The following is a 139,019-nucleotide window of genomic DNA, read 5'->3' on the forward strand; positions in this document are numbered from 1 at the left end:
ATATGGTGATGAATATGCTAGAGAAAAACAGGAAAGAGGACAGGAATATGCTTGGGACTGGAAACCCAGGGAGGGCTGCATTGAGAAGACAGCATTTGAGTAAAGACCTTAAGGTGGTCTGAGCCAGGTTTTTACCACTGACAAAAACCTGAGAAAATAGAAGAGGAAAGATTATTTTGTCTCTCAAAGGTTTTAGTCCATGGCTTGTTGGCTCCATTGCTGTTGGGGCAGAGCATCCTGGTGGGGAGGGGGTGTGATGGAGCAGAGATGCTCAACTCATGGCAGCTGGGAAGAGAAAAGAGCTGGGAACAAGACAGTCCCAGGGACCCACCCCCTTCATCTAGACCTCACCTCCTATAGTTTCCACCCTTTCCAAGAGTCCATTCTATGAATCCATGATGGACCAGATCAGGGCCTTCATGATCAAATCACTTTCCCAAAAGCCCCACCTTCTGAACATTGCTGTATCGGTGACTAACACATGAACTTTTGGGGGGACATTGTAGTTGTGAGCCATAGGAGAACCTGAGGTGCAAGGTCTCTGAGGTGGGAGCTTGACTAGGTATTTTCAGATGAGCAAGGGTAGAGTTGTGGGAGGAAAAGGGGAGAGCATTAACCATGGGGGAGGAGGCCCTGTCCTGGTGACAGGGACACTAGGCCATTGTAGCTTTCGCTCTTGAGGAGGGAAGCCATTGCATTGAATGCAGGTTTCCCAAGGCAGTGATCTGGGCTATGAGTTCAAAGGTGCCCATGGGTAGTAGTCTGTAGGTGTCCACTTTGATTACACAGATTGGAACACTGTAGTGGGAGAGGAGGTGGGAAATGGGGGGCCTTGTCGACAAATGAGAGGAGGGGTCCGTAGACTTCAGGGCAGTGGGTAGCCCAGGGAAGGTGACTGGCTGGCAAGGTGAGCTGAAGGAGGCTGGAGCAGCTGGGAGGCACAACTGGCTGAGGAATAAAAGCTGCAGGAGGTTAGGAGTGAGCTAAGCATCTGTAGACCTGGGTTTGATTCCCAGCCCCCGGCCCCCGCCCCCAAGAAAGAACAGGAGAAACCTCAGGGTGAAGGCTGGCGGGGAGTTACAAGGGTAAGAAGTCAGGTATAGCTGCCAGGTACTGGGCTGTGTCTGAACCAGGGGTTAGGAACAAAACTGAAGACCCAAGAGCTGGTTCTTCTCCTGGCCCTTCCCTTCTGCCTTGCATTTCATTTTCTTGCTGACTTCCTTACCATCACCTCAAGGGCAGGAGTCTCACCTTGGTGTCACCCACAGTGTTCACTGCTAGAGGGTACACAGCAGGTGCTCAGGCCATGTATGCATTCAGTTATTTTGGATCACCTAGGTTTGAGAAACTGATGTTGCCTTCGATCCTATTTCTAGAATCATCCTTTCTCTCCATGTGCTAGTTTGGCTCTTGAAGTTCTTTCTGACTTAGTCACCAGCAAGAGAACATATACTTATCAAGCTGTGACGGTTGTCAATCATGAAAGGGTGAGTCTTAATCTAAGGCTGGGTCAAGTTCACGGATAGCTAGGACCTTCTGTGGGGCACAGAGACAGAAGTTTCATTAGAGGGTCAGGTGTGGTGGTGCAGGCCTGTAATCCTAGTGACTCCAGAGGCTGGGGAAGGAAGATTGCCAAGTTCAAGGCCAAACTGGGCAATTTAGTGAGACTCTGTCTCAAAAAGAGTTAGGGATGCTCAATGGTGGAGTGCCTGGGTTCAATTCCCAGTATGGGGAAGGGAGCAGAGGAGGTTTCTCTAGAGGTGAGAAAACCAATCACTACAACCTGCTTCCTGTGTCTCCTGAAACTGCTGCTACAGGACTCTGCCCACACTATAGGCATAGTAAATACTTGCCTGCCCATAAGTGGACCAAGGGCAAAAAGCCAAGACTTGCACTGAAGATTCAACATTCGCCACATATTTGTGCACCTGCAGTGTATGTGGACACAGGCTTTACAGAAACAGCATTTACTCTTTTCGTGGTAGCTTCAAGGTCATATTCTCTAGATTAGGTTATCATAGCACCTTGTATTTCCCTTAGGCAAGCATGTATCAAAAGAAATTTTAAATACCCGTTTTCTGGTCTACACAGTCTATTTAATCAGCTCTTTGAAAACAAAAACACTGTTATCAGGGTTTGGTACAGAGCCTTCCATAAAACAGGTAGCATTTAATCAACAACTGGTGAATTTCGCAACAGCGAAGTACAATCTAAGTATGAACAAGGTAGAGCCCTAGGCTATCTGGGAAAAGCTGGAGTTTGAACTGGATGTTGGGAAAGTTGTACATTTATCAGATGAAGTGATAAGAGAATTGCAGGCGGGGAACGGGTGTGTGCCAAGGCTGGAAGTCATGCTGTATGTAGACAGGTGTGAAATTCCCTGTGGTTGGGGCACAATCATGTACCTGGGGAACAAGGGCGAGGTGCAGAAGAGGCAGGGCAGATGGTGCAGAAACTTTGTTCCATCAGGGTCAAGGGCATAAAGTAATAGTTGAAGGATCAAAGGCAGGAGGTCGGTGCCCTCGAAATCCCCTGGCGTGACTCAGGACCCCACCGGCAGCGCCTCGCACCTCGCCCTGTGCATAGCACGTGCACCCAGCTCGAAGTGCACACCCGCCGGCAAAGGGGCCCAGGGGACTACCGGGGCGCTCTAGAGGGACGCCTGGGGCGGGGCGCGCAGGCGCGCTGAGGCCTCGAGCCCCAAGGGGCGGGCGGGTGCGCGCGCTCCCTCACGCACGCGCGCACGGAGGGGGCGACGGCCGCGGTGACGCTGCTGCGGCGGCGGGCCGGCGGCGGCGCGTGAGGCGCGCGATTCCCCGTGTCTTGGGAGCAGTGTCCTGGCCCCCGCCGTTCCCGCCGCCGCCATGTCGGGCCGGTCGGTCCGGGCCGAGACCCGCAGCCGGGCCAAGGATGACATCAAGAAGGTGATGGCGGCCATCGAGAAAGTGCGGAAATGGTGAGGGGCAGGAGCCAGGGGTTCTGGCGGGATCACGGGCCCGGACCCAGAGGAACGCGGCACTGGCGGGCAGGGTGGGAGCTGAGCGGCCGGAGCTGGGGGAGGGGGCGTAGGAGAAGGCGGGAGGAGGGTGCGCTGGCGTCGGCGTGAGGTCAGAGGGCGCGCCGGACGGGGCCAATCAGCGGCTTCCTGGTTCGTGGGCCCGCCCACCTGCCGCGGCCGCGCGCGTCGTGAGGCGCTGGCGGCTTCCGGCTGCGGAGCCTGGCGCTACGCTGCGGGCTCGCATACCTGCCTGCCTGCCACCTTCCCGTCCGGCCGCCGGACGGAGTCTGCGGAGTCTCCGGGTAGACGACGCGCCGCAGGGGCTGGCGCGGGCCTCTGGTGCGGGCCCCTCTCTCCAGAGCCCCGGCCCTGACGTCGGCCGAGCGCCCGTTTTGTATGAGGAGCTTCGCCCCATTAAACTTGCAGTTCGAGGCCAGGCTGGGCAGCTTAGAGAGACCCTGTCTCGAGAGTACAAAGGGCTGCGACGTCGCTCAGGGGTCGAGCGCCCTGGGCTTACCCCGCTTACGTACCATTAAGTGAAGTCGGGCAGGCGTTCACTTTCTGCAGGAAGCCCTCCCAGCTCTGGGGATCTAGTGTGAATACCAAGTAGGTCATGGTTTTCTCGCCCGGGGGTTGGGCACACCTGTAATCCCAGCTGCTTGGGAGGCTGGAGGGTCCCAAGTTCTAGGTCAGTGTGAGCAGTTTATCAAGACCTTGCCTCAAAATGTCAAAAAAGGGCTGGGGATGAAGCTCCACGTGCAAGGTTCTGGGTTCAGTCTTTGTACCACGGAAATAACTAAATAATAACTATAGGCCATGACTTCCCTCTCCGCGTGGGGCCTCCTCGGATTTGGTGAGACCTAAGGGTGGGCACGTTGCTTTTCCTTGCCATCTTTGTGCCAACACTCCATACCATAGGACTTTCCTCTCCCGCCTGGAACTCCCAGTCTTCCTGTGGTGGATCACCCTGCTGCTTCTTTTGAGTATTACCCGTTCAGTCGCGTTTGCTGAACTTCATGTTATTCACTTCAAGTACTAGTGAGATTAAAAAAAAAACAAAAAAAAAACCAAACTTTTTAATTGTAGATGGATACAATACTGTATTTGTTTTTATGCAGTGCTCAGGATTGATCCCAGGGCTTCACATGTGCTAGGCAAGCAATCTATCATTGAGCTATGACCTTAGCCCAGAGTGATCTTTAAAAAAAAAAAAAAAAAAAAAAAATTTTTTTGTTGTAGACGGACAAAATGCCTTTATTTATTTTTTTGTGGTACTGAGGATCAAACTCAGTGCCTCACACATGCTAGGCAAGCACTCTACCACAGAGCTACAACGCAACCCCCCAGAGTGATTTTTAAAGTGTATCATAGCACCCTTCTTCCAAAGTAATGCTTCAGTGGCCTCTTATTTTATGATAAAGACCAGAGAAGGTCCTGCCTCTTTCCCAGGATGCTGGTGCCTGGCATCCTCCTCTGTCTTCTTTCCTAATTAACTTCTCGCTGAGATCCAGAGTTGTCCCCCAGAGTCAGCAACTCTTTTTTTCAACATTTTTTTCCACTTTTTTTTTTTTTAATCGGTGCATTGTAGTAATGATGGGATTTGTTGTTACATTATTCTTACACGCACACTATATAATTTGGCCAGTATCACTTCCTAGCATTACCCCATCCTTTCCCACCTCCCACCCCTTGGTCCCTTTACTGATCTCCCTTCAATGAGATTCCTCCCCACCTTTTTTTTTTTTTTTTCCCCCTTCTCTACCTGCCATATAGGAGAGAACACATATGATCCTTGACCTAGGTTTGTCAGGGTCACCTTTTGAGATTCCCAGTCTACATGAGGTCTCCTTTATAAAACTTTACACAGCTGTGTTATTTTGAACTGCAAAGCATTTATTTCCTGTGTTTGACTTTTAAACATATAAAAATGGTTACTTAGCCAGGCAGCATAGTCCTGTAGTCCCAGCTACTAGGGAGGCTGAGGCAAGAGGATCTCTTAAGCTCAGGTGTTTGAGGCTGGTGTGAGCAACATAGAAAGACTGCTTCAGAAGAGGAGGAGCTGCAGGCCCGTGATGCATCCCTGGGGCCTGCCACAGGCTCCTGGAATGGTTTGTTCAGGAATTAAGGCCAGTTTCCTAAGCCTTTGTTTTTCTTTCTGTTATGTCATAGTCTTAAGTTTTTGTGATGCCATCATTTACTGAACAGGAACAGCAGTTACTTTCGTGCCTTTTTTGTAACTTCAAATTCAGACTTGAAACTTTCAGCTGGATGCAGTGGAATAAACCTGTTTATTCAAAAGGCTGAGGCAGGAGGATCACAAGTTCCAGAACAGCCTGGGCAACTTAGGGAGACCCTGACTCAAAACAACTTTCAGAAGTTAGTTCAGGTTGTGACAAAGCAGATTCCTGAAATTGGTCCTTTTTCCCACTGATGGTAGGCACATCTTCAGGACGTTCTGAAGGTACCCTCAGTGTCTTCAGTGGTCCTTAGAAAAAACAGATTTTCTGCATTCTTATAGGAGTAATTTCTGGAACAAGGGAGTCCCCTTTATTAGGTCTCCTTTACACACATTGGCTCACAGTCCTTAAAGTATATTGAAGTATATTGAAGGTGCAAGTTCAGGAATTCAGTTTACTCTGGTTTAGTTGTGAGACTTTAATAGTGACCTAGGGAGTGACTGGGCAAGACATTCATTCCTCCTTATGTCTTTGCTTACTTTGGAGTATATAGCATCTGCCTCATCAGGGAGGATTTCTATAGAGCTTTGATCTTCAAGGTGTATTCCCTCTTTATGTCTTGACAACCCAGAATGGGAAGGGATCCTCCCATTTCCACTCCCATCACTCCCCCTCACCTCCCACCCTTGAAGCAGGAATATTTTTCTTGTGATTGTTTACCCCTTAGAGGGACTTCTGAATGGAAGACAGAGAAGAGGCACAGGCTGAGGCTAGCCTAGAGAGATTTAAGAGATTATTTCTAGGATTATCAGCCATCTTTTTAAAAATTTTAATTTAAAAATCTGTCCTTCCCATGCATGGTGGCACATGCCTATATCCAGTACACTCAGGAGGCTGAGGCTGGAAGATCACAAGTTCAAGGCCAACCTCAGCAACTTAGTAAAACCCTGTCTAAAAATAAATAAAAAGACTGAGGATGAGGCTCAGTGGTAGAGTGCCCCTGGGTTTACTCCTCTGTACTGCAAAAAAAAAAAAGTGTGTGGGAGTAGATTTCTTAAACTGATGTTTAACCTCTGAAACAGTGTCAAGCTACCGTCCATCCCTGTCATCCATACTTGATGATTTCTTGTTCCCCAAACACCACCTCGGTTTTAATTTGATAGACAAGAAATTTAGAAGGCATTTCAGAGTGAAAGAATGATCTACTGAGAAATAAAAAAGCAGAAGAGAAAATCTGTTTATTGTTTTATTAGTTCTAAGAAATGTCTTTCTTGTAGGGAGAAAAAATGGGTGACTGTGGGTGACACATCCCTTAGGATATTTAAGTGGGTTCCTGTGACAGACAGCAAGGAGGTAAGTGTGGAAGAAAATCAAAACAACAAAAAGGTACCCTTTCTCTTTCTTTGATTGCATCTTAATTACAAATGAACTGATTTGCACAAAATTGAGTAGAAGATGATACTTCAAGGTACCCTCTGTCACTGATCTATTCAAGGCCACTAACTTTTTCTCCCTTCATTCACTTACCCTGATCCATTTGACTTTTCCAGGACCTGAACAGACTACAGCCCAGGCCTGCTTCTGTGTTTGTCAGTGTAGTTTTATTGACACACAACTGTGCCAGTGACTTGTTCCTTGTTGGTATCTGCTTTTGAGTTGCAGTGGCATAGTTGTTGTAAGACCTCATGGCTCACAAAACCTAAAATGTTTATTCTCTGACTCTTTGAGGACAGTCGTGGGCTAAGTGGTAGAGTGCATACCTGCCATGCGTAGGGCCACGGGCTCCTTTCCTAGCACCACAAGAAGAAAAAAGTGTACCTACTGCTGCTCTTAGCTGATTAGCTACTCACTGTAGTGTGTGTATTATATGTATAAACGTACACCTTTCTTATTATAAAAGCCTTTCCAATTTATCTTTCCTCAGTTGATTTGGATACCTGTAAATTCTTCAAAAATACATAGCATTGTTTCATGTGTATTGTTTTCAAAATCTAAAGCAGTTTACATCTGCAAACCTTTTTTTCTTCTCTCTTCATTCAGCTTTGATCTTAAGAACTTGCCACATATCTGTAAATGTACAGAAGACTCTTGCGTTGTGTCCTCTTAATATGCACTGATCATAGCTGCACATTCCCTAGATAACAGACACCCACCTTTTTTTCCCTAAATGTTTTTTAAAAATTTCAAATGTAAAACACATATAGAAGGGGCTGGGAATGTTGCTCAGTGGGTAGAATATTTGTCTGGCATGCATGAGGTCCTGGGTTTGATCCCTAGCACTGAAAACATAAACACACACAGAAAAATATATAAAACAACTGTATAGTCCAAATAAAGAAATACAAAGCTAATGTTCTCGTAAAAACTACTTAGGTCAAAGACAGTATTACCTAGGCTGGGTGCACACACCTGTAATCCTGGCGGCTTGGGAGGGTGAGGCAGAAGAATTGCAAATTTGAGGACAGCCTCAGCAATTTAGCAAAACCCTAAGTACTTAGTGAGATCCTGTCTCTTAAAAAAATACAAAAAACGGCTGAGGATGTGGCTCAGTGGTTAAGTGTTCCTAGGTTCAATCCCTGGTACCAAAATAAATAAGTATATAATAAATAAAAAGAACTGAGGCTGTAGCTCAGTAGTAAAGTGCCTCTTAGTTTAGTCCGCCCCCCCCCCCAAAAAAAAAAAAAAGAACTGGAGGTTGGGGGTGTAGCTCAGTGCTAGGGTACTTGCCTACCATGTGTGAGGCACTGGGTTTAATCTTCCACACCACATAAAAATAAAGGAGCCAGGTGTGGTGGCACATACCTGTAATCCTAGCGACTTGGGAGGCTGAGGCAGGAGGATCTCGAGTTCAAAGCCAGCCTCAGCAATAGTGAGGTGCTAAGCAACTCAGTGAGACTCTATCTCTAAATAAAATACAAAATAGGGCTGGGGATGTGGCTGAGTGGTTGAGTACCCCTGAGTTCAATCCTGGGTACCAAACAAGAAAAGGTATTTTGTTCATATACAACTAAAAAAAAAAAAAAAAAAAAAAAAAATTTAAAAAAGGACTGGGGATATAGGTCAATGGTAGAGTTTCTCTTGGTTCAGTCCCCAGTATTGCCAAACCAAAACACTGCCAAGATCTCTGTGCCACTCTTCCCAGCAACACCCTCCCTACCCTCCAGAGGAAATCAGTCTCCTCCTGTGACTTTTCTTTGCTCTTCTCTAGTCACTTACAAACTTTTTCTTTCTGGGGGGACAAGTCAGTAATGGGGATTGAACCCAGAGGTGTTCTACCCCTGAGCTATGTCTGCCCAGTTATTTTTATTTTAAGATTGGCTGATCTCGGGGCTGGGGATATAGCTCAGTTGGTAGAGTGCCTGCCTCGCAAGCACAAGGCCCTGGGTTCAATCCCCAGCATGGCAAAAAAAAAAAGAAAAAGATTGACTGATGTCTAACTTCCTTTGCCTCGGCCTCCTGAGCAGCTGGGGTTATAGGCACATGCTGCAGCACCAGCAGAAGTGTTCAGTGCAAATGCAGATAAAATAATCACTGTTTGTAATTGATATTTTTAAATTAAGTATGGCGAGATCTCTGCCACCTTTGAGACCACAGAGATATTCTTCTGTATAATCTTCTACAAGCTAATTGTTTTGTTCCCGTTTATAACACACCTGGAATTGGTGTTTGCGTATGTGTGGAGTAGGGGCACGGTATCATTTTTCCTGTGGATACCGTTTTCCCCATTTAATAGGAGGCCATGCTGCTGCCCTCTCCCCATCCCCAGGAGTGTTCAGAGTGGGACCAGGCCCTGCTGCTCAACTTTTGTGACTCTGTCATGCCAGCAGTGCCCCTGCTGAGGACCATTGATCAGTTTTTCAAACTCACTAGTGTCTTGGTGTTCATGTATTTTAAAATCTGTTAGTTATTTTGCCTTTTTCACTCTGTTTTTGAATTATTCGCATTTTTTCCACAATATGCTCTCTTTTGCTCCTAAAACCTTTTACAGTCATCTTGTAGTTAGTTTTTGTTAGTCATTTCTTTCGTTTGCTTTGTTCTGTTGTATTAGTTCTTGTCGTTGTTATTATTTCCTTTTTTGTTTTATTGGGCTTACTCTTTTGTTCTTTCTCTAGCCTATTGGATTGAGTACTTAGCTCCTTTTAAATAGTTTTTTTTTTTTTTTTTTTTTTTTTTTTGGTACAGTTCACCCCCAGCCCTTTTTTATTTTTTATTTTGAAGACAGGGTCTCACTAAGTTGCTGAGGCTGGCCTCAAAGTTGTGGTCATCTTGCTTTAGTAGCTAGGATTATGGGCATGTGCCACTGTGCCCAGCTTTGTTGCTTAAAAAAAAATAAACATTCAGATTGAGATGCAAAAATTTATTGTATATTTCTGTGTAATAGCTATGTGCAATGAAATTGAAATAAAAAATACAAGTTCCAGTAATGTCAAATATTATCAAAAACTTAGGAATGAATTTGAAAAAAGGATCCAAAAGCCCTGTGCAGTGAGTGCAGAGTACAAAACCTCGCTGAGGGAAGTTAATGACGACATGGGGTCTCTACTGTGTTCATAGTCGTGTTCACACAAAATAACTGAGCTGGGTGCAGACTTCATTCAGCGATGAAATCATGCATCTGGTGGACCCACTTTGCTGGTAGAAAATGAGCCACTGGCCAAGGGGGAATCTGTTCTTATGTAGATTACAGTGAGAGGTGACTTGATTATTGACAGAGCGTGTGGGTGTGGGCACTCAGGAAGCAGGCTGTAAGAGTTTGGAATTTGTTCTTACTGGGCAGTGTTTTTACTTGGGGAAGAATGGAGGGTTTGGGGTCAGCATTCAGGGCTTATCTCTTTCCCCTCAGGTCCCATTGTACTGTCCCTGGGAGAGGATTTATCTGGGGAAGGATCAATGCTCTGGCTTCCTCCCAGAGACTACCATTCTAGACTTGATGGATGTCTTCTTCCCAGGGCTTGTCTTGTCCCTGGGTGATGTTGGCTTCCTTCCCACGACTGTCCTGTCACTGGGGAAGGATGCGTTGGGAAAGGATCAGTGTTTTAGAGTGTTTGACCTTCTTCCTCACTCCGTCTTCCCAGGCCAAACTATTTGGGGGTCTGTCATTTTCCGTATCTTATAGGTTAGATCCTCCATGTTCTTAAAATGTCAGTCTTTCCCTCAAGTGATTTAACTCTACCAAGTCTAATTTCTTCCTCTTTGGTGGGGGGGATGGAAAGGTAGACTCTTGTAAAAAAAATCTGGTTGTAAAATTTGTATTTAATTGCAAAGGATTTTCAATAGCCAAACTAACTGAAAAATGACAAATTTGGAGAGGTCACACAACATGACTTTAAGACTTAATACAAGGCTACAGTAATTGGATAGACGGTATTGACATAAGGGTAGATGCAGTCTATAGAATTTTAAGAGTCTAGAAATAGACTCTAGAAATTATGCCATATCTGATCACTTTGCTTTTGATAAAGGTAAGAAGGAAGTTCAGTGTGGGAGGCATACAGTTTCAACATATTGTCTGGTGCATTTGGATATGTTTTGAAAATTATTACCTTTCCTCATACTATTATTCAGAATTAATTCATAATGGATTCTAGGCCTAAATGTAAAAGTTAAAAATATCTTCCTCCTAGAAGAAAAGAGGAAACTGTCTTAACTGTCTTTGTGTTTGATAGAGATTTCTTGTGTGACACGAAAGGTATGAACTATAAAAGGTCAATCGGTTGTACTTAATCAAAATTAAACCCCTTTGCTTTTTAAAAAAATTTTGCTAGTTGTCGATGGACACAATTCCTTTATTTCATTCATTTTATGTGGTGCTGAGGAATCAAAACCAGTGCCTCACATGTGCAAGGCAAGAACTCTACCACTGAGCCACAATCCGAGCCCTCCTCCCTTTGCTTTTTAAAAGTTAAGAAAAATATTCCACTTATTTTGTTGCCTCCCACAAAATTTGACATATGAATACCAAAATGGCATTGACAGTGTCATTCAGTGGTTTTTTCCTAAGTCCCTTCTTATTGTTAGAGACAGGTCTTGGTGGATTGTCCAGCCTCACTTCTCTTCTTGATACAGCACATCTTTTGAGAGTTTTGTTAAGCTGGGCAAAGTGGTGCACACCTGTAATCCCAGGGACCCAGGTGGGAGGCTGAGGCTGGAGGATTGCAATTTCAAGGCCAGCCTCAGCAATTTAGTCAGACTATATCTCAAATGATAAAAAAAAAGCGCGAGGGATATAGCTCAATGATGAAGTGCCTCTGGGCTTAATCCCCAGTACCAGAAAAGAAAAAAAAATGTAGCTGAGGGTCTCCCTAAATTGTTGAGACTGACCTGGAACTTCAGTCCTCCTGCGTTTGCCTCCTGGGTCCCTGGGATTACAGGTGTGCACCACTGTGCCTGGCTATTTCTTAACCTCTCTCTCCTCGGTTTCATCTTGTCTTTTCCTAATGCATTCTGAGTTTATGAACCCAGTTTTCACTCATTAGGCTTTTCTCCAGTTGTGTTTACACTCATTTTATTTTTGACAATTTCCTCTGTTGGCCATATCCCCCTTACCTTCCCGAGGCTATTTACTGTTTGGCGTGGTCCTTCTGTGCCATTAGTCTGCCTGCACTGTAGGCCCTTGTGTTTGTTCTTTCGTGGTGTCGTGATCCTCCAGTGCCTGGAGTTTTTGCTCTGCACTTACCTTTTTTTGCCCTGGGACTCTGCTGCTCTAAAGAGTAACATGTGACTGTGGAAGGATGGCAGCCTCGGTCTGGCCCCCTCCTCTAAGCGAATATAGGGGAGGAGGGGAAGTGCCAACTTCCCCTTCACCCTCTGCTGTCTTCTGTTGGGAACTCCAGAACCAGTTCTAGGTTCTCTCCCAAGGAGTGCTGAGGCCACACCAACCGTGACTCCAGTTACACTCTTACCCCTAAGGGCCGGAATAAGGGCTTTCATTGGGGGGAAACAGCTTGCTCCTGCAGGAAATTCTTGTCCTTGTGGGGGCGGAGCTCGTTCTCGAGCACGTTCGTTGGGACGTCATGCTTCTTCATACATCATGTATTCAAAAAATGGTAGCTGGGCATTCGTTTGGTAGAGAATTTAGGCTTATAATAAGCAAAGTTTACTCTAGGTCACCCAAAGGGAGATGACTGCAGTTCTGGCTGGTTCCTTTGTAAGTTTCTCTAGAGGGCCTTATATGAAACAAAAACAACTTTAGCGGTCCCAGTACAGTCATTTAAAGGGACCTCACCTCCTTCCTGCAGGCTTAGGTGATTGTCCCTGACAGTGCTTATGCTGGTTGCTATGCTGGCCCCTGTGGTTCTGCAGCTGATCTTCCCTCCCGTGGTCCATGGTAGCGTGCCATCTTCTGGCACTGACCTCTTAGACTAGGAAAAATGGGAAGGATGATGATGAAATGGGTCAAGGAAAAAAATGTGAAGGAGACTAAGAAATGGGACGCTGCCGATTTGGTATAAACTTGTATAGGTCAAGTTAGTTGTGTGTTTATAGTTATAAGCTTTCAAACTCGCAAGATATTCATCCCTTTGATCAGTAAATTTTTATCTTTAGGAACTTATCTTTGGGAGATAATCATGATATGCTTGTGGTTGTTTTCTCTCTTTGTGGTACTGGGAATTGAACTGGGCTGCCTACCATTGCTGAGCTGTATCCCCAGGGGGGCCAGCCTGCCTTTTTTTTTTTTTTTTTTTTTTTTTGGGCGATAGGATCTCAAGTTGCTGAGACTGGCCTTGAACCTGTAGTCCCACCTCAGCCTCCCAGGTAGCTGGGATCTTAGGCGTCCGGCGCTTGCTTCACAGTCACTTCTGTAGCACTGCACATCGTATTGTTGTTTGTAGTGTGTAAAGACCTCCAGCAAAACTAAAGATCATCCTGTAGAGAGCTTAGTAAGTCATCTGGCACTCAGTCTTGAAAAGCCTAATGATTGGTAAAATGATGTTGTAAAAGGTTACTTCATGGTGTAGGAAATTGTATAGTGAGTCAGGGAAGAGAAGCAAGTTCTTATTCTATACTGTGCTGTTTTGTCATGCACATGTATGGGTTGTCTCTGGTTATAGAGATTTTCTGAATTCATGATTTCATGTAGTGAATACATGCTTTAGGTAAACACAGAATAAAGGTAAATGAGAGAACAAAAAAGCTCTGATAGAGCCAAATGTCGGTGTGGTTGCTAGTGTACCAAGATAGTCCCACATGCTCTTACTTTATTATTTATTTATTTTATGGTGCTGGGGATTGAACCCAGGGCCTTTGTGAGTTAGACAAGGGTTCTACACCCCAGCCTGTCTCATCCTTTTAGAAAATGGAGAAATACAATGTGGGATGGGTGTGGAGTACATACCTGTAATCCCATTCATCTGAGAGGCTTGAGGCAGGAGGGTTGCAAGTTCAAAGCCAGTTTGGGCAATTTAGTGAGACCCTGTCTCAGAATCAGATACAAAGGGCTGGGTCTGTAACTCATTGCTAGTATACTCGCCAAGCATGCTTGAGGCCCTGGATTCAATCCCCAACACCACAGATAAAAATATAAATGAAAATTTTGATTTAAAAAAAGTAAAACCAGCTGGGTGCACACCTGTAAACCCAGCAACCCTGGAGGCCGAGGCAGGAGAATTGCAAGTATGAGCCCAACCTCAGCAACTTAGTGATATCCTATTTCAAAATAAAAAAATATAAAGCAGCCACATCAATGTTTATAGCAGCTCAATTCACAATAGCTGAACTATGGAACCAACCTAGATGCCCTTCAACAGATGAATGGATAAAGAAACTGTGGTACACAATGGAATATTACTCAGTCTTAAAGAAGAATGAAATTATGGCATTTGCAAGTAAATGGATGGAACTAGAGAATATTTTGCTAAGTGAAATAAGCCAGTCCTAAAAAACCAAAGGCCAGATGTTTCCTCTGATAAGTGCATGTTGATCCATAGTGGGGAGTGGCTAGAGAAGAATGAAGGAACTTTGGATTATGCAGGGGGAGTGAGGAGAGAGGTGGGATGGTGGGGATGGAAAGGACCGTAGAATGAGATAGTCATTATTACTCTATATACATGTATGAAAAAAAATTTAAAAATTTAAAAAATACATATAAAGGACTGGGGAACATATAAAATACGTATAAAGGACGGTGGTATAGTGCCCCTGGATTCAATCTTCAGTACTCCCCCACCCTCCAAAATGGTAGGAACTGTTAAATTTGAGACTACCCAGATTTAAGCTCTGGGCTGTTGGAATGCTCTCACTTGCAAACAGTCGGATTGAGTAGGTTCTTCATCCTGGGCTTTTTCTTGCATGCTAGCACTTAGCTTCCTGCTGCGTCCCCTACTCAAGCACCCTGCATCCTGCTTGAAGGAAACGGTGCTCCCGAGTGAAGGCAGGCTCGAGGTGAACATTTTGAATCCATGAGCGTGATCAGTGAGCACCAGAGCCAGCAGGGGCCCGGTCCTGTGCTGCCTGCGTTCCATATATAGTGACCCCTATAGGTGAGAGCCATTCTTCTCTCACTTTTTTTCCTGCTGTGCTATTAAAGCAGGAATCTACTCAAATGCCATTTGTGTTTCTCACTCATCCACACCAGGAAGGGTTGGGTGGAGCAGCTTTTTTGGGGGGGATGCTTTACCACTGAGCCACTCCTCACCCCTTTTTTATATTTTGAGACAGGGCCTCGCTGAGTTGCTTAGGGCCTCACTAAGATGCTGAGGCTGGCTTTGAACTCACGATCTTCCTGCCTCAGCCTCCGGAGTTGCTGGGATTACAGGTGTGTGTCATCAGTCTAGGCTGGTTGGAGCATCTTGGTCAGGACAGAAGAAGAGAACCATAGGGGGTACCTGCCTCTCACTTTTGATTTAGGTTTATTTACGCTGTAAGGTTTGTCTCACGGGTACACATGCCGAGGCTCGAGAAGTGCCTTGCCCAGGCTTCTGTTTTCCCTGGCTCCTTGGGTGCTCACCTCTCTGGTTATTCCTATTCAGTCCTAATCCCGACCTCTCTAGGCTCCCAGGTCATACCTTCTTCCTTTCCACAGGGCTCTGGCATGGTCCTGTCATATTCTTCTTTTTCTCCTTTTGTAGAAAGAAAAATCAAAGTCGAACAGTTCAGCAGCCCGGGAACCTAATGGCTTTCCTTCTGATGCCTCAGCCAATTCCTCTCTCCTCCTCGAGTTCCAGGGTGAGTTGCATCTGCATGTCTTCCTTGCACGAAATAGAAAACATAGGTGAACAAGAACAAGAAGAGCGCTACATACCATTTCTGCACCCGTGGCTTTGCTTGGGTTTCGTTGGCATGTCACCCAAGTCTTCATTTAAATCGCAAGGAACCCTGTGACATAGGAAGCTGGGAATTGGAGAGCCGAGGTCTGGTGCTAAAGTTGCTTACAGGCTCCTGTTGGGCCTGGTTTCTGGGCGTGTGTATCTTACGATGGCGCCTTAGTGGGTTACCCAAGCCAGCCCTGCCTGTGCCGGTGGTCCTCGCCTTCTTATGCCCTTGATGCCTGTGGGCCAGCCCTTGTTGACAGAGTCCTCTCACTTCATTTCTCACTTCCATCCTTTCATCAGTCTGTGATCCAGACCAGACAGTGTTGTAGTCCCTAAACTGATGCTCAGAGAGAGCGCCTGTGGAGTCTCTCAGGGGACAGAGCTTCAGTCTTCATAATAACAAGCCCCTTCCAGTTTAGTATGGAGGATAACCGTCTCTGCAGGAGACTTTCTCTGAAACTAGACCTGGCGCCAACTCCCCCTATGGTTATCCCGCCCACCCTTCTTCACCTGACCAGTCAGCATAAATGAGGAGGATGATCTAGGCAAGGGTCCTCACAGCAACTGCAAAGCTCTGGGAGGTGGAGGATTCCGTTTCCTCAGCCTGGCCACCTCTGTGGGCTGCAGGGTGCACAGGGACCAACAGTAGCATCAGGGGAAGGTGGGCATTTCCTCTGGGGAGCCAGGGAGGTGAGGGGAGGAAGGCGCAGCACTTGAGGCTCGTAGCATAGGCACCTTGAGTGGAGCCATTCTTGGTCAGCATCAGCTGGCTGGAGCCAAGGGTGGGAGTGGAGGCAGAGCAGGCAGTGAGGCCAGAGAGCGGAAAGGACTTTGGGTGTTGTGGCAGAACTGTCTCTCATCTGCCCTAAGAAGCAGTGGGGTGTGAAATTATTCTTCAGGTAGCAGTGATCCATCCACGGTCTGGGAAGATCACATAGGCAGGGGTGCGAGTACATGAGACCAAAGGCAGAAAGGTAGGAAGGTGGCTGTCACAGAAGGCCATGCCACAGGTAGAGAGGCCTGGAGAAAGCAGCAGGAAAGGAAGGAGCAAGCACACGTGACCTCAGAGAGGAGATGACATCTGATTTGGTGGTGATTCTGTCTTCAGACAAACCTCCCAGTGGTGGATCCTCATCTGTGGGGTAGTCAGGTGTCTGAAGGGCCTGAATGACCATCTCTAGACGCCACTCAAGAGTGTCAGACAGGTCGTACCATTTTCTGTGAAGTGTGAAAGATTGGGAAGCACTGACCATGGGCGTGCCTGTAGTATCTGTTCTGTTGGACAGTGAGAAAATAGCAGGTCCAAGTTGTAAGTGGTGGCAGTAAAGAAGCCAGCCATTAAATGAGCATAACCTGACCTTCCCAAAGTGTAAATGCTGCATGAACTTAAAGAGTTTTGCTATGTCTGGTGCTTATGGTAAATGTCATGAAATAGAAAACACTTAAGATAATCAACTAGGCCGCAAAGAATCTGCTGCATAGAAACCCATGTAGGTCCACCTTTTCAGGAGTGTCCTCATCAGTGATCACTGTCCCATGGTGTCCATGGCTGCTTACAGAGGTGCCAGGTCCTAAGCTCTGAACTGAGCTCTGCTTGAGGAAAATGTCCAGCCCAGTTGTTGCCTTTGCTGTTTGGTTTTCAGACGAAAACAGCAACCAGAGTTCTGTGTCCGATGTCTATCAACTCAAGGTGGATAGCAGCACCAACTCGAGCCCAAGTCCGCAGCAGAGCGAGTCCCTGAGTCCAGCACACACCTCTGACTTCCGCACTGACGACTCCCAGCCCCCTACTCTGGGCCAGGAGATCCTCGAGGGTGAGTTGTGGTGACCCAGGATGAGCATCAGGGATGGGCCTTGCCTCTAGACTTGAGGCTTCTCTTCTTTGGATTAGAGGTTCGAGAAACCCAGGGCAGGGGTGCACACCTGTTATCTAGCCACTTGAGAGACTGAGGCAGGAGGATTGAAAGTTTCAACGCCTAGTACTGTTTAAAAAAAAAAATTTAGAGCATGAAGCTCAGAGTCTGGCAGCATCCAGCTGTTTGGTAACCATTCAGGAGGTTTTTTTTGTTTGTTTGGGTGTTTTTGTTTTTATTTTGGGTTTTTTGGTTTTTTTTTTTTGTACTTGGGATTGAACTCAGGTGCATTCGACCACTGAGCCACATCCTCAGGCTTATTTTGTATATTATTTAGAGACCACCTCACTGAGTTGCTTAGGGCCTTGCTTTTCCTGAGGCTGGCTTTGAACTTACGATCCTGCCTCAGCCTCCTGAGCCTCTGGGATTACAGGTGTGTGCCACTGTGCCTGACTCTGCTCAGGATATTTTGAGGAAAGACTGCATTTCATCCAATGAAGAAAAGAGGGAGTACAGTTGCACGCTGGACTCTGTGGAGGGCCTTTGTGCATTTGATTTCTGGCATGATCCTCTCAAAAACCTAGCTAGAGGGGCTGTGACTGTCGCTCAGTGGTAGAACACTTGTCGTGAATGTGTGAGGCACTGGGTTTGATCCTCAGCACTGCATAAAAATACAATATTGTGTCCATCTGCTACTAAAAACATTAAAAACAACAACAAAACCACCTTGCAAGATAGCAGCTGCTGTCTCCACTTTACAGGTGAGGAAATGGAGGCTAGAAAGGTTGAGTTGGTGTGCAGGAGCACAGAGCTGGAAATGGAGTCCTGGGTGTCAGCTTAGATCTCCCAGTGTCAGAGCGCCTGCTCTTCACCCTGTCCTGCTAACAGCATGTAGGCAGCTGTGTGTCTCCGGCCCTCGTCAGCTCCCGTTCTATGGCCCCGTAGCAGCAGGCCTTTCCTCAGTGGAAAGGGCCAAGTGCAGCTGTACTCACCTGTGCTTCCTGCTTGCCTGTGTGCTCTAGCTCCTCCCATGTGTTCTTTTACCTGGCCCCAGGACAGCCCTCGTAAGACCAGCCTGGGAGGCTGAGTTAGGGCTGATGTTGGGTTGATGTTGCATCTGGAGGGTGGCGGGATGGGCCGCTCTGTTGGTTGCAGCTGTCTTAGGGGCTAGGCTCCCCGGCCAGCAGTGGTGGTGGCCCTCTAGATGCAGCCACGCTTTACTACCCCCATGAGACCTGGCCCAGTGAGGCTCTAACCTTCCATTCCCAGGCCAGGGTCCATCCCTCACCTCCACCTGCATCATGGGAAAGCTTCCCCAGCTTGAGGCCAAGGTGCCCTCTGAGCTCTGCCAACCTTGGGCTGACCTTGCTGCTCTTTCAGAGCCCTCCCTGCCTGCCTCCGAAGTTGCCGATGAACCTCCCACCCTCACGAAGGAAGAGCCAGTCCCACTAGAGACGCAGGTAAGGCTGCCCTTTGCCTTTCCATATTTCTCAGGAAAAAAGTAAAGATGGTGACCCGCAGCTGGGAGGCTAGCCTGGCATAAGCTGTGGAGGGAAGGGTGCAGAGGCAGCCGGGGAGCTGGGCAAGAGGCTGGTCACCTGCCAGGAGGTCGAGGTGGGTGCTGGGGTTGTGCAGGTTGGTGGGCAGGTCTGCACTGTGTTCTTGCTGCTCCTAGATCGCGGAGGCAGAGGAAGGCTCGAGCGCCCCGCCCCTGAAGCGCTTCTGTGTGGACCGGCCCCCGGTGCCGCAGACAGCCTCCGAAAGCTAGCACGACTCGGCGCCCTGCCTCCTGGCCCCTGCCTCTATTTATTATTGCATTCTGGTTCTGGCCATGCTGTGTTGCTGGGGTAAGGGCAAGCCCGGGGTCCGGAGTCTGCACTTGGGAGCCTCAGGGCTGGAAGGCCAGCATAGGACTGGGGGTCGCAGCACCATCTTCCCGTCCCTGGCACCTGTGTCTGTTTGCTCTGAGAAGAGGAGCATTCTTGTCGTTTTGCACCCCAAGTAGGCTGGAGCATCAGCCATCCAAGGTTCATCTGTCACCTCGAGGTAGCGTTTTCTGCTCCAGAACCTCTGGACTGAGCTGCTGGCGCTTCTGTGAGGAGAAAGAGATGTGGAAGGCACCCTCTGGAGAGGAGAATGCCTAAGGTTACTTGAACTTGAACGGAGACTGTAGATTCATGGACTTTCCCCCAGGCCTGGGGTCCTGTAGGCTGCTGTTGGAGAAGGACTGGGTAGAGACATGGAGGGCAGGAAAGAGGAAGGGCTTTTCTCCACGTTGGGCAGAAGGTCTGTATACATTTCCTGCCTCTCCTGGGCTCTCTAGCTGCTGACAGTCCTGTGCCCCTCCAGAACCGTCCTCTGCCCCAACACGCACACGTGCGCACAACGCACACAGGCTCACAGCTTTGTGCCGTCTGTCCCATCCCAGCATCCCCTGCCTCCAGCCCACGCTCCGCCCGGCGAGGATCTGCGGTCTGACAGCAGCACCCAGCCCTCAGTGCTTCAGCTCACACTTTCTAGGAAGCTCCCTTTTCTTTGAAATCTGCATGTTTAATTGAACTTTGTGATTTTATTTTTTGTTTCCAAAAAGTTTAAGAAAATGGAAATGGGCAACAGCAAGTGAAGACATATTTTAGCACTGAATAGAATATTTTTAAAATTAAACTATTTGAAATACGTCTCGTTGAAATCTGCTCATTCTTGTAGGTTGTGGGGGCAGGGCTGGTGGCATGGTGACCAGGTGCTGTGCTGGCTTTGTCCAGGGTTCTGCTTCCAGGGCGTACCTTCTGAGAGAAAGACCTCAAGGCTCTCTTCAGAATTAGTGTATGGTGTGAATTATACTTTTGTCCCTGTGCACACTGAATACAACCAGTGGATGTATTGGCTACACGCACGTAGGAGGGTTCATGAGTTCATTATTTTACCATTTTAATTGTAAAGAAGCCATGCACAGTGGTGCACACCTGTAATTGCAGTGACTTGGGAGGCTGAGGCTGGAAGATCACATGTTCAAAGCCAGCCTCAGCAACTTAGTGAGGCCCCAAGTAACTTAGTAAGATCCTGTCTAAAAAAAAAAAAATAACAAAAAACTGGCGATGTGGCTCTCATCAGGCACCCCTGGGTTCAATCCCCAGTACAAAAGAAAAAAGAAAGGACAAGAGGGACAAGGTGGTATAGATGCCTAGTCAGTCTCACATAGTCCCCTACCATACATAAGCGAGGAGGAGGAGGAGAAGAGAAACCAGCAAAGCAAAAGCAGACCCTGTCTCTAAATAAAATACAAAATAGGGCTGGGGACATGGTTCAGAGGTCAAGTGCCCCCTGAGTTGATTCTCCAGTACCCCCTGCAAAAAAGCGCAAGGGAGAGGCTGGGGCTAGGACTTAGTGGTAGGGTGAGAACAAGAGTGAGTGAGTTCTTTTAAATTGTTTACACTAACAAAGGGGCATCACAGATCCTGAAACGTGTGTGGTACCTGAAGTAAGGTTTTGTGTGTGTGTTGGTGGGGCTGAACCTAGGGCTTTGCACATGCTTGACAGGCACACGACCGCTGAGCTGTAACTCAGCCCAAGATTGTCTTAATGTGTCTAAACAAATGAAAGTATTGAAAATTGAAAGTATAATGAATGAGACCATAAAAAAATGATCAGGCAGATGTGAGAAGGAACCTATAGAGTTTCTATGACTGAAAGAGTGTTAGGGAAATCAAATGTCGGAAATGGATAAGTAGGAGAGAAAAATAGCAAGGGGAGTCAGCAGTTGGCATTCGTGGAGACTTTGTGACCGGATGCTGGAGCTGGGAACAGGAAGACAGGAATCCCGCCCGGCAGGCCAGTCACCTGGGTAAGGCAATGGACCCTGTGTGGGAGCAGATCAGACGTAGTGTCCAGCAGATGGAGCCCACTAGGAACACGCAGGAGGATGAAGGAGCCTGGAAACCCTTCTCTTCACTGACTTCCACGCTCACCACCACGTTGTTGAAATTCAGGCTGGTGGCCTCCGCCATCGTCTTGGAGTTGGTAAGGAGGATGAGAAGAAAGAAGGCAAAGTCAAGGGCTGAGCATAGATCTTCATGGACACCGAGCCAGTTCCCTGGGGCAGCAGCAGGCCTCATCCTCGGTGCACACGGCGACCACACGAGCCTGCCTCACACTGTAGATGGACAGCGGGTGGGCTTTGCACAAGACAGCCGGAGCCTGGAGAGGGCGAACACACGTGTTCCGGCTGGACAGAGCCTTTTGGAGGTGATCAGGCCACTGAGGCCCCTTCTAAGGAGGCTTCCAACCATTCTGCCTGTGCCATCTGAGGCCACAGCCTTCCCTCCTGGTCAGTGCAGCACAAAGGCGCCACCTTAGAAGCAGAGAGCAGCCCTTAGCCAAGGAAAATAATCAAAGCTGCCAGCACCTCCACCTTGGCCTTCCCAGCCTCCTTCCCTCCACAACTGTTCTTTATAAATGTCTGTTCTTTATAAATCAACCTCCAGTGTTTGTGTCTGGTACTGTGGGTTATGCCCAGGGTGCTCTACCACTGAGCTACGTCCCCAGTCCTTTTTACTTTTATTTTGAGACAGGGTCTCACTAAGTTGCCCAAGCTGGCCTTGACCCTGTGGTCCTCCCCCATGGCCTCCTGAGTGTTTGGGTGAACCACTGCACCCAGTCATCCTGTTTTAGAGTCTCTGTGGCTCTAGCTTTGGCCAGTTAGAATCCCTCTGTGCTGACACCTGCGCTCTTTAGACATTTCCCCTTGTTTGAGCAGTTCCTTACTTTGGGGTACAAGATGTTCAGAGACACACTCTGGACTCTGCCAGCCCGGTTCATTCTCCCAGGGAGCTCTGGATCCTTTCAGCAGGGAACATTTAGCAACCTAAATAAACCTAGACTTTGCGAATGAAGGAAGTAACAGGAAGTAGACTGAGGACAGATTGTGGAGCTCTGTGCAGCTCAGGGCAGGGCTTGGTTTTACTCCATTGGCCTGAGCCACCACCGGAAGTTGCAAACAGGAGTGGTGGGATACTGTGGAGAGGAAGAAGTGGAGATGGGGGAGCAACCAGAAAGATCATCGCTTGGTGTGTCTGTACTTACTGAGAGGAGAGTTATAGTTCCATCAGCCTGGAATAGAGCAGTGATAATAAAGAAAAAAATAAACTGAAAAAAGATGCAAGCAATACAGGAAACCAAATAAAGAAAGTGTGATCAGTCCACCATGTGAATCATCTGTGAGTCACATGTAATCATATGTTTATACACTGCCCATTTGCTAACTGATCATAATATAATTTGGGGGATATATTTGTATACATGTGTGGTGTTTGGGGGAGAATATAAGAGATGCCAAAAGACAAAATAACATTTATTCATGAAGCAGGAAGACCTCCCTCCCACAAAACAGAATGAAAGCTCTCATTGGACAAGAGCAACTCTGGGCATGGTGGCACATGCCTGTGATCTCAGTGATGTGAGAGGCTGAGACAGGAGAATCACAAGTTTGAGGCCAGCCTCAGCTATTTAGCAAGACCCTGTCTCAAAATAAAAAGGGCTGGGGATGTAGCTCAGTGGCAAAGGACCCTGGATTAGATCCCCAGTACCAACAGGGAAAAAAGAAAGAAAGAACCTCCTTTGGGCAAAAGCAGAACACTGATTTATAAGGTAGGTATGAGAAAACAATAACAGGGGAAAAAAAAGCTGATTGATTAACATCAGGTTACTTCTTTGTGAGGGTTAAAGCAGAAGGGACTTCCTTTTTACTTTGACTCAGGTAGACTGAAATATCTGTTTCCAGGAAAAACTGGTCAAATTTGCAACTTAGCTGCTTTTTCAAGTTTGGAAATGGGGTGACTCCATTCTGGCTTGGGCTGGTCTGTTGGGGTCTAGTGAAGAAGCTCGGTGTGGAACAATAGCCTCCCACTTTTTGTTTCACAGAGGACTAAGTCCTCATTGTCCGTGGAAAAAAATTCAACAATATTTGAAAATGGAAACTGGGCTGGGTATGTATAGCCCACTGGTAGAGTGCATGCTTGGCTCTGGGTTCTCTTCCCCAGCACTGCAAAACAAATATATAAAATGTAAAACCCAGAAGCTGAAAAATAGCAAAATATTTGTTATTTAGAAACGTGGAGGCATGATGTCCACACTTGTAATCCCAGCAGTTTGGGAGGCTGAGGCAGGAGGATCACAAGTTCGAGGCCAACCTCAGCAACTTTGTGAGACTGTCTCAAAAAATAAAAAGGGCTGGGGATGTAGCTGAGTAGTAAAGTGCCCCTGGGTTCAATTCAATCCCCAGTACCAAAAACAAAAAAAGGAAGAAATGCAGAGGTACATATCAGAGGAAATAGCTTAATGAGTTAAAAATGGAAGCCTGGTGGAGCAGGAAGTAGGCAGGGGAGATTGCTTCCGGACTGCTTTATGTAGAAGTATTTAATATTTTCTTGAACTACATTTATGTGTCTTTTTGGAACTATGTATATTTACCACAACTAATACATCATTTTAACACAATTTAGAACATATTAAAGCAAAACTGGCATGGTGGCCCATGCCTATAATCCCAGCCATTTGAGAGGCTGAGGCAGGAGGATCAAAAATTCAAGGCCAGCCTGGGCAACTTAGCAAGAACCTATTGCAAAATGCAAATTTAAAAAGGGATAGGGATGTAGTCAGTGGTGGAGCACCACTGACTTCAATCCCCAATACCATTAAAAAAAAAAAATTAGAGCAGTTATTGCAGTATAACAAAGGCCTTTGAAAATAGGAGGGACCCAGTTGGGATGGAAGGGGAAAGAGTTTAAGATTTTAAGCAGGTAACTCTGACAGTTCCTGGTTGACCCGTGGCTGCAGAACAGAGGAGAGGTGGAGGCTGAGACTTCAGACTTGACAGGAAGGTGGGCAATCAGTAGAAATAAAACCCACCCAGATAGAGCAGAAGATGGAGGCCAGGGAGATAAAACTGTGGGTCCAGATGTTCTGAGTCTGAGGAACCAACAGGACAGGCAAGAAAGGACCAGGCCAAGCTGGAACCGCCTGAGCAAGGGTTCGAGACAGGACAGTATCCTAGAGCACAAGTCCCGTGCCCACACCATGGCATGGAACTGCCAAGTGGGGAAACACACTGTGGTCTCTAGAGAGCCATCCTTGCAGCCATCAGCCACCACTGACCTAAGACCAGAGGGAGGAGGTCTGGAGCAGACACCTGGAAATCACTGATTTTTTTTTTTCTCTTGGGTAGCCAGGATTGAACCCAGGGGCACTCACCACTGAGCCACATCCTCGGTCCCATTTTGTACTTTATTTAGAGACGGATCCACTGGGTTGCTTAGCACTTCACTTTTGCTGAGGCTGGTTTTGAATCCCCGATCCTCTTGCCTCAGCCTCCCGAGCCACTGGGATTACAGGTGTGTGCCACTGTGCCCAGCTGGAAACTGCCAATTTTAATCTCTGCCCTTTATTACTAATTAGTTCAGTCAAATGTTGGGGGAGAAAACACATGGAAGCATTATTTAAAAATCATGATTTAAAAAACCCCTTGCAGGGCCTGGTGCAATCTCAGCAACTCAGGAGCTGAGGCAGGAGGATCAAAAGTTCAAAAACAAACAAACAAACAAAAGTTCAAGACCATTCAAAGCTGGGTTCAGTAACTTAGCAAGACCCTAAGAAACTTGGCGACACCCTTTCTCTAAATAAAATATAAAAAGGGCTGGGGATGTGCCTCTGGGTTCAATCCCCAAGTACCCAAAAAATTTAAAAATAAAAAGTAAAAAAAATTAAATGAAAAACCCCTTGAGAGTTCAGGGAAGTGGGCTGTGGGCTGCAGGCAGTGGGTAGGAAGGAGCCCAGTGAATTCTGGGAATTGGGAGGACGTGATCCTCTTGGGGTTTACAGGGAGTCAGGAGTCTTAAAACCCAGATGGTTTTGCTGGCACCTGGAGTCAATGAAAGTTTTAGAACAAGAAATTGATAGTTCTTTGTTGTTTTGTTTGTTACTGGGGACTGAACCCACAGGCTTGTAACCCACTTGGGCTATAATCCCACCCCCTTGTATTTTTCATTTAGAGACATGGTCTTGCTTGGTTGCTGAGGCTGGCCTAGAACTAGCCATCCTCCTGCCTCAGCCTCCAGAATCACTGTGATCATAGGCGTGTCCCCTCCTTTAGATACTCACTGGTGGTTCCTAGGGCTGCAGCTGATGGGTTCTGCTCACAAAGCCACACCCTCTACTTCCATTTTCCTAGAATTTTCAGAGGTGTTCCGGACAGCTTCCCAGTGTGCCTGGAGCTCACCCCTGGCTTTCACGTGTTTAGATCCCTACCTCACCAACACTGGAGCTGGATTTCAGTCCACGGGACTTCCAAGTGCTAAGCAGACTTTGACGTCTAGATGTCCCCTTCTTGTGTGCCATGGATTGTGTTTTGTTTTGCTGTTTGCTTTTGCTACTAGACACGTACTCTGCCACTGAGTTACACCCCCAGCCTAGATACAGTGTTGAAACAAAGATTTTCAATAATTTGCTTTCTAACATTTATAGAGTCCTTACTCTGCATGAAGTCTGTGGTTGGGTATCTGTTCCTGCTTTAGTTCTATCCTGTCATTGTCTCCACTAATCTTGTTCCACTGAAACCCTCAGTATCACTGCCACCCAACTGCGATTCCATTCTAAGTGGTCACTCCAGTCCAACCAGCACGGTGCCAGGATGACCACTTCCTCTGCCACTCTCCACATCTCATATTTTTCTTTCTTTGGTAAGGGAGAGGTCAAAGTCCAGTGGTCCATTTTCAGAATACAGCCTTAATTGGATCAAACTGTAGTAATTTTAATTATAGTCCTTCACTTTGCCCACCCCAATTTTAAAATTAGCTAATCAGGTATATTGTACCCCGAGCTCCTCCAACAGGGCAAAGGGCAGCGCTACGTTAGGGCTGAAAGCGGCTGGTGTGCCTACCCAGGTGTGCTTGCCAGCCAGGTTTCCATAGCACACCTTCTGCCCACCCACTTTCCAGCACATTTGGTTTCTGTAGCACTTCAGTATTTCTAACAGGATTGAACCCGGGGTGCTTACCCACTGACCCCCAGCCCTTTTTGTTTTGAGACAGGGTCTCTTAGGGCCTCGAGTTGCTGAGACTGGCCTTGAACTTGTGATCCTCCTGCCTCAGCCTCCCCAGTTGTTGGGATTACAGGCCTGCACCACCATGCCTCGCCCATCTGACATACTGAAGTTTTCCTAGTCTTCAGCCCGCTGTTCACTGGGCCTAGAATGTTTGTCACTCATTTCTCTGCCTAGAGAACTTTTCCCTCTTTTCATAATTAGATGCCATATCCTCTGAGAAGACTTCTCCCACCCACCTTAAAAGAAATGGCTACTGAAGCAAAATGGGCTCCCCTCTCACTACGTGATCATAAGAGGCTTCAGAGGTGATCAGGTGGCCTCTGACCAAGAACTTAATGGGAAGATTTTACTTTCTTCTTGTAATTCTGGGGATCAAATAGAGGGCTTCAAGCATGTTAGGCAAGTGCTCTACCAATTGAGCTATCCCCTATCTCACCCCCAGATTTTCTTGCAGTGAGAAGAAAAGGAGACAAGGATCTGATGGCAGGCCACATTCGGGGACACCTCGAAGTCTAGCCCTGTTGAACAAATAGGCTGAGAAGTAAGCCCTGGGGCCAGTAAACATCTTTGAACTAAGGAAGACAATTTAATAAGGAGAGGATTTAATCAGTGTTTCTGACTGTTCTATCCAAACAGAGTCGGACTGTGTGGGTGCTGTCTGCCTGCATAAGCAACTCCGATGTCCTCACCCTCCAGGCAACCGGGACTGTTTTCTTATTGCGCACTTTGTAAGGAAGGCACTTATCACATAGAACTCTTGATTATCTGTGTCTGTTGTATTTTTAGGGCAGTCTCTGCATCTTGTTTTTTCTCCCCGCGACAGCATCCAGCACAGGGCCAGGAACATTGTAGATGCTGGTGCGCACATTTGATGAGTGGATGTATTTTGATATGTCCTTTAACTTACCTTTCCAAAGAACCTTCTCCCTTACCCTTTCCAACAAGCCTAGCCTATAAACAAGCAGAATATTAACATCCAGATCTCAACCACACTCCCGTTCACAGTAAGTTAACTTTGGGGTGAGCAAGGCTGGGCCTCAACTGTGCTGGAGCAGAACCCCTGCTTGGTGAAGGTCTCCGAGCGATTCCCGCCAACACCTCGAAGCCCAACCCCACCCAAGCATCCCCGGGCGTGGCCCAGCGCGGCGCCTTTAAGAAAGGGGCGGAGCACAAGTGGAAAGACAAAGCCCCTGGCCGCGCGCTCCCCCTCCCCCTCCGGCGCACCACACGGACAGTGGTGCCCGGATGTCGATGTCGCCGTCAGTGACAGATGGCGCAATGTGTGTGTGTATGAAGGAGCTTCACTGTCCTGACCTCCTTTAGTTCGCAGCCTTTCGGTTCCCGCAGTCCCCCACTTTTAACTCCGCCGCTGGTGGCTCGCAACCCTGTGACCAGCGTTTACATAACGTGACCTTTCACCTCTTCAGACTGCCCTCTAGTGCGCTGCAACCCAACTACGCGGCAGGGGCAGGGGGGCGGGGCCCAGGCGTGGAGCGGCAGCTACTCCGAGCCAATAGTCAGTGAGCGCTGACCAGCTGTCCGCCTATTGGAGCATTCGCTACCGGCGCCACAGGGGAGCAAGTTAGTGTGTGCGCTGGCCCGGCGGGGGGAGGAGGGGAATCTCCCGCCATTTTTCAATAATTTCCTCCGGTGCCGCTGAGGAGGAGTCGTGACTGCCGGCCGTGGGGTTCCGTGGCGGAGGCTGGCCGGGGCGGGCCGCCGGGACGCGCAGCGCTGCGCGTGGGAGCTCTGCGCCCTTGCGTGGCGCCCCATGGCGCTGGCGCGGCCGCGCCGGCAGTGAAGGAGCGGGAGTTCGCGCCGCCCTCTCACCCCTCCCCTCCCCCACCGCCGGGAGCCAGCGCTCGCTCGGGGCCGCGGGGCCTAGTGCTGCGCCGCGGGCCGGGGGGCCGCCGCCGCCGCGATGGCGCCGCTGCTGGGCCGCAAGCCCTTCCCGCTGGCGAAGCCGCTGCCCGGGGAGGAGCCGCTCTTCACCATCGCGCACACGCAGGAGGCCTTCCGCACCCGGGAGTATCCTTTGCCAGCGGGCGCCGCGGGCGGGCGGGGGGCTCGGCGCCGCGCGGGGGCAGCTGTCAGCGCGCCCGGCCGCCGCGGGCCCGCGCTCCGGGACCGGGGCTGCAGCGGGCCGCCCGGCGGGGGCCGGTGCCTCCGAGCCCGCCCGACCGCTCACTTTGTCCCCGGGCCCGGCGGCGGCGAGCGCGCCTCTAGGCCCCGGCGCCGGGGAAGCGGCGCTTACTTGGCGCTTTTCTTTTTCTTTCTTTCTTTCTTCTTCTTCTTTTTTTTTTTTTTTTTTTAATTCAAATGAAACCGTCAACTCAAGTTGTTGAAATTGCACCGGCGCAGCCTGGGGATCCGGCCTGCGCTAGCCGGGGTGGGGTCCCCGGCGCTGCGGGGGTCGGGGTTTGGAGTGGACTTCAGGCAGGGGTCGGCTGACAGCACCGCAGGCGCAGGACCGGGCTTGGATTTCCAGACTCAGCGGGAGGAGCAGGAGAGCTGCCTCCCTGGAGCCTTGGCCTCCTCCTCCCCGCGGCAGACCGAGGCTGGAAATTTTGAAGATTTAGGAGGAGATTGGTGTTTGCTTTTTAAATAAGATTAAAGACGTTGAGACCTACTTAAAGGTGTTACGTTGTATGCTAGGAACAGGAGGCTGGTGGTGTTTTAGATAGGAAGCCGAAGCTCTTCGCATCATTTTTTCTTAAGATTTCTTGCGCAAGCATGGTCTTTCAGACTTCTTATGTTACTTTTTAAAATTTTTGCGATGCTCAGGATGGAACCCAGGACACACGCGTTCTAGGCAAGCGCTGCACCACTGGGCTTACATCCCCAGCCCTTGTATGGCTTTTATTTACTTTTTTAAATGGATGCTAGATGAATCATTTTTAAAGTTTACATCTTAAAAAAAAAAGATTTCTGAATCAAGCTTTCATGTATCCCTAGTTTTGTCAGCCCTTGGTCCTTTTTTTTTTTTTTTTTGGTAACAGGGATTGAACCCAGAGAGGTGCTTAACCACTGAACCACATCTTCAGCCCTTTTTTAATATTTAATTTTGAGACAGAGTCTCGCTGAATTGATGTGGGCCTCCCTAAATTGCTGAGCCTGGCCTAGAACTTGCAGTCCTCCTGCCTCAGCCTCTTGAGCCACTGGGATTACAGGCGTGGGCCATCAGACCTTCTCTTTGGAAAGACTAGATTCCTTTTTTGTGTGTGTCAGTATTGGAGGAAGTATTGGAGGTGAGCTCTTTAATTTCACCTTGATCTTTTTTTAATTTGGTACTTGGTAGGATAATCTCATTCTTTGTGGGTGTAGTTTGTCTATGTTGGGTGTTTACACACACAGAGTTGGAAAATGAGTCTGTGCAATAAGAATTCTTTTGATGAAATATACCTATAACATCGTGAAGCAGAAATGAATTTTGGAGATGATGGAGTCCTGCCTGGTTTGCCAAGTAGGCCCAGAGAGTTGAGGATGACTTGTTAAAGGTCACACACTCTGTAAACGATAAATCAGGATTACAATCCAGTGCTCTTCCTGCCTGGTCCCTTCTATCAAGAGAAGGAGAAATGCCACTCCTTCCCCCCCCCTTCCTGTGCTCAAAATTGAACTCACAGCCTCAGCTATTTACGCTACCATTGAGCTATATCCTCAGCCCTTTTTTCAATCCCCAGTTCCACCAGAGAGAGAGAGAGAGAAAGAGAGAAAGAACCATGCTATAGGGAAAAGTTAAATTCTAAGTCTAACAGGTACTGAATTAGGTGAAAATGGTCATGGATGGGTACATTAGGAGTGGCAACACAGGCTTTTCATTTCATTCAATGAAATTATTGAAATGTGCACACATATATATGTATGTGTATGTGTATATGTATGTAAATATGAAAAGACCTTTTCTTGTTGATATAAACTGTCATGTGAAATATTTTAGTAGGTTTGTATTTAGTAAGCATTCTTCATTTTTTATTTCCCATACATACAGGTATTTAGAACTCTTTAACAAAGGAGTTCTTTAAAAACATTAGATTTTGGGGGATAAGTTGCTCTCTTGGGAATGTCTACAAGTGGAAACACTTTGAGGATGGTTTTTAAACAGTTGTACTGTACGGTTGGCAGGTTGGCATATTTCTTTATTAGGCTATTAGTGGTTTCAGAGAGGAGAACAAATACATGGTTGGGTAACAGCTGCATTTGAACTGTTACTCTCAGTTTATATTTATGATTATATTTTTAATAGGATTCAATACTTTAATTTTCTCTTAATACCCACCTTTTAATTGCATATGTACTCTGGAAAATTTATATGATTTTTTTGCATATGTACTCTGGAAAATTTATATGATATTTTACTGACTTAAAGCTGTGAGTTACTATGTTCTTGAAGGTTCAGTGTACATCTTCACTAAACTTAAAAAAGTTGTAAATAATGTATGTATTTAATGACTAGTGTTATATATTGATTATGTTGGTTATATTGTAGCTTTGAATTTATGGTTTATTACTTCCCAGGGTAGTTCCATAGGCAAGACACTAGATCTTAGTTGAAGAATATGAACTTTTTCAGAGTTGGTTCTTTTTTTTTTTTTTTTTTTTTTTAATGTGGTGCTGGGGATTGAACCCAGGGCATCTTGCTTGCAAGGCAAGCACTCTACCAACTGCGCTATATCCCCAGCCCAAGAGTTGGTTCTTGATGTGATTATTTGACAGAATGATGATCCACTGACTGTACTGAAGCTAGGTTTTAAGCATGAACTGAAGCTACAAACGACTTGCCGTAGATTAATATTTGCTCTGTTGCTTCAACTGTCATGATTACTAAAGTTTAGAAAATTAATTTATGACCTTTGTGGCATTATTCAGTTAATCTGACTCTACACAAAAGTGACTAGAGCATTTTATTTATTTTTCTGTGGTATTGGGGATTGTACCTAAGGAAGCTTTACCACTGAGCTACACCCACAACCCTTTCTGTTTTTTATTTTGCCCGGCTGACCGCAAACTTGGGATCCTCCTGCGTCAGCCTCCTGAGTCCCTGGGATTACAGGTGCGCGCCACCAAGCTGAGTTAGAGCATGTTTTAGGAGTTGGGTAGCTGTAGATGAAGTTGTAACTGCAAGACAGGATTTTACTGGATAGAACACTGAGCTCTTAGGCTGATTTTTTTGTAATTTATTTCAGGTAACAAATTATGCCAGATTAGTGTTTTAATTTCTGCTAGTATGATCCAAAGAGAAAATAGAGTAAAAAGTAAATCTGGAGTTGGATCTGTTTGTCATCTTCTCAGAACTCTTAGGGTTATGGTTAGTGCTTTCTTAACTTCCATACTTTTCTGGGCCACTTCCATTCAGGCTGTCAGGTACTTGATATAACAAATTTTTTTTGATACTGAGGTTTGAACCCAGGAATTCTTTAAACTAAGCTACATCCCCCAATTCTTTTTATTTTGAGACAGGGCTCACTGAGTTGCTTAGGGTCTTGCTAAGTTGCTGAGGCTGGCTTGGAACTTGTGATCCTCCTATCTCAGCCTCCAAGTTGCTGGGATTACAGGCAAGCGCCATGGCTTATTGAAAGAAACAATCTTTACCAGGCTAAAGAAAACAAAGCAGCAACATACTGTGGTAAGGCGGTAGCTCCTGAAGTCATAAAAAAGTAGATGCATAATGAGATGGTCTACAATTTGAAAATATCTTATCATTTATAGCTTACACAACCTTTGGAGAATTGCTTTGACATTTTGTCTGCAATTACATGTGCAGCAGTTGCTGGAACATAAAAACCTCAATTGGCATTTGCTCTTAGTGGTTATTTGAGAATGAGTGACTTATTTTGGTAACCTAAAATCTGAAATAGGATTTAGAGGCAGCTGACTCAGTATCCTTCTAATGGGCTTTTTTTCTTGCCTTTTTTTTCTGTACTGGGGACTGAACCCAGGGATGTGCTATCTCTGAGGTTCATCCCTAGCCCTTTTTGTTTTTTATTTTGAGATAGGGTCTTGCCAAGTTGCTCAGGGTGGCCTTCATTTTACCATCCTCCTGCTTTAACCTCCTGAGTAACTGGGATTATAGGTGTGCGTCACTGCACCTGGCACAACACCTTTTTTGTATTCTGAGGCCCAGATTGAAGCAGTCCCTGTGTGTGAAGTGCCTTTCTAGCAGCAAAGAGCAATCTGGAGGAAAACAATGATCTTTTAAGCTTTTTTCTGTAGGTGACATATCTCACATCTGTTCATATCTGTTGGTCAAGCAAGTCACATCAGTGGGGTGGGGACATTCCTCTTCAAGAGGCATTGCAAGCCACAAGGCAGTGGTTGGAGATGTAAAATCTTGTGTGGGAAGGAGGTGAGTAGTTGGAATCAGTAATATACAGTATTATATTTGAAGGTTCTGGTGATGTTTCCTGTGGAAAAGTTATTTTTGAAATCCAACGGACAATTAGAATTTAGTTAGTTGAAGAATAGAGAACTATATATTTGTTGCAGAGAAGATGTGTTGAGTTTATGAATGTGTAGTATGAATTTGAGGGTTCTTGACTTTGTGTGTGTGTGTACACCAGGAATTGAACCCAGGGGCACTTAACCACTGAGTCACATCCCCAGCCTTTTTTGTTTGTTTTGTATTTTATTTAGAGACAGGTTCTCACTGAGTTGGTTAGGGCCTTGCTGAGTTGCTGAGGTTGGCTTTGAACTTGCAGTTCACCTGCTTCAGTCTCCCAAGTCACTGGAATTATCTTCACTTTTTTTGAGATGGGATCTCATTATGTTGCCCAGGTTGGTCTCACACTTGTTAACCCAGATGATCTCCCTCCCTCAGCTTCCCAAGTTTAAAGTGTTTTTGTTTTGTTTCGGCGATACTGGGTGTTGAACCTAGGGACTCATCCTAAGTGCTCTACTGCTGAGTCACATCCTCAGCCCCTTAAGGTTCTTTTTTTTTTTTTTTGGGTGATGCCAGGAATTGAACCCAGGGCCTTGTGCATGCAAAGCAAGCACTCTACCAACTGAGCTATATCCCCAGCCCCAAAGGTTCTTGATTTTAAGAAATTGAAAGAACTTTCATATGCCTGGAGTGGAGAAGTGGGAATGGGCATGAGGTTGCTCAGTAGTGAGACATATGAACAGGGCTATGTCTTGCAGGCTCCTGTGAGATAGCCTGAGTTTAATCTTGGCCTTCATTTTAGTGAATGCTGCTGAAATTTCTGAATAAAAAAGAAGTGGGCATTTAAGTTAGGGAAATCACTATGGCTGCAGTGTCAAGAATGGCTCTCCAGCTTGGAGACTAGCTGCCTAGCACTAGGCTAGTGTCACTGCTATCGAAATAATCTGGGAGTAGATAATGGTGGTCTAAGAAAAGTTGCCAACCCTTGAGGTGGAGAAGTTCAAGAGAAGGGGTTTCAGAGATAATTGAAACAGATTTGGCAGAATTGTGATTAATTGGGGATTAGTCAAGGATGGTGTTTTCATTTGGATGGTAGTGCCATTCCTTAAAATAGAGAATCCTGGAAGAACAAGTTTTTATTTTTGCTTTGTTTATGAGTGGAATGTGGTAGTGGAGTGTTCAGTTTGGATATTCTTATTGAGTCACTGTGCATATCCAAGGAGGTAGCCCCGATGTTGGATTTATGGGTCTGGAATTCAGTCGGAGGAGACTGTGTTGGTATTAGAAGTTATTAGCATGTAGGTAATAATTGAAGTTACAGGAATGGATGTAGTGACCCAGCAGGTGAATGCTATATAGATAGCGTAGATTTTTTTTTTTTTTTTTTTTTTTTTTTTTTTTTTTTAGGGAAGGGGCCTTTGGAAAGGCATGTGTGAGGGTAGATGGTACTTTCATTGTTGGAAAAACCATAATCAATAAATATTTAGTACTTAAACATATTTGTAAAATATTCTCCATTTTTCTTTTAAAATGATTTTATGAATCACAGAAAATAAAACTCAACAAAATCGTAGCATGATTTGCAATAAAGTGGGGACCAGAAAATTGCTTTACTCATATTTGTATTTTAGGGGGCCTGAGGACAAACACCTTTAAGTATAAACAGGAGACATGAGTTTAAAAAACAAAGATTGAGTAAAATGAGGCATAGAGTAAGAAGCACAAAGGACCAGAGACTATTATTACAAGAGAGGCCAATTTAAATGTTTTTAAAATGTTAAGGCTAGGTGAGAAATCAGGGTCAGAGACTGGATTTAGATAATGGATTGGTTATTGGATAGAAAGGACTGACTTGAGAACTATTTTAGTGGTTGAAGTTAGGGACCCAAGAGATGAGGGGTGATTCCCTGATTTCTGAGTTGGACACTAGCGCCATTAAGTGAGATTGGGACTCACTTAATGGCTCTGGTAAGGAGCCAATTTGGGAAGAAGGGAAAGTAGTAAACATGAGTCTAGTTTAGAAAATGATGGACTGGAGAAATCACTGAGGCATCTTGGTGATACCAGTCCTGTATGCTATAGTTAGGTGGGTCTACATTTAAGGAGAATGAACTGGGTATATTATTCCTGCTTTTTAAAAAAACCCATTAACGAGAACTTAATTTTCTCTTCAGGACATGTTTGTTAATAAAGTCTCACATTCTCTCTGATAAGTTATTTATTTACTTATTTAATATAGGGAATTGAAGCCAGGAGCATTTTACCACTAAACTGCATTCCCAGTCCTTTTTACTTTCTTTTAACTTTTTTTTTATTACAATATTTTGTACTGGAGATTGAACCCAGGGACACTAACAGCTGAGCCATATCCCCCAGTCCTTTTAATTTAATTAAAAAAAAAAATTTTTTTTTGGGTGCTGGGGAACGAACCCAGGGTCTTATGCTTACAAGGCAAGCACTCTACCGACTGAGCTATCTTCCCAGCCCCAATTTTTTTAAAATTTTGAGACAATCTCACAAAGTTGCTTAGGGTCTCACTAATTTGCTGAGACTGGCTTTGAACTTGCCATCCTCCTGACTGTCTCCTGAGCTGCTCGGATTACAGGTGTGCGCCACTGCACCCCTCCCCACCCCCTTTTTTTTTTTATTTGAGAGAGAGGGTCTCTCTGAGTTGTTTAGGATCCTCCTGCCTCAGCTTCCCAGGTAGCTGGGATTTAGGAATGTATCACCATGCCTATCCTAGTTTTTATGAATTCTCAGTGATTGGATTTCCATAGCATTTTTATGAAAGTTTGACTTGTTTTTTTACTGGTACTGTAATTGGTTTAATCACTTTGACAATATTAGCACCATCCCTGGTGAGGAACATGGATTTATTGCTTAGATTTTGGCAGATTCAGAGAAAGATTTATAGTAAGCAAAGTGGCTACTATTTTGGATTACCTGTGAGTTTGTCCCTATCGTTTGCCTTTTATTGATCACAACCCTGAAAACTAAAAGTCTTTATACATTAAAAATGAATACTTGTTAGTTGGAAGTCAATAGAAGGAGCCGTTTAAGTACTTTTATTTCAGCCACTATAAAAATGTGTCATTTGGAAAGTATAGGAATTGGCAGCTGACTCGGCAGCTAGCTCTACTTGTAGTGTCAGTTGATTTCTTGTATGGCATCTGTTGCTGTGCATAAGTAAATTCATTACTTGCCATTTGAATTTGAATGTGGCTGGTTGATGGTGCATTCCAGTCAGGATGGTATGGAAAGTTGCGGCATATATGGCATTCAGGCCAGTATCTTCCCCCATTTCCCTCATGAGGAAACTGAACAATTACTAAATAATCTGGTGAATGTAGTATTATTGGAGACAATATAAGAACTGGATATTATATCAAAAGTATTTTTAGGACTTTAATTTTTGTAGTGCTGGGACTTGAACACAAGCCCTCATGCATGTGAGGCAAGTGCCGGACCACTGAGCTACATGCCGGCCCTGGGATTTATTTTTTTAAACACTAGGAAGCAATAGGTGTTTCCAAGGTAAACTGGAATGCTATGTTCATGTGCACTAGTACTATACAAACTGCCTGTGAGAATATGGTCATCTTGTCTTACTGTAAACTAATTCTAATTTTTTTTTTTTTTTTTTTTTTTTTTTTTGGTACTGGGAATTGAACCCAGGGGCATTTTACCAGTGTGCTAGATCCCCAAACCTTTTTATTTATTTTTGTCATTTCAAGACAGGGTCTTGCTAAGTTGCCCAAGCTGACCTCAAACTAGTGATCCTCCTGCCTCAGCCTCCTGAGTTGCTGGGATTATAGGCATCCACAACCACGCTTGGCTTTTTGACTGATTCTTAAACTTGCTGCTCATCTGAGTTCTGTTTTGTTTTTGTTTTTTGTTTTTTTTGTTTTGTTTTGTTTTTCTTTAAACTGGGAGTGAGTGCTGGAGCACTTTACCACTGAGACACATCCCCAGTCTTTTTTATTTTATTTTACTTTTTATTTTTGTCTAGGCTGACTTTGAACTTGTGATCCTCCTGTCTCCTGCCTCACCCTCCTGAATTGCTGGAATCACAGGTGTACATCACCACTCGCAGCTATTACTTTTTCTTATGATATTTTTTCTTAGACATTTTTAGTACTCTGTGAGCCTTGTAAAGTGAAATGAAATTTTGGAGAATTGAGGAAATGACATTTATACTAAAATGTTGATATTTTATTTGTTATATGTGAGAAATCATTAATTATACTTTAGTTCTGATCTTGCTTTGGACTTGCCACTTGAAAACCTTGGTGTCTTTTCTTGCTATAAATTATAGAAACGATACTGTAGGTTTTTTCTATAGATAATTATGTTTGAGTTTGCATTGGATGTCTCTGTTACTTGAATGTTGTTTTCCTGAGCTGCTGCCAACAGAGAGTATGAAGCCCGCTTGGAAAGGTACAGTGAACGCATTTGGACGTGTAAGAGTACCGGAAGCAGTCAGCTAACACACAAGGAGGCCTGGGAAGAAGAACAGGAAGTTGCTGAACTGTAAGTAGTAGTAGAAACCTTGCCTTTGATCCCATCTTCACATTGTTTTAAAAAGGATGGAATATTAACCCTAATACAGTATTTGTTTTCAAATATATGAAGCATTAATTGGAATACATTATATTTGTACTCTATTGGTGTCCAGGTGCCTTTACCTTAGTAGTATTTTGCTAGAAGCAAAGTGGGGACAGTACATGTTTATTTATGTTTTAGCAGACTTTTGAGTGTTCTTGCTCTATACTTTTACTTTGTAAATACTCTGGAAATGTGGCAAGGGCACTTACATGATCTGAAAGTGTTAATGGAGGCAGCAAAAAGGCATAAAGTTTTCTTTGTTTTGTGGTCATTTGAAATTTCAGATGATATTTACAGCAGCTGTCAAAAACAAATAGCACAGTTTGAGGACAGTTTAAGTAGAGAGGTTGAATTATGTATCTTAAAAATTCCTGTCTGCTCAAAGTGTCTAATTGTCTGGGTGGTCTCTCAAAGAAAACACGTAGAATTGGGCAATAGGTGCTTGCAAAGAGATAATAGAAAGGAGGGATAATAAAACAGGACTCTTGGGAATTGGAAATAGGTGCTTTTTTTCTGGATTTCTCATTGACTTGTAGCAGATAAACAGGAAAAGCATAGAATTTAGTAATTTAATAATAGTTGACTCGCTTTTTAAAAAAAATATTTTTTTAGTTGTCAGTGGACCTTTATTTATTTATACGTGGTGCTGAAGGTGGAACCCAGTGCCTCACACATACTAGGCACGCGATCTACCACTGAGTCACAACCAGTCCCTAGTCTTCTGTTTTGCTATGGGTTTTGGTAATGGCTCCATCACTGACTGATTGGTCAAGACTATTAATCTGGCACCTCTTCTTTGCTTGTTGACACATATCTCTCTGGGATTAGTGTTATTTATATTTTGTGTGTGTGTGTGTGCATGTGTGTGTGTGCGTGAGTGTGAGTAATGCACACCTTGTTTAATGTGCTAGACCAGGGTTGACCAACATTTTTTTTTTTTTTTTTTTTTTTTTTTTTCCTGTACTGGGGATTTGAACCCAGGGTCTTGTGCTTGTGAGGCAAGCACTCTACCAACCCAGCTATATCCCCAGCCCCTAACATCTTTTATAAAGGGCCAGTTTGTAAATATTTTCAAGCTTAAACTTTGTGGGCCATATGGTCTCTTGTCTCAACTAAACTCTGACATTGTACTGTGAGAACAGCTGTAGATACTATATGAAGGAATGAGTAACTGTGTTGTAATAAAACTATTTACAAAAACTAGCACTGGCTTGCCTGGTGGCTCATACCTGTAATCCCAGTGTCTAGGGCAGCTGAGGCAGGAGGATCAGCTAGCCTCAGCAATTTAGTAAGGCCCTACGCAACTTAGGGAGACCCTGTCTCAAAATATAAAAAGGGCTGGGGATGTGGCTCAGTGGTTAAGCACCCCTGGGGTTCAATCCCCAGCACCAGCAAAAACAAAAACAAAAAAATCTGGCAGCAAGTTGGACTTGGCCCATTGTACCTCTATAAAACCTTGTAATTTTCCCCCCCGGTACTGGGGATTGAACCCAGGGCCTTGTGCATGCTAGGGGAGTGCTCTACCACTGATCTACAGTACCAGCTTTAGCCTGTAAACTTTTTTCTTCTTTTTCTTTTTTTGGTACTGAAGATTGAGCTACATCTCCAGCCCTTTTATATTAAAGTTTTTTTTTTTATTATAGATGTATGCATTACCTTTATATTAGGTATTTATTTTTATGTGGTGCTGAGGATCCAATCCAGTGTTTCACTCAAGCCAGGCAAACATTCTACCACTGAGCCACAACCCCAGCCCTTTTTTTTTTTTTTTTTTTTGGGTGCTGGAGATCGAACCCAGGGCCTTGTGCTTACAAGGCAAACACTCTACCGACTGAGCTATCTCCCAGCCCCAACCCCAGCCCTTTTTAAAAAAATTTCAGACAGGGTTTCACTAAGGTGCTGAGGCTGGCTTTGAACTTATGATCCTCCTGCCCCATTGTCCTGAGTCACTGGGTTTATATGCATGTGCCACCGCACCCAGCTAGCCTGTAAACTTCTTGAGGGTAGGATGCATATTTGACTTATTCTTGAATTGGTTACAGTGCCTAGCACAATCCTCTGCATTAAATAAGCAGGTACTACTCACTTTTTGCAAACAGAACACTACATTCTTTTTGGGATAAGAAGTGTGTGAATACATCTGTAAATACATCTCTGTAAATAAAGGATACCACCGTTAGCCCCAAGAAGATAAAAAAAGAGTAATAAAGGAGGAGGTTATGGTACAGGAAATATGATTATGTACCTGAAAAACTCAGTGAATCTGTTTAGTGAAAAGCTGGTAGAAACAAATAAGAGGATTCAGTTTCAAAATGAAAAATAAACTACTTCCCTACATACAAAGAGGTAAAGGTCAGATGGAATTTAGAGACCAGAGACACTAACCTGGAGATGTTAGGAAAACTTCACATGCCTTCATGAAGAAAACAACTTTTTTTTTCCTTTTGGTGGTGCTGGGAATTGAACCCAGGGCCTTGCACATACTACTAGGTAAGTGCTCTGCCACTAAGCCTCATGTCCAGGCCTGTGAAGAAGATAACATTTGATGCTTGTATTTATTTACTTAACTTACTTTTTTGAGGTACTGGGGATTGAACCCAGGGGCATTCCCCCACTGAGGTATATCCCAGCCTTTGTTTTTTTGTTTTGTTTAGTTTTGAGACAGGTTATCTTTTAAGTTGCCAGTACCAGCCTTGAACTTGTGATCCTCCTGCTTCAGCCTCCTGAGTTGTTGAAGTGTTGGATACTTTGTGCCAAAATGTTTTAAGATAGGCATTTTTTTGTATTTAGTTCAGTGAACAATGGAGGACAGCAGTGTTGAAATAGGGGAGGCATATGATTGTAGTTGGGCTTTGGAAAGATTGTCTAGAAGCAGTGTTTAGGACGGATTAGAGGAGCAAAGGAAGGCGATCTGTGGAAGCAGGTGGGAACTGTGTAGCTAGCATAGTATTTACTCAGGGATGCATGGCATTATCAGGAATTAAAAGGATGAGATTAATTCTTCCTAAAAAGAGTGCTTTGGTTTTAAATTTAAAAAGCCACTATGGGGGCCAGGGAGATAGCTCAGTCGGTAGAGTGCTTGCCTTGTAAGCAGAAGGCCCTGGGTTCGATCCCTAGCACCCAAAAAAAAAAAAAAAAAAAAAAAGCCACTATGAACTTTTTCAGAAGGACATACACATTAGCATATTAAAGACATTTAGGGGCTGGGTTTGTGGCTTAGTGGTAGAGTGCTTTGCTCACATGTATGAGGCACTGGGTTTGGTCCCCAGCACTGCATAAAAATGAATAAATAAAATAAAGGTATTGTCCATCTACAACTAAAAATATTAAAAAAAAAAAAGAAAGAAAAAGAAAGACATTTAGAAGACCAGCAATAGAGAAACTTTTCACTTGGTAATGGGTTTCAAACTTATTTGACCTTGGTATCTGTTGGGTCAGAGGGAAGTTCTATAGAATGTACTTTGGAAATGTATAGGTGATTTGATTGCTAATAAAATATGGGCTGATCAGAAGAATTACTGAAAAAGATTGGGAGGTTTTAAAATTTGTATTCAAAGTAAAAATCCTAATTACAAAAGTAACGCATAGACTGGGGTGTAGCTCAGTGGTACAGGTTCAAGCCCTGTCACTGCCCCCCCCCCCAAAAGGAAGTAACACACACTGGTTATAAAAATGTATGTGACATGGAGTAAAGGAATCTGAACATCATTGTCCATCCTCACTCTCCAGAAATAACTAAACGCAGACAGTGAAACTCGAAACCTGAGTGCCTGGGAGGCTTAATGGAAAGAGAGTGAATTTACAGGGGCCAGGAAAAGTCTTAAGGAATTAAGGAAGCCTGAAAACATCTTGGAAGGTTGATTAAACTGGGAAGAGAGGACATTGGGAAAGGAACAAAGGTAGCCAACCACCTTAACAAAGTCAGGGAAACTGGAACATACTGCTCATGACTGGAGTATAGCAGATATCCTGGATTAATTCATTGCAAGAGTATGGTAAAGATTTTTAAGTACAGCAGTCGGTAGTTATGAATTGCATAGAATGATGCAGAGTATTTCTTCTATATCACATTGTATCATGGTAACACAAAACCTAATACTGGTCTGACATTGTAGCTCTGTGGTAGATCACTTGCCTAGCATGCATTGAATTCCATCCCAGCACTACTACCAAAAAAACCCCCAAAAGAACAAAACAAACCTAATACTGGCATTTGCCCTAATGCTTTTTTCTTCATCCCCCATCCCTTCCCCCCAAAAAACCTTGAAATAAATATTAAATTATCTGGTCAAAGTTGCATATCTAATAACTGTCCGTTAAGGTTGCTTCCCATTTTCTGCTGAAAGAATCCAGCAGTGAGTATCTTAAAGTATGTGGCAGTTTTGATGAATCTTGCCCAGTTGCTTTCCAAAAAGGTCAAAAAACTAGACCATCAGCAGTGTATGAGTGCCTCTTAGCACTGTTTAGTCGCCATATTGGCCATATTGTTGAAATTATTTTTTGCCAGTTTAATAACTGAAAAATGATACCTCATTGTATTACTTTGCAAAGGCTTTGGGATTTAAGTCATGGTTCCAACATGTTAACTGTTTCTGATATAATTTCATTATCCATAAAGTGAAAATTCTATACACCTCACAATGTATTGTGAGAAGTAAATGAATGAACCAGGCCTGGTGGTACATGCCTATAATTTCTGTGATGCTGGAGGCTGAGGCAGAAGGATTACAAGTTTGAGGCTAGTTGTGGCAACACAGACTCTGTCCCAAAAGAAAATAAAATGAACTGGGGATGTGGCTAAGTTGTAGAAATCTTCTAGGTTTAATCCCCAGTACTGGGTAGGGGGGAATGAATGGATACATCTGAGAAATAGCACAACTATAATCTAGTTATGTCTTCCTAACTAAAAACTGGGTAAAGGATAAGAATAAATTTACAACTAAAAAGAAACTCACAGTCAAAAATCCAATTAATGGGAAAATGTTTAAACTTACCTGTGATGTACTTATTATTTTCATTTTTCTTTTTTCCTTGATACTGAGGATTGAACTCAGGGGCACTTAGCCACATCCCCAGCCCGTTTTTGTATTTTATTTAGAAACAGGGTCTCACTGAGTTGCTTAGGGCCTTTCTAAGTTGCTGAGGCTGGCTTTGAATTTGAAACCCTCCTGCCTCAGCCTCCCAAGCCATGCTGGGACTATAGGTGTGTGCCACTGCGCCCAGCTATTGTTTTCATTTATAAATAAGAAAATCAATCTATATAGATCAATTTGACAAAATTACTTTAAAAGTCCTTCAATTTTTCCCCCGTACACTACATGATTTTTAATCTTTGTATTCTCCAGTGCCATACATGTATTTGCTAAAGAAATGTTTGCTTTGCTGTGCTTCTAATACTGCTCTCAAAAGCTAAGTCTTAAAAAAAAATTGGAATTGGTCTGAATTAAATTAAATACCTGGATAGGTTTTCTTCATTTTCTATTAACTAAGCATAATTTACTTAGTTTGAAGGAAGAATTCCCAACGTGGTATGAGAAACTTGTTCTGGAAATGGTGCACCACAATACCGCCTCCCTGGAGAAGTTAGTAGACACCGCGTGGCTAGAAATCATGACCAAATACGCTGTGGGTGAAGAGTGTGACTTTGAGGTAAGTGCCTGTCTCTCCTGTGATTTGATGCACTAGTTCAGAGTTAGAGTTTCTGTAATAGACTACAGAGCCTATTTCTACATGTCTAAAATTGTATTGTGTTTGCTGTCTGGTTCATATGATACTAGGTATTGTGAGGACCAATTTTAGAACCATATTGACTATGTGGGAATATTTAATTTTGTGATTATTACTACCTGTATACCACTGTATCCTTGCTTACTCTTTCTCACTGTTTTTTTCTTTCTTTTTGATAATTCTGTTATCTTGCATTTTTTTTTTTTCTTTTCTTTGGTGATGTTTTTCATACTTTGTTTAAAAGACTTTAGAAAGCCTCAGTAGGTGGAAATGGTGGCACACACCTGTAATCCCAGTGACTTGGAAGGCTGAGGCAGGAGGATCATAAGTTGGAGGCCAGCCTTAGCAAATTAGCGAGAACCTGTGTCAAAATGAAAAACAAAAGGACTGTAGTGTAACTCATAAGTAGAGTGCCCTTGGGTTTAAGTTGTCACTGTAACCATGACAGAATAGACTTTTTTCTACTTAAATTTGTTTTTTTTAATTTTCCAGCCCAAATAGCTATAGGAAAACTATCATAGAAGCAATACCTAACCATAAAGCAATCCTTCCATAATTCTTTTCTTCTTCTCGGTACTGGGGATTGAACACAGGACCTCATGCATGCTGGGCAAGTACTCTCCCACTGAGCTATATCCTTGCTTTAAAAATTTTTTTTAAAGAATTTAGGGTTTTTTTTGTTTTTGTTTTTGTTTTTGTTTTTGTTTTTGTTTTTTGGTATTGGGGATTGAACGAAGGGACACTTAACCACTGAGCCACATCCCCAGCCTTTTTTTTTTTAAATTGTTTTAGTTGTAGATGGACACAGTACCTTTGTTATTTATTTTTATATAGTCTTGAATATCAAACCCAGTACCTCACACATGCTAGGCAAGTGTGCTACCACTGAGCTACAACTTCATCCCCACCCAGCCCATTTTTATATCTTATTTAGAGGCAGGGTCTCACAGAGGTTGCTTAGGATTTCGCTAAATTGCTGAGGCTGGCTTTGAACTCATAATCTTCCTGTCACAGCCTCCTGAGCCGCTGGGATTATGGGGGTGTGTTACCACACCCAGCTAAGAATTGAAAGTTTTTAAAAAGGTTAAAAGAAAAATTTAAAAAATTTAAGTAGCTTATTTAGGTTGATAAGTATCAGAGACGAGAACTGTAAGCCATACGTAATAAAATATAGTGGTTACTACTTCTCAAACAGCCTAAATAAAATTACTTTAGAGAGGTTCTAAAAATACATTCTTAGGTCCATACCTGAAGTCCTTGAGACTTCAGGAGGTTTAGAGTGGGTCCTAAAATTTTACCTATTCTAATAGGCTGTAGGGTGGTGATGGTGTCATTACACTGAGGGCCACACTGAGTAGTAGTGTCTTAAACAGTAAAGACATTTGATTCTGTCACATGATTAGAAGTAGACAGCTCCAAATTTGGTATAGAGGCTGGATAATTCTGTCTAGTGTCTAGATTCTCTGTGTCTTTCTCTTTTGCCTTTTCAGTGTGTTGAGTTTTGGTCCTTTGTTGCCTCTTGGTTGTGAAATTGTGACTGTATTCAGAGTGAGGAAATGTTTTTTTTTTGTTTTAATTTCTGGGGGTTTAACCCAGGGCCTTGAACTTGCTAGGGAAGTACCCTGAGCTACACCCACAGCTCCCAAAGTAATGCTTGTCTAAGTAGGATAAGAAAATTTTCCAGAAGCGTAAATGATAAAGTGCCCTCTTTATCTTTACGTGTTAGTTGCTAGGTCTTGGCTTATATAGTCATTTGTATCTGAAGCTGAGAAAATGAGTATTTGCCTTTTTTCTTGAAGAGTTAGGAGAGAGATGGGGACTGGCATGAAAAGCCAGCTCAGCAATTGTATGTGCTGCAGTGGCCAGTAAGTGTAAGGTCAAAATTCTGACTCGTCTCTCTGGTTCCAAAGTCTTCCTCCTTTTTTTGTTTCACGAATTTTCTTGGATTTCCTGTATCTTGTAGCCGCTACTTTTCATTTGTAATGTTTGAGATTGCCAGTGGTTTTTAATCACATACTTTTTATTAGTAAGTGTCCTGGCAGGAAACAGATATCATGACATAACTGAATTGGGTTTAATAAAGGGACTGTTGACAAAAGACAAGTCTGATCAGGGACAAAGAAAGGTTAAGTACCTCATAACTATCAACAGTGGGGAGACTGCATTTCTAAACCCCAAGGAAACAAGGGAGAGGGAGGAGCTAACAGGAGTTTGAAGTGTAGTTTAGTTGTTCAAGAGTACTTTGGTAATGAGGTTTAGACAACCTGCTAGGGAGGCATTAAGGGGAGTAAATAATTAATACTGAAGCTCACTTTTCTTCTATCATCTGATTTTCTCCTGACACTTACCAGGGGCTGAACTCACCAAAATCTGGAGAGCAGGGGAACCTTTTGGTGTGAACCAGAAAGGTCAGCCCATGTAAGCACAGAGCAGTGTAGAGAAGAATGCAGATGAATTTGAAGTGGCAAAAGGAAAACATTCTTCACATATATGCAAGATGGAAAAAGAAATGTTTGAGGCAAGAGAAGAAATATTAGGGGAATATTTGCTTATAAATATGAGATGTTTAAACTCATTTGTAATAAAGGAAATCAAATGAAAATTATAGTGAGATAATATTCTACATATCAGGTGAATAAAATATTGGCGGGAACTTATGATGCTCCTGCCTCAGCCTCCCCAGCCATGGGGATTTCAGGCATATGCCACAGCACGTGGTTGAAACAGGTGGGTTTTGATTATTTCTATCTGTGAAACCTTTGCTAGAGGCACTGTGTCTGAATGTTAGGTTACTTACTGGATTTGAGCACAAGATTACAGTTGATTTGAAATATAGGTATATGAAGCCAGGCATGATGGTACCTGTCTGTAATCCCAGTGACTGAGAAGGCTGAGGCAGGAGGATCTCAAGTTGGAGGCCAGGCTGGGGAACCTAGTGGCATACTGTTTCACAGAAAACAAAGAAAGATAAAGGGAGCTGGGGATATAGCTCAGGAGGGCAGAACACTTGCCTAGGGTGCATGAATCCCAGGGCTCAATCCCTAGTGCCACCAGGAAAAAAAAAAAAAAAAGTACTTATTGAGTTACAATTGACGTATAGTAACCTGCACATATTTAAAATTTACAAGCTGGATGTAGTGGTGTATGCTTTAGTTCCAACTACTTAGAATATAAGACAGGAGGAGTACTCAAGCCTGGGAGTTTGGAAACTACTGGGTACCATAGTGAAACCCCATTTCAAATAAATAGAATGTACAGTTTGACAGATTTTGATACATTTTATTCATTTTTCACCTGTGAAACTTACTGTGATCAGGATAGGGAACACAGTCCTCATACCCAAAAGTGTACTCATGCTCTTTTGTAATCTGTTCTTCCTCCTTCCTGGTCCCTGTCACTGATCTGTTTTCTGTCACAGTTTCCATTTTCTGGAGTTTTATATAAAGGAATCATTTTATATCCTCCCCCCCCCCCTTTAATCTAGCTTCTTTCATTCAGCAAGATTATTTTAATGTGCATCCCTGTTACTGTGGTATCAAAGTCATGTCTTTTAATTGCTGAGCAGTATTCCATTGTGTGTATAGGCTACAGTTTGTTTATCCATCACCCATTGATAGATAATTTGGTGGTTAGAATATTTGTGTACAAGTCTCTATATGGATATAGATTTCTTTAACTCTGGGATACATACCTAGGCATGAAATAACTGGGTCATGATAATACTCATAGGTTTAACTTAAAAGGAAATGGGGACTGGGTTGTAGCTCAGTGGTAGAGTGCTTTCCTAGCATATGTGAGGCACTTGGTTTGATCCTCAGCACCACGTAAAAATACATAAATAAATAAATAGGATAAAGTTATTTTTTAAAAACCTGCCAAATTGCCTACTGAGATGGTTAAACTGTATTACATTCCTATCATCAGTTTGTGAAAGTTCCATTTCATCACATCAGTGTCTACGCTTGGTATAATCACTTTTATTTTTATTTATATTTTGGGTACTAGGGATTTAACCCAAGACCACTCTACCACTGAGTCATATCCCCAACCCTTTTTATTTTTTGAGACAGTCTCACTGAGTTGCTCAGGGGCCTCTCTTTGTTGCTGATGTAACCTTGAACTTGTGATCTTTGTGTCAGCCTCCCAAGTGACTGGGATTACAGGGGTGTGCAACCATGCCCAACCCATTTTTTTAAAAATTAATTTTAGCATTTTGGTAGGTGACTTGATTTGTGGTGTCTTGTGGTTTCAGATCACATTTCCTATAACAACTGATAATACTGAGCATCTTCTGTGCTTGTTGGCATCCATTTATTCACATTTTCTTTTATTAAATGTTGGTTTAGATTTTTGTCCATTTACAGAAATGTATTGTTTTATTATTTGTTAATGTTCTTTGTATATTCTGGGGGTACAGTTTTCCTTATTGGATATATGCCTTTGCAGATACTTATTTCACATTCTTAAAAATTTTTTTAGTACATTGTAATTAAGCATACTATTATCTTTCATTAATTTTTACCTTTTTTTTTTTTTTTTGGCACTGGGGATCGAACCCAGAGGCATATAATCACCGAGGCAGCACTTTATATTTTATTTAGAGACAGGGTCTCACTGAGTTGCTTAGGGCCTTACTAAATTGCTGAAGCTGGCTTTGAACTCGAGATCCTCCTCCCTCAGCCTCCCAAGCCACTGGGATTACAGGCTTTCTCTCTGTTTGTAGTCCTTACATTTTATGCCTCTAATATAGAATTTCAAAATGCATGTAACGAAAGTGGACAAAACTATAAGGAAAAATAGAGAAATCACATTTATAGTTTGAGATTCAACACCTCCCCTTCCTAATAATTGATAGAAGAGGTGTGGCAAAGTAGCAGTCCTTTGTAATCCCAGTAGTTTGGGAGGCTGAAGTTTGAGACCAGCATAGGCAACTCAGCAAATACCTGTCTCAAGAAATAAACAAAGCCTGGAGCTGTAGCCCAGCATTCAAACGAATGCCTAGCCACACAGGAGGCCCCGGGTTAATTCCCTGTATTGCAAAATAAATAAACTAAAAATAAACTAAATAAATGAAATAAAAATAAACTAAATAAATAAAATGAAAAATAAACTAAAAAGCGACCACAACAAAAAATCTTGGAATAACACTCTCAGCCATTATAAATTATAATTATAAAATATTTTACCTGTCTGGGGATGTAGCTCAGTGGTAGAGGGCTTGCCTAACTTGGGTAAGGCCCTGGATTTTATCCCTAGCACTGTGCCAAAAAAAAGAAACCACTTAAAAACATCAGAGTACATGTTCCTTTCAAATGCATAATTTACCAAAACAGGCCATATTTTAAGCCATAATGAAGTCTAAGTTTGAAAGGATTCAAGACATTCTGGTTGTGGTGGTGAATACCTTATAATCCCAGCAGCTCAGGAGACTGAGGCAGGAGGATTGCAAGTTCAAAGCCAGCTTCAGCAATTTAGTGAGGCCCTAAGCAACTTAGTAAGACCCTTTCTCAAAATAATAAATAAATAGGGCTGGGGGTGTGGCTTAGTGGTTAAGCGTCTCTGGTCAATGCCTGTTCCCTCCCCCCAAAAAAATAAGTCAATAAAATAATAAATTAATACCTGTTGTCTGGAAATCTAATTAGAAACTGATGTAGTTTTCATTTATAAATTAATAGAAACTATTTTTGAACTGAATATGAAAACTATATTAAAATTTGTAATAGGTTGCTAAAGTGGTGCATAGGGAAAACATACAGCCTTAACTACCTGCCTTAAACCAGGTCTGGTGGCACACACCTCTAATCCTAGTTCCTGATGGCAGTTTTGAGACCAGCTTAATTTAGTGGCACCCTGTCTCAAAATACAGTTTAGAGAAGGGCTAGAGATGTAGCTCATAGGCAGAATGCTTTCTGGGTTCATTCCCCAGAGCCACACATACACAAAAAAGGATATAAGATCAATATATAAAACTAAATTTGCCTTTATACAAGCAACAAATAACTGACAAAATTATAAGAGCATCAAAAACATGAAGTGCCAGATGTGGTGGCCTACACCTGTAATCCTAGTGGTTTGGGAGGTTCAGGCAGGACAATAGAAAGTTCAAAGCCAGTCTCAGCAACTTACCAAGGCCCTGAGTAACTCAGTGAGACACTGTCTGTAAATAAAATACAAAAAGAGGACTGGGGATGTGGCTCAGTGGTTAAGAGCCCCTGGGTTCTATCCTGGGTACCAAAAAAAAAAAAAAAAAGAAGATAGAGAAAAGAAATAGTTGAGGTAAATCTGACAAAAGATGTGCAAGACACTAAAAATTATAAAACATTGCTGAGAGGAATTAAAGATGACTTAAAAAAATAGTTAAACCTTGTTAATGGATCAAAAAACTCATTAATATCTCACTTCTTCCCAAATAATGTGAAGAATTAACACAGTTGCTCAAGATATCAGCAATCTGATTGTAAAATTCATTTGGAAATGCAAAGAACCTATCCAGACTAACTTTGATAAAGATCCCCAAAGGGGCTGGGGAGATAGCTCAGCTGGTAGAGTGCTTGCCTTGCAAGCACAAGACCCTGAGTTCGATTCCCAGTACTGCAAAAAAAAAAAAAAAGATCACCAAAGTTAGAGACCTAATGCTGTCTGATGTTGGAACTTTATAGTTTCTGCGTACTTTATAGTTTCTGCGTTGTCAGATAAATTAGTGACGCATGTTTATAAATAGGTACAACTGATTTTTTTCTTTTCTTTTTTTTTGTTGCTATTATTTTTTCCATTTTTTTAAATTGACACATTAAAGTAGAAAGGATGATCTTTTCAACAAATGGGTTCTGAAACAATACAATTAAATATAGATAAATACTTTTTTTTTTTAATGGAAGTTTTTAACTGGGTGTGGTGTGCATGCTTTTGCTTGGGAGGCTGGGGCAGAAGGATCAAAAGGTCAAGGCTAGCCAGTTTCCACAACTTGGTGAGACCCTGTCTCAAAAAGAGTGAGCTGGGCATAGTGGACTGGGGACATGGTTCACTGGTTGTGTGCTGCTGGGTTCAATCACTGGTACAAAATAAATTGAAAAAAAAAAAATAAAGAATGGAGGCTGCAGCTCTGGTAGTGCTTGCGTAGCATGCACAGAGCCTTGGGTTCAGTTCCTACTACCCCCATCCCCACCGACATATAAAGGAATTTCTTGAACTATGTTTATGCATGTTTCACAGTGATAGCACTTTACCTCATGTTCATGCTTATGAACTAGTTATGTTCATTTATTTTTCATCTTAGAAGTTTGAGAAATAAAAGTTTATAGTGCTATGCTTCAGAATTTTAGTGAATTTTGTTAGGTGAGGAATATTGTGTACTGGATCATACAGTCCAACTCTTTTAAGTTTCTAGTTTTTATTTATTAGGTATCTCTGATTTTCCCTTCTGTCTCCTTTATAGGTTGGGAAGGAGAAAATGCTCAAAGTGAAGATTGTGAAGATTCATCCTTTGGAGAAAGTAGACGAAGAGGCCACTGACAAGAAATCTGATAGTGCTTGTGATTCTCCATCAAGTGACAAAGAGAATTCCAGTCAAATCGCTCAGGACCATCAGAAGAAGGAGGCAGTAGTAAAAGAGGATGAAGGACGGAGGGATAGTATCAGTATGTATGATGCCAGCTTTCCAGGAGACCTTGTCTTTTTTATTGTTGTTTTCTTTTTTTCATCTTATTTTTTTGTGGAGGTGGGGTTCTTTTTTTTTGGAACTGGGGAGTTGAATATAGGTCTTCGTGAATGCGAGGCAGGTGCTTTGCCACCGAACTACATCCCAGTCATTTTATTATACACAAATCTTTTAGAGTTCTCCAACAATAAATATGTAATTGTAAAAGCTGGGTGCAATTCCCAGCAGCTGGGGAGGCTGAGGGCAGGCGGATTGAGAGTTCAGATCAACCTTAGTAAAAGTGAGGCGTTAAGCAACTCAGTGAGACCCTGTCTCTAAATAAAATACAAAATAGGGCTGGGGATGTGGCTCAGTGGTTGAGTGTCCCTGAGTTCAATCCCTGGTACAAAAAAAAAAAAAAAGTAATTGTTTTTATATAAACATGATGTTCATTTATGATTCAGAAGAGAAACAAAAAATTCAATGAATTAAGATTTAAATCTCCCTAAATAATACCATTGGGAAGTTAATTTCCTCTAGTTGCTAAGTGCTCTTTCCTAACTACTCAAAAAGGCAAAGTGTGTTTTTCTTTACTCTTTTTTTTTTTTTTTGATATATAACATTGTGAATATAGTTAAAACAAGTGAGATGTACACTTAAAAATGGTAAAATAAGAAAATTTAATGTTACATATATTTTACCACAATAAAAATGTGCATAAAAATTGACCAATATTTAGGGATGCTGAAGGAGCTGATAAATATTAGAAAATTTAATCTGTGTTTTAGAGGGTTTTTTTTGTTTTGTTTAGAATATGCATGACAGTAAAGTGTATTTTGACATTATAGAGACATGGAATATGACATTCTAATTAGGATCCCATTCTTATGATTTTGCAGTTGTACATGATGTGGAGTTAACATTGGTTGTTTGTTCAAATATGAACATAGGAAAGTTATGTTCGGTTCACTGTACTGTCTTTCCTAATCCCACCCCCCGCTTCCCTTCATACCCTTTTGTCTAATCCAGTATACTTCTGTTCTTTCCTCTCCCACCCCTTACTGTGTGTTAGCATCCAAATATCAGAGAGAACAATTGGCCTTTGGGTTTTGGGATTGGCTTATTTCACTTAGCATGATATCCTTTACTCTTAAAGTTGAAAATATGTACATATATGTAATTATGGGATCAAAGTAGGCGGGGCAGATTTTATTCCAACCCTTATTGCTCTTCACAGTGCAAACCAGTGTGGTAATTTAAAGTCCTTCCTTCTGTCTTTTATCTGTAATCTGTCGCTCTCATATGGGAACTGCTAGAATTCTGAAACACTACAATGTCTAAAAATAAGTTTAGATACCTGGAGGCTCTAACAATAATGTTTTGAAAGTTGAAGAATTGGAACATTGCCCACTGGGAAAATTATTCAACCTCAGGTCTTTATTTTTAAAAATTATATAAATAAGGAATTTAACTGGACTATTTTGTTTCCAAAAGCGTATGTATAAGGTAGTGTAATTTGTGACTGTCAGATTAAATAATTTTGCCATATTATTTAACTCTTGCAGATATTGGATTCGAATGTTGTTACCTTTGGATTGTCATATTGTCATTCATTCTGGTTTTTGTCCCCAGATGTTTTAGATATATACAGATGATTTTAGAGGTACTTCCTTCTTTATAGTCTAAGGAAGTAGTTGTAGTTGCAGCTAGCCTACCCTACTTGTTGACTTTTCAGTTTTGTTTTCTGGTCTGTATTATAAACGCTCATGTTTATGTTTTCTAGTTTCTCTCTCTCTCTTTTTTTTTTTTTTCGTGGTGCTGGGGATTGAACCCAGGGCCTTGTGCTTGACAGGCAAGCACTCTACAAACTGAGCTGTATCCCCAGCTCCAGGTTTTTCTCTTTTTGATACTGGAGTTTTATAATATGAGCATTAGTTACAATCCTCTGAGGTTGCTAAATGGGAAGGAATTGGCTGATGATGTGACCCTTCTAGAATCAGATCATTGGCATACCGGTGATATATTACACTTATTTTATGCCTGAAGCATTGTGTACCAGGAACTCCAAATTTTAGGCTTTGACTTTTTTCTTTTTTTCTTTTTTTCTTTTTTTTTTTTTTTTTTTTTTGGCAGTACTGGAGATTGAACCCAGAGCTTTATGCATGCTAGGCAAGTGCTCTACCACTGAGCCACATCTCCACCTGTTGAGTTTTTTATTGTGTTTTGCGCCTTAATTTTTGAGAGCTAATTTCATTTGCTACTATCCAGCTAAGGAATTAATGTTTTTCAGGCTAAGGAATCAAAGTTTTGATATAGTGTGAATGCTTTCTGGAAAATTATTTTAGAATTTCCACAGATGTGATAGACAAATTCTTTTTTTTTTTTTTGCGGTACTGGGGATCGAACTCAGGGCCTTGTGCTTGCAAGGCAAGCACTCTACCAGCTGAGCTATCTCCCCAGCCCTAGACAAATTCTTATACCAATATTTTCTCATCAGATGACATAACTTCTGCTTATGGGGAAAAAATTAATGTTTTGGCCAGAAATGAACTTGGTGTCCTTCCTTGTCTTCCTCCTTCCTTCCTTCCCTCTGGGGAAGGGGCCTTCTGTGTGCTAGACATGTGCCCTGTGCCACTCAGCTATATCCCTAACCCTAGCTCTGTGTTCTTAATGTCATTATGAATTTCCCTTCTCCAGGATAGCAGGAGGGTTTCTCGTTCTTTCTCTTGGTTCAAACACTTGTGTTTTGAAATGCATTTGTTCTTACTTTTTCAAGGAGTTGGGTTAACTTTTATTCTACCCTGAGTGTTTTCTACTTACTCTTATTAATAAAGTTCTTAACTTATTAATAAAGTCCCATTTTCTTAAAAAACAAAAAGCAAAAACAAAACATGTCTCCCTTGATCTTCTCGTTTTCTCTCCTATTCATTCAAGCCAGTGTTCTTTTTTTTAAAAAAAGCATATTTATTCAGCATGTTAATGCTCACAAATCTACAGTTTGGAGATTTTTTTTGAGGGAATGATTTGCTACAAAACTTTTAGATTCTATCAAATCAAAGTTCTTGAAAATGTTATTTCTACTTTTTTTTTTTTTTTTTTTTTTGGGTGCTGGGGATCGAACTCAGGGCCTTGTGCTTACAAGGCAAGCACTCTACCAACTGAGCTATCTCCCCAGCCCCTATTTCTACTTTTTGATCATCAGTTTATTCCTCATTCCATTCCTTGTGGTCTAACTTGTGTCATTTTATGCCTAGTATAAGGTTACAGGCAATCTCTTTTGTTGTTATTGGGTATTGAACCCAGGGCATTTTACCACTGAGCTATATCCCAGCCCTTTTATGTATAATTTTGAGACAGAATCTCTCTTAAGTTGCTAAAGGCCTTGCTAAATTTCTGAGGCTGGCCTTGAATTTGCAATCCTCCTGCTTCAGTTGCTAGGATTATAGGCATGTGCCACCATGCCCAGCTACAGGTGACTTCTTGATTGCAAATCTGGAGATTGCTTCTTGGTCTGGTTTACATTTCTGTTACATTTGACACTGATGGTTGCTCTCATCTTATACTCTATTTTATACACTGTCTCCTAGTTCCTCCAATATTCTATTTCTTTACTTTTTTTTTTCCCCTGCCATTCCTTGAATTTTTTTCCCACAGGGTTCTACATTTATCTTTTTAATTTTTCATTCTACATACTGTTATATGTCAGTGATGCCCAGTTTAAACTCTGATCTGCAGATAGGCTGGTAATTCCCAAGCCTAGGTCAGACTTCTAAAGTAACTCCAGGCCTGATCTTCAACTTGTATGTCCCACAGGCAACTCCAATGCAGCACACGTAAAGCTAAATCGATCATTTCACTTTTGTCTCCTCAAGGCAAGTAAACAAGAATCCTGCTATTCTTTCCTTATTTTGTTACTTAAGTTAATGACGCCACCATGTACTTGGTTCCTAAGGCAGAAAACTTGGAAACTTTTAACATTCCTGCCTGTTATTAACACCAAGTCCATCTCCTCAATGCCTCTGGGCTCTTTCATTCTCTTATTTCATTTGTATTAATTCAGATATTTGACACTATCTTCTGATTTCCTTATTTTCAGCCTCACATTCTTATTTTAGTCATCTTATAACTTCTGAAATTGTTTTCTTTTTCTTTGAGCTGGGTGTAGTGGCTCATGCCTGAAATCCAAGCTACTTGGGAGGCTGAGGCAGGAGAATTGCAAGTTGAAAGCCAGCCTTGGCAAGTTGGCAAAACCCTGTCTCAAAATGAAAATAAAAAGGGCTGGGAATGTAGCTCTGTGGTAGAGCACTCCTGGATTCAGTCCCCAAAACTTCCAAAACAAAAATCAAAAAACCTAAAACTTTGACTTCCTAGTGCTCACAAGTCAATTATAGCCTCCTTAAATGGTGTATGAATCCCTTTAAAATCTAGCTTCAGTTTACCTCTAGTCTGATTTTTACTGTACTGTATGTTTATTCACCCATACCTCATTGTTTATAATCTCTGAACAAGTCATATAGATTTTTCATGCCAACCTTCCAGACTGTTTTCTCTATTCTGTCATTGTGTGTGTGTGTGTGTGTGTGTGTGTGTATAACCGATCTCTATTATAGAATTTAATTAGTATTGTAACATTATAATTATTTACTCCCTTTGTAGACTTTAAATCCTTGAGGTTAAGGAGATGATTCATCTTTGGGCCATATCACCCAGTGTTTGGTGCAGAGTAGGTGTTCAGTAAGATTATTGTTCATGAATGAATGAATAGAATTTTAAAAACAAGATTTTTCATGAGTTTTTGTTGATTTGACTAGATGACAGAGCACGTAGATCTCCACGAAAACTTCCTACTTCATTAAAAAAAGGAGAAAGAAAATGGGCTCCTCCAAAATTTCTGCCTCACAAATATGATGTGAAACTACAAAACGAAGATAAGGTTAGTTGGCACTTTTCGTTAAATCTCTTTACATGTGATAGATGTTGTTTAAGAAACTATTATAGGGTTGGTTTTCTTGGAGAAAATGTGCTAAAGAAACATGTAAATGAATATCTTTGTATAATGCATTTTAAGTGGTGTCTAGTCTTAGTAATTATGACTTTAAGTTAAATTATATTTTTATCTCTAGGAGATACCTTGCATTTTGTTTGTTTATAGGAATTATAAGGGTGTAAGAATATATTTGAGCTGCTCAGTTTGGAAATTGACTCTGTTTCCAGTAGTTTTAGACTTTCTGAGGAGATAGCTTTTTCCTATTATATAATAGATCTATTTGTAATATAATTAAGCTCAGAAGTTGAGTCAGTTCTAATTAGTACCATATAAGAAATCTTGTAAAACTATACGTTAATAACCTGCAGCAGTAAATATCCTTAAAATAGTACCACCATTTATTACTTTTATTAATTCTGTGATGCTCTGATTTTATTTTATTTTATTTATTTTATTTTTTTATTTTTTTATTTTTTTTTGGTATGGAGGATTGAACCCAAGGGTACTTTACCATTGAGCTACATCCCCAGCTCTTTTTATTTTTTGGTTTTGAAACAAGGCCTCATTTAGCTGCTTAGGGCCTTGCTAAGTTGCTGAGGCTGGCCTTGAACTTGTGACCCTCTTGTCTCAGCCTCCCAAGCTGGGATTATAGGTGTGTACCATAGCATCTGACTCATTTTATTTATATATAAAATATATATGATAAAATATAATATGTATGTATATATGTCTGTGTGTGTGTGTGTGGTGTGTGTGTGCTGCTAGGGGTTGGACCCAGGGCCTCACACGTGCAATCCAAGTACTCTACCTCTGAGTCACACTTGCCCCAGCCCTAGTTTTTATGATTTTTAGTGTGTCTAGAACCAGGACTTTTTTATTTGTGGAACTGGGGATTGAACCCAGGGTGCTCTACCACTGAGCTGTATCCCCAGCCCCTGTGGATTGAATCCTGGGGCACTGAACCACATCCCTACCCTTTTTATGTTACATTTTGAGACAGGGTCTCAACCTCCTAAGCCACCAGAATTACTAGCATGTACCACCATACCCAGCAAAAGGGTTGTGTGTGTATGTTTCTTTGGTTTTTTGTTGTTGTTGTTGTTTGTTTGTTTGTTTTTGACCTGGGGATCAAACCTAGGGCTTCACACATGCAAGGCAAGCACTTTACCACTCAGCTACGCCCCAGCCCCCATCCCTTTTTAATTTGTATTTTGAGATAGGGTCTCATTAAGTTGCGTAGGCTGGCCTGGAACTTGAGATCCTTCTGCCTCAGCCTCCCCAGTCTCTGAAATTACAGGCGTGTGCCACCTGCCTGGGCTGTAATCCAGTTCTTTTGCCTCTTTGTTTATATTGTTTTTTCCCACCTCAAAATATTGACAACAAATTAGAACAAATAAAAACTTAAAAAAAGAAAATTGGACAAGTCTCATGCTGTTCTGACTCCTTCATGGTATAATTAGTGATCTGCAGACATGACTAGATTATTAGGATTTCTTTATGTTTGAAAGTTAAATGTTGTTAATTATAATTTTTCACTAAGTTTCTTGCATCTTATTCAGCAGATACTTAGTTAAAACATTCCAGAGTCTCAACCACTTCTCTGTCATTTGTGTTTTGATTGATGAGTATAAATTGATTTGCTCAAAGGTAGCAAATATTGGTAATTGGAAGATAGAAAATGCAAATTAGAAAAAAATGATTTCTGATCTCATACTCAGGTAATTGGTGACTGTAGATCTGATTAATGATGGTTAACTCTTTTTTTTGGCGGTGCTGGGGATTGAACCCAGGGCCTTATGCTTGCGTGGCAAGCACTCTACCAACTGAGCTATATCCCCAGCCCAATGTTAACTCTTAAGTGTCTTGAAAATAGGAATATTCTCTATGTATGTATTTAAAATTTACTGTTTGGTCAGGATCTGTTGTCATTAATGTTTCTTCCAGAACGTTGTTCTTATAGTATGTGGGATAGTCAGTAGGGGGTGCTTATTAAATATGCAAATTTCTGACTCTACCTCCAGAGCTCCTCCTGGCTCATTTGTGGAGAGGCCCAGTTGCTTTTTAATAGCATCCTAGATGATTCGGATGAATTTGTTGTGAAACTTTATTTTTTCAAGGCTGCAACATTTCCATTATGTATTTGTATTTTAATTTAAAGAATGAGTCCCAGCTGTTGCAGTGGCTGGGAGGCTCAGTGGTTCGGGAGGCTGGAGCAGGAGGATTATGAGATCAAAACCAGCCTCAGCAATTTAGCGAGGCCCTAAGCAACTCAGCAAGACCCTGTTCTAAGTAAAATATAAAAAGGACTGGTGAATGTGACTCGTTGGTTTAGTGCCTCTGGGTTCAATCCCCAGTACCAAAGGAAAAAAAAAAAAAAAAAAAAGTTCCATATTGATCAACTTTTGTGTAATAATCCATCTCCTCCCTTCCTTTTCTCTCTCTCTCTCTCTCTCTCTCTCTCTCTCTCTCTTTCTCCCCACTCCCCCTCCCCGCCTCCTGGGGATCAAACCCAGGGCCTTATTTATACTGGGCAAGTGCTCTACCACTGAGCCATATCCCCAGCCCCATCCTGAGTTTTTTGCCATAATAAGTAGTTGAAAATAACTTTGTTTACTTGCTAAGGTAAATTCTTAACTAGAGGAATTACTGGTTCAAAGGGTACACATATTTTTAGATATTTTGGGATATCTTTTAAAGTGACATTTTTGTCTCTAAATGTTATTCTGCTTTTTCTTCTAATTTATAACCTTATTTCATAGATGGAATTGTGTTTTCTGGAAAGGATGTAAATTTTTGTTCTCATTGGTTAATTGCCTGTTATCCCAGTGGTGAGTTACTTATATTTGTTCATCTAGATCATCAGCAATGTGCCAGCAGATAGCTTGATTCGCACAGAGCGCCCACCAAATAAGGAGATACTTCGATACTTTATACGGCATAATGCCTTACGTGCTGGTACTGGTGAAAATGCACCTTGGGTGGTAGAAGATGAATTGGTGAAGAAATATTCCCTGCCTAGCAAGTTCAGTGACTTTTTACTTGATCCATATAAGGTAAGGTCACTATTAATTTTTGGATAGCAGAATAAAGAACTGGTAGATGAGTTTATTTTCTCTGGTGGCTCTAGTAAGATTAGATTTATAGCAGATTTTTGAATTTTCTTTCTTTCTTTATTCTTTTGGTACTGAGGATTGAATCCAGGGGCACTATATCACTGAGCCACATCTCTAGCCCTTTTATTTCTTATTTTGAGAAAAGGTGTCACTAAGTTGCTGCAGGTAGCCTCAAACCTACCATTTTTTCTCCTGCCTCAGCTGGTATTACAGATGTGCACCAGCACTTCTGGTTAGATTTTGAATTCTAGCATCAGATCATGAATTTGAAAGTTTTCCAGATATATGTTTCATTTAGGTTGTGATAATGGGGCTAGAGGGGAGGCCACATAAAAGAGATTCCCTAATTTGATTTATTTTTTGCTATATTTGCATAATTAAAAAAACAATAACTATATAGCATGTATTCTTTTTTTTTCTTACATCCTTTTTAGATAAAAACTACTTTGTGAACTGATTCTTAAAATGAAAACTGGTTTTGTATGTCAGGCAAGAAGATCAATTATTACTGGCAGCCTTGGGGGAAAAAAACCTGGAAGATGTATTACTTTGTGTGATATGTTAGTAGTAAACCTAGCATCTCTTTCTTCAGAATGATATTTTTCTCCCTCAAATCATCTCATTTTATCTTCAGAGCATTTTTATGAAGTTGTTTGGTCTATGTATTATTTTACAGATGGAGAATCTGAAGCCCAGTCTAATTATAAGTGGATAACAAGAGCCCAGACTTTGACCTAGGATTTCTGATTGTCTTTTCTGTGTCAGAGTTCCTCCAGTAAGATTTGGGGGGTAGGGCTGTGCTGGGAAGCAAACACAGAGCCTCTCAGATGCTAGGCAGGTGCTCCATCACTGAGCTGCATCCCCAGCCCAAGAGTCTTTTTTTTTTTTTTTTTTTTTATGTAAATATTTGAGAGTACTCATGTTTCTTTTGTTGGTAAATTTAACTTATCGGCATACTGGTGGATATTTTCATTTTGGTCTTTAGATAAGAATAGGATTAGGACAGGAGTCTATCCCACTGGCAGAGTGTGTGTGTAGTATTCTTGAGGCGTTGGGTTTAATCCTCAGCACCAAAAACAAAATGTTAACAATATCAGACTTTTGGATTTCTTCCCTCCCCTCTTTTTTCTGGTAGTTGTGGAGATTGTCTAGCACATGCTAGACAAGTACTCTGCCCCTGAGCTACTTCCCCTTTCTTTCTTTCTTTTTTAAATACCTTTATTTTATTTTATTTTTATTTTTATGCGGTGCTGAGGATCATCCCAGTGCCTCACTTGTGCTAGACAAGTGCTCTACCACTGAGCCACAACCCCGGCCCTCCCCCTTTTAATTATGAAAACTTAAGAACACTTGAAGTCATAACTAAATAACCTTAATTGTCTTACATTAATTATGCTGATATAAGTATACTGAAAATTAATTTTATTTCTCTAGAACTTTGGTAAAGATTTCCTCCTGGGCTGGGGCTGTAGGTCAATGGTAGGGCACTTGCCTAGAATGCATGAGACTCTGAGTTCAATTCCCAGCAACACACACACACACACAAGACTTCCTCCCATAGTTCAGTATTTAGCAGGTGTTATTCTTGACCAGCATAGTTGAACATTATCATCTATCATGCCTTTTACATTTTTAAATTTTCTTATAAAGACAGATTTATGAATTGGCTTATTCTAGATAAGGATGAAATTTTCCATGAACAATAAGCCTAATTTTTTTCTTAAATATTTGTATTTATTAAGGGGAAATTAGAGTTCAGTGTCATTTTATTGCCATAGATGATATAGCTCTCTGTGGTTATCACACAGAATTAACTATGTGAAAATCCTTGTATAAATTCACCACTGAAAGGAATTTAGACCTTGGATAACTTGAATCCTTAAAATCTTACAGCTTTTAAAAAATCTTACAGCTATATTTTTCTGTATTTTAAAAATATGTTTAGTGATTGAAGTATATGAATAACATGGAGAGATCACTATGGGTAGGAGGTCTTCTGTTTTATTAAGAGAAAAAAACTGATCTCGCATTATGTTGGAACCAGAGGTTAGAATTCCGTTTACTTACATCCCAAGGAAATTTCTGAAGATTATTGCTATTCTCAACAATTTTAGCGAGGGTGTAAATCACTAGTTTCATGAAATTTAGCTATAATTCAGTTTGCAATTAGGATGTGCATGCTTGCTTATATTAAGCTACTGTAAAAAGGCAGTAATTCTACTTAAAAATTGAGACTCATAAAATACCAGTCTATAAAATCAAGGGCATATACACATCTTTATTATCTTTTCTCTACCTTAAGCAGTAGTTTCTTACTCTCCCATGTTCATTGTTTGACATTTCACTTATTGTCTCCTATGTTTTGCATATAAACTGTGTTTTTCCTTTCTTAAATTAGTTTTCTTAAAGGGCCTCTGACATCTCACCAGGGTAGAACAGAGTTGTAAACCCAGATAAGTAGATCATGAACCAGTGTTTTGGATTCTCTCTTCATTTAAAGGAAGTTTACAATAATATAATGCAAATTAAAACTAATCTCATAAGATCCACCCTTCCCAAAGGCATTTGAAATTTTCCCTGTCTCTTTGATTTTCATAGAATTTAATTTTCTACCAGGATGCTGACTACAGCTGCTAGAGTGCAAGTTGTGTCCTGGAAAGACAAACCAAGTACTGAGTAACAGCTTTAGGAAAGGATCAGTGGGAGAGAGCTCAGGTTGAAGAGGGCAGACAGGGATTTTGGAGTGTTACCTGAGTGGGGCCTAGTGTGATGATGATGAGGGTGTTTGTGGTCTGTAGAAACCCTTTCTAGAATATACATTTTAGTAAGAACTTGTATCTTGTGAGTTTAGCATAGTACTTTGCATATAATGGGCCTATGGCCATTTAATTCATTTCTTGAAGAAGTCATTGGTTAAGAAAAATGCCACTGGCATTTGGTTTTGGAATAGCTAAGTTTTTATAGGCCTAATGACTTGGGGGAATGATTTATAAAGCAGTGGATGGTGAAATAATATGTCTTCTGCCATCTTAAGCAGCTCATTTCCCTCTTGTTACATCTATACAGCAGACCAGGTTTTTTCTTAGTTTTTCCATAATGTTTGAACTCTGGCTTTGTAATGATGGGTGCTAATAGGGTGCTTTGGGTAGAGACATAAGAAGGAAATGACACTTAAAACATCTGGAAAAAAATTTTTTTGATGATTTTTGGTCACATAAACATTAGTGATAAATGATTACATTTATAGGAGATATGTGATTATAAGATTTTTTTGAAAACAGATATTGGAAACTTCTTTAGCATTTTTCTTACTACATTTAAAACATTTTATTTTGAAATACTTTCATAAGAAATCGTTTGAATCTATTAAAGAATTTCCATGTATTCAATAACACTCCTTGAATATTAGAACCTTTACCATAATTTATTATAACCCAGTAAAGTACAACTCTAGATGCCCTCTTAAAAAATGCCTGATTATATATTCCTTTCTGTGTGTATGTGGGTTTACTGGGGATGTAACCCAGGGGCAGTTTACCTCTGAGCCACATCCCCAGACCTTTTTATTGGTTATTTTGAGACAGGGTCCCACTAAATTGCTTAGGGCCTGACTCAGTTGCTAAGACTGGCCTTGAACTTGTGCTCCTTCTGCCTCAGCCTCCTGAGTCACTGAGATTGTAGGCACACACCACCAAACCCAGCCTGAATAAAACAAGGATATTTCTAATGTAACTGTAGTAATCAAAATCAGGAAATTAATATTGAAACAACACTACAATCTGCAGTTATAACTCAGATTTTGCCAGTTGTCTAATAAAAACCTCCTTTTTTTTTTTTTTTTTTTTTTTAATACTGGACATTGAACCGAACCCAGGGGCACTTAACCACTGAGCCACACACATCCCCAGTACTTTTTTAATATTTTACTTTGAGACAGGATCTTGGCTAAGGTGTCAATAACTTGGCTGAGGCTGGCTTTGAACTCACAGTCCTTCTGCCTCAGCTTCCCGAGCTGCTGGAATTAGAGGCATGCACCATGTCACCTGGCTGGTATGGAATTTAACCCAGGACCCCACTCACTGAACTGCATCCCTGGCCCTTTTTATTTTATTTTGAGACAGGGTCTCACTAAGTTGTCTGGACTGGCCTTACCAAACCTGAGATCCTCCTGCTTCAGCCTTGTGAGTAGCTGGGATTATAGGTGTACACCACCCTATCCAGCTAGCCTTGGCATTTTTTTTTTTTCCCCTGGTGGTGCTGGGGATTGAACCTAGTACTTTTTTCATGCTAGACAAGCACTCTACCAACTGAGCTATATTCCTAGCCCCTACGTTGGCATTTTTGAGTAACACAAACTAGTTATTTTATAGGATGCCCTTTGATTTGGATTTGTTTCCTTAGTAGATTCAGGTTAGGAATACCACAGAATTGATATCAAATTAGAAGATACATAATTTTAATTTGTCTCATTACTAGTAGTAATGTGCATTTTAAAATATAATTCTCACTTGTCCCAATAACACACTTTAAGTAAATTCCTCACTCTAAGATCTCTCTCCCTTCCTTCCTTTTTTTTTTTTTGACAGTGTCTTGCTGAGTTGCTGAGGCTGGCCCCAAACTTGTAACCTTCTTGCCTCTGGGATTATGGGTGTAGGTCACTGCACCTGGCTAAGATTTTTCTTAAATTTTTGCCTTTAAAGTTTACTCATGAGTTAGAGACAAAGGCAGAAGTACTTTAAAAAAAATTACAGGGACTAGGGATATAGTGAACGTGACAAAGTGCTTTCCTAGCATGCTTTAAGACCTGGGTTCAAATCCCAGGACTATAAAAAATAAATAAAGTATATTATTTTCAAAACCCTTTAAAAATACTTCAGAGTAACACATTTAGAAAATTTGCTGACAGATGCATAGAGAGATTGAGATTGCCCTCAGATCCTGAACATGAGAAGAACGAAGAATCAGGTATAGATTGTCAAAGTTTTCTAATTTTCAGATTTTGTATATTAGATAAATTCAGCATCTTAAATGTTACAAATGGTTTCTTCACTTTTTATTTTATTTTTACTGATAAACATGGTATTTATGATGGTGGCACGTTCCAGGTGACAGGACAAATGTAGGATTGTGTGTACTCTTATTTTTCTTTCCACCTACCCCATTGCTGAGAACACTCATAAGTATGTTTGCTCATTTGGAAATTAGGAAGCACCTTTACCAAAAAATTTTAATTCTACCAATCTGGGTGTCCATTCTTCTCCTTGCCATTATACAAGTCTAGGAGGCAAATCATGCTGAGTGGAGCACAGGGGAGACCCTTAGCACATAAGTGGTTTTATGCTTTTTCAGATCCCCCTGAGTCCAGCCAATGCCGGCTCCCAATGGGCTGTGACTACCCAGCATGCCCCATGCTGAGATGATCCAGTTACTGAAGGACTGCTCACGCCCGGAGCCGGCCTATTGGGAGGGGGTTGGGTGAGTTCATTTCTTTCATTTTTCAGAAATAAAATTTTATGGTGTGGCTTGTCAAAAAAAAGCACCACACTTTATAAATAAGAATGGGTGGCTGGGTACCCTCTCATAATAAACCTTCCACCTTGTATTATTGCTTTATAATAGTTATGCTTCTGAGTAGAAGTTAAAGAAACTTATTCTAAATTTGAATGTTTTTAAGTAAGAAGAAATACAATCTGTAAATTAAAAAATGACCCAGTTAGGGCTGGGGATATAGCTCAGTTGGTAGAGTGCTTGCCTTGCAAGCACAAAGCCCTGGGTTCAATCCCTAGCACTGCCAAAAATAAAAAAAGAAAGAAAGAAAAATGACCCAGTTAAAATAGATCCTACCTAAAAGATGCCTATTTAAAATGCCAGAAACAAAAGTCTCATATTATTCTCCTTTTCAATGATACATTTATTTTAGGATAAACTTTAAGCAATAGCTTGTTATTCTGAACATTAGAAAGGATTGCCAATCTGTATGGTTCTGCCGTGGTTATTTTCCAAGACTTCCTGAAGAGGATGGTTTGCTTTTGGGAGACAGCATGTTTGTTTTCAGTTCCTGACCAGGTAGTGATGGATCTTTCTCTGTGATTTGGAGGATATTTTGTGGTATGATTGTTCCCTTTATCTTATTTATTTTTTTTGGTACCAGGGTTTGAACTCAGGGGCACTCAACCACTGACCCACATCCCCAGCCCTTTCTTGTATTTTATTTAGAGACAGGTTCTCACTGAGTTGCTTAGGGCCCCACTAAGTTGCTGAGGCTGGCTTTGAACTCTTGATCCTCCTGCCTCCGTGTCCCTTGCTGCTGAGATTATAGGCATACACTACCATGCCCGACCTAATTGCTCTCTTTAAAGTACTGATAGTATTATTTTCCAAGAGGAGAATGAGATGTGAAATAATTTACCTTTCTTTTGCTTATTTATTTATTTATTTATTTTTAACATTTTCAAATTTGTCTTGGGGAGCTAGGACAGGGAAATTCTGTATTGGGAGTTTCATGGGTAAAGTGTGTGTTCTGTTAAGCACTATACCTCTTTGTCAGCCTATCCCGAGGATTATTGGGAAACAAAACATCCAGGTTTTTTTTTTTGTTGGCAGTGGGGTGGTACCAGGGGTTGAACTCAGAAGCACTCAATCACTGAGCCACATCCCTAGCCCTTTTTTGTATTTTATTTAGAGACAGAGTCTCACTGAGTTGCTTAGCACCTCATGAAGTTGCTGAGGCTGGATTTGAACTCAGGATCCTCCTGCCTCAACCTCTCCAGCCACTGGGATTACAGGCCATGTACCACCACACCCGCCTTAACATCCAGTTTTTAAAAGGGAACAGAAGCAGCCAGTCAGTATAATTCTTAGAAGGCAGATTGGCTTTTAAATTTAGGAAATTTAGGCCAAAGGGAGATTAGTTAAGGAGAGCTTACTCACCCAGAGCATACCATACTTCTCCAGAAATCTTGTATCTCTTTGAGTTTGTTTCTCTGATGATTCTGCCTTTAATGTTTTAGTCTTTTTGTTCTGTGTTTTGTTTTGTTGTGTGTTGTTAGGGCCTGAACCCAGGGCCTCAAACATGCGAGGCAAGTGCTCTGCTATGGAGCTCCATCCCCAGCCCTAATGCCTTCATTGGTGTTGTAGCACAGCTTATTGAATTTTACTACATTTGTTTGCCGTACTCCTAACAGCATGTTCTTTCAGTGTTCTCTATTTTGACTTAGTTAGCTCTTTCCCTGAAGCCTTTTTTAGTGACTCCTAATTTCATATTCTGTAGTCTTTGGCGGGTTTTTTTTTTTTTTTTTTTTTTTTTTTTTTTTTGCCTGCTGTCTTCTTTTACACAGCTTGTCCTACCCACTGTCTCTAGGTTGATTCTTTGCTTGGTGCTTTTCTCAGGTTAGACCTATTAAAAACCCTGACGTTTCTAGCTTTTGTGGTTTTGTATTCCTCCTTGTGGCAGTAGAAGGTATTCTGGAGGTTATCCAGTTTTCCTATTCTCTACACATTTTTCTGAAATAGGCTATAGTTTTGCATTGCTTGGTTTTTTTGTTCAGTTTGTGTTTTAGTTGTAATTTTTTTCTTTGAAATCACATTCCTTAAATCATTAAAATCGCAAGTTTTTTTAAGTACAGATTTATTTATTTATTTATTTTTGGTACTGGGGGGTGCTTTACCACTGAATTGTATCCCCCATCCTTTTTATTTATTATTTTGAGACGGTCTTGCTAAGTTGCTGGTACTGACCTAGAACTAAGATTATCCTGCCTCAGCCTCCAGTCACTAGGATTATAGATGTGTGTGTCTGAGTGAAGTATACTTTTAATTAATTAGAGAAACAGTGGTATTGTGACAAATGGAAGGGGTTCTAACCTGTTAACTAATACTGTATGATGGAGGTGGAGGGGCGGGAGGAGCTAGGAGAAGCTGTGTTTCTAGGAGAAAGAGAAGACGAGTGGGCGAAGGGATATACTGTGAACTGGGGCTGTGGAGGCCCCCATTGGAAGTACCTGGTGGTAGAATTGGAGTGAGACTCTTTGTGTATTTTATCCTAGCCATGTTAAAACTACACACGGAGTGAATAAAATGTGAACCAGTCAGGGTTATGGTTTTTCCAAGTAAATGTAATAGAAGACAAGAGACGAGGGAATTGCACATTTATATTAAGATTGATTAAATGACTGACTGGAATTTAAACTGGATAAAGAAGGACAAGCAGAACCAGGTGCATCTGTAGTGCCAGCGCCTCAGGAAGCTGAGGCAGGAGCCTAGGCAGCATAGCTAGACCCCCTGTCTTAAAAGGACAAGAGATTGAGGGTAGTGAAAATGTGATGAAATAAATGAATTTAAAGTTTTAAGAGATTGGAGGAATGTGGGGTTGGGGTGCTAGAGTTCAAAAATTTGAGTAGTAGAGGCTGTTCAAAGAGAAAATTATATGAAATTAGTGAGAATTTAGATAGCTCATAGTTAATGTATTCATGGAAATGAGTTATTCAGTAATAGGGAGAAGACAGAGAGGAGTTTGAGAATTAAGAGCCAAGTTCAGGAGTTTTCCTTATCTGTGAGCAGTGTTTGTTTTCTTATACTTATTAATAAGTAATTATTAATAAGAAAATATGCCTGAATTTAGACAAAATATTTAAGTAGTGTGCCTCTTAAAAGCATACATGCCCTGATCTAGAACAAAAGTTTAAAACTTTAAATCCAGTCCTACTTCAGTAGCAGTTCTGTTCTTTTGTATGTGCTGGGAATCAAACCCTAGGCCTTTGGGCATACTAGACCAGTACTTTACCAATGTGCTACACCCCTAGCCCAAGAGCATTGCTTTTAAAATTACTCAAAATATTGCTGTTTTTTTTAAGGTATTCTTGTCTGGGGTCTATGGATGATGGTCTCTCTGAAATTGTATGCATAGTTTTTGTGTGTTGTTTCCAGGGAAAAGGTTCATAGATTTCTTTAAAATATTTCAGAAATTAAATACCCACAGCTACACACTCAAACAGAGCTACTTATATAACAGAAATGTGTAATATCAGGGATTGATGTTATCAATCAGTGATGTAGTATTGCCTGATATGTGTGAAGCTTTGTGTTCAATCCTTGACACATAAGTAAGCAAGTAAACAAACAAACACAAACAGTTTAATTTCAAGAGTATAGATTTTTTGTGTGATACTGGGACATGAACCCTGATTGGTAAGTACTCTACCACTGAGCTGCACTTTTAGCCTCAGAGTATAGATTTTGAAGTCTGGGTATCAAGAGATATTCGTTTTGATATGGCAAAAACATTAGCTAACAGTCATGTCTTTGCTTTTTCAGGGACAGTGTCTATGAAGAGAAGTGAATATGTAGCTTTATTTGAATACCTGGGGATGAGGGTCTTTATAATATATTGCTTTTTTAGTTTTTAAAATTAATTTTTTCCTCATTCTTAACTTCTAGTACATGACTCTCAACCCTTCTACTAAGAGGAAGAATACTGGATCCCCAGATAGGAAGCCCTCAAAGAAATCCAAGGCAGACAATTCTTCTCTGAATTCACCACTAAATCCCAAGTTGTGGTGTCATGTACACTTGAAAAAATCGTTGAATGGCTCACCACTCAAAGTGAAGAACTCCAAGAATTCTAGATCTCCAGAAGAACATCTGGAAGAAATGATGAAGATGATGTCACCCAACAAGTTACATGCCAACTTTCACATTCCTAAAAAAGGCCCACCTGCCAAGAAACCAGGGAAGCACAGTGACAAACCTTTGAAGGCAAAGGGCAGGAGCAAAGGCATCTTGAATGGACAGAAATCCACAGGGAATGCCAAATCTCCCAAAAGGGTTTAAAGACTCCTAAAACCAAAATGAAACAGATGACTTTGTTGGATATGGCCAAAGGCACTCAGAAGATGACACGAGCCCCCCGGAATTCTGGGGCCACACCTAGGTCCTCCAGTAAACCTCATAAACACTTGCCTCCTGCTGCCCTGCATCTCATTGCCTATTACAAAGAAAACAAAGACAGGGAGGACAAGAAGAGTGCCCTATCCTGTGTTATTTCCAAAACAGCTCGTCTTCTCTCCAGTGAAGATAGAGCTCGTCTCCCAGAAGAATTGAGAACTATTGTTCAAAAGCGCTATGAGCTTCTAGAGCATAGGAAGAGGTGGGCCTCTATGTCTGAAGAGCAACGGAAAGAATATTTGAAGAAGAAACGGCAGGAACTAAAAGAAAAGTTGAAGGAAAAAGCCAAAGAAAGGAGAGAGAAGGAAATGCTTGAGAAATTAGAAAAACAGAAGCGATATGAGGACCAAGAGTTAAATGGCAAAAGTCTTCCAACGTTTAGGTTGGTGGATACCCCTGAAGGGCTGCCCAACACCCTCTTTGGGGATGTGGCCCTGGTGGTGGAGTTCTTGAGCTGTTATTCTGGGCTGCTCTTACCAGATGCTCAATATCCTATCACTGCTGTGTCCCTAATGGAAGCCTTGAGTGCAGATAAGGGTGGCTTCTTATACCTGAACAGAGTTCTGGTCATCCTGCTGCAGACCTTACTGCAAGATGAAATAGCAGAAGACTATGGTGAGTTGGGAATGAAGCTGTCGGAAATCCCACTCACTCTACATTCTGTTTCAGAGTTGGTTCGGCTCTGCTTGCGCAGATCAGATACCCAGGAGGAAAGTGAGGGCTCAGACACAGATGACAATAAAGACTCAGCACCATTTGAGGACAATGAGGTACAAGATGAGTTCTTGGAGAAGCTGGAAACCTCTGAGTTTTTTGAGCTATCATCAGAGGAGAAGCTGCGGATCTTGACAGCACTGTGCCACCGGATTCTCATGACGTACTCGGTGCAAGACCACATGGAGACAAGACAGCAGATGTCTGCAGAGTTGTGGAAGGAACGGCTTGCCGTGTTGAAGGAGGAAAATGACAAGAAGAGAGCAGAGAAACAGAAGCGGAAAGAAATGGAAGCCAGAAATAAAGAAAACGGAAAAGAGGAAAATGGGTTAGGGAAAACTGATAGGAAAAAAGAAATTGTGAAGTTCGAACCCCAAGTTGATATGGAAGCTGAAGACATGATCAGTGCTGTGAAGAGCAGAAGGCTGCTTGCTATGCAAGCTAAGAGGGAACGGGAAATCCAGGAAAGAGAAATGAAAGGTAAAATTCTATACTGAGAACAGGGAAGGCCTTTAGGAGGTAATAAAAGAAAGGAAGTTGGCAGAGAAATGGGAAGTCTCTGTCGTGACTATGTGCTTGTTCTGTATGTGACAACCCAGCACCAGCTAGGTATGTACTGTGATATTATATGAGTGTGTGGTGTGTGTGTGTGTCTGTGTTGCTGGGTACTAAAACTAGGGCTTGCACGTGCCAGCGTGCCAGGCAAAACACTCTGCCACTGAGCTATAGCCCTCAACCTAGATGTATAATACTGTAGAATGAGTGTTCAGCCTGGAATTTTGCAGTTAATGATCAATTAATGTGATGTTGGCATCTTTTCTGATTTTGATAAATGCCCAAACCCACAAATAGACATACTGAAAATAGCAGATTGCTCTTTGGAATTGGTGACCTTGGTTTGAATCCTCCTAGTTTTGCTATATTCCTTTGGCAAGTTATTTATCCATGCCTCACTCTTCTCATATATTTGGTAAGATTGAAGCCCTTAGCACAGTTGCCAACTTAGATAATAATCTTTCCTTTATTAATGTTTAAGAATTGAAAAATCTTGGGCTTTAATGGCACCATCAAATCTGAATTTTAAGAAAAAAACCTTATCAAATAATTCTCACACCATATAACTCACTCCTTTATCATATACCATTCATTGTTGTGAAATATATTCACAGATATGCCTAGCCATTGCCACAGTCGTGATTTTTTTCACTTCAGGAAGACACCCAACTCCCCTTACCTTATTGTCAGCCCATTCACCCATCTTCCCCAGCTGTAAGTGGCCACCAGTCTACTTTCTTTATATATAAATTGGCCTGTTCTAGACGTTTCCTATAAATGGAATTGTTTTCGTCAGCTTTGTGTTCCTGTGACCAAAAGAGTTGACAGGAACAACTTAGAAGAGGAAAAGCTTATTTTGGCCCACAGTTTTAGGCGTCCAATACCTGGTTGGCCAGCTCCACAGCTCTGGGCCCAAGATGAGACCCCATCATGGTGGAAGAATATGGCAAACAAAGGCAGCTCAGGACACAGCAACCAAGAAGCAGAGAAAGCTCTACTTACTAGGGATAGTATCACCCCTGGTGACACACTTCCTCCCGCCACACACAGCTGTCTGCCTACAGTTACCACCCAGTTAGTTCATGTCAGTGGATTAATCCACTGATTAGGTTACAACTCTCCTTACGTAAGCATTTCATCACTGAACCTTTCTGGATTGTCTTTCATATGAGCTTTTGGGGGCCACCTCATATCTAAACCATAACAATAATCATATAATACATTTGTACTTCTGTGACTTTGTTTCCCCTCCCCACATAGCTTGATGTTTTGGAAGCTCACCCTTGCTGTGGCATGTACAGCACTGTGCAAGCCGGGTGCCTTGGTGCATGTCTGTGCTCTCACTACTTGAGAGGCTGAGGCAGGAGGATTGCAAACTCAAGGCTAGCTTAACTTAGTAAGACCTTGTCTGAGAATAATAAAAATGACCACAGACATAGCTTAGTGGTAGAGCACTTCTGGGTTCAATTCCCAGTACTGTAAACAGACAGAAAAACATGCCTCATGAAAGGAACCATTCATAAGACCATCTCTTTCTTCTCCAGGAGGTCAGTGGACATTTTAGGTTGTTTCAACCTTTGGGTATTATAAGTGATGCTGTTTTCAATATTAGGACAACAGTTTTTCTATAAGACATGTGTTTTATTTCTTTTGGGTACATATTTAGGAATGGAATTGCTGTGGAACTGCCAGGCTATTTATCAAGGTGGCTGCATGATTTTATCTTCCCACCAGTGGTGTCTGAAGGTTCTGATTTCTCTATTTCCTCACTAACCCTTGTTATTTTGTCTTTATGGTTATAGCCATCCACGTGGAAGTGAATTGATCTCTCATTATTTTGATTTGCATTTCCTTCATGACTAGTGATGTTCCTATTGGCTATTTGTGTATCTTTGAAGAAATGTTAATTCATATCTTTTGCCCATTATTAAATTGAGTTATTTGTGGAGGTGGTGGCACATGCCTGTAATCCCAGCTACTTGGGAGGCAGAGGCAGAAGGATTACAAATTCAAGGGCAGCCCAGCAACTAAGCAAGATCCCAACTAAAAATAAATAAAAAGGGCTGGGGGTGTAACTCAGTGGTAAAGTGCCCCTAGGGTCAATCCCCTATACTGCTCCATGCCAAGAAAGTTCTTTTAATTATTAAGTTGTAAGACTTTTCTTAACATATTCTAGACTACAACTCCCTTATTAAACACGATGTGTAAAATATTTTTGCCCAATTTGTGAGTTGTCTTTTCACTTTCTTGATAGTGTCCTTTGAGGCATAAATAAGGGTTTTAATTTTGGTGAGGTCCAGTTTTTTAAATTTATTTTTCTTTTGTTGCTCATGGATATGATGTTATATCTTGAGAATCCATTTCTGAATCCAAGATTGTAAATATTTACCCCCGTGTTTTCTTCTAAAAGTCTGTGAGTTGTATGTCATTATTTATTTATTTTTTGTTGGGGTATGGGACCCAGGGTCTCTGGCACACTGAGTGCAAGCACTCTAGTTCTACTGCTGAGCCACACCGTCAGTTCTCGCTGCCTCTTTTTATCATTTCCCCTGCTAATAGCAGTCAATAGGTCAAGATTAATTTGTTAAAGGTAACGAATTCCATGTTTCATTGTATTTTACTTTGGTTTTTCAGTGCCTGAGATCAAACCCAGGGCCTGGAACATGCTAGGCAGGCACTGTACCAACACCCCCAACTCTTCCACATTAGTTTATGTAAATAGAATTTGTCTTAAGTTTTAAAAGTAACATCTGTTGACAGATGGATTTTCCACATTCTTATCATATTATGGATGTTATCAGTAGAGGATCAGGGTTAAAGATTCTGGCATTGTAAATAGCAGTGTTCTGTACTATTTGGTAGCAATTTGTGTCAGGGAAGAGCTTAAAAGACAAAATGACAGGGTTTTTTTTGTTGATGGTGGTGAAAGAAATTTCTATTGGAATAAAATAAGTTGTTGTAATGAATAAACTGAGTGAATCAATTAAAATTTTTCCATCATTTACAGTAGTGACTTGCCAAATAATTAGAAAAATGTTATTCAACATACAATGTTGTCGTTTTTTGGTGGTAGTGTGTGTGTACAGGTGCAGTGCTGGGGATTGAACCAAGGCCTTTGTGTCCAGAGCAAGCACCTGACACTAATTATAATTGCCTACACAGGTTTCTGTGTCCTGACTTTCTCAGTTTGTTTTTTCTTGTCAAGGATATTAAGCTGAATTACTGTCCCAATTCCTCAGGACTGAAATATGTTTTATTTTGAAACGGTTATTTTATTAGTTACATTTATCCTGATTTTTGACAGTGGTAGGTGAGACTTCATGAAAATTTGAGGAATATGGGAGGACCAAATAGAAATCGTTGTCTTACATGCCATTTCGTAGATGAGAATTCAGAGAGGGAAACAGGTTCTTTGAGCATCTACTTTCTTTTTCTTTTTCTTTCTTTCTTTTTTTTTTTTTTTTGGTATCAAGAATTAAAACCAAGGGGCTCAACTACTGAACCACATCCGCAGCCTTTTTTTTAATGTATTTTATTTTATTTAGAGACAGGGACTTGCTGAGTTGCTAAGGGCCTCTCTAAATTGCTGAGGCCAGCTTTGAACTGGCAGTCCTTCTGACTTAGCCTGCACACCTCTGGGATTACCATTGTGTGCCTCCACACCTGGCTGAGCATCTACTTTCTAATTGGCACTTTTTTCTTTTTCTTTTAAATTCTTTTTTGTTGTTGTTGTCAGTGAACTTTATTTATTTATATGTGGTGCTGAGAATCAAACCCAGTGCCTCATACTTGCTAAGCAAGTACTCTACCACTGAGCCGCAATCCCAGCCCCTAACTGGCACTTTTTTATCTTTACCAGTGAAACTAGAACGTGAAGCTGAGGAAGAACGAATCCGGAAGCACAAGGCAGCTGCTGAGAAGGCTTTCCAGGAAGGAATTGCCAAGGCAAAACTAGTTATGCGGAGGACTCCTATTGGTACTGATCGAAACCATAATAGGTAAGTTACTAAATTTGATTTTTGTTATCTTACAGGGCTATTCTTTTGTTATTAGTTATGACGCTATCTGAAGCACTAAAAATAGGTAACCTTTCCTATTCAGTTTTCCAGTTTCCATTGAAAACACAGTTGCTTATCATACGTTTATTGACTATTAAATGTGCCAAATACTAGGGTTACAAAGTTATATAAGACATTGCCCAGGGCTGGGGATGTAGGTTAGTGGTAGAGTGTTTACCTAACTTTCAGGAGGCCCTGCGTTTGTTCCCAGCATTGCCCAAAAAAAGAAAAAGAAAGAGACTTTTTCTGGCTCTTAAAGGTATTAAAAATATAAAACTGAAATGAGGGTGAAGTGTAATCCAGACTTCCTAGTTAGTTTAATACACAACATACACTCACACTTATAATTTTCTGGCAGTACTAGGGATTGGACCCAGGGCCTCACAAATGCTAGGCAAGCACTCTACCACTGAGCTACAGTTCTCAACCTGGTAATGTATTTTAAATACATGCATTGTGTGGAACCTGAAGATAGAGAAGTATTAGAAATTATAAAGATTATAGACATTTAGTCAGTCTCAAATTCCAGGAAATTTTGGTATCCTCTGTTTTACCAGTTTTATCTGTCTGCAGTTCTGAGCAAAGGTTCTGTCAACTGTGGTTTCAAATGCTTAGTCAACTTTTCTAACATTAAAATCATCCAATCCTGATGTATTCATTTTCTTATTAACACTTCACTCTGATTTGTAGATACTGGCTCTTCTCAGATGAAGTTCCTGGATTGTTCATTGAGAAAGGCTGGGTACATGACAGCATTGACTACCGATTCAACCATCGCCGCAAAGACCGGGCAGACTCTCCTGATGAGGATTACTGTCCCCGAAGTAAGCCTGTCTACTCTAGATACCCCTCTGATTGTGAGAGGGTTGTGTCCTGATGAACCCCATCATAGATTGAAAGGATTGTGTGTTGAAAATGCATTGAACGCACCTAACCTCCCAGGCACCTAGCTTAGCAGCATGGCACATCAGTGTTCCCTCCCATGGTTGTGTGGCTACTACCTTTTCCATTTCCATTTCCATTTGTCGCCTTTAAAAAAATCTGTAAGTATTTCATGGTGAGTGGTCGTGAATGCCATACAGAGAAGGAAAGAAATTACCATTTTTATTACCAGTTTGGTCCTCACTGTTGTGAGAGGATAGAGAGCTTGAATATTAGGATATTTGGGTAGTAAATTTTATAGGCACAGTTTTCAAACTTTGTCTCTTGTAGACTTCTTTGTAGGTGCTTCAGGGGTTAGCATTGAGGTTAGGGAACCAAGAAAGCAACGTTGTATCTTCTATCCCAGCAGTTTGAGAGGCAGAGGAAGGAGAATTTTAAGTTTGAGACCAACCTCAACAATTTATTGAAGTCCTGAGCATTTTAGTGAAGCCCTTTCTCAAAATAAAAAATAAAACAGACTGGAGATGTGACTCAGTGGTTAAGTGCCCTTAGCTTCAATTCCTATTATCTAAAAATGTAAATAAATATGTCTCCTCTTTGCTTTTAAAATTATTTATTCAATATTTTTGGAGCATCTCTGATCTATAAAGCAATTTTTACTGTGTGGGGGGTGCAGCTGCAAACAAGACAGATAAGGTCTGGAATGTCATTTAAAATTCTGGTAAAGAGAAACAGCAAATACATAAAAATAAGTGACTGGAAGTGGGCAAAAGTTGACACCTGTAGTCCCAGGTACTTGGCAGGCTGAAACCAGGAGGGTCATTTGAACCATGTTGTTCAGGTGCAGCCTGGGCAATACAGCAAGACCCTATCTCTTTAAAAACAAAACTAAAAAACAAAGTGAAAAGGGTCATGAGGAGGCACAACAGTCTTCCTCATCTCAGCACTGGTTATGTGAGTGGGTTTGTAAAATAAACCCAGGTATACTTTTCTGAATATGTATTTTCATATTCTTTCTTGAAGTATACCTGTTGCATATATTTAAAGAAAAATTAAATTTTTCTTTTTAAGTTTTGAGAATGAGATGCTAGGGTCAGAGCAGGTCTTCTAAACTTCCAAGTTACTAACATTTTGAGTCAGAGAATTCTTTGTAGTGGAAACTGTTCTGTCCATGTTTATGTGATATTTAGGGTTATTGTATATCCCCAAACTTCAAATGTAAAGTGTTTTCATGTTAAATTATATTAAGTGTAGATTGTCACCTTGTCAAAAAATCTAGTTTTTGTAGACTTTATAAATACCTATCTGAGGTTACAGTTAAATTAGCAGTTAACTACAGAGTCAGGGTCTTCAGAGATGGAAGACATTACTGGAAGAGGGTCTGTTTTATAATGTATTTCAAAAGCCAAATGACAGCCTGACTTGGTAGCACCTGCCATCCTGTAATTCCAGCTACTTGGGAGGACAGCAGAATAGAAATCAGCTTGGGTTAAACCTTAACGTCAGGGCTCGAAAATCAGGTCTACGTAGTTAAATAGATCCCTGAGAGAGGATTGGGCTCCAAATCCCTTTATTTGTAAGGTGTGTTTTATTTTGATTTTTATGTTCCTGGAGATTGAACCCATTCTACCACTGAACTATCCCCAGCACCCCTGCTCGGGTCTCACTAAGTTGCCCAGGCTGACCTCTAGCATGCCGTCGTCCTGCCTCAGCCTCCTGAATAGTTGGGATTATGGGTGTGTAACAATGTACCTGGCCTGGTAGATGGTCTCATTTAGTGTTATCAAGTTCCAGAATGATACTATCTGTTCAGAATTACCCAGCCATAAAGACTTCACAGGGTTACATAGAATTTCATGGAAGTTGCTGCAGGTTGAGGGGAAGGGAATGGGGGCAGAGGAGAGAACCAATTATAGCATTATTAAGTCAGAACTAAAATATTGTAGTGTTCTAAAATGGACTTTGATAAATAGACATAAGCTATATCTATATTAAGGTTATGAAAGGTATATATAAACTTATTTATGAAAAAGTTAGTGGTTATTATTTGACATTTGAAGTCTCCAAGGTCAAGTCTGTAGTATTTTCTATATTTTGATTGTCTCCCCTTCATCTCAGATGTCTTTGCTCTTAACATCATTGACAAGGAATAATCATTTTTTCATTTCCTTCTTTTTTCTTTTTCTTTTTTTTGGGGGGCAGTACCGGCATTCAAAACCAGGGCTCACTCATGTGAGGCAAGTGTTCTTATCACTGAGCTATGTTCCCAATCCAAGGATTCTTTATTTGCTTTGATATAAAGTTATTTAGTCATCCCTCTATTCTTAGTTATAGTACTCTTAAAATTTAAACTGTTCAACTATAGAGAGTAAATACAGGTACTTCTCAACTTACAATTGGGTTATGTTTCCATAAACTTACTGGAAATTGAAAATATTATATGTTGAAATGCATTTAAGGGCTGGAGTTGTAGTTCAGGGATAGAGCACTTGCGTAGCACATGGAGGCACTAGTTTCCATCCTGAGCACCACATAAAAATAAATAAGTAAAATAAAGGTATTATGTCCATCTACAACTAAAAAAAAATATTTTGAAAAATGCATTTAATACAACTGTCCTTACCAAACAGCATGGCTGTTTGTTAGCAGCATCGTAGCATATTGTAAACTATCATTGCTCACCCTTATGATTATGTGGCTTGCTGACACTACCCAGCATTGCAGTAGAATGTTGTATTGGATATTGTAGACCCAGGAAAAGTTAAAAATTCGAAGTATAGTTTCTAATGATGTGATGTTGTATATCACTTTGCTATCATCATAAAATGAAAAACTCATAAATTGTACCATCATAATTTGGAGACCATCTGACTCAGATAATGTATTATTCAGATAAATATTCAAAAGAAATGTGCATCTACTGTATATTCCATGTTGTTAGTTGTTGGGCTTGGTGTAGGGTACTTAGACTTGAAACTAGGAATTAGGTATTTACTATGTTTAACTTAATGTTTACATTTTTCTTAGGTAAGAAAACAAACTTAGGCAAAAATGCAACCATCAACACACAGCATGGATCAGCAGTAGAAACTGCTGTGGAGACCACCATCCCCAAGCAGGGACAGAACCTATGGTAATGTGAGCATTCATCTGGTTGCTCTTTTTTTTTTTTTTCTCTTTCCCCAAATGTTAAGAAAATATTTAATATAATGAAATCTATTGAGGACATTTCATGTTACTTTGAATTCTTGTATATTAAAACTCACTGTTTCATAAGCAGATTTGATTTTTTTGATAAGCAGATATTTGTATTTCTCAAGGTTTGGAATTTGATTTTCCCTCTATAATGTAACTTTGCATATTATATCAGATCTTATGTAACAGTGGAGATGCTCTTAAATTGGGGAACAGAAGTAGTTAGGATATTCCTGAGTTAAATGTTATTAATTCATTCAAGTTTATTAATTTGGTAATTATTTATACTTTATATAAACTGTATAAATTAAAATAAATTCATTGATTAAATTTTATTAATTGAAGAATAGAAATTGTATACATAGCCAGTATACACAGTTGGGCACAGTTGTACTTTTTTTTTTTTTTTTAGCAAGAAGCTAGGTGGTTCTTCAACTCTGGGAGGGTTACCCCTTTTTGTTGCAGGGGGTGGGAGTTCTACCAGCGATTGAACTCAGGGGCACTTGACCACTGAGCCACATCCCCAACCCTACTTTTGTATTTTATTTAGAGACAGGGTCACTGAATTGCTTAGTGTCTCACTTGTGCTGAGGCTGGGCTTTGAACTCAAGATTGGGAAGGTTCCTTTTAATTGCTTTAACTGCATTAGCTGCATCAGCTACGATTCAGTGACCTTTCATCTTTGAGGTATAGGTTTACTTTTTGAAGGTATGTGGGAAGATGTTCCTATTAACTTTTAAAATTTGTCTCATTTTACAGTACTAAAGAAACACTGGTTCCAGTGTCCTCATGAAGCTGACTTTAAGCATCATGGAAACAGTGAATTATTTATTCTGATTTTAGATGTTAGACTGTAAACAGGTTTAGGATTTTGCTTTTCCAGCTCCCATCATCAGCCCTTGATCCCTTCTTGTTTGATTGATTGCTTTTCAGAGCTATAAGATCTCTTTCGCCTCTACAGGTTTTTATGTGATAGTCAGAAGGAACTGGATGAGTTGCTAAACTGCCTTCATCCTCAGGGAATAAGAGAAAGCCAACTTAAAGAGAGACTAGAAAAGAGGTAAGGATTTTTATCTTGCTTCTCACATCATCTCTTCAATAGTAGATATAAATAACTGAGGAATATTGTGGTTTTTGCTTGTAAGCTATTAAAGTAAAAATTTTAAAATTCCTATAACCCTTTGATGTTCATATTTCTTGGTACATCATGCTTATCTGGAAAAATATACCTTTAAATCATCTATAATACAGGTTAACAGTATTTCTTATTGAATAATGCATGCCCCATATTAAGCTGTGAGCCTCATTATAATTAGGCAGTCTTGCAAATGCAGTATCTGATGGGTTGGTTTTTAAGTGTTCTGTTAAACCGGGTGTGGTAGCACACCCCTCTAATCCCATCAACTCTGGAGGCTGAGGATTGCATGTTTGAGGCTAGCCTCTGCAACTTAGCAAGGCTCTCAGCAATTTAACAAAATCCTAAAAAGGGTTAGGGTTGTAGCTCTGTGACAGAGCACAGGAGTTCAATCCCCAGTACAAAAAAAAAAAAAAGAAACTGTGTCAAGATTGACCATAGCGGTGGCGGGGTGGGGGGGAATAATAGAATGAATCAAAAACTATTACCCTAGGCAAATGTGTGATTACACAAGTGGTATGCTTCTACTTCATGTACAAACAGAGAAACAAGATGTATCCCATTTGTTTACAATAAAAATAAATTAAAAAAAAAAAAAAAAAGATTGACCATAGGCCAAAAGTGGAATGTAAATGCCCATCATGTGGATAAACAAAATGTGGTATTTCTGAATGATGGGATATTATTTAGTCACAAGAAAGTAATGAAGTGTTGATACAACATGGATGAACCTACAAAATATAAGGTTTAAATGAAAGAAGCCAAATATAAAATATCAGATATTTTATGGTTTCACTTATATGAAACATCCAGGATGGGCAGCTACATAGAAACAGAAGTAAATTCCTGGTTGCCAGAGGATGAGTAGGGAGGATTGGAAATAGCAAGCTTCTAACATGTACGGGTCTCTGGGGTGTTGGAAATGTCTTAGAGCTTGGTAGTTGTGATGATTTCATAACATAAAATCCCGTGAAACAAAACTTTTTAAAATGGTGAGTTTTATACTAATTATATCTTTTAAAAAAAAATATGCCTCATCACAAACATCTGTAATCTTAGATATTTGAGAGGCTGAGGCAGGAGAATCATAGGCTTGAGGCCAGCCTGGGCATGCTGGTAATACCTATCTCAAAATAAAAAGGAATGGGGGTATAGCTCAGTGGTAGACTGTTTGCCCAGTTTGCATGAGGCCCTGATTTTCACCCCCAGTGTGAGAAACAAAACAAAATTAAAATCCAAAAGTCCTGTCTTGCTTTCAAAATAGCATCCACTTCATCTAGATTTTTCGGTGCCATTTCTATTGTATCACTATTTCTGTCAAAGCCAGGACAATGGTTTTTGGCTTAAGGCTACCTCTAATTTCTGACCGCATATTTATTTTCATGACTGAATCTAGGTTTCATTCAAGAGACAAGAAGAATACCATTTAGTACATACTCTATAGTATTGCCAGACTTACTGGACTGGTAATAGGTATATTAACTATTCCATTGCTTAATATGTTCGTTAATTAAAATTGTACTGAAAATTGTGTGTTATCTTAATACAAATGTGTCTAGGCAATTTAAAGAAGACAAAGTGTTAGTACTCAGAACCACAAAGGAATACAGATGTGTGATGTTCCTCCTTTTTGGTTAAGGTATCTTATAGGTATACGAGTAGATTGAGAGGACCTGCTTTGTTCATTAAATGCAAAGAGATCCAGTCTTATTCACATTTAGAGGTTGTCAGGATTGAAGATGAAAGCTAGGTATAGTATGTGCCTGTGATGCCAGCATTTGGGAGACTCAGACAGGAGGATTTCAAGTTCACTTCCAACCTCGGCAGCATACTGAGACCAGGTCTCAAAGTAAAAACTTCTTTCTTTTGTTTTACTGAATATTTTAAAAATTCCTTGTAGCTGAATACAGTGGCACATACTATAATCCCAGCAATTTGGGAGGCTGAGGCCAGGGAGGTTGCAAGTATAAGGCCAGCCCCAGCAATTTAGAGAGACCCTGTCTCAAAATAAGAAGTAAAAAGGGCTGGGGTATATTCCAGTGGTAAAGTACTCTGGGTTCAATCCTCAGTGCCAAAAACAAACAAACCAAAAAACCTGAAAAAACTGTTTTTTTTTTAAATTTTTTTCTTTATTTCTTTCTTTCTTTTTTTTTCTTTTTTTTTTTTTTTGTACTGGAGATTCAACCCAGGGGTGCTTGACCCACTGAGCTACGTCCCCAGGCCTTCTTATTTTTTATTTTGAGACAGGGTCTCACTAAGTTGCTTGGGGCCTTGCTAAGTTGCCCTTGAACTTGAAATTGTCCTACCCCAGCCTCCTGAGTCACTGGGATTAGTTGTCCACCACTGGGTCTGGCTTATTTTGAACTTTTTTAAGGACACCAGGCAGTTTGGGATTTGTTTCCCATTAAAGTGCCATGCATGTTTTTTATAACTGAATTGCACTTTTATTTCTGTATAATATTCTACAAGTTTGCATAATATTAATGAATGCGCCCTGGTTTTTCCATTCTCTTGGTGGTGGTTATTTGAGTTGTTTCCTCTTGAGGGAGAACAGGGATAGGATAATGTTTTATGAGCCACTTGAGGTTCAAATTTGAAAACCAAAAACATTATGCTATTTAGAAGAAAATATGCAAAAGGGATGGAGAATATAAACAAAAGGGTAAGCAAAAGTATACAAGGGCAGCTAGAAGTATAAGGAAATAAAATTTTTGAATTCATTGACAATAAAAGTTAACCAAATACTTAGCCACAAAATGTCAACAAATTTAAAAACATAAACTTTAGAATACATTCTCTAGTCAGATTACAGTAAAGTTAAAAGTAAATTCTTCATTAATGACCAGAAAATCCTTAACTGCTGAGTTAAGTGTGTTCTCCTTGTATCCAAGGAGAAAATAAAAAGGAGTTTCTGTAGCATATGGAAAGCCTGAAGGGAGAAACCAGAGCGACACAGTGGAGGTGCACCCCAAGGAAATAACATAACAGCCTTCGTTACTAAGACAGAGAGGAACTTTGTGCTTAGCTCCAATGACGGGAGCTGTAGTGTTTATTTTGTAGGAAGTCCACACTTCCACCTGTGGCCCACCTGGGGTAGAATGCCTTATAAGAAACTTCACTGCTGGGACCTCAAGGGGTTAATCTTCAGTGCGAGGCTAACTCTGCTGAGGTTACTGTGTAGGTTTTATCTCACATTCACATTTCTTTGTGTTGTGATAAGTTTTAAGCAGACAATATTAAAGTTATCCCAGGTTGGTGGCATTTTCTTGGAACAAGCAAGCACCAGTTCTCCAGAGGAACACACCTTCACAATCCCACAGCTAATGTTCCGGGAGACTTATGGGAAACAAGTCACAAAATGCACAAACCAGGTGCCATGATTGAGAACTGGGAAAGGCATTGTTCACCAGACACCAGAATTAGCCCACATAGAATAAAATAATTGGTTTTAGAATGAAACAAGAATTAAGAAAAATTTGAAATTTTGTACACAAAACACAAGACTGATTACCACAATACACTTTTAAAAAACAAAATCTAAATAAGTTTTGCAGAAATAGAACATCTCACTCAAGTAATTGAAATTTAAAGAATATCTTCACATACTTTTTACTTCACCTTTTCCTTTGCCCCAACTCTTGCAGGTACCAGGACATCATTCACTCTATTCATCTAGCTCGTAAACCAAATTTGGGTCTCAAATCCTGTGATGGCAACCAGGAGCTCTTAAACTTTCTCAGGAGCGATCTCATTGAAGTTGCAACAAGGTTACAGAAAGGAGGACTTGGATATGTGGAAGAAACATCGGAATTTGAAGCCCGGGTAAGCGTATAAGAGAACACACTTTGAAGGCTGTTTCCTAGGAAAATACAATTTGAAATTGCTCCTTGATACTGTAATTGACTTCCCGAGATAACCCTAGAAATCATGTGTTTGAATTTGTCCTGAATGGAACCAAAAATTCTTCAAGTATATTATTTTTCCCTTTGTTATCTTTCGCTGGTATGCAGAAAAAACCTACTAGGCAGTTCAGAACCTTCGTTGGAAAAGAGCTTATCTACCAGAATGAAAACTGGCAGTCGAGCCATAGTCATATTACATCATTTAATATTCCTTTCCTTGTGAGAGCTGTGCTTCAAATTATGAAATGCGTTTGTATATTCTGCTTTTGTCCATTCTTATCCGCAGTCAGCTGAGTCAAGCTGTGTTTAGTTGGGTACACTCATGCTTATTAAGTGGAGTATATTTTCAGGCTCATTTACGGTCCTGACATTTACTGCTTAGAAGGACCCTTGCCCCACATTACATAGGTTTACGTACCAAAAGCTGAAAGAAGATTGGCAAAAACTACCAACTGTTATTGTAAGAGGCTTTTTACTGATTTTAAATCAAAATGTCCACATAATTCCAGATACTAGTAATTGTTGGTCTTTTCAGATTTTAGTCAACCTTCTATCCATGGGCTCCTCTCACTTGCATATTCAACCAACTACTGATCAAAAATATTTGGGAAAAATTGTGACTGTAGTGAACATGTGCAGATGTTTTTTTCCTTGTCATTACAGTTCCCTAAACAATAAATTCTAAGAGATATTTATGTAGCACTTACTGTAGTAGGTTTTATAAGTCATTTAGAGCTTAGTGTAATTATATGGAAGGATATACAGGCTATGGAAATACCACTTTATATAAGGGATACAAGCTTTCGTGGGTTGGTAGTATTGGTGTTGAGAGGTGTGTCTGATAGTATGGGATGAGTTTTTGTTTTTTGTTTTTTCCTTTTTCCTTTTTTGAGATGTAGTCTCATGTTGACTAAGCTGGCCTTGAACTTGTGATTCTCTTACCTTGTCCTTTATGACTAATTGGGATTATAGGCACATGCCATCACACCTGGCTTTTTGGCTTGTGTATTCTTTTAGTTGTATACTTTTTGTGAACAGTTGCATCTTTTTCATTTTCTCTATAATTTATAAATGCCATTCATATATTTTCATAGTCTGCATTTCAGTTTCTTTGTTATCAGAATTAACAAATTACATATAACATCTTATATATGTAAGTTTTTCCTTTTAATTAGTCTAGTGATGAATCTTTGGTACATTTCCTAGAAAATATTTAAATATATTTGTGGTTCTAAATGATTCTTTGAAGAATCATTGAACCCAATGGTTTTGTTGTATTTTCCAGTACTGCACATTTATATGCACTTTTTTTTCCCATGTCAGACAAGTAGTATGGTGAGGTCATAACAAGGTTTAGGGGGAGGCACATCTCAGAACAGCATGAATATCCAGTCATGACCTGGAAAGGATCTATACATGTACTTTTAAATTTTAAGTAATGCTTATCAGTTGCCTATACTGCTCAATCCAGACCTCTATCTTAGTGACATTGGGTTATAGCTCTCTGTGGCTGTAAAGTGGAATTTTTAAATTGGTATGCCTTGTGTGACTGACAAGATAGTGAGTGGTATTTAAGAGCATGTTTTTATTTTTTGAAAAATTGTTATTTGATAACTTCTGAATTTTTATGATAGAGGTGACAATAACTTATTAACTCAAAATATTTTCACTAAGCATCAAGTAGATCAGTTTCCAGTGTTTCACCAAAAATACCTTTGTCATTGAAAGACTGCCCCAGATTTAGTTTATTTAGGTTTTTTTTTGTTTTGTTTTTGTTTTTTTTTTTTTTTTTTGCAGTACTGGGGATCGAACTCAGGGCCTTGTGCTTGGGAGGCAAGCACTCTACCAGCTGAGCTATCTCCCCAACCCTTTAGAAACCTAAAGCTGCCAATCAGAACTTCTAACTAGCATGAGATGACTAGGTTAAACCCTTACACTGTGAGTAAAAATAACTTTAAAAAGTTTTGACCTGTACATTCTAATCGAGGGGATCTGGTGGCCTCAGGCTGGAATATCATCCACACAGCACACAAACAGAATGAGTAGTAAGTATCATAATACAAATGAGTACAGAGTGTCATATAAAGCACATATTCTTGTACATTCAAGAGGAATAATGTCTAATTCTCATGGGCATACAGTGCAACAAGGGGCTCAGAAACAGATAGTGTTCACTAACCCATGAGGGAGAACCTAGCAAGAACAGCAGACGAAAGAGAGTCCTGTGCCCTGGAATGAAGTGGAGACTTCATGGACCAGGTGGTATCCAGGTCAGATCAGGAACATGAATGACTTGATGCCTATGGGGAGGGATCTGCAGGCTGGAGAGAACAAACAAACCAAGACAACCATCAAATTCTTCCTCCCCTGATTCCCAGAGTCCATAGGGAACATTTTGCAAACTGTCTGCAGGTGCTGCCTTGTAGGCGAGACCCCTCTCAGGTCTGCTCCAAAGGCTCAGGTATTGGCAGATGCCAGCTCCAGGTAGGTGGAGGATCCCTGAGGGACTTCAGCTAGCTTTTTGTGCTGCAGGTTGATGTCCTCCAGCACCTGCCGCCAGTGCCTCAGCTTTGTCAGCAGCTTCTACACCAGCATGTACTACCACCACAGTTCACTCCTTAGTTCAGAGATGTCCTTTTGATAATTAGCTCTGGTTTTTGGACAGATTGCTGCAATCTTTTTTGTAGGAAAAGAAAAAAAAAAACTGTCTTGGAATATCCAGAAGTTTCTGGATACACCAATCAACACTTTCTTCCTCATCAGTGCCATTGACTTAATCTTGACCCACAAAATAAGCAAAGCTAGCCTTGAATGAAGACTCCAACTCCACCACCGTGCTATTAGAAGTTCTTAGAGTGCCAGCGCTGCCTGAAGAAACAGGCTGGCCCAGGAGTCCCAGTGGCAGTTCCCCCCCTGCCCCCCGGAGAACATACCACCAGTGGGGCTGCCTTGTCTGGAATCTAAGAGCATGATTTTGATGAAGTGATTTATCTCCTGATTTCTCATCCATAAATTAGTTATGAAGCTTAAAGAACGTCAAGCATATTACTTGACAATTAAGTACTAAGCCAGAAAGCCAGTAAATTTTGATTCTCCTCAGTTCATCTTTGCGTTAAGACTATAGCTTCTTATACTTGGTAGATGCTCAGTGTTACTAAATAAGTAGGTTCTGTAACTCCTTGAAGTTATCGAGGTTTCAGCATTCTGTGTATCCCATCATAGTAGGTATAATCCACTAGTGAACTAAGAAACAGGTGGTAAGTTATGTAATATGACCCTTTTGATATATTAGTTTAGGTTGATTTGAATTTAAAGATGATTTTATTCATTTTTCTTGCAACCTTCTCTCAATCTAGTTTTTAAATTATTTCTTGTAGGTCATTTCATTAGAGAAACTGAAGGACTTTGGTGAATGTGTCATTGCCCTTCAGGCCAGTGTCATAAAGAAATTTCTCCAAGGCTTCATGGCTCCCAAGCAAAGGAGAAGAAAACTCCAGAGTGAAGATTCAGCAAAAACTGAGGAAGTGGATGAAGAGAAAAAAATGGCAGAAGAAGCAAAGGTATTTAGTTATTAAAGATGTAGTTTTTGATTATGTGAAAGAGTGTATTATTTTAGTTGTAAATGGATACAATAGCCTTCATTTTATTCATTTTTTTTATATGTAGCACGGAGAATGGAACCCAGTGCCTCACATGCTAGGCAAATGCTCCACCACTGAGCCACAGCTCAGCTCCTGTAATTTGGTTTTGAAATAGTCTCACCTTATAGTTTTTAGTTACTTGTGACATTATCCTTTGAGTCTGTGTTCCTTTTTAAAAAATCACTTTCTGCTAAATTTGTGGTTTTAAAACTTTCTTCATCTGTGGATGATGGTCGGAGTGCACGTGTCCTCTTCCCCCAAAATTGTGGTAAAGGTATATATGATGTGGAATTTCCCATTTTTATGCTGTGGTGTTAAGTGTATTCATGTTGTCATGCAAACATCACCACCATCCATCCCTAAAACTTTTTCCATCTTGGCATAATGTCCTTGAGCTCATTCATGTTGTATATAGCATGTGACGGAATTCCCTTTATTGTTTTTAACTTTTTTTTTTAGATGTCGATAGACCTTTATTGTATTCATTCATTTATATGTGGTGCTGGAAATCAAACCCAGTGCCTCACACATGCTAGGCAAGTGCTCTGCCACTGAGCTGCATCCCAGCCCCATGTTGTTCTTTCTACTGATGAGCATGAAGTTGTCTTCCATTTCCCTTTATGAGAATACCTAGCAGTTCCATTTTTGTCTGTTCTGTGTATTAGATTTCTGTTTTTAAGATACTTTGTGAAGAAAAGAATTTGAAAGAGAGGTTCCAGCTTATCCAGAGCAAAATACTTATTCCTAATCTTAGAGTTTCCTGGTTCCCTTTCCTTCTTTCACAAACATCTGATAAAGACACGCCTGTGCTCAGATAGTGAACTGAGGCAGACAACATTACCCTATGTACATGTATGATTACACGAATGTGTGAATCTGCATTGTATACAACCAGAGAAATGTTGTACCCCGTTTGTGTACAATGAATCAAAATGCAGTCTGTAAAAATTAAGAGGAAAAAAAAACATGCCTGTGCTAACTCTGAAGGTGTCATGGAGGTTTTAAAAACTAAATCTTTGCCTTCAAGGTACTCAGTTTGAGTGTGAGACTGAGAACAGGCAGGCAGGTAATGTTCCTTGACTTACTGGGATTTTAACCGCATCTTGATACACCCATCATGAGGTGGAAGTAGTGTTGAATTAGAAGTGCACTGAATGTCCCTGACCCACTGCACATGGTGGCTTGCACAGCACTCTAGAGCACAGCCTGCTCCCATTGTGAACATGTGTCTGGCAGAGCCACTGCCCCTGCCCAGTGTCACGAGAGAACACCATTCTGTATTACTGATAGCCCAGAAAAGACCCACAGTTGAAGAACGGTCTCTACTAACTTAGTATTGCTTTCACTCCATGTTAATAGTCTGAACATTGTAAGTTGAACCCTCAAAAGTTGAGGGCGGTTTGTGCTGATGAGAGAGTAGTGCTTGGCCTGGCCTCTGAGGGATGCCCAAGGCCAGTTAGAGAAAACTCGCGAGAGATCGCATAGAAGCTGGGGGCTGAAGAATGAGCAAGAATTAATCGTCATGGCAGGGGCACCAGAGGCCTTTTCAGATTGAATTAAAATCGGCCTCTCTTGCCACTGACAACTGATTCTGGTTTTGTTCTTCCTGCTCATATGGATATTCTACTTTCCTTTCTAAAACACTTCAGGTATTTGTACATAGCAGTCATGTTGCCCCTGCTTTCTTCTGAGACGACAGGAATCTCCCTTGATGTTCCCATGCCCAAAGTCCCATTTTTCCTTGCCATTTCTTTTCCTATAACAATTTCTTCTTACTGAGAACTAAGCAGTTTAGAAGTCCCATTAGCCTGTTTTCGAGTACTAAAGCCCATGATGAAGTAACCTTCTTAGCTTGTCAGGTGAGACTAGTTCTTAGCTTAAAAGGGGAAAAGTGAGCCCCCTTCTGCAGGTCCAGACACAGTGCAGAAATGGGAAGCTCAGTAGAGCCTCTTCTCAGTAGAGCCTCTTGGAAAGTCAGTCAGATCTACCAAGTGGCTCAGCAGCCTTAACATGACCTTAGTTCCCCACCAAAGGTCAGCTTTACCCCAGCTCAGAAATTTTCCACTGTCCTTTGCTTTAAAAGTTTCCACTTAGCTAGGGCCAGGGCTTTTTCAGCTGGCACTAGGCTGTTGCATGAGTTTATGTCAGTCTCTAATCTGGGCTCCAGTTTCCTTATTTATAATAGTAGATTGTCTCTCAGATCCCTTTTGTATAATCATGGATGATTTCAAATATTTAATGCTCGTTTTTTTTTTAATAAAATGAGAAAAATAATGTATAATTTGGCAAAATCCTGGGTTTTGTTTTGTTCTCTCTTAACTTTGGTTGTATTTGCCCTGACAACCTGCTTGTTTTTTCACTTTATTTTAAGATTTTAAATTTACATTTGTTTATTTTAATTATGTAACTTTATAGGGTAGAGGGATAATTCAGTACATGTGTGCAGCATGTAATGATCAAATCAGAGTAGTTAGCATATCTGTCTCCTTAAATTTTTTTCAAAATTTGTTGATTAACATGATAATTGCACCTTTTTTATGGGGTACTGTGTGATATTTCAAAAAGCATGGAATGCTTCATGAACATTCGTGTCATTCTTACGTAGGTGCCATGGAAAGTTCTCTGTATGGTTCTAATTTTGGTGTATGCACTGCTGCAGCTAGCAGTTTTTCCATTTCAAATGGTCTTGTGTGGAAGACTGATGTGAAGTCTTGTTACATCTCTGCCAAGATAGAATAATTGCCTGCCTAGTGTTAAACAAGGGACTTGGATATAAACTCCATTCTCCTTGATTCTGTTGCAGCTACTTCTGTCTAAGGACATTGTAAGCTAGAAATTTCATATTTTCTTTCCACTAGGATAATGGTGTGATTGGTGTACTTCTGTAATCCAGCAGCTTGGGAGACTGAGGCAAGAAAATGGCAAGTTCAAAGCCAGCCTTAGCAACTTAGCAAGGCCCTAAGCATCTTAGCCAGACCCTGTCTGAAAATAAAAAAAGGACGGGATGTGGCTTAGTGGTTAAGCACCCCTGTTCTCAATCCTTGGTACCCTCGCCTGCCACACACACACACACACACACACACACACACACACACACAAAAGAACAGAGAGTTTTATAGAATCCCACCACTATTAAGTGTGAAAATTATTTTATCTTGCCAATGTTTATCTGTTTAAAAGCATTACCTTGAATGTAGTGGATTTTTTGTTTTTGTCTTTCAATGCATTAGGCTGGAACTGTGTGCAATGAGAAACTAGAATGTTACCTCAAATTTTGAATGTTTTTACCCTCAAAATTAGAGGCTGGTTGGTTTCTGGAGATAGCAGGATGCACATAATTATTCAGTATGTGCAATGATAAGAGCATTAGATCAGAAATCTGCGACCTGGCCCTGGATTTCTGTGAAGACTTGGGCAAACTTTCTTCCCATGTAAAGTAACAAGTGACAAGTGGATGTTATGCCAGTGTTCATACCAGCAGCATTCTGAATTAACCAGAACATTGGAAAGAGCCCAAGTGTCCACCAGCTGATAAATGAATAAACAAAATATCACACCTCTGTACAGCAGAATATTATTCAGCAATTAAACAGAACATTAATGAACCCAGAAACATGTTCAGTGAAGAACACCAGGCAGAAGGCCACCTATTACATGATACATTTTAAGTCTGTTTTTAAAGAGGTTGATAAGTTTATTTTCAAGACCTCTTTGGATCTCTAAAACAAGTTTAATGAGGCCAAATGAGCTAGTAGATGCCTAAATTTAGTAATTGATAGAAAATAATTAGGGTGTAAAAAGCGGTGCTGTGCGTAGGCAGGACTGTTCTTAGTGCTTGTGTGCACTGCATCTGATTACCCACTAGAGGACAGCCAAGCCCATTCCTAGTTCAATTCCTGTGGGTTATCAGTAGCGCTGTTTGAAAACTGACCTGCAGGGCAGGATAGTGAGCCTGTGATTCCAGCTACTGGAGAAACTGAGACGGGAGGATTATTTGAGCCCAGGAACTCAAGACTAGCCTGAACAAGACTGTTTTCTTGATGAGAAATATGCAATACTTTTTGTCAGATCTCCGTTGTACTGGCAGAAGACTGCAAGGCAGCTCTGTTGGTGAACTCAGAATTTACCAAGGAGCTCTATGGAGGGAAGGAAGGAAATTGGGTTTGTTTTTCAAAAAAAAAAAAAAAAAAATGCTGAAACATCTGCAGAAGAAGTTGGAGTAGAAGGAATGAGCCAGTTTCCACTAGTACTTGAATAACTGCCATTTAAATATAGATTCGTGTGTGTGTGTGTGTGTGTGTGTGTGTGTGTACATTTAAGACTCTCTCTGATCCGTACTTCTGTAGAAAAGAGAAGGGACAGCCCTTCTTCCCTCCTTCAGTGTTCCCACCTGTCAAGCTAGCACAACTTGCACTATGCCCTTAGTAGCTTTTTTTTTTTTTTTTTTTTTTTTTAAGTGCCAGGGACCAAACCCAGGGCCTTCTGTGCTCTACTTCAGTTCAGTGCAACCCACATTCCTTACTTTCAGATGCTACTGAATATTAGAGGATTACACTGGAAGAGAATTGTCCCTGCCGGTTCCCTTCCCTCCCTTGAATCTGCATGTGACCTTTGGCAAGTTTCCCCATCCCCCACCCTTCGGAGGCTTTTTTATAATATAAATGGATAAGATTGATAAAGCTCTAAGAGACAAGTGTCCTGAGAATTCTCTTGTTTCTTTACCCTTTTCCGGTGCCCTCTCAGTGTGTTTGAAGTCACCGTAGTAATAATTCTGGCCTGGTTTGCTCTTTGCTTAGGTTGCATCTGCTCTGGAAAAATGGAAGACAGCAATCCGTGAAGCTCAAACTTTTTCCAGAATGCATGTTCTACTTGGGATGCTAGATGCCTGTATCAAGTGGGATATGTCAGCAGAAAATGCTAGGTGCAAAGTTTGTCGAAAGAAAGGTACATTTAGATCAGATTTGCTAATGTGGGTGTGTTAGGTATTAAGAATTCCATTCTCACAATCATCTTCTATCCCCAAAAGAATTTTGTATACACAGATTTTTAGTGTGGTGGGACAGATTTACCTTCTCTTGAAGGTCTGTCACATGCTAATTTTTGAAATCACGTGGTGGTAGATCACAGCAGGTCCTTTGTTCTTCAGTTCAGAGTGTACTATAAGAACGGTTGCTCTCCAATTTTCAGATTTCTACAAATAGCAAAATTAGTTCATCTAAAATTTGGAATCCTTTTGTTTTGGAACTTTTGTCTGTAAGAAAGATGAGTGCTTCCAGCAGAGGGCACTCTGTTCATTGGGACTGCTCAGGCTTGGCCTTTTTAGCACTGAGTCCTACAGAGCAAAGTGTTTGGGAACGTTTACTGTTGAGTTCTTTCATATCACCTGTGTACAAAAGAAGCTTCATGACTAAAAGTCATGTGATTGACTTCTCAGTGGCTAAAATTTTATTTTATGACATTAGGGTTTAGTTTCTAATAATGAAAAATTCTATGTAAAGTCATTCAGTTGCTATAAAACTCATTTAGAATGAAGGTCAGAGAGGGGAATTGACCATGTTGATTCAGTGTATTTTCAGATGTAAGGAGACTAAACGACTTGGGGACCTTACCAGACATGCATCGGAAAACACTGGGGGACAGTAAAGAGCAGCAGGGTTTACAGACATCACTTGGTTTTTGCTGCCTCGTAGTAAATACTAATTGTCCTCTCTACCTGTGGGTAGATTTTTGGATATAAGTTAGGAAACCTTATCCCTAAATTACCAATAGTCTGGTTTACGCTACATTTTCTGCGTTTTTTAACATACTGGGGTAGCACCATACTAGAATGTTTGTTCTGCTGTGGTGTTGGCTGAGGCCACAGCTCAGTGATTGTTGCCGTGCTGCCGACAGTGCTGTGCAAGTTTATCTCTTTGCAGGTGAGGATGACAAACTGATCTTGTGTGATGAGTGTAATAAAGCCTTCCACCTGTTTTGTCTGAGGCCGGCCCTCTATGAAGTACCAGATGGTGAGTGGCAGTGCCCAGCTTGCCAGCCTGCTACTGCTAGGCGCAATTCCCGTGGCAGGTGAGAATTTTTCTTTTATAAATAAATGAATGGAGAAATAAATTTCAGTTATTCAAATTCAGTGATTCCACGGAGCTTTAAGTGCATCTTTTAAGTACAGAGCCTGATCATTTATGGTCCTTCAGTAGGAATCAAAGGGCTCTGATGTGATTTTGGCTGACGTTTGTAGTTTTCACTGCCAGCTACATTCTCTCTCCTCGATCCTGCTTTCTTCTCAAGTGACAGTGCATCTCCTCTGCCTGCTGCCTCCACATTGTGTACCTCTCGCTTCCTGATTACTTTTACAACTAACTGCTGCTAAATATCTTCGAACTCATGACCTTCCCTGCCCCACACCTCTTACTTTCCACATTTTCCTATCAAGATTAGAACTTTGGCATCAACTTAGACAGGAGCTTTCTCCCTCCATTCTATATGTTTATTAATTTGCCAGATGCTAGCAGTCCCGTGTCCAGGGGTCTTATGAATCAGTTGCCTGCTCTCCAATCTCCATGGTCCCCTTGGTTAATTGTCCCTTCTTCGCCTCCCACGTACAGTCTTTCAGTGGGTTTGTAGCTCCTTTGTCTTAGCTCCTATCTTTCCCTTTCTTACCTGTCAGGCTATTGTGGTAAGACCAGAATAGCAGGAAATAAGGCAAAGATCTATTCTCTTTTCTGTTCTAAAACTTCCAGTCTTTTCATTGCCTCTAGAATAAAACCCAAACTCCCTCACCTAAGTTTTGAGATTTAGAGCAACAGCAGCCTAGGGTCTTGGGCCCTGGTCCCCGTGTGTGCTTGTCCCTGTGTCTCTTGGACTTTTCCTCTGTCCAGTGCTCCCAGCTGAGTAAACTGCCCTTGGCCTAGCTAAATTTGCACTGTATTTTTCAAAAGTTCTTTTTACATCCTTAGAATTAATTGCTCCTCCTGAGTGTCAATGTGGCAAACATGGGACCTTGTAAACAAGAGGCACCTAAAATTTACCAAATTAATGCCTTTGTTTTCTGCATTGAAATCTGAGGTTGTACAAAGGCAGCTTATAGGCACTGTGGCTTGGTGTGTGCGCCCTCCTCCCACTTCGTAAAGGGCAGAGCTGTTTGATCCTGACTCCACCTTAACAGTGTTACTGGGTTATTTCTCACTCCATTCCAGCTACACTAAGAGAGATGAGACATGCTTTGGACCAGCTGTTCTGAGCTGGATTACCATTGCTTTGATGTTATGGTCATCTGCAAGCTGTCTCAGCTTCTGGAAGGGGGCCATCAAGGTGGAGTCACACCTGTCTGGACTGTTTGTCCTTTTATTCCACTCCAGAGCGGGGGCAGCTTTTAGTATCTGAAATGTTACCTTATCTGACTTTTTTTGTGAGACAAAAGTAATAGCGTTTTGTGTTATTCCGTGTGGGGAGGCGGGTAGGGTTGCATTTTGTCATCGGTGTCTTACCCGAAACATTTTGGGCTAAGAAAAGGGAGGCATGCTGTTGAAGCCTCATTTTTTTTAATTCCATGAAAAACTCCTGGCCTCAATTCAAGGTCTCTCCCCTTCTCACCAGATCTGTCTAATCTATGAAGATAGAAAGGTTGCTGGAATCCCCGTGGGACTTCAGCTTTCCTCAGGACCATGTTGGGCTAGACTGTTCTCTATGTGGCTTTCCTCCTCACAGGAATTACACTGAGGAGTCTGACTCTGAGGACAGCGAAGATGACGAGGGTGACTCAGAGGAAGAAGAGGAGGAGGAGGAAGAGGAAGACTACGAGGTGGCAGGCTTACGATGTAAGTGTCCAGTTTGTCCCCATCGTTGCCCTCACAGTCTCCCTGGCTGACCTAGGAAGGCTGGGTTGGCAGTCGACCATCAGTGCCATCATCTCGTGTCTTCCCTTCCTCTTGTGACTGGTGTAACTGAGCTGCCACTGTGTAAATCAGTTTTCAAGATGCTCTTGTTAATCACCTGCCTAGCTAGTGAAGGGAGGGTGGCTTGGTCTTGAGAACACCAGAAACCTGTGGCCGTTTCATGTGCTCTGAGATACAGTGGAATTCAGGGTTGCAAGCATGCTTGCGGCAGGGTTACTGGTTCTGAACCCCTGCACATTCAGGGGCAGTGGAAGTGGACCTAGCCCAACGCCATCTCCTAACCCATCTCCTGGCCTCTGGCGCAGTGCTGCTTTCAAAGAGGTACTTTTTTCTCTCTGGTTACAGTGATTGTTTCTTCCCTGAAACACGCAGGTCTATAGTTTCGCTAATTTGCAAAGAGAACACTGGTTTTTCCGTGGCTTAAGTAAAAGGATGTTGGGAAGGTTCAGATCTGTTCTTGCTGGATAGAGGCCAGTAGGAGAAAATGGCCTCGTCGTTCACGTTTGTGGTGTTGGCTCTTGTTCTCCCATGTTCATTCCTTGTGACCTTGAGAATCTTGTTATTTACATAGCTAACCTCCTCCAGTAGAGCCTTTTAACAGTCTCCCTCTTTCCAAAATACTTCTCAGAGGTTAGTATAAAAGAGACCACGGCTCAAGATTGAAGAGATGGTACAGTTCTCATTTGGTACTTCAACGCCCTCTGTCTGTTTCACCTCTCAGGCCACCAAAGCTGTGGCTCCTTGGTGTGACTTGAGGGCCTGGATTTGAGCCTCAGCTTTTTCCCTTTTAGGCTGGTCTTAAGCTAGAGGCTGTGAAATAGCCAATGAGGAGTTACCATCGTCCAGCAATAGAAGAGAAAGAAAGCATTGTTCATGGGACTGAGGTTGTGGCTCAGTGGTAGAGCACTTACCTTGCATGTGTGAAGCATTGGGTTTGAGTCTCAGCCCTACATGTAAATAAATGAATAAAATAAAGGTCCATCAACAACTAAAATATATATACATATATATATGATATTTTTTTAAAAGAAAGCATTGTTCGTTGGTTCTCTGCATTACTGCTTCTCTAAACCCCATCTTTGTCCAAATGTCATCTCCCCACTATCCAGAATATTAGTGAGGAAAAGTCACAGAAAATCAGTGTAGTGGAGAAGACCTGAACTAATCCTTGTGGCACAGTGCTCCCCAAGGGCATGCGGTGGAGCGTGGGTTTGCCTGGCATCCGGCACCTGCTGTGAACTGGAGGTGCTCACAGCCTGGGTGCCTTCCTGTTCCTTCTCTCTTGTGGGTGCTGGGCAGGGCCCTTACCAGTCCACTGTCTCTGGTTGTCAGAAATGCAGGAAAACAGGCCTGGAGTGAGCCCTGAATCGGATCCAGAGAGGAATGCTTGTGGCCCTTCCTTGTGTCTGCTTCTCTCTGAGAAGATTGGGTGGTGGGTGCTGGATAAGTTGGGGATTGGAACAGGGCGGTCTGGTGATGAGACCCCATCTCACACGCAAGTGCACACTCTCAAACTGAGCTTGGGTCCTAGTGGACAGGCTGCTTTGTCACAGGACTTTTCTTCCTGGTCAGTTTGCAGTGAGCTGCTTCACAGCCTCATTCCTAGGAGCAGCTGGAGCAGGGGTGGGGACGAAGGCCTCTGAAAGGATCTGGGGGTTGAGGAGGTGCCTGCGCTTGTCACCTACTCTTGCTATTATTTCTGAGCATCCTGTTACAAAGGGCAAAAAGGAAGTTGTTGCTCTGCTGTGTGAGGGGCTTTACCTCCCCAACCCCATGCATGTGCTCTTCCTTCTTGGTTGCTCTGAATTCTTTATTTTTGTTTCAGTGAGACCTCGAAAGACCATCCGGGGTAAGCAGGGCATCATCCCTCCTGCAGCTCGGCCAGGCCGACGGCCAAGTAAGAAACCACATCCCACCAGGAGGTCACGGCCAAAGGCACCCCCTGTGGATGACGCTGAGGTGGATGAACTGGTAAGAATTTGTTTATTGTCCTCCCTCTAGTTTTCCTGTTCTTACTTGCTCCCCCAGAATTAGGAATTCACCAGGCAGCAGGTGGCGCCTCGCTTCTCCCTCCTCCCGATTCTGGGGGGATCTGAGGAGGCAGGTGTGTGGGCCCATGGGTGGACCTCTGGGCAGCCATCCCTCCGGGAACAGCTCTGTCTGGCATTTCCCTGCCATAGCTTGCAAACATTGTCCTCTAGTTAGTAATCAGCCTGCGACTTGTTAAGGATTTTAAAATAGTGTCCATGTGTCTTTGGTGGGCCCAGAGGGGCTGGATCTCCCTGTGGGAATGTCAGCAATGTTGGAGCCTCACTTACTGCTGGGTCTTTTGGTGACAGTTGTTAGGGGAGGGACATATCCCTCCCCTCTGCTCCTCAGCCAGTGTAATTTTAGTAGTTTTGTTTTAGCTCTCACTTGAGCTTTGAAGAACAGAAAGCAGCTCTTGAAAAAGTGCTTGTTTTGACAGACCATATCAGGGTTGGGGGCATAAAGCAAGGCATTATGGAGATCAAAGGGCATTAAAGATCCTCCTGTGTGCCAGCCCTAAGTCCTCCAGGGCAGTGGCTCCTATTGCAGTGGGTCCCTACTGGTTACAGCCACCTGGAAGAGAGATTCCGTCTCTTCTCTCCTCAGCCACCTCCTCTCACAGTGCCCTCTGTGGAAGAGCCCTCCCTGCAAGGGAGTCGGACCTCTTGTTTTCCTTCACAGACACACCCCACCTCCACAAAATTGGCTGCTGGAGGTCCAGCAACCGCCTGGCTTTCTGCAGTTGCTTGTTTATACCCATCCATGGTTTCACCATAATCCCAAGTCCATCTGCTGTCAGAGTGCTAGTATCCTGTTGACAGTGGCCCTCTCCAGCCGACCTCTGACAGTCCTGCTGTTCATACAGCAACTGCTGCCTGCCCTCTGCTGCTTTGATCACTGTCCACCAGGGAGCAGGCAAGTGGATGGATGGAAGATGCCTGCCCCCCAGGCCCAGAGTGTTGCCCGACTCGAATGTCAGATGATGTCTCTACTTCAAGAAAATGGTTGAACTGCCTTTTTTTTCTTCCCTTTTTCTTTTCTTTCTTGTTCTTTTTCTTTTTAATAAGAAGATGCACACACTTTCTGCCCTGCCTGCTGTTCTACTCTTGGGCCTGTAATAGACATTCTTCTTTCTTTGGCATCAGGTACTTCAGACCAAGCGCAGCTCCCGGAGGCAAAGCCTGGAGCTGCAGAAGTGCGAGGAGATCCTCCACAAGATTGTGAAGTACCGCTACAGCTGGCCCTTCAGGTGAGCTCTGTTCCCAAGTAGGTGGCCAGGCATCCAGTGGGTCTAGGGGTACTGAGAGAAGGCAGCTGCTGAGGGAGGACTCAGCTGAACCCCTGGGGCCTGCCCTGATCCCTTTCCTCTCAGGACATGTCCCGTGACAGGGCAACTAGCTCTTCCAAGTGGATAGTGACTGCCCTTACAGGGTGACCACACCTTCTCTGTGTCCTCCAGGCGGCTGATCCTAGCAGGTGTGGGCATTCTGGGCCTGCTTATTTGACATCCAGGTTTCTCTCAGTTGCATTCAAGGTTCCATTCGGTTCTTCTCCACAGGGAGCCTGTGACCAGGGATGAGGCTGAGGACTACTATGAGGTGATCGCCCACCCCATGGACTTTCAGACAATACAGAACAAGTGTTCCTGTGGGGAGTACCGGTCTGTGCAGGAGTTTCTCACTGACATGAAGCAGGTGTTCACCAACGCTGAGCTTTACAACTGCCGTGGCAGCCATGTGCTCAGCTGCACGGTGAAGACCGAACAGTGTCTGGTGGCTCTGCTGCATAAACACCTTCCTGGACACCCATATGTCCGCAGGAAACGCAAGAAGTTTCCCGATCGGCTTGCTGACGATGAAGGGGACAGTGATCCAGAGCCTGTTGGACAGTCCAGGGGGCGAAGGCAGAAGAAATAGAGAGGTGGGGCCCTGGTAAGGGATCTGAGGCAGGGGGAGTAGTGGGAGACAGCTGGGGGGAGTGGGGAGGCAGGAGAGGAAGATGGAGAAGAACTTGAAAGCAATCATGGGAGTCCAGAAATGTCTGTCACCCCAAGCTTGTGCTGTTCTCAAACTCCCCCACTGGGCCTGTTCAAGCAAAGCTCTTCGGGAGCCTAATATTGGATAGGTGGTTTCTGCCAGAACTTCTGGGTGCAGGAGAGGGCCTTAGCCCTGCTTTCTGAGCGTTTCCAGGAGGGTGCCCCGGCGTGCCACTTCTCCTGTGAGTCCATGTCCTTCTCTCCTTCCTTCCTTCCTTCCTAAGGTCCCTCCCACCTTGGCAGCAGTGCCACGCCCCTCTGGTCTCCAGTGAGGGTTATGGCATTACTTAGCAGGATTGAGAGTAATCAGGCTAACTGGGGAGGCTGTGTTGTTTTTGTTTTGTTTTGTTTTGTTTCATCTGTATTTATACACAGTCTCGTTTCTTTCAGCCCGTACTCTGTCTCTTCCTCCTCCTCCCTCTCAGGTGACGGCATGTCAGTGAGTGCCATACAGAATTCTGTATTCACCAGCATCATGAGACAGTTGTGGTCTTTTGAGTTGATCTTAGCAGAGTAAAGGGACGTTTTTCTGGAGCCATTCCTGAACACCCCTCCCTTTGTTATAGCCTTCTCCCCACTTCCCTGCCCCATCGCCTCAACAAAACAAAACAAAAAACGAAGGCACTTCACTTAGAGACTGGAGTCCTGCTTATAATCATGCGTATAACCTTTACTTTGATGGATCTGGCCAGAGGGGTGTTGGAGCCCAGCCCACCCACACACCAGAGAAGCTCTTAGGGAGCAGAAGAGCAGGAAGAATTGAAATGTTTGATTTTTTTTTTTTAATTGACTTTTCTAGTTATTAAAAGTTGCTTGTTTCAACAGTGATATTGTATAAAGAACATCTTGTAAAATATCTGTCATCTCGCTTTGGCACATGTACAGTACAGTTTATATGACGTGTCTGCTTTATGCCCCCATCTCCCTCACCCACCTGCTCTCCTGCAGAGGGGCTGGGTTGGAGACTGGTCCAGTGGCATCTAGTGGTGGCCAGGGGGCCCCTCTGCCTACCATGGTGGATCTCTGTGCCTCCTTGTCCATATCTGCCTCTTCCCGAGCCCATTCTGGCTTCAGACTTGGAGCTCCTGCGAACTGCGTATGTCAGTGGTCAGTGTCAGTGGGGGCGGAGGGTGGGAGCAGCTCAGAGAGCACTTCCACGGCCAGTCTAGCCTCCTCGTTATATTTAGGCAAAGTTTGTAGTCTTCTTTCCCTTTTATGACAGATTTTGATAAAAGTACAAGACAGGGTTTGATTTTCTATTCTATCAACTTTGAATTTGGAACGTGAGCACCTCAGCTCTTGTGTACCTAAAGGAAAAGAAGCCCACCAAGGGGATTGCCACTCCTAGGACCGAGACTAAGCCTCCTGACGTGACACTCCCAGGTGTGGTCCCAGCTCCCCTCTCCTCCCTGCCCAGGGGTCCTGGGACTTGGCTCCAGTGGCTGGTGGGTAGGTTTCCCGCCGCTCCCCCTGCGGGCTTGGAGTAAGCACTGACTTCACAACAGGATCGGCCAGCCACCACCACCCCTGCCCCGCTTCTTATCCTAGATCAGTCTTTTCTTGTTATAGTGAGAATTCCGTGTTCCCACTGCAGTGACACCTGAATTGTTGGTTGTTTTTTAAATTGTCTCTAAGGAGGAAGGGCCCCATTAAAGGGTGAAATTGTAATAAATTGGAATTTCAAATAAACATTCTGTACTTGTGTTTATAAAGAAGAAACCATTCTGGCGGCTCTTTCATTGTGCTCTTGTGGTGGCAGGGAGGCTAGCCCTGGGGGCTGCTTTCCAGCTGGCCTGCCGGCTCCCTGTGAAGGCGTCCTGGGGGCCGGAGCCCCGTTGCCCAGTCCGGGTGGGCCTGTCCACTGCATTGCTGCACCTCTGGGAGACATTCCCGGTGCAGCTGGACAGGCCTGGCCTGGCGTCCACACCTGCCTGGCCTTGTCTGTCCAGCTCCCCAGATTTCATCTGAAGCTAGGAATTGGGACAAAGCATTTTTAAGGCTTAATTGTGAGTATTTGTTCCTTTAGTTTGGGGGGAACTCCTAATACTTAAAACATTTTTCTTTTCAAGGAAAATAACTAAACGTCCACAGGAGGAGTGAAAAGTGTGGTGAATTCCCGGGTGCTCAGCCTCCGTGGTTCCACCACGTGGCTGCTCGCATTCTCTCTGTGCCCTCGTGTATTTTTTAGTCACTGGTTTGAGCAGCCCACTGTGGGGCCGCAGCTTGCTGTGGAGTAGAGATTTTGCTGAGTACTGCCACAGTGCTGTTCACCGAGGAGTGGGACTGCCACTTCTTGACCACGCGAACCGGGCACAGCAGAAGGTCAGACGTCAACCTGAAAGAGGATGTGAGGGAAGGCCGCAGCCCCCATCAGGTTCTGCCAGTTGCCTTGTGAACAGGCTGCACCAAGCACTCAGGGATGGCCACCCCTTTTTAGGGGGAGGACTCGGCCCCCTGGCAGTTGGGATTGGACTCGCCTGTCCCCTCCAGCTCTGGAGAAGAGAGCTCTGCTACTGCCAAGCATTCTCTGCACCAGTCAGCACTCGGGACTCCCAGCCTGATTTGTGGAGTCCTGTTCCTGGTGGGTTCCTAGGTACCCATGGGACCGTCATCCCTTCTGGTCTGCACCCTGGCCCTGCTCAGCATCCCAGCACCTTCCTATCTGCTCCTTACCTGGCGTGGCAATCACGTCCCCTCCATTGAGTAGTGCAAGTGAGGACGTGAGAACTTCATTCCAGAGGACCAAGGTCTGAGTCTCAGCTTCTGGGAGTCATCCGAGATCACCCCTGATCTTCAAACTGTCTGGGGAGGAGGCTTCTGGAGTCTAGAGCAGGTCCTCAGTGGGGCCCCTCCAGTTTGCTGGGGGCCAGGGTGTCTCTAGCAGAGTGAGCCAGGCAGGAAGAGAGGGTGACCCTGACCCCGCACCCCTTGCCGTGGACCTTTAGGCCTCTTCACTCTGGACTGTCCCAGCCCAGGAGCTGATTGTGGGAGTGAACACAGCCCCTGGCCCCGGGATCTGGGAGACTGCACTCAGGCCCTACCCAGGCATAGACTGAAGACCCTGAAGGGGAAGAAGGGGACCAGGGCCCGTGGTATAGGTGCCAGCAGGTACTGGTTTCTGAGTATTTTGCCTGGTTCTGAGGTGTTCTGTTTCGGGAGGAGGGGAGCTCCCGCTGTGGGGGGCTGTTCTCCCTCCCCCTTGCCCAGTTGCTCTGGACTTGACCTCTCTAAGTGGCACACCCTACAGTTCCCCACGCTGGAACAAATCAAATCCATGGCGTAGAAATCACAAAAGCTCTGGAGGCAGACGAGGGAACCCCCAGTACAGCCTCAGGTTGCGTGACCATGACTTTGAACCAGTGAAGCACCAACAGCCCAGGGGAAGGCCGTGTCCGAGGCCTTAAGCACCCCTACGTACTCCCCCAGGGTCCAGTACTCCCGCAGGCACTTCCTGGCATGGTGTGCCCTTCTCTCAAATCATGGCCAGCATGGACCATCCCAGCCCCCAAACTGCCCTCCTGACGGCATTGCCATCCCTGGTGTTCCGCAGCTCCTACCCTCCAGTGGTTTGGAAGCCAGCACCAGGTTTGTTTCTGCTAAGGGGATACCGCTGAGGGCCAGTCCCTCCCCTGTGCACTGCCCAGCAGGAAGAGGGTGCTCTGGTGCCCTTGCCCTGCTCGGCTTCCACCGCTGCTGCAGATCCTCTCCTGCTCCAGCGGCCCCTGCCGCAGTGCACGCTCAGCACCCACACTGCCTGCGAACTGCCCGGATGCCCACTCGGGCCATCATCGTCATTCCCAGCCTGGGCTCCTTACCAGTAACTTCCATAAGCTCTTTCTGTTTCTCACCCAAAGACCTGCACGTGGACAGGTAGAAGGAATTAAGGTTGCTTGGCGTTGGTCAAAGGCACCAGCTTCCTGGGTGCTGTGGGAAGGGAAGGACGAGGACACTGCTGTATAGTCCCCGGAGGCCCTTGGGCTGAGGGATGAGCTTGACCCCAACTCAACACATGACGGGCCTGTCTGGGACCTTGACCCAACTGGTGTGATTCTCATCAGACTGCTTTCTGACCCTGTGCACTGGTGACGTGCCGGGCAAAGCTCAGGCCTGAGAGGCCCTGCAATGGGGGCTCTGCCCTTCTGACAGAAAGCAGTGGATCATGGGTAAGGGCACTTGCCCCAGCCTGGGCCCTGGGGGTCTCCGGGCACTGACACTGAACACTGGCTCTGTGTAGTACATGTAGGACAGTAGCCGAGACCTTCACCTGGCTGGAGTCAAGAGGCCAAGATGGGCTTTGGTGTCTGACCCCACGCTGACAGGTCTCGGGTGGCCCACACAGCTACACCTCAGGGGACAGACGAGGCAGGTCACAGAGCTCTGCGCTGCCCCAGCACATGCGCGGTGCCTTCCCTACCTCCCAATACAAGCGTGCAAGCTGCGTGCGTGGAGCCGCCCACCCCTCCCGGCCTGCTGCAGTCCCCACCAAGCTCAGGGGCTCCCGCCTCTAGGCCCACGTCTGCACCACCAAGCAACCATGGCCAGACTGGCCCCGTCTTGCCTGCTCCCAGTGACGCCTTGACCAGCACCCCAAGAAAGGGGTCAAACAGGCCATAAGCCTCAGAGACAAGGGCGAGGTCGTCTTCCAGCCACAGACCCTGGGAAAGGGACCTTGAGACAAGTTGGGAGCAGGCTGACACCCTCATTTCCTACACAAACGAGGAAGGCAAAGTGGGAGAGGGAAGATGGCCATGACCCTAAGCAGGCTAGTGCCCAGAGCCGGGGGCTGTCACCCTGGGAGTCCCTGAGGGTCCTGGCAGGAGTCCCAGGCCCACCTCGGAGACATGGCACTTGGGCCTCAGAAAGAGGCGCACACACGCACCCTCCTGCCATACGGCTGTCCCGTGGGGAACTGCCTCCTGATTGGTGGGGAGCCAGAGAATGGGACCTGGGCTGAGCCCGACACCCCTGCCAGCTCCACTCCCAGGGAGCCCTGGGGACCTCATCCTCCTGTCTCCCCGTTCCCAGCCCAGAGAGGACTCAGCAGTGCCACACGGGGTTTATTCCAGTCACAGCTTCCAGAGAAACTCAACAATAAATTACAGCATTAAATAAGCTCCCTGCTGCACCACGCCCTCCTCTGCCCCTCCTCTCCTCGGACCCTCCGGGAACCACCAGGCCTGCCCCCCGTGCGCTAGCCGGGGATAGGGGTGTGAGTCTCACTGGGTCCCCACCCTGGTCCTCAGCCCCCTGGCACTCACTTGCCTGACCTTGACAGCTGGGCAGCTGCTAGTCAGCTGTCTCTTGGGGGGAGGGGAGGGCAAGGAGGGGGCAGCCGCCATCCAGAGCCAGGCCTGTCACTAGAGATGTGTGGGGTTCTCCAGAGACGGATCCGTCTTAGTCATGTGCAAGACCACGGTGGGGGCCTTATAGTGGCAGTGGGTGCCACGGCCATAGCCCCCAGGGGCCCGACAGGCCTTGGCCCGGGCCCGGCCAGCTGCCATCTTGCGGTGGCACAGGCTCTGCCAGGTCTGAAAAGTCTTGGAGCTCCACACCCACACACCGCTGGTGATGCCTACCACCAGTGACATGAAGATTTTGAGCATAAAGACAGCCACAGTAGGCACGGAGCCTCCTGGCAGAGAGCAGTCCCTCCGGCCTCCGGGCGCAGTGGCTGCTGTGCATGGCTGCTCTGTGGCCCTGAGGTGCCAGAAGTCCAGGTTGAGGCGTTCATAGACGTAGCAGACAATGACGCAGGTGGCAGGCACCGTGTAGAGGATGGAGAAGACCCCAATCTTGACCATGAGCTTCTCCAGCTTCTCCGTGTTGGTGCCGCCGGTCTTCATGATCTTGCGGATGTGGAAGAGGGCCACAAAGCCGGTCAGGAGGAAGCTGGTGCCTAGCACCAGGTAGCAGGACAGGGGCACCAGAACGAAGCCCGTGAGCGCCGCTGCGTCCATGCTGGCCACGTAGCAGAGCCCAGTCAGCTCGTCCCCAGCCACCTTGCGAAGCGTGAGGACCACAATGGTCTTGAGGGCTGGCAGGCCCCAGGCAGCCATGTGGAAGTAGCTGCCATGGGCCTCAATGGCTTCATGGCCCCATTTCTTGCCTGCTGCCAGGAACCAGGTGAGCGTCAGCACCACCCACCACAGCGAGCTGGCCATGCCGAAGTAGTAGAGCAGCAGGAAGACCAGGGTGCAGCCGGTGTTCTCCAAGCCCTCCTGTATCACGTAGAGCACGCCGGCCTCCTGGTCGCAGGACACGCTCTGTGCGCCAGCCACGGTGCGGATGAGGAAGGCGAGCGAGTAGACGTTGTAGCACATGGAGAGGAAGATGATGGGGCGCTCCGGGTACTGGAAGCGGTGGGGTTCCAGCAGGAAGGTGAGCACGGTGAAGGCCGTGGAGAAGAAGCATAGTGCGGACCACACGGCCATCCAAACCAGCGCGAAGTCCTTGTCCCGCCGGGACCAGAACACCTCGACGCCAGGCCCGCAGCGCGGCGCGCACGAGCGGCTTTTCTCCACGTACTGGAACTTCTCTGGGTTCTCGCAGGTGCCTCCCGCGCCCGGGCCCGGGGCTGCGTCGCCAGGGGGCCGCGCGGGTCGCGGCGCCACGGGCAGCATCCCCAGGCCCTTGTGGGGCTCGGCAGGGCCGGCCGTGGCGTTCTCGGGAGCCTCCATGCAGAGCGCGTGCGGGTCGTTGCGCGTGGGCAACCGGGCGCAGTCAAGCGAGTCTGGCCAGCCGAAGTTGAACTGCTCCATGATGGGCGCGCAGCGCAGGCGCGCCTGCTCGCACATGGGCCGGCAAGCGGGGATGGGCGTCGAGACCTGGTCGGTGCACATGGGCGCGTAGAGCGAGCACAGGAAGAAGCGCAGGTGGCTGTGGCAGCCGTACTGCACCAGCGGCGCGAACTCGGCCAGCTCGGCGGCCGCCTCGCCCTGCGACGTGTGGCCCAGCATGTTGGGCATGCGGGTCAGGTTGTAGCCGATGCCGCGGCACATGGGGATCTCCACCACCTGGCACGGCGCCGGCCCGCGCCCGCGCTCCGGGTCGAAGCGGCCGATCTCCAGCGCCGCGCCGCCCGCCGCCAGCAGCTGCCACAGCAGCAGCGCCCAGCGGAGCGGCGGCACGGCCATCCCGGGCGGCCCGGGCGGAGAGCGCGAGCGCGGCCCCGGCTCACTTGGACCGGGCCGTCCCGCTCCCCCGAGCCTGGCCGCCACGTCGCGGGGTGCGGGCCATAGCCGAGCTGCCCACGTGTGTCCGGGCGCCGCGGGGCAGCGCTCGGGCAGCCGCCCGAAGGACAGAAGCCGCCGAGCCCGCCGAGCCGCCACCGCCGCTGCCACTCGAGCCGCCGCCGAGCCAGAGCCGGCGCGGTCTCCCCCGGGCCGCGGCTACAAGCCCGGGGCGGGGCTCCAGGCGGACACGCCCAGGGGCGGGACCCGCTCCCCGGACACGCCCCCGCCAGGCTTTAAAGGCGCCGCGTCTCTCAGCCACGTTGGGGCGCCCTCGGGGGACCTGTGCTGTGGGCGACCTATTCGGTCGGCTTACCCTACTTTTTCCAGTAGGTTCTTCCCCTTCCCTGACTCTCCCCGCGTCGGAACAGTCTCGTTGCCAACACCCCCAACACTGGGTCGTTCTCCCAAGTGGGGAGACTTGTCTAAGGCCTCCGCGTGTGGGAAGTCTCTGTTCCTACTCAGTGACTGTCCAGGGGCAGCCTCTGCCTCTTCACTGGTTTATGTGCCTCGGTTTTCTTTTCCGTAAAGAGAATAGATGGTCCTATTCTTGTGCACCTCTGCTGAAGGATCCCGCTGCAAGCTGGACCTCATGCCAGCTGCTCAGCCTTCCAAGAATACTGCACTATGCCCATTTATCAGGTGGGGAAACTGAGGCTGAGAGGCGGGACATATGCAAGGGCATAGAGTTACTAAGTTCCATTTGTAACTGTCTGACTCTGGACACTGTACACATTTCCCAAGGCCATTCTTCTCCCTTCTGAAGGAGTGTTACCACCCTATCACCTCTCTAAGGTGCCCCCTTGAGACATCTGTGACCTGCTTAGAAACTGCTGTGGTTCCCACATAGTTGGGCAGGTAAAATTCAAGTGCCACCATCACGCCCCTCAAGGGAGTCCTTTCTGGGACCTCTTAGACTCCATCTATCCCCACCCCCTTGGTCTACAAATACCTGCAGGATTCAGACTTGAGATTGCACAGGTGAGCTGGCCCTGTAATCCCAGCAATTCTGGAGGCTGAGGCAGGAAAAGCCTTAGTTCAAGGCCAGCCTGAGAAACACAGTGAGACCCTGTTTCAAAATAAAAAATAAAAAAAGGGGTGGGGATGTAGCTCAGTGGCAGAGTACCCCTGGGGTCAATCCCCAGTACCAAAACAAGCAGAAAAAAAAACAAAAAACAACAAGAAGGGCTGGGGAGAGAGCTCAGCTGGTAGAGTGCCTGCCTCACAAGCACAAGGCCCTGAGTTCGATCCCCAGTACCGCAAAAAATAAATAAATAAATAAATAAATAAATAAATAAATAAAACAAGATTCTAGATGAGATCTCAGCCCAGGGTCAGACAGCCTACCAGCTGCTAGGGAATGCTTAGAGAATGAATGACTGGGACCGAGGGAGCAGGGAGGCTAGGGAACTGAACAGGGACCATGGTGAGTCAAGCAGCCTCTGGGCCAGGCACTTGACAATTCCCTTTTGAATACTCATGGCGGTCTTACAAAGAATCCTGCACACGTTTTGCAGATAAGAAGCTGAAGTTCAGAAAACTCAGCTCAGGGTTATGTAGCTCCTAAGGAGCAGGGTTGGCAATCAAGCACGAGGCTGCCAGTAACCACGCAGGAAGGGCATCTGCCCACCCAGTTCCATGCCCCCGAAACCTGCATACTGCAGTCTGGCAAGGGGTGGGAGCTCAGAAAGGGGACGGGACAGCATTCCCACACATGCCTTCATTAGTGCTCAGCTCCCCTTCCAGCTGGGACAAAGAAAGGCATATGCTGTCCCAGAGGACAGGAGGGATGGGGCACCCGTGCCTGCGTGGTGAGAGGTGCTGATGCTAGATCCTGAGCTTCCCACAAAAAGGAGGGCAGGGGCATGGTCCCCTCTGAAAAAAAGCCCCAGCCTTGACCACCTGATCAGGGACAACACAGGTTCCCAAATTGTCGACCCCAGCTCCCATTGCCGGGGTGAAATTTCATGCTCCTAGGAGGGTGTCAAAGCCCTCCCAGGAAAACCCCATCCCTCTTCATTTCATGCCGCTCCTTGCTCCAAATCCTCGTGGGGACCCTTTCCCAGGCCCAGGCGGCCCTTCTCCGCTCTGTCTTGTAGGCCGGGCTCCAGCCTCACCTCCTAGGGGCATCCTTGTGTCTGCTGGACAGGGCTGCAGACTCTACCCTGGACCCCAGTGTCCTTGCCCACCCACCTGGTCCCAGCGCTGTGAGCCCTCCACCCAGCCTCTCGCTCTGCCGTGAGACCAGTGACTGTCAAGGGCCCTGGGAACGTTTCATTCCCTCTAACTGGCCCACAGAGGCCTGGAGACCTGGATGAGAGTGAAGTGAGGTTCAGCTCTGCTCCTTGAGCCCCCGCCCCTGTCACTGTCATGGCGGACTGGGAGGCTCAGGATGCTGGGGACGAGGCTGCGACGTTTTGTGTGCCCCGGCCCCCTCCAGGGTGAAGGGGAGTTGGGGGCCCTTCCTCTAGCAGCCATGGTGGGGAGGGCGCTCCAGGGGCTGTGGGATGCCAGGCCTGTCGCCATGGTAACAGCCAGCTCCTGGGAAGCCAGAGGTGGGGGGATGGAACAGCCCCGCCCCCATGCAGATGCTGCCCGGGAGAGAAGAGGCCTCTTGGGCCGCTTGCCCACCCACCGGGCTTTGTCACTCGATCCTCCTCTTTACAAAAGCGGAACAATACCCGAGGCCCTCACTGAAAGGGAGACTATGAGGAGGACTGGGGGACGGGAGAGGGAGGTCACCATCAATGCCCATCCCCAGTCAATGCCCATCCCCACTCCTGCTCCGCTGGGCAGAGGGGCCTGAGATGGGCGAGGTGGAATGGAATCCGGCCCAGCTCCTCCTCCCTGGGTGCTGCCGCTCTTCCTGGGGGCCTTGGCTGGGGAAGGAGCCTCCTCCTGACTTGTGTTCCCAGCCATGGCCTTCCCAGAGACCCTCTTCCCAATCCGCCCGGACTGTGGCCACCACTCCCTCCGCACTGGACACACGCCCTACATCCCAGGTAAGCCACACCCTCCGCGGTAAGCCACACCCTCCCGGGTAAGCCACTCCCTCCCAGGTAAGCCACTCCCTCCAGGGTAGCCACACCCTCCAGGGTAAGCCACTCCCTCCACCCCCAACTCAGCCCTGACAGCGCCTCCTCCAGGACCACCCCTTCCCCTGACCCTGCCCTGTTAGTCTGGCGCCTTGAGTCGGCATGTGACATCCGCGCACCGGCCTGTGACTCTTGTGCCTGTCCCCCATGAGCCTGGGGACTTCTGGAGGTAGAGGACGGGGCTATGCCTCTCTTGTCTTGTCACCCAACCTGGGGTAGGCACCCATAAATATTTGGGTGAAAGAAGAATGTCCTCTGGGGCGCCCATCAGTGGCAGAGTGCTGGTCTAGTATGCCCAGGACCCTGGGTTGCATCCCCAGCACCTAGAAACAAACAAAGTGGGAATGAGAGGGGACCATAGATCCTTCCGGAGGAGGCTGAATACCAGGGGGTATGAGGTTGGGGAAGGCTTTCTGGTTGGCTCCAGGGAACAGAGGTGTCCATGTGAGTAGGCAGGGACCAGAAGGACTATCCTGCATCTCCTCCACTGCCTGAGGAGGCCCTCAGGAGAGGCTGGGAAAGACCCAGCAGGTGCCCAGCACACCTGTGTCCTGAGGAAGACGCAGGTGGGACCTGAGTGTGTCCTTGTAGAGGGGACCCTGGCACACATGTGTGTGTACACACAAGGTGCACACAGGTGCCTGATTACTCCTGTCTGCCATGTGCCATGTACACAGGGCTGGTGAGATTCCTGTGTGGACTCAGGGGATGTTACGACTTCTGCACTTAGGGTTCTGAGTGCTGACTCAGTTTCCCTTCATGGGGATGTCAAGAACTGGACTAGAGTATTTGTTCCATTCTTACTAAAGAAATATTTTTAAAATTCCTTATTAGGGCTTCGACAACTTCCACAAGCATCTCAACGTGAGAGGTGATTGGAGAGATAAAAGATGACCATCTTTTTTTTTATCTGCCTCCTCTTAGAATACAGTCTTTATCTTTGCTTTCTTTTACTAAAATGGAATTAATACTGGACAGAGCACACCTCATTTTTTTCTCACCTAAAAATATATCATGGATAGATGCATGGATCTACAATCAAACCAAGAGTAGCCGGTGGTGCGCAGCCAGCGCTGCTGAAAACAACCAAGAGAGACAAATGTTAACCATAGATTCTCGGTGGGGTGCATTCAGTGCTCATTGTAAATTTTGTTCAACTCTTGGGTGTATTTTTAAATTTTCATAATAAAATATTTTGAAAAAAACCCTGCCAAGCACGTCACTCTATGTGAACACACAAGGATATAACTCAGTTTTGGGGGGTGGTTTTTGGTGCAGATTGAACCCAGGGTTGCTTAACTACTGAGCCACATTCCCACCCTTTTTATATTTTATTTAGGGACAGGGTCTTGCTAAATTGCTTAGGGCCTCGCTAAGTTGCTGAGGCTGGTTTTGAATTCGTGATCCTCCTGCCTCAGCCTCCTGAGCTGCTGGGATTACAGGCATGTGCCACCTCTGGGAGCCAACTCACGTCTTCAACAACCACTTTGTTTTCCACCGTGTGGATTTGTTAGAAATGATTCAGCTACTCCCCTATGGATAGGCATGGAGGTTGTTCCTGATACGATCCATGTTACCCACAGTTATAGGATCTATGTTCAGGGTGGGCAACCTGTGGCCCATAGACCAGAGCAGGACCACTGGCTGTTTTGTAAATAAAGTTTTATTGGAACCCAGGCATACTCATTGCTTTCCTCTGTGGTTGTTTGAAAGTTACAGTGAGTCATTTTGACAGAGACCATAGAGCCACAAATATGTACCCTTTATAGAAAAAGTCTTCCTGCCCTTTACGGGAAGTTTGCTGAACCCTAAGTGCACTTGAGTTTTCATTTCTATGACATGGAGTCTGAGGACCTGGACTGCTGGGTCAGTGGGGAGTGGACTTTTCTAAAGCACTATTGAAGGACATTGTTGATATGATTTGATAAGTCACACATCCTGAAGTGTGCTTGTGCGATCACCATCGATCCAGATAATTCATGTGTTCCCGTAGAAATGCAAATATCTGGCTGGGGCTGTAGTTCAGGGGTAGAGGATTTGCCTGGCATGTGTGAGGCACTGGGTTCGATCCTCAGCACCACATAGAAATAAATAAAAACAAAAACAACACTATTTAAATCATCCAGTCAAATGCACAGCACAGAGTAGATACTCAAAAATTTTTTTTAAAAAACTGCAAATATCTTACTGCATATTAAACTGTCAACAACTAATTAAAATGTCAATGACTAATACATAGTAGAATATAGGCTGAAGTGAGCTTAATAACAGCCAGCATTTAAGAGACTTACGAGTTTGCACTGCATGGGGATATGACAGTCACTTACAAGGGGACTCCTCCGTGCAAACACCTTGGGAATTCCAGCGCACCAAGCCACAAACAAGCTTCGACCTAGTAGGAGCGTTACACATGTGACCTCGCCTCACCTTCATCCTTACGCTCAGTCCCTGGAATAGGTGTTACCGTTCTCATTTTGTGTTTGAATCACTGGAGTTACAAGTTGTTCAGGTGTCTAGACCAAGATCACATGTCTGGTTTAAATAAGTCAGGTTTGAAGCCGGGTGCCGTGTCACATGTTGTCATCCCAGCAACTCAGGAGGCTGAGGCAGAAGGATCGCAAGTTCAAAGCCAGCCTCTGCAACTTGGCAAGGACCTAGGCAATTCTGTGAGGCCCTGTCTCAAAATAAAAAATAAAAAAGGGCTGGGGGTGTTGCTCAGTGGTTAGCGCCCCCCGCACACACACACCGGGTTCAATCCCCAGCACACACACAAGAATCAGCTATGAAGTTAGCTTGAGCTGATTCCGAACCCTGTGCTCCGTTCACTGCAGCCTGCTCCTTTGCCACAGGTGACAGACCGTCTGAGGGACAGCTGCATGGTAGCTGAGTATTCCATTTGCTTCTCTGCTGCTTTAGTAAGTGTGTTGTGTGGAGAAAGATTTGAACATCAGCTAACGATTATTGACAGCTCACTATCTGCCAGGCTCTTGGCATGTCTAGGTTAAATTATGTATCATTTCTGAGTTGGATACTTTACAATTTTAAGACATATTACCATCAATTTTGTCCCAGCTCCAACCATTTCTGGTCATGGTTTTTTTTTTAATTTTTTGGTACCAGGGATTGAACCCAGGGAGACTCAACCATTGAGCCACATCCCCAGCCCTTTTTTTTTTTTTATTATTATTATTTTTTAGTTGTAGATGGACAGCATGCCTTCATTTTACTTTATTTTATTTTTTCCCTTGGTGGTGCTGGAGATTGAACCCAGGGCCTTGTGCATGCTAGGCAAACACTCTACCAACTGAGTTATAGCCCCAGCCTCCTGAGCTCTTTTTTATATTTTATTTAGAGACAGGGTCCCAGAGACAGGGTCTCGCTAAGTTGCTTAGGACCTTGCTAAGTTGCATGGGGCCTTGCTAAATTGCTAGGCTGACCTTAAATTTGTGATCCTCATGCCTCAGCCTTCCAAGTCGCTGAGATTACAGGGGTGCACCCCCTGGCCAGGTCATGAATATTCCATGGAGGCTTCTTTCTGGGTTCTAAATGATAGATGTTTCACATTGACATCGAATACCATGTGAACCACAGCTTTTTAAAAACAGGAAAAATAACCAACATTTATTACGCATTAATTTGGATCTCATTCAATCCTCATAAGGCTTTATTATTTTAATTTTTCAGTGCGGAAACTGAGGCTTAGACAGAGTGAAACATCTTGCTTAAGGGCAAGTGGTAGTGCCAGAACCAGCCTGTGTGAGGTTCTGGGGAATTGAGCCCAGGCTTCATGCATGCTTGGTAAGCACTGTACCCTTAAGCTATCTGCCCAGTCCGGGATTTTAAAACTTTTACTTATTTTTAATTTTTTTTGCAGTACCAGAGATTGAATGCAGGACCTTACACATGCTAGGCAAGTACTCTACCACTGAGCCACATCCCTGGCCCTTTTTTTTTACTTTGAGGCAGGGTCTTGCTAAATTGTTGGAGTTGGTCTCAAACTTGCAATCCTCCTGCCTCAGACTCCAGAGCTGCTGGGATTACAGGCATGTGCCACCTTGCCTAGTGATCCAGGATTTTTTTTTTTTTAAGAAAGAAGTATGTTCATCACCCCTCAATTTCTTTCCCTCCTCACTCCTGTGGTCAGGCCATCTCTGAACTATCCTGTCACTACAGATGAAGTTGCATTGGTTTTTACAGACACAAAATGTTAGTGTGAGTTCATGTGAATGTTTAATGGAGGATTTTAACTGAGCACTTACTCTGTGCAGCTCTCGGTTCTCACCAGGCTGGGGGCTGGGACCCAGGGCAGAAGTGCACTCTGCTGCCGGTGGTCAGCAGGAGTCATGGGCAGAGTCCTGACCACTGCGCTCTCAGCTGCTGTCAACCAGGAGAGGTGGAAACTAGGGCCAGAGTCAGAGGTGACGCCTGGGCTGTTCTCAAGGCCAAGAGGGAGGGAAGGATGTTCTAGAGGAGGCACCAGCCAGGGTTCATGGCCGTCTGGAAAGTGGGGATTTGTCCCTGGGGCCAAGGAGGAGCTTTCTAGCGTCTGCTCAGAGCTGTGAGGGCAAAGGGCAGACAGGAGCCCAGCTGGAGGAAGGCGGGATCAGGACAGGGGCCTGAGCCGAATGAAGGCCAAGGGCAGCGGCTCGGGGGAGCCCTGGCCGCCGGGACAGGCAGGCGGAGGCGGCCGCAGCTGAAAGCCGCTTTGTGAGGCCCAGCGAGCTCCTGTTTCGTTGACGTTGGAACCTGCTGCTTATTTATCCAAAGGGAAGGGAAATTCAGCAGCGGCTGAGGAGAAAAAAATAACCTCACCGCTGGGCGAGGAGGAAAGAGGCCCCGCTGCCCTCTGCCGCGCTGCCCCGCCGGCTGCCCTGCGCGCAGGCCTGGACCCGCCCCCTCGCGGTGGGAGGCCTCTGGGCGTGGCCTGCGCCCCCTGGGCCCTAGGGCTCGGCCTGGCCTGGCCCCCGTCTCTGGAGGCTCCAGGGTCCTCAGGTGTCTGGGCCACCTCCCTCCTCAGCCACGTCAGCCCAGGCCCCACGGGTGCCCAGGTGTGAGGGCAGAGGCCCAGGGAGGCCTTCAGATGTGGGAGGGTGACCTTTAGCCACGCGGTCCTCCCTGGTGTGCTGAGGACTGACCGTCGCAGGCAGAGCCTCCCCTCCTGCCCCAGGCCTCCTGTGTGGCAGCCCTGCCCTGGCCCCAGTGATGGCCCTGGTGGGCAGGGGCTCCTCCCTCCACTGCCCTTGCTTTGCCCCCTGACTGTGGCCAGCGGAGGCAGGACACCCCCAGGTGGCTCTGGTTCCCAGGGATTCACGTTGGAGGCTTAATCCTGAAATCCCTCTGCTGAGGGCATTTGGAGGCATGGCCTTTGGAGGTGATTGGTTTTAGATGAAGTCCAAGGGTGGGTCTCCTGCGGTGGCATTAGTGGCTTTACAGCCAGAGAGACAGGAGCTACCCGCTCGCTCATCTCGCCACGGGCCGACTGGAGGCCAGCACTGTGCTCTTGGACATCCAGGTTTCCAGAGCCAAATGAACCACTGTTCTTTATAAGTCACCCCGTGTGTGGCGCTCAGTTACAGCCACAGAAAACCATGATGCTGGCTCACAGAGAGCCACAGGCGCACGCCTGTCTCACATCCCTCCCGTGGGGCTCTCCATGTCCACCCTGGAGGAGGCCTGCTGCTGGCCACAGGCAGGGACAAATCCAAGGGCTGATGCCCACCTGGATCCCCCTGCCACCTGCAGGCGGCTTGGGGTGGGGGCTCTGTGCTGGGGGCAGCCTGGAGCCTGCAGCCTCTCCTGCACAGGAACCTGCCGGTTCCTCCTCTGTTCCTTTGCAAAGTGAGCCATAGGCCATGAGCCTCGGATCCAGAGCTGTGGCCAGGGTGGGCAGTGGCAGGCCGGGGATGGGGGCCGAAGCTTGGGGGACACAGACCAGGCCCAGGCCTCGAAGGCAGCCTTTGACATCCCAGCAGAACGGGTATTTTTAGCGACTTAGCCTCCGCTTTCTCTCTAGGCCCTTTCTAGCACTTTTTGTCCTCTGTAGCATCCAGGGTTGAACCCAGAGGCGCTAACCACCGAGTCATATCCCCAGCCCTTTTTATATTTTCAGTTTGAGACAGAGCCTCGCTAAGTGACTGAGGCTGGCCTCAAACTTGATCCTCCTGCCTCAGTCTCCCAAGTGACTGGGATTACACCTACTTTCTTGAGAAAGTCAGCCAGAGCTCTGGCCTCCCTCCCTCAGCATTGCATGACCTTTCTGGAGTCCGTGGCGCCTGGCCCTGCAAGACCTTTTCCTACTCAGAACCTCGCCTGCCCCTGTTTCCTTTCTTCCTCTGCAGTGCTGGGGATGGACCTGGGGCCATGCACCTCCTGGGTGAGCACTCTACCCCTTGGCTGCATCCCTGGCCCATTCATCCCCATTTCACAGATGAAGAAACTGAGTCCCAGGCAGGCTGAGAGCAGGGGCCTTACCTGCTTCTCTGCCTCAGCAGCTCCTCACTCCTTCTGCCAACAGGGCCGCTTGCCTTCCTGCTTCCACTGCTGGTCAGTGGGCCTCTCTGGAACAAAGAGCTAGCTGGGCAGGACCGTGTCCTCACAGTGGCCCCTTAGGACAGTCGGTGTGGGAGAGGTGGGGGCAGCCATCCCTCGTGGAGGACAGCGCCACACCTTGGGGACCCCTGGGGGACCCACACAGCATAACCTTGGGTGTCCCATGGAGGCACTTGGGCCCAGACGGTGAAGAGCAGTTCCAGGAGTCAGTGGCCTGGGTTCAAATCCTGCCTCACAACGATGTCATTGTGGACAAAACCCCTGCCTGAGTTTCTGCTTTTCAGCTGTCGCAGAGATTTGATGACATACAGGTGCCAGGTGGGGTGGGGACTCAACGCAGGAGTGGGACGGCAGGATTACCGTTCCTTCGCACAGCCCTTCCTCCTTCCTATCCACCTGCCTCACCTCCCTGGCCCTCGGTCTCTTTCTCTCGCTCTCAAACACACCCACCTGCTCCATTCGGCGTCTGTCCCTGACTCTCAGGCCAAGTCGTGTCTGGAGTTGTTCTTTGAAGCTGCATTTGACTTTCCACCGACCTTAGGTATTTTTGCTTTTGGGTCCCTTCCTCCATTATTAAAAAAAAAAAAAAAAATGGAAATTAAAAATTGCCTTTTCAGACTGCACTGGTACAAGATGAATACATTAATATCATAGGTGAAAACATTAAAAGTCGACCATGTGATGTCCCCCCTTGTAGTGCCTGGGCGCAGAGTCCTTCCTAGGAACTTCCTCCCACGTCCTGGGCAACTGACCATGGTGACTGCCCCCAGGGCCTCCATCCCTGTCCCAGCTGGGGCACCTCCTGCACCCCTCACATCTGGCCCACCTTGTCTCTTGGCCCTAGTGACCCAATCCAGGAGACGCTGGACCCTCGGCGCCCTGCCGCCTGTCTCCACTGGCTCCCACTGTCTGCAGAGTCACACCTGAATGTCTCCCTGTGGCCAACAAGCCCTCGCTGGGCCTCAGGGACTGGCCGCTCTCCCCCACCCACAGAACCTGGGGTCCCTACATTTTTGTCTGTCACCCAATGCCTGTGCTTGGTTGACCCCTTTGCCCAGGACAGTGGCTTGGCAACTGGACCCCTTGACCCATGACTCTCCTTCTTACTCTTTTCAAAGAGAAAGAAATGTGACAGACAGCCATCCCTTGGTGTCAGCAGGGATTGGTTCCAGAACCTTCCCAAGGGGAGGGGGAAATCAAGCATGCTCAATCCCTTATTTAAAGTGGCACAGTATTTGCAGATTTTTTTTTCTGAATATTTTCCATCTGAGGCTGGTTGACTCCAAGGGGATGTAGAACCTGCAGCTATGGGAAACCAAGTGTATGCATCTTTTATTTTTATTTTTATTTATTTTTTAAATTTGGTACCAGGAATTGAACCCAGGGGCACTTAAACACTGAGCCACATCCCCAGCCCTTTTAATTTTTTATTTTGAGACAGGGTCTCCATAAGTAGTTTAGGACCTTGCTAAGTTACTGAGGCTGGCCTCCAACTTGGGATCGATCCTCTTGCCTCAGCCTCCTGAGTCTCTGAGGTTCCAGGAGTGCGCCACCATGCCCAGCCAGAATTAACGTTTTTAATGAAAATAACATTGCACACGGTCTTTTCTTTTTTTACTGAGATCTCACTTACACTAAAATGCACACCTCTCAAATATTCTGCCTGATCAAAACAGCGAACACACCCACGTAAGGACGCCCCTCCCCCAGGCCAAGAGGAGCGCCCACCACCCCCAGGGCTCTTGGTGCCCCTTTCCAGCCGACCCTCAGACTCCCGCTGTTCTTGCTGCCACCACCCCGGCTGTGCTGTCTTGAGCACCAGAGAAAAGGAATTCCAGGAATTTATGTCTCGGCTCCCGGTCCCAGCGGTCCCAGCGACTCCGACTCCGGGCTTTCCCCTGCAGGGACACGGGATGGTCTGCCTGTCCACCCTGCCAATGCATGATGCACGTCTGGCTTGTCCCTGGGGGGAACAGGCTACTGTGAGCCTTCTTGACGCTTTCACAAGTAACACTGGGGTGCCTCTGGCCATCCGCTGTGGATGAGGCGCGACTCCCTCTCATCCCAGGGCTTCCTCCTCCCTCCCCGTCCCGGCTCCCCTGCCCCAGAGCTACTGGTCTTCCTTCCGTTTATTGTTCCTCTACTTGGTGCTTTGCAGATATATATAAAGGTGGAGTTCTGTGGGGATTCGTAGACACGCAGACCATAACTTGTTCATGAACTTTCTTTTTTTCTTGGTACTGGGGGTTGAACCCAGGGGCTCCTAACCACTGAGCCACATCCCTGACCTTTCTTAGGTTTTACTTTCGGTTGGGGTTTCTAGGTTGCGTAGGGCCTCACTAAGCTGCGGAGGCTGGTTTGAACGTGGGGTCCTCCTGATTCCCTCTCTCTCTCTTTCCTGGACCTGGGACACTCTGCGCCTGTCCTCCAGCCGGAGTGCCTGGCCTTTGGACTCCAGGACTCACACCGGGCGGGCCTTCACACTCACGCTCAGACCTTCGGCCTCGGGTGAGTTTCCCCCTTGGCTTTGCTGCTTCCGAGGTGTCTCTCCTGAATCTGAGCCACACTAGCTCCCAGCACCCAGGTCTCCAGCCCGTGGGTGGCCTGTGGGGACATCACAGCCCCATGATCCTCTGCATGTGTCCGCCAGCAGGGCCTGTAGGCCCGCCTCTCTGGAGGACCCTGACCAGAGCACCGTTCCTTCCCCACTCACCCCGCTAGCTGTGGGGACCTTTAGGTTCCCGTCCCCGTGTCTAACAGGATGGCTTCTCGTCCCCAAGTCCCCAAGGTGGACCTTCCATCCGGACATGGTGGCCTCCAGTTCCAGGGAACGTCCTTGGTCATTTCTTTGATGATTTCCCGCTTGGGTGCTCTCTGCTTCATCCCTCTGGAATCCCTGTGGCTGGACGCTGGGCCTCCTGGGCTGACCTCTAATCTTCTCTTTATCTTTTTGAGGAGTGCCCCCATCTTCGTCTTCCAGCTTTAGATTTATTCTTTCATTTATGTATCATTATACTTTGGACCCGACTTGTCCCCCAAAGGTCCCTGTGTTCAAGGCTGGGTCCCCAGCCGTGATGCTAATGGCAAGTGGCAGGACTTTGACGAGATGGGGCTGCTGGGAAGTCCTGGGCTTGCTGGGCTTGTGGAGGGGACAGCGGGACCCCAGTCCCTTCCGAGAACTGAAGGGCCTTGCTCCCCCGTCCTCCCATCCTGCCGGGCTGCCCCGGCCCACATGGTGGGATGGAGCCCATGGCAACCGGAGCGCTTAGCACCAGGCTCATGGGCGGGGGGATGCCACCCCATGCACCCGGTGCGTCCCTCCTGCCCGTTTCCTCGTCTGGACATTGTGGTTGTGGCTGGAGTCCAGCAAGGATCAAATGGGTCAGTTAAGTAAAGCAGTGTCCCTGATGGTGCCCGGCACACGCCAGTGCCCAGTGGCCCTAAGGGTGACATCTGGAGCATCCCAGCCCCTGTGAACTCTGATGTCCTTGTCCTTGGCTTTGACCTTGGTTCATCGTCCTCAGTTTTCCCTTCTAGACAAATGTTGGTTCGGACACGAACCCTCCGAACCCTCCGACGGTTGGAGATGAGCCCTCCGAGCGTCCGCGGTGGGCGGGAGTCGTGTCTCTGGCTCCTGGCGGTATTGGTGGTCAGGCCTCTGCGCCTTCCCGCACAGTCCTCCATCCAGGATGCACTTCCCGGCCCCTACTGGACCCACGTCGGTCAGGTCCCTGCCAGTGGAGCCGATGCTCGGGAGACGGACAACAGAGAAGACTCACGTGAGAGGACCTGGCTTGAGGAAGCTGGAGGCCGGGTTGGCAGAGGAGAGCGAGGCCCCTGCTGGGGAGTGGTCTTTCAGTGGGGAGGGGTGATCACAGAAGGACCAGGGACACTGTGCACACTTCTGTCCCTGGTCTTCCTCCCATTTCTGAGGTCCCCTGCCTTCCCGCTGATGGACAAGTCTGGAGGAGCCTCCCTTGGCAGGAGCAGGACGGAGGTGGAGTCCGCTCGCCTCTGGCCCCGCCCCTCTTACATGGGGAGGGGGAGGGGAACAGAAGCAGTTTAGGGTCCCGGCTGGGGCCTGAAGAGGCAGGTGGCAGGGGAAGAAGAGGGGGTATGAGGAGCAGCTGGCCAGAAAGTAGCAGGCAGTCTTTGGAGACCTTTAGAGGGTGACACCATCACTGTGCATTTAGCTGGGCACAGTGGTGCACACCTGTAATCCCAGCAGCACGGGAGGCTGAGGGAGGAGGACCGCAGGTTCAAAGCCAGCCTCAGCAACTTATCGAGGCCCTAGGCAACTCAGTGAGACCCTGTCTCTAAATAAAACATAAAAAGGACTGGGGATGTGGCTCAGAGGTTAAGTGGGTTCAATCCCCAGGACCCCAAACCAAACAGACAAAGCCCCTGCATTTAACCGCCTGGGCGAAGAAGGAAGAAGCATCAGGGAAGGCTGTTGCCTTGAGTGGGTGCAGAGGGCGGGGACAGAACGTGGTGGGGTGGGGTCCCACGAGGAGGGAGCCTGAGCTGAATGAGTGAATGATCAGCCCCTGTGGACGCTCGGTTGTCAGCAGAGTCCAGGGGCTGATCCTACCCGAGCTGCCCCCAATAGGACATCAAGTCCCAGGAACATCCGGGGCCTCAGCACCCTGCCGGGGATCTGACCACAGCACTGTCCAGCTCCCGCCTCTGGGCGGGGCAGACAGGGGTCCTGAGATGGGTCAAGCTGCCTGGTGGGAGTTGGGACCTGGGAGGGAGGCTGAGCGGATATCCCCACACTGAGGGGTGGGAGGTTCTGGGGGTGCCAGGGTCAGCCGGCTGCAGGGGCTCTTCCTCCACCCTGGGGTTTGCAGGTTGGTGCCAGGTAGCCCCTGAGCCATGCAGGGGCCATCCCCATCCGGGCACCCAGCCTCACCCCTTGCCTGGCCTCTGTCCATCCAGGTGGTGCCGGAGCAGCAGCCCCCATCCCGCCCGCACAGAAGCCCCTTCACGGCGGGCTGGCCGGGAGCGCTGGCAGCGCCGCCCTCGCCTCCTTCCTGCCCGGCCCCCACGCAGATCCCCATCCCTGGGCTCCTGCGGCAGCCCAGGGCGGGAGCGCGACGGAGCACAATGTGGCTCCTTGTTCCCGGCCCAGCCTTCTGGAATTGGCCCATTTCCTGCCTGGGCTGCGGGGCGCTTTCCAAGGTAAATAAACAAATACAGAGAAGTTGGGGCCCGGGTGGAAAGAGGGGTGTTGCAGCCTTCCTCCCCGCGCCCAGCCCCAAGCCGGCTGCAGTGTGCGGCTCCCTGGGGGTTTGGGGCTCTGCCCGGGGGTGTGGCGGGACGCCCCCACCCGGCTTCCATCCCACCCGGTTCCAGGGCTGCCCCCAAAGAGGAAGCCCAGGAGCCACCGTGGAGGCAGGAATTCCAGGCAGGGGGCACAGCGGCCGACGGGAAGGGCTGGGGTGGACTGCCGCCGTTCCCTGGGCTCCCGCCCAGCGGTGCCACCTGGGAAGGCTGTGACTTCGGGAAGGAAAGGACGCCTCTGAGCTGCACAACCCCTGCCCCAGCTCTGACCTGGCCTCCTGTGGCCTCTGGGCCTCAGTCCCCAGGTTTCAGGACAGGGACATGGTGCCTTAGGGAAGGGGGCAGGATCTGGGAGGTGCCCAGGGCACAGTCTCCTGCTTCCCGGGGCACAGCAGGGAACTTGTTCTGACTGAGGGGAGGGCGCAAGATCGGCTCCTTGGCCCCTGGGATCAGGCTTAGCCTCATCCCTCTGCACCTCGGCCAGCCTGTCCAGGTCCCAGTGGAACCTGTCCTGGGCTGTGGGAGTCAGAAGGCGGAGGAGGACATGGGGTGACGGAATCGCCCCACACAGGCTCCCTCTCTCCCCATCTTCCCAGCTCCCAACCCCACCCACTCCCATGTAGAAGACCTGTCCATTCACTCTATCCATCCTCCATCCTCTCCATCTTCCATCCTCCATCTTCCTCCATCCTCCTCCATCCTCCATCCTCTCCATCTTCCATCCTCCATCTTCCTCCATCCTTCTCCATCCTCCATCCTCCATCCTCCTCCATCCTCCATCCTCCTCCATCTTCCTCCATCCTCCATCCTCCTTCATCCTCCATCCTTCCTCCTCCTCTATCCTCCACCCTCCTCCATCTTCCTCCATCCTCTATCCTTCTCCATCCTCCTCTATCCTCCATCCATCCTCCTCCATCCTTCCTCCTCCTCCATCCTCCATCCTCCTCCATCCTCCATCCCCCTCCATCTTCCATCCTTCCTCCTCCTCCATCCTCTATCCTCCACCCTCCTCCATCTTCCATCCTCCATCTTCCTCCATCCTCTATCCTTCTCCATCCTCCACCCTCCATCCTCCATCCTTCCTCCTCCTCCTCTATCCTCCTCCATCAGTCATCCACTCGCCCACACCCGGACATGGCCACCTCTGCGCCACACTGCATCGTCTCCGCGGTCTCACCTCTCTCTCTCTCCGCCCGTGCCTTCCACCAACATTCCCCAGGTGCTCTCTCCTTCCTGGAAGGACCACAGAGGTGGTCCCTGTCCTGGGGGTTCAGCTGCGAGCGGCCAGATAGGAGTCTGGGAATGTCTCTTACCTTCCCGGAGAATGTAAATGTTTCATTTTTGCTTCAGTGGTAACTTTTTTGTTGCTATTGTTTTGAAACAGGGTGTTGCTCTGTGGCCTGTGCTGCCCAGGCTGGCCTTGACCTTGAGAGTCTCCTGCCTCCGCTCTTGAGTGGGGTCGCAGGCAGGCCCACCAGGCCTGGTTCAATAGTGACTCTGAAGGGGCGTGTCCTTGGTGGCAGCGAGGAATCGGCTTTGCAGTCATCCTTTGCAATCGTGATAGATCCTATGAATTAAGGCTTTTCCTTCTTCCAGACTGGGATCTCAGAGGAACTGGGGATATATATTTTTATGGTTCTGATCATTTTTCTTTTCTTTAAACGAAGTGTATGTGGGCGGGGCTGGGGCTGAATGATAGAGCTCTTGCCTGCTGTGAGGCACTGATTTCCACCCTCAGCACTGCATATAAATACATAAATAAGATAAGAAAGTATAATTTTTTTAAAACAAGCACGTTACAGGTTGTGTCTGATGACAATGGCGCATGTCCGCGCACTCCACCTGTGGGGTCCAGAAGGCTCCTCGTGGGGAGCTGGGGGAAGCTCAAGGCCCCGGCAGCTTGGAGTGCCGTGGGGTGACAATGAGGACCCACAGAGAGGGTGGGAGCCCGATTCTGGTCAGCAGAGGCCGCAGCCCCTTATCCTAGAGAGGCCACAAAAGCCTTTGCTGTCACTCAGTGAGCCAGATGGGCCCGCGCCGTTCAGCACCGCGTCTGATCCTCCCCGCACCCCGGGGCGGGGCGGGAGGCTTGTCTCTGGGTGGCTGGGAGGTCTGTAGGCCCAGGATCCAGCTCGGGACGGGCGTGGACCCCAGCCCCGTTCCCTGCGTGGGTGAGCGTCTGCTTGTTCCTGCAGTTCTTCACCCAGCGATGGGCCTCTGGGTGCCTTGCTGCCCCTCCCAGCCCCAGGGCGTGTCCTGGCCCCTCCTGGGCTCAGGGTGGCTATTCCAGGACCTGCCGGCACACAGCCCCGCCCCCGGGAACACCCCTCACCTCCCGCAGGGCTGGGTTCACCTCCACCCGCCCAGGAGCCTCCCTGGGATCCATCCCGTCACTGGGAAATACCGAGGGAACCCTGCAGGGTGCAGGTGACACCGCGGGTCACATCAGGAGGGCTCTGGGCGGGTGTCAGGCTCCTGACCTGGACCCGGGGCTGCAGTGCTCTGCGGGACTCTGCGGGAGCACTCGGGGTTGGCGGAACCCCGGCTGCTGCTCGCCAGGCAGGGACTCCACCCCGGCCCCAGCCCGCCCCTGGGCCTCGCTGAACATGGGGTTCCATTTCCACAGGACCTCTCCTCTGTACGCCTGGAGGCCAAGCTGTCACCTCAGGCCTGAAGAACCCTCTGAGCTCTGACACCCAACCATGTGCTGACCCACGTCCCTGTCACCTCACACGTGACTGTGGCTGGGACAGGATTCTAGCGCCTCCCTCCCCGCTCCACCGGCCCCTCTTGCCTGTCCTCATGGCAGGGTGACCCTGCTTCTGACTTGTGGCTCAGGCTAGGACCCCAGGAACCTGGTCTCTCCAGGCCCCATGGGTCCACCGCCCACGGGTACCTGGGTCCATTCTGCTCCTCTCAGCTGATGGCTGGGTGCTGGTCTCTCGCCTAGCTAGGTGCCCAGCTAGGTTCCCTGCAAAATCCAGGCCGGAAAGAAGAGAGGTACAGGACAGATGGCTCTCCTTGCTGGCCTGATGACCAACCCAGCCGCAGGCGGATAGTGGGGAGCCCTAGGGCTCAGTCTGAACCTGGGCCCTGCCTGTTTTCCACCCAGGCATCTCCCTTAGGCCAGCGTCGAGGGCTGGGCATGGCCTCTCGCCTCGGGCAGAGCTGGTCTCCGGGCAGGGGTTCCTCCTCTCTGGGCACAGAGGGAAGGAAGAGGCAGGGGAGGCAGGGAGTGTCCAGGAGGCCGAGACCCCCACGGGCTAGGCCGGCTCAGGAAGGCAGTCGGGGGCTCCTTGGCCCCATGGCCTGTCCACGGCGGGCTCTGGCAGTATCGCCCCAACTGCGGTCGGACAGGAGAGGGTTCTGGGAGCCGGAGCTGCACTTCCGGGGCCAGGCTGTCCTCTCGCCCAGCCTGGTGTCAGGGCCCCCCAGCCCCAGCCCTTGTCTTTTCCCCAGGCAGCCGGGGGGCTCCTGCCGGGGGCTCCCACCACCCAAGGCCGTCCATGGCCCCGCGCGTGGCCCCTGCGCACCGTCTTCCAGGCTGGACACGCGGGCCTCTGAGCAGTGCTGGCGACAGCGTCTGGACCGGAGCAGGGACACGACAGGAGCGGCTAGCTCTGCCTGTGGGTCCAGAGCCTCCGCAGAGGTGGTGTCTGACCGAGCTTCTTGGTGCTGGGGACTGGACTCAGGGCCGCGCATGAGCTAGGCACACGCCTGTCACTGAGCTACACCGGCAGCTGAGTTTTTAAGGGCAAATGAGAGTTTTCCAGATTGTTGGACAATGGCGGGGTCAGAGGCAAAGACATTCCAGCCAAAGAAAAGGATCGTGTGGGAAGATCTGAGGATAAGAGAGATCCCGGCATGTTCTGGGCAGACGGTCAGCGAGCGTGTTGGTTATGCTGAAGTGGTGGCTTCCACAAAGAGAGGCTCCTCCCCGCAACCCTCTCTCTTCCACTCCAACATCCAGGGGAAGCAGTCAGGGACAATGTGGCTCAGCTCCATGAATTCCTCAGGATCCAGGCTCTTTCCAGCTCACCACACACACCTGCAATGTGGGCTTTTGACCTCTTGGCCCAAGGTGGCAACTAGAGTTCCAACCATCACACCTACATTCCAAGCAATGGTAGGGAGGAAGAGAAGGGAGGGAAGTGCATTCATCCATGTATTGAGGGAAGGCTTTCAGAGGCTGGCAGGTGGCAATTCTGTTTATAACCAATTGGCCAGAATTGGTTCAAAACCACCTAGCTGCAAGGACAACCAAAAGATAATTCTGGTGGCTGCTGACCACCTGGAACTCAGGGGTTCAAATACTATGGAGGAAGGAAGGAGGTATGAGGGACAACCAGAGGTCTCTGCCACCCTCAGTGTCTGGGGAGAGCTGGAGAGGGTCAAGGAAGGCCCTGTGGTGAGCCAGCCCGGGGCAGTGGGAGGGTCCTAAGCTAGAGAGGACTGCTCAGACCCGCAGGGGAGTCCTGGGCTTCTCCCCTGGGACCAAGTCCCTCCGAGCTCTCGGTCTCCCTGAGAACCATCCCTGTTCACTCTTCTGCAGAGGAGGAGGCCTGGGTGCCGGGGAGAGCCAGGTGGAGGAGCCCGGCTCTGCCCACCCAGCACCGGCCACTGTCTTCAGTCCCCAGGACGACGCCCCTGTCCCCACAGCTGCCCCTTCGGCCGGCTTTAACCCCAGGGGTTCCTGCTGCAGGACCTGCTGGAAGGGGCTTGGAGAGGGCCTCTTCCACTACCCCAAGGGACAGCAGGCCCAGGGGACCCTGTCTGGTCACAACTGCCCCTCCAGGGGCAGGACGCCCGGTGCAGTGTCTTCCTCTCCCTGCAAATCCTAGAGTCCTCTCTCTGCTTCCCGTCTGGACTCCTCCCCTAAAAATAATCTCCATGGAGAACTCTGGGCTCCGGTCTGGTTCTGTACCTTGGTGAACTTGGGTGGGTGGTGCCAGCACTAAATCCATTTTTAAAAATTCTTAATTTTAAGATGGACGCGATTCCTTTATTTGCTTATGTGGTGCTGAGGATGGAACCCCGTGCCTCACACGTGCCAAGCAGGCGCTCTACCACCGAGCCAGAGCCCCGGTCCACCGAAGTCCATTCTTTACGATGGCTGTGCACATCGGAGGTGCCCGCTGGTCCCTCTTGCCCTTTGTGTCCCCTTGGGAACGGATCCCCTGGCCGCTCTCAGAACTGCAAGGAGTGAGCTCATGAGCATCCGGCATCTCACGCCCCGCCTTAAAGACACAGCCTGGGGGCTCTGGATGGAGGCCTTATGCCCCGAGGCCCAGGGCTCCTTTCCCTCCCTGTCCCCAGCCATCTCCAGGAATCCCCATTACCGCGCAAGGTGAGATGGAGACTCAGCGACTGGACCATTGGCAAACTGGACTGCAGGGCCATAGGGTCGTGGGCGGAGTGTGCAACCCCGCCCACTGAGCTTTGGCCAACGGGATGCGAGCAGAGCTTGGCCTGCGGGTGCAGAGGCCCGGCCCGCTGCGGACCTGCCTTTGGCTTTGGGAAGCCCCTGTCCCAACCCCTCCTGTCTGCTGGCTGCCCCGGATGAGCGTCTCAGCCTGGACCCACCAGTAGGTCAGAGCCAAGTCCAGTTGCTGGCAGAAACAGAAGAAATAAATGCTTGCGCATTGAAGCTTCTGGGTTCTCCAGTGGTCTGTTACGCAGCGCTGTCGTGGCCGGAGCTGACCGCTACAGCCCCAGGAGTGGTGAGACCGCCGTTAGCGCCACGTGCCTGAGGACCAGTCGCCGCCACCGAGCAGCGGGGTTTGAGTGCCTGCTTCCGGGTTGTGGCTTTGTTGGCACTGAGCGTCCTGCAAAGCAGCCAGCCGGGCCTGCCTTCCTCTGGCACGGAGTGGAGGAGGTTCAGGGAGGGAGCCGATCCGCGTGACGATCCCACGTCAGGAATGAGGGACCAGCATCCCAGAGGAAGAGGATGATGTTAGACAGGGCTGCCTGCTCTGAAAACCTCCCTCGACAGTCAGCGCAGCCTGAATTTCTCACACGTCAGCACACAAGAAGTGCATCTTTAGGTTCGTTTTCAGAGGAAAAAACCGAGGGTCAGAGAAGTGAGGGGCCTGACCAGAGACCATGTAGCTGGGAGCTGGAGAGCCAGGGTGGCAGCACCTGAGACTGGGCCCTTTCCCTGGCACAGCCTGCCTGTCTTCCTGCGGCTGAAGGAAAGGGCAGAGCGGGGAGAGAGCCGAGCCTGGGTGAGAACCCCTCACAGCAGACCCGCACCCTTCTCCGTGCCCAGCGAGTCCCAAGGAGGGGCCGGTCAGAGGGGGCATTCTGGGAGAGAGGCACGGTTTTCCTCAATTACCCCCTTCCTCCTGCCTGTTTCCCACTCCCTTTCCTACCACCCAGACCCCAGGAAGGTGCCTGAACCCCAAGTTTAAAGCCTGGCCCCCATCTTCCCCTCAGCAGACCGGGCTCCCAGGCAACTGTCCTTCCTGGAACATCTGATGACCTCACTCACAATGAGGCTGGGGACAGGGGACTGCATGCAGGGGGACTCCCCAGGAAGGCCACCAGAGCCCAGGCAGGGGAGGCCACGCAGGACGGCCGCGCTCTCTCCCAGGGCACCAGAGCGTGGGGCCAGGTGTATTTATAACCCAGCCCTGGAGGGGACCGGGCCTCATATCAATCACGCTGTTTCCTTGGCAGGAGTAAAAATAGCCCCGTGGCATCCTGCACCCGAGCCATGGAGCAGAACTGGCCCGGCCAAGGCCCGCCGAGCCCCCGCCCTGCCCTGCTCGCGCCTGTTGGACGGTCAGGACCAAGTTTCCACCTCCGCCTCCTCAGCAGCCCCCCTGGCTGCCAGCCCCTCGTCTCCCAAGGGGGCTGGGTCGCAGGGCGTGGCGGAGCAAGGGCCCAAGCTGACGAATGGCCTGCCCGTCTGCAGGGGGACAGCACCAGTCCTGGGACGAATCCAGGTGGAGGAAGGCAGCCTGTGGGGACGCTGCGCTGTGGCGCCCCAGGGCTTCCGTTCCCTGACAGCTGGGGACACCCAGGCAGAGGGAGGGAGGACGGTAGGGCGGCCCTGAAGCAGGATCCAGCTGAGGGGAGACCCCTCAGGCAGCTGCTGGGAGAACAATTTACAAGGAAGACTCCAGCCCTGCCAGGTGCCCCCAGGACGGGCTCCGTGGGGGGGACCGTAGATTGGACAGGCCCTGCGGCTGAGTGGCCTCCGCCAGGCTGCAGTCCCGGGAATGGCAGCGGGAGGCCTCCCCTCCTCCTCAGGCCAGCCCCTTTTCCAGTTGTCTCTGGGTCAGCAACTGTGGGAAAAAGTGACCAGCTGGAAAAGTGGCCTCTCTGGCTGTGCCCACACACCCTGTTCCCCAGTGGCCCAGCCTCTCTGGGGTGGGGACAGGGGCTCTCCTGGGGTCCAGGCCCTGGGGTCAGGCCTGGGAAGAGTCAGGAAGGAAGGACCTGCAGCAGGCTGGCCACCGGGCATGTCCACCCCTTCTGCCCTCTGCTTCCACGCTGGGGTCTCTGCTGATGGCTTACATGGTCTGGATCACGTGGAAGACCCCAGATCCCTTCTCATGTCCAAGCTCAGTAGGGTCACTGGTGTCTCTCTCCCGTGATGTCCAGGATGTGGGCGGCCAGCTGTGCTTGGCAGGGTGGCAGGGTGCCCCCCTCCTGGAGCCTGGCCTCCTTCCTGGGCAGTGGCCTCTGCCTGGCAGCCTCCTGTGCCCTGGGCGCTGAAGCTCTGGCGGAGCCTGTGGGCACTTAATTCATCTAATTAGGTTTGAGCGGTGGTTCTGGCCACACCGTGCCCTGGGGCGCCCGGGGCAGTCCCTGCTCTCTGAGCCTCCTCTGTGTCACCCTGACCCGAGGAGCATCCCCCCAGCAGCCTCCCTGACCCCGTTCCAAGCTGGGAGTCATCCATGGAGTGCCCTCCACAGGGCACGCACTCCCTCATGGCGGGGGACAGGACGAGCGAGGCCCTTGTCCATATGGCGCTCACATTCTAGGGACATCTAAGGCCACAGAGAAGGCATGACAAGCAGAGAGAGACTCCAGAGCTGTCTAGGCTCAAATCCTGGCTCTGACTCAACTAGCTGTGTGACCTTGGACAAGGTACCTAACCACCCTGGGCCTCACCTCTCCCTCCTGTCAAGTGAGGGTCCCACTGATGCCTGCTTTGCTGTTGGAAGACCTGGATGACTTGGCACCACGTGGCAGAGACTGTGGGCTACCATCGCCACCAGAGCCTGGCACAAGGATGCAGGAGGATCAGGGCAACGACACCCCAGCCCACCGTGCTCCCCGTGGTGCCCCAGCCTTCCCTCCTGGGAGTTGAAGGGTGTGGCCTCTCCCGATGGCCTCCCGTTGGACCCCAGCAGACAGGCCCTGATTCCTTGTGCAGATGGAAGGAGGGCCCGGGCTCTGTGGGCCTCCCCTCCCTTCCAGCTTGCCGTGGGCTTTCTCCCTGCCCTTGGTGTTCTTCTGTTCCTAAGGATGAGAGTGGACAGTCCCTCGTCTTCCTCCAGCTTCTCATCTGCACCACCCAGGACACTTGTCCAGGTTCCGACGTGGAATCCACCGCGGTCACAAACCCTCTGCACCCCCAGCCTGCATCTGGCTTGGGGGTAGGCCAGGACCTGGTGCCCGGATGCCCACTCCACCTGGACCACTCTGTCCTCAGCAACTGCCCTGGACCACGCGTGGCTCAAGAAGCCACGAAGGGCCGAGGCTGTAGCCCTGGTCCGGCAGGTCTGAGTTGTGGGCGCCACCCAGCACCATGTTAGAAAGGAGGACAAGCGAAAGACACCGCGGAAAATGCTAGAAAGTCTAGTCATCGAGTCTTTCTGTGAAAGGGGAAGTAGCACATCGAGTCCTGGACATCATGCTAGATGCCTGCTAATCGGAAGTGGCACCGTCTGACCAGGTGGGCTCCACTGGGCTGCAGTCACCTCCGGGTGTCCCAGAGGACGGGCCGCAGCCCAGGTCTGTGGGGTCGGAGGCCCTGGGGCTGGGGTCCAGCTCCATCTTGACGGGCCTTCTGGGTGTTTCTAACCGAGCTGGATTCGCTGTGGTGACACACACGCCCTCCTCGCGTGGCTGGAAGCGGCCAGGGAACATTTCTTCCTCTCCTGCTCGTCCAGGGGAGGAGGAAGGGGCCTCTGCTCGCCGGGCACTCAGGAGCCCTTTGGAAAGCGTCCTAAAGGCACATAAAAAGACGAATAAACATTTATTCAAGAAAATCTCCTAGAACTTGGTAAGAACAGTGAGAGTCTGTGGTTTCTGAACTAAGACCCACTCCCACCCGCTCCACAAGCTGGAAACTCCACTCCAGCCTGGTGCGGCCAAGAACACGGAGATCCGGCTCCCGCACCTCTGAGCTGGAAGCCTTTCTCCCCCCAGGGGCGGGGGCAGGAAATCGGAGCGTCTCACCCTGCTCCCAGCTCCTGGGGGCTCGCCCATGGCTCCGGACAAGTCCAGGACGGGGCCCCCTGGCACCGCCCCGCTCCCCGGTGGGCAGGTCAGCACTGAGGACATGAGGGGCCCCAGGTCCTCGTGAGACGGAGGCTCCACTCTGGGAGAGGCAGGCCCCCAAGACCTGAGGCTCCTGCTGTCCCCTCGCTGGGCATGCAGCTCCCCAGACAGAGAAGCAGGGCTGTGTCCAGCCCCAGCTCCGGAGCCGCGGTACAGAGATTCTGCCCAGAGAGCAAGATGGGGCTGGGACAGAGAATTCTGGACCGCTTTCCAAAGGAACTGACTTCATTTGCAACAAAGCACGGTGAGGCCAAGCCCGCGGTGAGGCCAAGCCCACGGTGAGGCCAAGCCCAAGAGGTGAAAGGGGATCAGAAGATGGCGATCCACTCCTGGGAGCAGATCAAGCTCGAACACCCAGCACGCGACCCGTCCCTTTGAGTGAGCCCACATCTGGTTGGATTTGTCTGGGGGACAAACTGTGCTCCAGGGCGATGCTGAACACAACAGGGCAACTAGCCAGCAGTTCACGGGCTTCACGAGGATGTGGTCGGGGCAAGAGAGGGTCCCCCAGCCCTGCCCAGATCCCACCTCCCAGGACTGGGCATCCCAGACTGGCCCTCCAAGGAGCACGTCCCAGGCTGCGACAGAGGAGAGGGTGGAAGACAGTGGGGGAGCCGTCAAATCGAGGGAGACCAGGATGAGGTGCTATGCTAAGTTATCTAAAATGTCCAGTTTCCAGTGAAAAATGTGCCAAGGAACAGGAGGGTCCTTACACCAGGAGGGCAGCTGGCAGCAGAGGCTGAATTTAATAGGCAAAGACTTCAAAGTGTACATGTATATATACAGTACTGAGGATTTAACCCAGGGGTGCTTCACCACTGAGCTACATTCCAAGTCCTTTTTAGTTTTTTGAATTTTGCCTGGCTAAGTTGCTGGGCCTGACTTTGAACTTGCAATCCTCCTGCCTCAGCCTCCCAAGCTGGGATCATACATATATATTATAATATTAAAGGGAGGCTGGGGGCATACCTCTATGATAGAGCACTTACCTGCTTAGCATGTGCAAGACCCTGGGTTTAACCCCCAATGTGTGCACGCGCACACATGCACCACAAATGAAAGAAAGGAAAAAGAAGGAAAGGGAGTCATAACAGGAAAAGTAAAGGCAGGTCTGGTGATGAAGCTGCATCACGTAGCAATTGTCAATAAAGAAATAGAAATTAATAACTAAATGGAAATTCTGGAGTTGAAAAGCATAAAAACTGAAATGAAATATTTGCTAGAGGCATAACAGTAGATTTAAACTGGCAGAAGAAGGAATTAATGGACTTGAAGACAGATTGATCAAGATTATCCAATCTGAACTGGGCACACTAATCTCAGCAACTTGGGAGGCTGAGGCAGGAGGATTGTGAGTTCAAAGCCAGCCTCAGCAACTTAGTGAGGCCCTAAGCAACTTAGCAAGACCCTGTCTCTAAATAAAACTTAAAAAAAAAAAAAAAGGACTGGGAATGTGGCTCAGTGGTAAAGCAACCCTGGGTTTAATCCCCAGTACCAAAAAAAAAAAAAAAATTATGCAATCTGAAGAATTAAGATGGGAGTATCGACAAGAGAGGAGGGAAAGGAACAGAAAAAATATTCAAAGAAATAATGACTGAAAACTTAAATTTATTGAAACATTAATCTGTGCATTTGAAAAGGACAAAAATCTCTAAGTAGGATAAAGACAGAGATTCACAACTAGACACATCATAGTGAAAATGCTGAGAGCTACAGATGAGTAGAAAATCTTGAAACCAGTAAGGAAATAAACAACTTGTCACTTACAAGGAATCTCAAGAATGACAGTTGACTTCTCATCAGAAACAATGGAGACCAGAAGGCACTGGGATGACATAGTCAAATGCTCTAAGAAAAAGTGTAACCAAGAATCTTATACCCAGCTAATCTATCACTCAAAAATGAAGGCAAAATAAGGACATTCCAAAATAAATAGAGATAATTTATTTTTTCTTTAATTTTTAAAATGTTCTTGATCTTTATTTTTTCCTTCATCATTATTATTTTTTAGCTGAGAATTTGTTGTTAGCATATCTTCCTTAAAGGAAATACTGAAAGAAGTTCTTCAGGCTAAAAGCAAGTGACCCCAAACGGTAAGCTATACTGAAAAACCAACCGACCAACCAACCAAACAAACAAATGCCAGGCATGGCCTGTAATCCCAGCTACTTGGGAGGCTGAGGCAGAAGGATTGTAAGTTCAAAGCCAGTCTGGGCAATTAACAAGACCATGTTTCAAAAGAAAAAAGGTGGGCTGGGATGTAGCTCAGAGGCACACCACTTGCTTAGAACGTGCAAGGTCCTGGGACCTATCCCCAGCTTTAACAAAGAGGAGGAGGACTCTTACAGTTCACAACCCAATTTAAAAGTGGGCAAAGCTGGCACCACGTCACACACCTGTAATCCCAAATTGGGAGGCTGAGACACAAGGATTAAAAACCTGGACAACTTGGTGAGACTCTTGGTCAAATTAAAAAAATTTTTTGTTAAAGTTCTGAGGATGTAGCTCAGTGATAGAGCACCCCTGGGTTCAATCCTCAGTACTGAAAATACTTACATATATACATGCATAAAATAGGCAAGAGACTCAAGTAGAACTTTCTCCAAGTTCATGAAAAAATGATCAACACCATTGGTCATTAATGAAAATCAAACCCATAGTGAAATAGCATTGTACATTTTTAGGGTGGCTAAAATAAAAAGTCAACTAATAACATGTGTTGGCAAGGTTGGGAGAAGTCAGAACGCTCATGCTTTCCTGGTGGGAATGTAAAATGCTAAACATTGAGTTCTAAGATGACCTAGCAATTCCACTCCTAGGAATATACCTAAGAGAAATTTAAGCAAATACCCATGAAAACACTCACACGTATTCATAGCAGGATTATTTGCAATATCCCAAAGATGGAAACAAACCAAACATCCATCAACTCTTTGATGAAATGATAAAATTTGGTAGATTCAAGTGATGGAATATTATTCAACCCTGAAAAGAAAAGAAATACTACTGATTCATGCTACAGCACTGATGAACCCTGAAGACATTGTTAAGTGGAATAAGCCATTCCCAAAGGCTGTATTTTGTAGGTTACCATCTCTGTGAAATGGCCAGTTTTGATTCACCTATAGAAAACTCAAAGTAAACTATTTTTGCTTAAGTTGAGGAGAGATGGAGAATGGGCGGGGGAATGGCAGTAACTAAAGGCTACAAGATTGTTCTGTATTTGTGAGGTGATGAAATATTCTACAGTGGACAGTGGTGTTGTTGCTCATATCTGTGAACATGCTGAAATATAATCATATACTTTGAATTGTACAGTCTGTGAATTTTATAAAACTGCTTTCTGATGCAATTTCTGGTAAGGGTTTAAAGTGATTTTTTCATATGGGATGCTCAACACAAAAAACAGATGGAAAAGCTATTTTCCAAGTATTCTTTTTATAGTGTCAAAACTATAATAATAGCAATCATTTATGGACTTAACCTTACACATACTCAAGTTTTGCTTTGATGATCATAAATGTGTAAACATTTAGTATGAAATACATTTGAGCAGGCATGTTGATCTTTTGTAAATAGCTAAAGACATGTTTTTAAAAACATCTCTTTTGAGAGTATATGTTTATTATTATTGTTGTTGTTAAGCTTTTACTCTGATGGGGTCTTGCTAAGTTGCCCAGACTGGCCTCAAATTTGCAATCCTCCCACCTCAGCCTCCTAGATAAACATGTTTTTAAAATGAATATGCCAATATAACCAACTAGAACAAATAAAAAATTAAATATAAATAAATAAATGTGCCAAGCAGTCAGCAAAGGATAAAAATTAGCTAATACAATCCATCTTTGTCAAATCTCCACATTTTGCAATATTTGTTTCAGATTTTTATTTTAAGCAATAAAATGTAACAAAATCAGTTCAAGTCCCCTGTACGCCCTCCCCTTTCCATTCCCTCTCTCCCTTCCTAGATGACGATTCTTCGATTCTTCGCTTTCTGCACTTTAAAATGCGGTTCCGTTTCGTTCTGGTTCTGATGGTTTCTAATGAGAAATTCAGCCATTTGCACTGCGGTTCCCTCTGGTAATATTGTGTTTTTCTTCTGTCTATGCATGATTTTTTTCTTTCTTTTTCAACAGTTTAGTTAGAATGTGTATTTCTTTGGGTTTATTCTGTTTGTGGTTCACTGACCTCATTGAATCTTAGGTTTATGTCTTTTTCCAAATATGGGAAGATTTCCGCCATTGTATCTTGAAATACAACCTGTCTGTGTTTTATAGCTGTATTTTGTGGGAGAGAGAGCGTGGAGTGTGTTCCCCCATCTTATCTGGAAACAGTACCTTAAAGTCTGTTTAATTAATATTAATATTGATTAAATAATATGGTACTCCAACTTTCTTTGAGTTAGATGTTGCCTAGCAAAAGGTTTCCATTTCCTTTACTTTCAGTATTTCTTCATCCTACTATCTATGTGTCTGACTTACTCTGATACTCTCTTTTAATCTATGAATTTTGTCCATTTACATTTATTGTGATTAATTTAATGTTTTGGAGTGAACTACTTATTTATCTCCCCTTATCATTTTGCAGTAGATTGGTTTCTTCCTAGCCCCCACTCCATGTATGGCTTTGAAAGTTATATGTTATTTTCTTTATAGATTGAATGATTGCCCCCACACCCATTTTTGGTGGTACTGGGGATTTAATTCAGAGGGGGGAGAGAGAGAGAGCGAGTGCGTGAGAGAGCAAACAAGAGAGAGAAACCCTGTGCTTTGTGATGGCAGAAGCTTCAAAATCATATGCAGGAAAATTGAATTTAATTAAATTAAGGAGTTGATATTTATTACACTCTTGTATTTGTGGCCTATTCGTGACAGTTGCTTAGAGAATAAACTTTGGGATCAGAGTGGAATAATTTTGGTTGTTTTTGCATTTTTGCAATCTACCACCCTGTCACGGTTACTGGTTTGGGGGTTTTGTTTTAAACTCCATGCTCTCCAAGGAGCGATTGTCTCGAACCTTCTAGTTCATTAAATCTTTCTTCAGCTATGGTCAAGTTGCTGCTTAATCATCTGCTGAATTTTTTATTGAAATGACTATGTTGTCATTTCTAAAGGTTCCAATTGATCTTTTTCAAATCTATTCTTTTCCAGTGTCGTCTTTTATTTATTTTTGACTTTTTAAAGTTGTAGATGGATAAAATACCTTTATTTTATTTACTCATTTTTATTCAGTGCTGAGGGTCAAACCCAGTGCCTCACACATGCTAGGCAAGAGCTCTACCACTGAGCCACAACCCCAGCCTGAATCAATATTTATGTTAACATCAGTTTTGGGGTTAGAAGGGTAGATTCTGAAACCAGTGAGCACCAGCCAAGGCAACAAACCTCCACCAGGGATGAGCACCTAGCTGGGCGTGGTGGGGCACCCTGTAATCCCAGCAGCCTGGGAGTCTGAGGCAGGAGGATCCCGGGTTCAAGGCCAGGCATAGCAACTTGCAGAGGCCGGCTCTCAAAGTAAAACATAGAAAGGGCTGGGGACGTGGGGATGTGGCTCAGTGGCTAAGTGCTCGTGGGTTAAATCTCCAATACTAAAAAAAGAAGAAGAAGAAAAGAGGGTGATATCCCTATATTTAAATCGCACCAGCCCAGGCACAGACAAAACTTTTTCCTGGTCTCCCTGAGTCTAAACGCAGATCCCCCACCCCACCAGCCAATGTCACACTGGGGGCAGTGCCCTGGGCAGCCCCGGTTTTATTGGGGTGGGTTTCATCCCCATTTTGGATCCAGTAGCCAGGACTTGGCCACCACCCCCAACCCCACAGCTTAGGGCAGCTGTGGCCACGGCCATTTCGACCACTTGGAGATGTCCTTGGTTTCTTGATTTAAAGGACGGTTGGTGTTGGTTTCGGCCTAGCTTTCCTGGGTGTTTAAAGCAGAAATGGTTTCAAATCGTCCAATTCTGTACATTGTTCAAAACGGAAGGCCAAATATACAGGCAAATTAATTTTTTAAAAGAATCAAAATCACGACTTCCTTTTCCTTCTTCTTTCTTGTGGCGCTGGGGATGGAACACAGGCCACGCCGTGCTGGCAAGCGCCCAGGCCCGACGGTACGTTTCCGGGACGGTCACTGAACAGAAGCCCCGCAGAGCACCATCTGAGGGGGCTGTTCGAGCCTCGCGCCGCCTGCGCTGTGCCCTGGAACAAGTTGCTTAACTCCTCTGAGCCTCCTTTTCGGCTTCTGTTGGACGATCACACCTGAGACTCGCCTCCAAACGTGAGGCCCGCCCAGCCAGGGGGCGCAGGGCTTCCCCGCGCTGAGCCCGCTCGGGAAGAACTGGGACCACTCCTGGGCACGACCTGGGGGCAGCGCTGCAGACCCGAGGGGCCGTCCCCTCCGCGCTGGCCTCCATTTCTCCCGGGTGGGCGTGGCGGAGGGCGCTGCCCGGGGCCGGGACGGGGACCCGCGGGCGACCCCGGGGGGAAGGCGCCTCGTCGGGGTCCCGCGCCCGGGGCCCTCGCGGCGCGGCTTCTGCGGGCGCGCGCTTGGGAGGCCGGCGCGTTCCCGGCGCCCCGAGGGTCCCGCCCGGCGCGGGTCCGCGGCGCACAGAGGCCCCTTTCATCGCCGCCCGCCGCGGCCGCTGCCAACACAAACGCGGGCGGAACCGAACCGCGCAGCGCCGGCCGCGCCGCCAGCCGCGTCCCTCCGCCCGCGCTGGCGCCGCGCCGCGTTTCCGCTCTGCTGACGCTGGAACCACCGGCCGCGGGGCCCGGCCGCGGGGCGCCGGGCGGGGGCTCCGGGCTGCAGCGCCCCGCGCGCCCCGCCGCCGTCCTCGCCGGCGGCCACCGAAGCGCGCCCGCGTGGCCCCCCAGGAGATGGCCCGGCCCCGCCCCAAGTGCTCTTCCTGCCCCGCGACCTGGCTGGCCTCCGGAGCAAGCGGGGATACGCAGGCCGGCTCCCGGGGGACGTGCCTTCCAGAGGCTGGGCGCCCAGTGGTTTGCCAGTGGGGCCTCCGGCTCCTTGTAACTTAGGAAAGTCATTTACTCTCACCTGTGAAATGGGCACCGTCCAGTCATTTCACCTACATCTCAGGACGGGAGTGAGGTTCTGGAGACGGGCATCAGTCCATGTTCCCTGGCTGTAACAGAATGTCTGAAGTTGGATCCTTTATAAGGAAAATAGGTCCTCTCCAGATGGTGTTCTGCAGAGCTTCTGTTCACAGTGACCATCCTGGAAACGTATGGTTGGGCCTGGGGTGGCTCCGTGGTAGGCGCTTGCCAGCACGGTGTGGCCTGTGTTCCATCCCCAGTGCCACAAGGAAAAAAAGAAAAAAAAAAAAGAAAAAGGAAGTCGTGATTTTGATTCTCTTAAAAAATTAATTTGCATGTGAGAAATATGTAGCTCACAGTTTTGGAGGCTGAAAGTTCAAGAGATTTAGCCTCTGGTGAGGGCCTCCTGGAGATGGCACCACAATGGCCACGAGGACGCTAGGGAGCAGGAGGGACCCGTCTTGCTCTTTTTATGAACAAGCCACTCTGGGAGAAACAAACCCAGGCCCCAGGAGCACTCCTAATTAATCCCTTCCCAGGGAGGGTCCCCAGCGACCCAATTACCTCGCCAGACTCCACCTCCTTCAGGTCCCACCACCTCTTGATATCCCCACATTGGATGCCAAGCTCCAATACGTGGATCTTTGGGGGCACGCCACTCCAAGCCATAGCAAGAAGAAAGGACGGATCCAGGACTGCATGTGGACGATCCTTTACCAGACTCGCTCCTGGCCAGGGCTTCTCTCCGGACCCCGTCCAGATCCGCCCTCCTTGCCCCTCCCCAAGGCCTTGCCTCCCGCTCCCTCATGGAGGATTAATCACTGTTCAGAAGCCCCGAGACTCCGGGTGGAAGAGGTCCTGTTGGCTGGCAGTCTCCTCCCAGTCAAGTCCGGAACCTTACTTGGCTCCACCCCCAAAGCACAGGCGCGCATATGCTGTTGGCTGAGCAGACACCACCCACCTTTCTGATTGGTTCAGGGATGAGCAGCGACCCAAGCTGAGCCAATCAAAACCTTCCCTGGACTTTTCCTGACAAGCCCACAGGGCGATTCTGGTCCCAGTACTTGGGAGGGGACAGGTGGAGGTTGCTGATGTCCTTGACCAGGCCCCAGAAGGACGCCTGCTGCAGGGAACAGGAGGGACGGCCACACAGAGTGTGCAGAGGTGAGATGCAGCCAGCGTGGGACAAGACAGAGGAGGGAAGAGAGAAGAGAGAAAGACAGAGACAGAGATGGAAGTCTTCCTGTGGAGGGGCCACCCCTGGACCAGCGGTTACCACAGCCAGGCCATTCCGTTTGTGTTGAGCTAGGTGAAGTTGGGTTTCTGTCCACTGACTTGAGAATCCCACCAAACACCCTCTTCCCAACCCTTGGGCTTGGCCTACACACTGCCTGCTTCCTTTTCTGCCCTGCCCGCCCCCACCGGTCCAGCACTCTATGCACGATCCCAGGTGATCCTCGCCACACCCCAGGTGTCAGAGAAGGACAGAATGAAGTGGTGG

The 139,019-nt window shown here is 45.8% G+C and overlaps 4 protein-coding genes, 1 non-coding gene and 1 pseudogene across 5 annotated transcripts; 3 read left to right on the forward strand and 3 right to left on the reverse strand.

The window, feature by feature from the left end:
- The first annotated feature begins 2,714 nt into the window (after positions 1–2,714).
- Bcl7b (BAF chromatin remodeling complex subunit BCL7B) lies at positions 2,715–19,956 on the forward strand. Its single transcript, XM_047534100.1, has 6 exons — positions 2,715–2,956; positions 6,453–6,528; positions 15,243–15,339; positions 17,069–17,239; positions 18,659–18,738; positions 18,954–19,956. The coding sequence occupies exons 1-6, from the start codon at positions 2,865–2,867 to the stop codon at positions 19,044–19,046; spliced, it is 609 nt and encodes a 202-aa protein (XP_047390056.1). The 5' UTR covers positions 2,715–2,864; the 3' UTR covers positions 19,047–19,956.
- An 8,010-nt stretch (positions 19,957–27,966) lies between these two features.
- Baz1b (bromodomain adjacent to zinc finger domain 1B) lies at positions 27,967–100,511 on the forward strand. The gene is given in 20 exon segments (XM_047533465.1): positions 27,967–28,400; positions 37,165–37,281; positions 42,861–43,005; positions 50,519–50,720; positions 55,531–55,652; positions 58,562–58,759; positions 68,255–68,633; positions 68,636–69,955; positions 73,890–74,028; positions 74,779–74,912; positions 77,998–78,103; positions 79,127–79,225; positions 82,945–83,122; positions 86,580–86,762; positions 91,640–91,787; positions 92,762–92,909; positions 94,548–94,657; positions 96,561–96,706; positions 97,909–98,012; positions 98,322–100,511. Coding segments are annotated over 20 exon segments (4,443 nt in total). The 5' UTR covers positions 27,967–28,293; the 3' UTR covers positions 98,680–100,511.
- On the reverse strand, positions 84,520–84,612 carry LOC124970853 (uncharacterized; annotated as a pseudogene).
- On the reverse strand, positions 89,404–89,507 carry LOC124970834 (U6 spliceosomal RNA). The gene has a single exon (XR_007106206.1). It is a non-coding gene; the product is annotated as a U6 spliceosomal RNA (small nuclear RNA).
- A 3,345-nt stretch (positions 100,512–103,856) lies between the features above and the next one.
- On the reverse strand, positions 103,857–106,131 carry Fzd9 (frizzled class receptor 9). The gene has a single exon (XM_047533806.1). The coding sequence runs from the start codon at positions 105,929–105,931 to the stop codon at positions 104,156–104,158; it is 1,776 nt and encodes a 591-aa protein (XP_047389762.1). The 5' UTR covers positions 105,932–106,131; the 3' UTR covers positions 103,857–104,155.
- Positions 106,132–117,859: 11,728 nt separating this feature from the next.
- On the forward strand, positions 117,860–126,856 carry LOC124970639 (uncharacterized). The gene is made up of 6 exons (XM_047534134.1): positions 117,860–118,179; positions 119,196–119,450; positions 120,610–120,852; positions 124,414–124,603; positions 126,146–126,301; positions 126,634–126,856. Exons 2-6 carry the CDS (start codon positions 119,213–119,215, stop codon positions 126,854–126,856), a joined length of 1,050 nt encoding a protein of 349 aa, XP_047390090.1. The 5' UTR covers positions 117,860–118,179; positions 119,196–119,212.
- The last annotated feature ends 12,163 nt before the right edge of the window (positions 126,857–139,019 follow it).

Source organism: Sciurus carolinensis, chromosome 18 (assembly GCF_902686445.1).
Source record: "Sciurus carolinensis chromosome 18, mSciCar1.2, whole genome shotgun sequence".
In the NCBI taxonomy this organism is placed as follows: Eukaryota; Metazoa; Chordata; class Mammalia; order Rodentia; family Sciuridae; genus Sciurus; species Sciurus carolinensis.

What these genes read in the sequence shown, in the direction of transcription:
- Bcl7b (XM_047534100.1), top strand. Translation starts at nt 2,865, where the DNA reads ATGTCGGGCCGGTCGGTCCGGGCCGAGACCCGCAGCCGGGCCAAGGAT. An exon ending in GGGCCAGGAGATCCTCGAGG is followed by an intron (nt 17,240 to 18,658) that starts GTGAGTTGTGGT and finishes CTGCTCTTTCAG; the next exon opens with AGCCCTCCCTGCCTGCCTCC. An exon ending in CAGTCCCACTAGAGACGCAG is followed by an intron (nt 18,739 to 18,953) that starts GTAAGGCTGCCC and finishes TGCTGCTCCTAG; the next exon opens with ATCGCGGAGGCAGAGGAAGG.
- Fzd9 (XM_047533806.1), bottom strand. Translation starts at nt 105,931, where the DNA reads ATGGCCGTGCCGCCGCTCCGCTGGGCGCTGCTGCTGTGGCAGCTGCTG.
- LOC124970639 (XM_047534134.1), top strand. Translation starts at nt 119,213, where the DNA reads ATGTTGGTTCGGACACGAACCCTCCGAACCCTCCGACGGTTGGAGATG. An exon ending in GGTCCAGAGCCTCCGCAGAG is followed by an intron (nt 124,604 to 126,145) that starts GTGGTGTCTGAC and finishes GGCCGCTCTCAG; the next exon opens with AACTGCAAGGAGTGAGCTCA. An exon ending in AATCCCCATTACCGCGCAAG is followed by an intron (nt 126,302 to 126,633) that starts GTGAGATGGAGA and finishes TCTGTTACGCAG; the next exon opens with CGCTGTCGTGGCCGGAGCTG.